The following is a 144,179-nucleotide window of genomic DNA, read 5'->3' on the forward strand; positions in this document are numbered from 1 at the left end:
CATAGCCACTCTACATCGTATTCCTCAAACAGGGGCCCTAATGCGTGTATGAATTCGGTGCTCTCATGGACAAAGCAGTGCACACAGTGTTTTTCCATAGATTGCGACCTTCGTCAAAGAAGGCTTGCTGGGTGATGCCTCATAATAGGGAAGAGTAGTCTGCGCTAATTGTGTGAGAGAGATGTAAATGCATGCAAAAGGCTCCACATGGCGATTGACTGACTCACTGGAGTCTACTGAGTGATCATCCTGCAGTATAATGAGATATGTGGACCCATTTGGAAGGATAGAGCCATTTTACATTTAAAATACCCTCATTTTCAATGTGTCCACAACGTGTTATGCCTCCAATCAGCGTATCATAATGTAGGATGGGTGGGTGTTTACAAATGTGGAGTAATTGCAAAACATCCTAGCATGCCCCCTCCCTGTAGCGTTTTGAACCAGATGTTGTTTGTAAGGGCATTGAGAGGATCATTGCCGAAATAAGAAGCACATTTGACCCGTTTCTTACACCTAAACAGTTCTGCAGTAATACTTCAACCCAGTAGTAATAATTGCCTGTTCTTTCTAGAGTTATTAGGGCATTTAAAGACGCAACATTCTCAGGCAGTAAGATTACACCAGCTATTTGAATATTACTCCACCTAAAAGTTCCTTTTAACACTCAATCCAAAAGTGTTTTAGGTTTCATCACTTTCATCCTCAATTGCTTATTATATTTAATAGCAAATCTATTTATATCTGTATATATAAGAGATTAATATTAAAAATGTCCCACCTTCTCTCCTTCTTTTTTAATTTGAATTGTGTTGCATTGCAACAAAGGGCATTTCCCCATGAGGAAATCGGCCAAAAGATTTCCATGATGGAAAATGTGACACAAAGGATAATTGCATTATTTATTTCTGCAGACATCTAAAATATATGCTCACTCACTCCAGCCTCGTGTCGTTTAAGTTCCAGGGTAAACTCTAATGATAGCAGCAGTCCGTCTCAAAGTCTGGGCGAACTCTGTGGAATCCCCCTCCCCCCATGTGCTCTTGTGCACATAGCAAGCATCCCTCCTCCTGCTGAGTTCCCCGCACATTAGCGGCTGCTCGTTAAAATTCTGATCGCCGTCCGGACGGTCTGTCGCCACAGGGCTCACCACCAACAACCGAATGATGCCCTCGTTGAGTTTGGAGGCTCACTATGCCAAAGAACACATATAGAGACCACAAGTAGCACGGCAGGCGATAAAATACAAAAAATGAAGGCAAAATGATGATATCGAACTGCAAACCGCCAAAAAGAGAGATGAAGGTAGTTGAGATGGACGATTTGCTGGAACACCGTGGAGGGAGAGAAAAACAGAGTGTGGTCGGATAAAACAATATGTATTTATATATATATATATATACGTATAAAATATATACATAAAAATACATGAGGCAGACTCAGAATGGACATGTGTCTCGTCCCAAGATGTTGCATGTGTTACGTCCAGCAAGGCAAGAGCTGGACGAGAACCGAGTAGAATAATTGAGACCGTCAAAAGTCTCATTAGCTGGCAGAAAAATGTTGGAGGCTCATTAAACACAGGATATAAAAATCCTCTGGTGTGCCTCATCCAAAAGTAGCCCCAATCACCGTTAAGAGAGATATGGACCTTGAGCACAGAGTGGTGTGGAATGCATTCGGATTAGCTCCTGCATCATTTATCGTGTGTGTGTGGGGGTGGTAGGGCTGATACCCAGCGTTTGATACCCTGTGCCCTCACCCTACCTCTACATGCATTCTTAAACGGCAGCCCTAACCCACATTTAATCATCGAGACGTCTTAGTATCTGACGACACTGTCGGAGTCCCTATGGTGAACGTGTCTGCTGTGGTCAAGCCAGAGGTTCCAGGTCGTGCTTTTCCTGATCCGTTCTACTGAAGAATTAATGTTTACTGTGTGTTTAAGACAAGTTGACGCTCTCTGTCATTTTTTTTATCATCTATTTGTTTGGCAGAGATACCGTCTGGCTCGTATACCTGGTGGGATCGCACTGCTAACAAAGGAGCACATTGATGTGCTTTCCTGCCTCTGCTTCTGTCAGAGTTACCTACAAAGAAGACCCTTCAAATCCCAAATAAATAACGAACAAGCCTTTCAATGACTCCATCCCTGGATGTTGTTAGCTGGCTCTGAGTGGTTGGAGAGGATCACCGTTTTTGACTTGGGTTTTTATCTGTGAACACATGGCAGCTGTGCATGGGAAGACTTTTAGAACCCAATAAAAGGCTTCTATGAAAGGTGCTGTTGGCCAGTGCTTTGAATTAGATGACTGAACTGCTCTCATGCTGGGCAGAACTCCCCCACTTTGTGTAGGTCAGACAGCCTTCAATGAACGTTTTCATATCAATGTCCTGTTTTTCTTGTGCCACTATTTTCCCCTTCTTCATGGCTCAAAATGAACAAAAGCTCAGGATGCATTGGTCTGCTCAGTGCTTGGAGCGGACGGAGGTAACTGTTGTTTGTTATTAAGGAAATTAAAATCATTATTCAGCCCGGCATCCTATGGATTTACCTTTACTTTCCCTTATTTGATTGTTTATTTCTCAAATGAAGGCGGCCTGAACCAAATAACGTAAAATCGATTCTTAATGTGAAGCGGTTCTTAGGCAGCCATGCAGAGAGAGGAGTTATAAATGGTGGTTGTAATGATGCCGTGGTCTTTGGGCAAAGACCTTCATCTCGCCAGGCTCTTGGACTGCTGTTAACCTTTCGAAAATGCCCCAATTACATCAAACTCAAGGTTCATATACTTTATAACTCGCTAGAGGTGATAAAATCCCCCCCCTCCCCCCTCCCACCTTCTCCTCACACTACCCCCGGTCAGAAAAAGAGCACAACTCAGAGGCACTATCGCTGAAGTTTCAGCCCCCTCTGAAACGGGATTGAAACACACTTCACCCAAACACATTTCATCCAAACACATTCCACAGAAACACATTTCATTGAAACAAAGCGGGCAACGAGAGGCGGGATTGATGGCGCCCCGAGAGTGAGAAACAGAGGTAGACACCGAGGCTCTGGGTTCTCACCCCCTTCCCTGCCACACGCCGCACTGCGCTCCGAGGCCTCCCGCCCCGCCCCCCCCCCCCCCCCGTTATTTCACGGGTCATTGATCCTGCAATGTGATGCGGATTGCTATGCTTCAAGTCGGGGACGTGTGTCTTAGCGGTGAACCCCCCCTCACCTCTCCTGGCGTGACTCAGGGGCAGGCGTTATCAACACTGTTGTTCTTGGCCGCGCCCCTGTCCCCAAAAGCAAAAGAGGAGATGGTTTAAACAAAGCCGACCTAGCCGGCTAGGTCTCTCCCTTGTGGTTTTACCGCCTTTTTTGTATGACTGACCCGAAACCTTGTCTGTCTGTCTGTCTGTGTATTTGTATCTCCCCCAAAGAGCCGGTACGAATCTCACGTTAAGCGAGGGTTAAGCCGCACTCGGCATTCATTGCATACATCTTAGACAAATAATATACTCGCGGTCTCTAGGGCCTCCGTGAGCCTCTAGTCGCTCGCCGACCCGAGCACTTCCTTCTCCGGCCTTGTCTGCTCCCGAGTGTCTTTTATAGTGTCTCCCTGGCTGTCCAGCCAGGTGTCTCCCATCTCGCTGATTGGGGTTCAACGGGTGCTCTCCGTCGCCGGCTGGTGGATGACGGTAGTGTTTGCAGTCCAGGATGAAACCTCGGGTCCGTCCGGAACCAAGGTTTAAGGGACGGGACGCCAAAGTATGTGTGTGTGTGTGTGTGTGTGTGTGTGTGTGTGTGTGTGTGTGGTGTGTGTGTGTGTGGTGTGGTGTGTGTGTGTGTGTGTGTGTGTGTGTGTGTGTGTGTGTGTGTGTGTGTGTGTGTGTGTGTGTGTGTGTGTGTGTGTGTGCGCATGAGTTTGTATGTCCATGTGTGTGTGTATGTGGGCATATATGTGCGTGTGTTTCCCTTCAACTCCCCACGCGGGATTCCCTTGGGCTGTGATTCCTCTTTACCAATTAGCCCTAATTTGTCAAAGTCACAATGTGCTGTCTGTCTCTGTGATGTTGACGTCAGGTGCCTCTCCCGTGCATTCTCCCCGTACACCTTGGGAATGAGCTCAGTGCCTCGGGGCTGTTCTGAAAGGGGGTTTGAAACGTTCCGCCGTGGTTAGATGCTCACTGCTCAGCGATGCAAACTGCCCGGAATCTTTGTCGCCAAGTGATTTAAGTTAAGATCACTGAAAAGTTAAACGGATTACAGGCACACAGACACACACACACACACACACACACACACACACACACACACACACACACACACACACACACACACACACACACACACACACACACACACTGATATGTGCACACACACACGCCCATACACACAGACATCCACACACACACAAGCACACACAATCAAAAGACATACACACACGCACAGGCACGCACACACCTGCACACACACACAATCTGTCCATTGACGTTTGACCCAGCGGTATGAAATGCATGACAATGTGTGATCGATTCCTTTGATATGCAGATATGCCATGCGCTGAGTGACGGAAGCGATGGCTCATTTAGAAGAAGCTCTGAGGATGTCTTGATGCACAGTCGCAGAGGGCATGCTCTGTCCCTTCCACCGCTCTGGCGCTGTCCTCTTGTTGATTGCAGAGAACACCACGCTGGCAGGGGCATTGATAAAATCCCATTACAAAATGAAATAAATAGGGTGCTTTCGGAGCAGTGCCAATCTGTCTGTTCACTTATCACATTTGAAATGTTGTCATCGCTGTGTCAACAGATAAAAAAGCGAAGCCAGGCCGTCTGCAGAACAGAAATGTGTGGTTGGAAGTGAAGGTCTGATGGAGTCGATTCAAGAGCCACACACTGACATTCTTTATTTTCCTATATTTATATCTCTATGTATATATTTTTTAGGAAAACTCTAGTAATACAGTCAGACAGCCATAGAGAAAAGTGACAAAGTGACGAGCAATTTCCTCCATTGGCGATGTGTACTTTCCGAAGTTGTGGCGGCGGCGTTTACTTGTAAACACATCAAATCCCATGTTCCATCTGTGTTTTTCCTCCGCAAATAAACGCGATTCCAAAACACGCAGCGAGGCAACGGGCATCGAAAAAAAGTGTCCATGAGCTGGTGAGAGCGCAGAGATGTGCAATTAAATTCCGATCAATCCACCGCCGCTCACACTCCGAAAGGAACGTGATCAGGACCCATGAAAAGGCAGAGGGCTCATCATCACAGCACGCGCGCAGCGCCGCGGCTCAACAATCCGTTAGTCGCTTCATCATATTACTTTTTAAATCTATGGCTGCCAGACTCCGATAAATGAAACCCACCGTTGAGACTTTCTAAACAATCACACCTTTTTTTTTCCTCTCCGAAAAAGCAACCTGATTCCAATACCGCGGGGAGTTAGTCCGACCGCAATTTTCTGTTCTCTTTGTTCGGGTTTCAAGCCATGAGGACACGAATAATAATCACGGCTTTGCTGAAACGGGTGGCAGAATTGACTCCGCCATAGGATCAAAATGGCGGGATGTGGGCGTGGCAGCAGCAGGAGGGGGGGGGGGTGGGGGGGGGGGGGGGGGGGGGGGGGGGGGGGGGGGGGGATAAACAGCAGGATAAACGAGCATAAAATGCCTACACATCGCAGACTCACTGGGGGCTACAGATTGCGTCAGAGTGGCCGCCGGCCGGCTCGGTTGTTGGGAGGCCTGGCGCGGGTTTTTATTGTGGGAAGGCGGTGGAGCACGCTACTGGTGGAGAGCCAGTGAGTGGCCGCAATCAAGAGCTGAAGCGACTCCCTGCTTCGAGGCCTCGATTTAGCTCCTCTTATTAAGATCAGGATGCAGTCAGGGGATCCGAAGTCCGGGTGGGGGTTGAGACCTGGTCTGATTCAAAGCGAAGGGGGGCGTAGCTGGGGGGGCAGGGGGCTGATGGTATGGTAGGATAATGGTAGGACGATTGCCACAGATGATAATGGTTAACTCAGCAGGGGGTGGGAAGTGGCAGGTGGGTAAATGCATTGCCCAGCTGAGGAAAGCAGGATGATGTCAAGGTTTTTGAGTGAGATTGAGAATAGTACGGGGGTGGGGGAATGAAAGGTGATGAACATAGAGAAATTGGGTCGAAAACCAAGTCGCCCGGATATATGATATATATATATATATATATATGATATATGAATAACTCCTCGTGTTGGGTTTCACTTTTAAGGATGTCAGGGATAATTGTGTCTATAGAGTAGACAAAACGGTATACCGTCATCTTTATCTTTGAAACCTCGAGGCAGCCGGTTGACGACAATTAAAAACAAAACAACAACGCAATCTCTTTGATGTACTCATATGCCACACTTTTCACAGCGGGACATGAATTCATTACTGTTTTGGTGGATGTGGACCGGAATCTATTCATTACCGTCCTACTCTCATCTAGGTCTACAGGCAATGTGTGGGAGCTTTATTTAAACATACCTCATACATTCTTCTTTATGCTTCGTTAGAGTCCTACTTGGGCTGCGGTCGTACTGCTTCACCGTGACTACCAGTACGTTCTTCAGATGTAGAAAACATCCTTTCAGTAAATTGCTGCAAAAACAGCATGTTTTAGTCACATACAGAATGAATAAACAACTGAGGAAGATCTCTTAAAGCCCCCAAAGTCAACCTTGAATAACACACGTATTTCAATCACACAACACAACAGCTGTTGAGCACTTTCTACTTCAACTTTGCTTCAGACGTCATCATTTGTCACAGTTCAGGTGACCTTCAAAGTTGGGTGATTGTGCATTTTGTCGAGTGGCCCATAGCCTCAACGTTTAAAATATCCCCATTTTTTTTAGAAAAAACACTAGACGGGGCTATACTGAAATTGGAATGAGATTCCCCACTTCAAATGGCGATAAGGGGAGAGAGTGAGGCATAAGGGGGCTGCCAGAGGAGGACGTGTATATATTCATATTTCCCATTAGATGTGTGGGGACAGTAGGCGAGTTAAAGGACAGCCCTCAGGTGCTTGGCTGAGAGGGGGTTCTGCGACCGTGCAGCAGCCACGATAGAAGCCTTTTATCAGGGGGGGGGGGGGGGGGAGGACTGAGGCAGGGACAGGGCGCCGGGCTACAGAGAGCCAGAGAGCACAGGCTCTGAAGTATCTGCTGCCCAGGAGTGATAGTGAGGCATCAGATCAGAAGTGTTCAACTCGGCAGAGGGGGAGAGGAATAGAGGAAGAGGAAAAAGAGAGAAAAGAGACGGAGAGAGGGGGCGAATTGAGAGATACAGAGAATGGTGCCCAAGGATACGCCTGAGCACAAAGGTTAATGAGGAATGGAGACTAATCCAATGCAAATTACTTGGTGAGAGAGCTGTGGAGAGGCCTGGTCTGAACCCACACACACACACACACACACGCACACGCACACGCACACGCACACACACACACACACACACAACACACACACACACACGCACACACACACACACACACAGACACACACACACACACACACACACACACACACAAACACAAACACAAAAACACAAAAACAGCACTTGGCTGTATATTTCAGGACAGAGAGGACTACAGTGAATACACATGTATTTTCATCGTTCTGGGGGAAAAAAAGTTTTACATCCAAGTTGTGTAGCGCCTGGCTATGATGAGCCACACAGTCTGTCATGAACACACACACATTTCTCCTCGGAAAAGGTGAATTCTTTAAAGCCTGAATTCTTTCAATTGAGAGACAACGTGCCCAAGCCGGCAGGGGAATGCCCATTAAAACCACCAAGGAACAAAATAACTTCCCTGCTCTCCTTCTAATTGCAATGCAATACACCACGTAGGTTCCATTACAACCGCCATCCGTTTATCCTGAAAATACACCGCAGCCCGCCATGGCTGGGCCCGCCCTTTTTCCACAGAAAGGTTCCCAAAACAGAACGGGTTACTAGACAGAGAGAGAGAGAGAGAGAGAGAGAGAGAGGAGAGAGAGAGAGGAGGAGAGAGAGAGGAGAGAGAGAGAGAGAGAGAGAGGAGAGATGAGAGGAGAAGAGAGAGAGACGGAGAGAGAGAGAGAGAGAGAGAGAGAGAGAGAGAGAGAGAGAGAGAGAGAGAGCATGAAGCACTTACGGCTTTGCCCAAGGCTAACTTCAACCTTTGCAACATCGGCGGGGAGGAGGAGATGTCTGGCGGTTCCTCATTGTTTATAGTCTCATTCCGGCAGGAGATTAAGAGAGAGTCTTTGCTCGCTGAAACAAGGGAGAACCAAGGAAGCGAGACAATCATTTACCCCGCTGACAAAATGAGCTTCTCCCTTCCCTGGTGTCGACATGTGATGCGATTTAAAAGTTGACTTTTAAGAAGCTCGGTTGACAGAGGAGCTAGGAATTTTGGTGTGTGTGTGTGTGTTGTGTGGTGTGTGTGTGTGTTGTGTGTGTGTGTGTTTGTGTGTGTGTGTGTGTGTGTGTGTGTGTGTGCGTGTGCGCGTGCGTGCGCGTGCGCGTATGTGCGCGTTTGTTTTTGCATCTGCCTGTCTTGTCTATCTTTTACAGCCCAATGACTTTGTGTTCTGGTGGAGTATATTTCTTCCAAATAAAACATGGCTGCTTGAATATTATGTTGATTTAGTGAATAATATAAAAAAAAGTTTGGGATATTTCTTTCGAAAATCCACACTGATCCAAATGTCCCGAAATAATACTCTTTGGTGGAGAAATTACAGTTAATGGCATTGTTTATAGTTAATGGATTATATATTTTTTGTTTTTTACACTTAATCGAAATGTTAGTCGGTTTTTTGGTGCAGGCAGCAGATGGTGTTCCTTTCTAATGCGTCTCTACGGTGCCATCATTAATGTAATTACCTGTGGGGGACTTTGTGAGTTTGTGGTTGTCAAACAATAAACAACAAACAGATCCGCAGGCTGATTGTGGAACAATAGGGGTGAGTACATTGCAAATTGCGATATAGCCTACAATTTAGCTGTCCTTTAACTTGGGCACTACAGCCGTTATTACGGGAGCCAACTGTGCGATTAGCTAAATGACTGAGTCTGAGCAAGTCTCACACCGCTATCACCGTGCGACAGGCGAGCACGCACGCCAGCAGTCTGAGTGACAAACCACAATTATCCCTCAGCAAAGTCGACGTGTTCATCATCACACAGGAGCTAATGAGCTCCCTGCTGAACTGGACTGGCGCCGGGGGGGGGGGGGGGGGGGGGGGGGTGTGAGAGAAACACAAATAAATGCAGCTACGGCGACGAAAGGGGGCGTAAGGAAGCGCGCAAAACAGACGCTTCTGAGACATAAGGTCATTGGATCCATTACGGGTAAATGGGTTGCCTACACGTTATGGGGCGAATTTTAAGTACACATGAAATCAAATCAGCCTCAATGGGATTTTAAAGACGCAGAGACACCAAAAAAATTAACAACGGGATCGGTCGACAGGGTGTCGTCGGCGGTGTTGGGTGTGAGATAGCGGCGCGTGCGTGGCTCATTACGGGGAGCCATTTCCCTCTTGATGCCGTTGAGGTCGGACGTTTCCCACTGTCACTCCGCGTCCCTGGGCTGCCTGTCGACGCCGTCTCCCCGACAGGCAGGTGTCTGACAGCTGATGAGGTCTCTACGTGTAAAAGCTCAAAAAAAAAAAAAAAAACACGACAGAAAGAAAATGAAAGGGAAAATGATTTAAGGAAAAAATGCTTAGTTCATCTCTCCTCCGGTAATGAACAATACGAGATGGATTTGTTTGTTTATCCTACGTTTGACTTTGCAAATAAATACGAGTGTTTTTTAAAGAGACAGTTTAACATGAGCTTGTTTGTTTTGGGCTTGAACATTGCAATGTACATTTCAATGAACGCCGCCCTTGGAATGTTCGTTTTTTTGTTTGTAATAGCCTAATGTTTTTTTGGACATTGTTTTGTAATTAATTGTGAATTTATTTGTCATTATCAGGAGTCATTGATGCGTTTAGACTGCCACAAGCGTTTCATCCGTCTATGTTTATTTACATTGATTAGGTATATTTTCATTGATTAGGGGATTTTAAATTACCACAACTCTCTTGAGTCCTCGGAATTTGTTGGTGTATTGGGAATAAATAAATGCCACGATGACTGAGATTATAAAGCCCTATATGATGGATTCAATGCAAAGAGAAAGGCTGTGAAGGTCATTACATTGGGAGCTTATTCTGAACACTGACATGGTCAGTGTTCTTCTGAATTGGTTCTACTGAAAGGTTTCTAAATTCATTCAATATTATTATTGTCGTGGCTTGGTACTGTTTTTATGACACGTGCCCATAAAAGTTGTTAAGATTGTATGTGTTTGTAAAACACAAACGCATAACATAAACAAGCATTTGCCCCCCTCCCCAGGTTCAAAATAAGCCATACCCGATGAATCACACTTTCAATATTTATTTGTTGCAAATATAACTTCCACCTCCGCCTATCCCGCCTCCACAATGGTTGCCACCAAATAATAATAATAATCCACCAAATAAAACAATCCATTCTTACACTTCACACACTATGGTCCCAGAAAACGCTGATAAATATATAGGCTATAAACACCCTTGAAGCATTTGTAAAGCGCATATGGTATTTCTTAATTGCGAAGGAATAACCCTTTAACGCATCCATTTGATTGCTGGCTGGAAGTGTGTTCCATCTTCAAGGTGCTAAGATAAGAACCCAATCATGCTCTGTTTCTGTGCTTCAGCATTATAGTATTGCAGATTGCAGTTGCTACGTGGGCGTTTCACTATTGAACTAACACGAGCAAATCAGATTGCCTTAAAAAGCTATCTTGCTTGCTCTGGTTATATGGAAGTGGGACTAATTTGTGTTTATCAGGTAGTTCTTGTGGTAGGAGGGGAATATTCATCACCCACCGTGATAAATGGAGATTTTGCAAGGAATTATACAATGATCATCCTTATTACGATGCTTATTTCCAAAATTCAAAGCAAACATTATTGTATGTGCTGCCATTGGATTGATCTTTTGTATTTATGTATCAGCATTTTACAGCCCCTGAAACCTCTGTGCTGAACAATGGGGGATGTCATATCTATAAGTAACAGGTGGAACAGAGGAACAAAGGATGATTATTATACATACTTAATTATGACCGTTTGGCATGGCTACAACCACAAATTGTGAGAGAGAGAGAGAGAGAGAGAGAGAGAGAGAGAGAGAGAGAGAGAGAGAGAGAGAGAGAGAGAGAGAGAGAGAGAGAGAGAGAGAGAGAGAGAGAGAGAGAGAGAGAGATGCCTTTTTCGGAAGACACACATGACCTTATGTCATTGTTGGCACTGAGCTATTGTGCAAACTGGCGTACGGTGATGTTTGAGTTGGACCATCCATTTAGTACCATGGGGGCATACAGCGACCTCTTCGTCCTCCATCCTCTACGCTCCTCCATCTTCTCCGAAGGCTGTCTGGAGTGCTTACAGCAGCAAAGACCACTGCCAAAGCGCCACATAACCTTTACAATCTGGCTTCGACTTGGTGGAGGAGGGTCTTGATGGGGAGGTTGTTTTTATCCTTGTTTGATATAGTGTACTATTAACCATAATAATAGTGATGAAAACACTATAAATTGCAACAGGGTGCCACACACTGTGCTTGGCCCCCGTAATACTAATAATACATCTGACTTAAAAGGCCTTTCTCTGACGCAAGGACACTCTTCACATGGACATGACAGAGTAAAGAAAAAAGAAACACACTCCAACATTGAGTGCAGTAGGGAGATAAAGTTGAACCAATTCAGTAGGCAAGGACTACTGGCGGAACAGGCTATGATTTCACGTGGTGATTCTTTTTTTAATCGGAAACACGGTTGAAAAGTTGTTATCCAATAAGGTGTATTCTCCAATAAAACTATATTTCCTAATCAGGTCCTGAAGCCTGAGGTGGGTCTTTTGAATGTTTTCGCCCCCTTGCAAGGATAGATGATTTGCCATTAGTGAGCACATGAGTGATTGATTTTAAAGTGAAAGTGTGGCACTGGAAAAGGAATGTATCCCTGAAGCAAAAAAACGCAGCATTAATAAACCATTAGAGAGAATGAATGTCTGGCTCTGACAGGACAGCATGTGTAATGGTCTTTTTGTTTTGTCATACATGTTTGGATAAATCTGTGCCTTGTAATTCTCTTCAGCTGTCCTGGATTATATATATATGTATTTTTCCTTGTTATTCTTATGCTATTGGCTGACGTCCATTTGACATGTATTAAGTGCTGTATTCTGTGCCTCCATTTACAATGCAAATCCATAGCCGTTGTCCCGGCTGCTGACTGCTGGTGCTTGGCAAAACAAGTAGCAAGCTAGTGTGACATACTGTATCTAGCAAAAGGAAGTAAGATCTTCTTGTTTTATGGTTAGTCTCCATGTTCTAATAAGCACAAAAATCCTCCTTGCTACTGTCAATTAATCTCTTGTTTAAGTATATATATACATCCATGTTATAATTGACATTGTATTCATGACATTCATGTGCACTTATATTAAATGCATCGAATAACCGTCATTAGTTACCACAACCTAAGGGAAGACGGTCTAAATGGAAGAGGAGGGGATCGGAGTCTGTAGTTTTATATATTTAAGAGTAGGAGGCCAGTGGTGTAACATTGTGGAGTGATTGGTTGTCTATGAATTAAGGAGAGTGCACTCTTGCCTTTTGCTGAGTGGGTTAACAAGGCAATCTTCGTGAATGGCCACGGTGCCCCGAGGAGAACAAAGCCTCATTCAAAATGTGATTGGCCACCATCTTGGAAGTTTTGAAGGGGGAAAAAAAAGAGAAAAAATGCTCAATCAGTCGTTTTTTATTCTCACAGGAAATTGAAAATGATTGACTCATGTGATTCACCGTGAAGTTATTGATATAGATCTTTTAACTTCCTGAAATTTTTATGGAATCTTGATTGCATTTTGTTAATTGAAGACCATACATTAAAGACGTTAACGATAGAACATGCTTTTTAGTTTCGTCCCAAAGTAAGCTCCTTGTGATTCATCAGTGCTATAAAAAAATGCCTATTTTGTCCACCTGAGAGGAAAACATATATTACATTTCGTTCAGAAGTCTAGAATGGAAATGGTGAAATGTGTTCCTTCCAACAGCGTCTCCTTTCTGGTGCTACACAATGAAGACTCATTGGTTAGACTCACTCACTGTCCCTCAAGATCACCCCCCAAGTGATTCCGAGAAGGCCTTTATCGGCATCAGCCCTCAAGCTGCAGACATGTTGCACATCTTGTTTGAGCTGGACACTTTTTTTCTGCTCACAGGATGAGGATCTTCACAGTGTTTCACTGAAGTAGGAGGAATAAACACTCAACATAAACACATTACACATAACACATAAAGACTAAATTATATAAATGGAATGGAATAAACTTCCAAGGTCGTGTTCATATCCTAAAACAAGTCCAATGTACGCATGGTATCTATTATATTGAATTTGTTTGACTGAAAGATAACAATACACACCAAAAAAAAAAGACATGTATTTATATATACAAATACATATTACACTCTTTTTGTCCAGCTAGTGATATCAGTACCATGGATGAACTGAAATGTCAAACAATAAATCAAATCTGGTACAGAACGAAAATACATTTATCATATTTTTGACAAATATCGCAGCAGTCTGTCACATTTGTTAATGTATTGGGGTTTCAAAAGCAAAAAATGGCTATCCTTTACAAAGTTGGATTGGTCTGCTGAAATGATACAGCGATTGTGAATAATGTAAATGGTTACAAAATGTTCTTTAATGTATTGGCCTCACTTCAATTTTGTGTCCTTTTCAACAGAGGCTAGACATCAACTAGCCGGGAGTTAAACTGGCATGATCTGCAGAAGTAAGGCAGAATGTAGTTGGAAGTAAAGATGTAAAACTGTGCGCCTATTATGCAGAAATATGCATATTGAAGGTAAGCAGTCGCACTTCACCCCCTGCTGCCCTGAGTTGAATTTATGATGTAAATGAGGTCTGTATGTTATATTCGTTTTACATTACTGATTTGATCTCTAGAAATATATAGGAATCAGTCTGAATACAACCGCTTCGACTTATTCGATGTTACCTGGCACATATAAACCGTGTAACAGTCCTATTGAAGGTTTGTATTAAATCATGCATGTGCGTATGTCTGGGCTCAACCTTTTAGCAACTCACCAAGCTTGATCTTTTGCTATTCCATCACTGACAACAAGGCGGTCAACTACTCTGCCTGGAAGGGCTATACGTTGTTAACCCCCAGATTCTGTTTTGCCGTGGGCCTACACCCTTTGCCATCACAACCAGATAAGGACAATTTGGGGAAAATGATATACTTTGAATGTGAGCCACATTATGCGTATCAATTAACTTGTTAGAACTATATAAAATAAATGACCACCTAATTATCAACTGCTTATCGGGAAATACAATATAACTATACAATTATTTGCTTGTTATTTCCAACACGTTTCCAGGAAGTTTGTGCTCATTATTATCTACTTACCAGGAAACTGCAGACCTTGGAATATAGCATTTATATGGCTATCAATTTACTTTGTATTACTTTCCTTGAAATGTATTAAAGAAATTGAATAGAATAGAGACGTTAATGTCATTGCACATGTCACAAGTACAGAGCAACGAAATTACCAGTCACATCCTGTCCAAGAAACATAAAAGACAGTGTGGGGAGACAGGACGGAGAGACTGTCGGGGCGCATGCGCCCCCTTATTATTAGATAAGAAAAGGAAAACAAGAGGGTAAACGAGGGGAAGAAAGGGTAATTCCCAAACTAGGCTCCTCTAAGGGGGGCACAGTTTAGGGATTAGCCAAAAACATCACAAACACATGTGGGAGGGGGGAAGGGTGTCAGGGAGGGGAGGGGTCACAGCTCAGACACCGGGGGGGAGGACGCAGCCAGCGGGCGCGTCGCATCACTCGCGGCATACCGTCCTGTAACGAGGGACGGAGAGGGGGAGGGAGTGCGGACGGCGTTGAGTCCAGGGGTGTGTGTTATGCGTCATGTGTGTGTATGCGTGTGAGCCCAAGAACTCCATCTCCACCCAGACTCAACAGTGGCTCTCCCGTCTGATGCTGGTGACGGGGACACGACCGGACATTTATTACCTACGTATAGCTAAATAGCGGTTTATAATTATTATATGTTGGGGTCATTTCCAACCTATTATGTGGTAAATGTTATGTTTACAGGTCCACATTTGTGGAAACCTTAAAATTAAATAGTAGTCCTACCCCCAAAAAAATATTTTTCCCCCCCATCCACTGTTCCAGCCAGACCCAGAGTGAAATTGGATGGATGAGTTATGCTGTGTATGTGTCAGTTCTTGTGTGCGTGTCCCAGCCATTGGGACCACACAACTGCTTAGGTCTCATTCTTGAACTCGATTCTGGCGAGACAAAAGGACCCGCATTCCCAATTCAAACCTGGTTAACCAATCAATTGACCGATCGATCGGTCACGTCTTGCTGTTGTTCTAAAGATGCATGGACTCTCTCCATCCCATCTGGGATGGATGAGACTTGAAATAAAGCAGAAATTAAAACAGGGATTCTATGCTCCTCAATTGTATCGATTGGATGACCATATTTATTAGGATAGTTATGATATCTGTCCGTGATCAGACAATGACATGTAACCAGTGTAGGTCACAGCTTGCTTTCGTGGGTTCTTTACGATGGCAGCAGCTAGGGATCAAGATGAACAAAGTGAACCGGCTTCTTTCTTTATCGAGTTGCGGCTATGCATCATTTCTCAATAACTCTCCATATTTGGTGACGTCTTAGTCAGCGCGAAGGCATGCAGGGCTTTCACTCAATCCTGGCATCATTGATTCCCAGCAAACAACGAGGGCCACAGAGAGGGATGAGAAAGCGGGACCGAATTGGACTGCAGATTCATCTCGATCTCAAAGCCCCATCGCTCTCTTAACTCTGCTTTGTAACCGATCTTCTGTTGCTTCTTAATTGCTGGTTCTCGATGTGGTGGTTCGTAACTACGGTGTGAACCCAACGTCCTTCTGTTCCCGCCATGGCAACATGCGGAACAAGCATTCCTCCAGGGCAAACCCATGTCAGCCCAGCAGAGCGTGGGCCTTCGTCTGCTAGTGCTGAAAGCGATTCAGTTCGGCGGTGGCTATAAAGTACATTCTTACTGGTGGTTGACAGACAGCATAGACAGTGGTCATTTCTTTTTATTTTTTCATGAATTGAATCAACCGCTGAGGCTTGAAAGATGTAAAATAACTTTCCCTTACCTCGGTGTGACACGGAGAGCAGAGGGCCAGGAGAAGGGAACTGTGCTTTCACTTTCGTTTAGCGTCAAAGTGTAAACAGCAAAGAGCTGCATCACAAAAAAAAAAGAACCCACCAAAACACAGAATAGGATGACAGCCCACTGCTGGGAACAAGTGGAACTCTCTGGTAGTCTGGTCCATGCGATTCATTCCAGTCAGAACATTACGCGAGACAAAAGAAGTGTAAAGAGTTCGACTTGACATACGATTTTATGATTGAACCACATTCTTCGGACGTGTTTTCCCCCGTGGCATGCAAGTGTTTGTTTAGCCTCGGGATGGGTCGTCCTGTCATATGGTCACATGCTTCGCTCTCCGTTATATATTTATTCATAGTACGCCAGCGTCGTGGCTCCGTATACATCGGAAGACATCTGCGATCGGAGTAGCGGTGGGCAGGCGTGTCTCTGGGGGGCGACTGGGGGCCGGCGTGGGTACTGGCTGGTGGTAAAGGGCACCAGTTTTGTCGGGCTCCTAACAGCGGACCACTCCCGCGGAGCAAACCCTGGCGCGGCACAAGATGGCGACGACAAAGAGGAACGAGTCCCCGACAGATGTGTAGGCGTTTATCTGGATAACGTTCAGCTGTTTAAACAATGTATTACATTTGTATGCAGGAGAGATAGTCAGGTAGGGGAGTCAGGCATTACACGAAACAGGAGGAGAATTCATACTGGCGAGATGCAATGAATGTAATTATTTATAGGAACAAGGAAGTGAAGTGAAGCGCCATTGACAAATCTGGGCCTGGTGGGTGTATGCAACAAAATGGAAAACAGGAATCTGTCTACTCAGAGCAAAACACGATTCAAACTTGTAGGAATAATCGGAAATGTGAAAAATAGCTAAAAAAAACGGGGTTGGAATTCATTACAACTGAGGGGAACTAAAAAAAAGGTAATGGTAGCGATAAAATGGTCCTCAGTCACTGCAACAATGGCGGATTAAGTTGCTAGACCGGTCTGTATCTCCCACCTGGGGTGTAGCATGCCCTAATTGGCAGAGCTGGATGTTTACTAGGGATTGAGTGCGAGTTATTCTCCACTCCTACTGCATTTGAAGAAATGTGAGTAACAAATAAACCCTTTCAGTACAATTGTGCGGTTACAGACCCATAAGAGCCCTTACCTAGGAGGTTGTTCTTTGCTTTGATAACCGGTACAACTGTGCTTTCCACAGCTGGGCCTACTGCTTTCAATGTCCTATTATAAAAGAAGCTCACTGTCATTCTTGGGAATCGTTCTTTCAAAGAATGATACAAAATAAAAGCAGACTTGGCTGATAAGGTGAACTATGGTCTAATGGGTTTTCAAGACAGAATTTACTTGTGCTTTGAGAGCAGCAACGCAATCACGTATTTGTTGTGTAGAATGAAATCGCCTTGTCATTTAAAAAGCTATTAATCACACTCACAGTTTTTAGCTCTCACTTAGATTTCAGTGATGTTGATGAATTTGAAAAAAAACAATAACATGATTTTATTTTCCTCCCATTTTGTCCCGTCTTTCTGTCATTGCCCCCATATATTTATATGGAACAACAACCACAACAACACCATTGCAACAACAACCCAAACAACAACAACCACAACAACAGCATCACAGCAACCACCACACCCCAACCACAACAACACAACAACAGCATACCAACAACCACAACAAAACAACAACATAACAACAACAACAACACAACAACGGCATTTAACAACAACATAACAACCACAACAACTGCATAACAACTGTAACTACGCACCAACAGCATGACAACCATTACTACAAAACAGCATAACAACCATTACTACAAAACGACGGCAAAAGGATAAACCCCAGCACAACACAACATGATAACAGCATGACAACTATCACAACATCTACAACAGAGTATCAACCAAAGGATCAAAACAACATTATAACCACAACAACAGCATTACAATCACAAAGCAACAACAACAACCACACAGCAACAGCCACACAACAGCAGCATGATAACGATATGACTGCTGCCTGGTTTCTTGCTCCCAAAAGTCGAAAATCGAATCTCGTGTCTAAGGAAATTAGAGATTCATGGGCGGTCTCGCTGGTGTCTCAGAGGCTGACAGACAGAATGAATGTGCTGCTCATTGTAATGATCACTCTAAGCCTTTTGCTATTACCCATGCATGCTAAATTTCAGGAAAAAGTGCACATGGCAACCTTTGATCAGGGCTCTTAATGAGGCCTTATGGTCCTAATTCTCTGCTCGATGGAAAATCCTATATTTTATTTCCGCATTTAAAGGAACAAAGTAGTTAATGGTCTGATGAGTTGGTGACTTGCTAGTCTCCTCATGCACCAGTCGTCTGAGATGGCTCTGCGCTCCTGCAGTTTACCGTTTACTAAATGGTGAATCAAAGACGGGGCAAACAAGAGCATTCTTGACTCAGAAAGGTGATCAGAGGATGTCAAGGGAATGGTCGAATAAATATGAATGAAGGAAGAAGAGAAAGTGTGGCAAAATAAAAAGAAGAATTTAAATAAAATAAAAAAATCAATCACAATTTCAGGACAATAGGATTCTGGTCGACTTGTCTAGGTCCATTCAACGACAAGTGTCCTAGTGATAATGGGACCAATGATGCATGTTCTCAATCAAACAACTGCCCCAGATTTACCCTTTAATATCAAAAATACTGAATATTGAACATTATACTTATGTTCGCACTGTTCCCACCTTCTTGGGTTCTGTTTATATTAATGTTTTATGTTTACACTTACATCTAGGGCATTTAGCAGGCACTTTTATCCAAAGCGACTTATAAGAAGTACATTTGTCTGAAGAAAGAGAAACAACAATATATCGCTGTCGGTACGGTAAAGATATTCTAAGAAACAAATGCCAAGCACTTACAATTGCTAGGTTACGTTCATGTGATTGTTTGTGTGTTTGCGTTTCTGTGTATGCTTGTGTGCTTGCGTGTGTGTGTTCTTCCCTGTGATTGAATGGCCTCCAATTCAAGGTATTTTCTGATATTTCAAACAAACTACCAAACTAAGTGTGAGTTAGATTTAGAAAACGTATACATGTTTGATGTTTCGATCTTTGATCTTCGGTCTTTGAGGAGAAACTACCGGTAGTAAATCTCGTCTGTAAGCCAGCAACAGAAACTGCTGCCCTTTTGGGAGTGAATACGTTTTTCAGACCTTGTTTGAAAGCTGTCCGTAAAGTCAGGGGTTGCTTGCTCAGACAAGCAAACAGACAAAACTGCTATAAAGACAGGTGCAGTTGTTGTTGTGCAAAAAACCTTATATATATATTTTTTGAAAAACCTTTGGTAATAACATAATATACTTTATGTTACACCAACAATGTATGTGTTATCAGCATCACTCAAAAAATAGTAAGCCAAAGAAAGTGTTGGCTCTCTTCTCCCTATTAGGATGCCCAAGTGAACAGCTAAGTGAAAAACTGAAGGCCAAAATTAGAGCATGAACCAATTTAATCAGACTTTTATCTGATGCTCTCCGAGGTGCTGACCTTTTCTCCCTCTAATTGGTTTACAGGAAGGCAGGCTGGACGAAGGATGCACCAAAATGCCATAGATGTATATTCTCCTGCGTGGTTAGGTACCCATTCAAGGGTAATATTCATGACAAAAATAGGACATAAAGATCATTAGGAGTTGATGTAATGCGCATCTATGGTGGTCACATGTGGTTGAGTGTGTGTGTGTCTCGCTGAGGGAGACCATTGGGGTTGCCTTGTGGCACGTGGGTTCTTTACTAGATAGGCTATAACAGAGCGATGAGTTGATACTCCGACACACTCGTCTGTGGTTAATTATACATTAAAAAGAAAAGTGATTAAGATTAGGGATATCAAGCTCGTTATGATTAAGCGCTAATCTCCTTACAGCCAAGGACTAACAGTCAACCCTCCGGATGCCTCCCCTTCTCCACCCCCCTCCCCCCCAGCCCCCTAACTCAACCCCACTGTGTACGCTGACCCACAAGTCACCTCTGCGCCCCCTATCCCCCCCCCCCAAGGCAGTCTCTCTTGCGTAACCCGGTTCTCACTAATGATGTGAAGGGTCCAACCAGAGCCATGTCCCAAAGCGAAATCCTCTCCGTCTTCCAGCAGCTGCAGTTCATTCCGGCACACTCTCTCTCTTTGTTTCTCCCTCCCCCGTCTCCATCAGCGGATTCGTCTCTGGACCCATAGCTGTAAATCTCTAGCCTTAGCCGGGGAATCTGTTCAAATTCTCGGACCGTGACTCAACTGACAATGACGCCCGGAAGTTACGCGTTGTCAGAATGAATCACGCCAAACCGCGCCACACGCAGGCACGCCGAGTGGCGTCGTTTGCTCGGCAACCGCACGGAGCGCGATGGCGGCAACCTCTGACCCGCCAACGGTCCCTCTCTGTCGTCCACCTCCGAGAGCTAAATCAGGGAATGCTTCCTGAACCTTTTGACGAGTTCACAGTCGTCGATCTGTCGTCGGCTCACTGGAATGACAATGACGGCACGCACACTGACGGGCTTCAACGTGGAGCTCGATGAGTAGCCAGGCTGCATAGGGATTGAAAGAAGCTTCTGCATCACTGCAAAGGTTTCTTTTCACTTCGATGATCCCCTTGGAAGAAGAATGAAAAAAAGGCAGGGGAGATGAATGTAATTCCTTTCTGGGAAACAGAGCCATTAGGTATGGAGCGTTTATGATTTGAGAATAAGATCTATATCTGCAGTGAGTTTTTTACATGCTCCGGCTCGCTAACTTTTCTATTACTGTATAAATAATGTAATCCGTCTAACCGTTAAAGATAAGCACATTACATTATCCGATTATTTTATATCCGAAAAAACCGAGATAACGGCTTCATTGGGTGGGCTGAAATTGAAAGATAACTTGGGTTTTTCTATATTTATATTAGCGTCGGGTTTTTGACTATATTTTAAGCTTTTAGTAACTAATGCAGTTTCCGTTCAATATGTGCCTCTTGGAAAGGGCCTCGTGCTTGGCCTCCAGTTTTGGTCATTCAAAAAACCTTGGGTCCTGAGTACAATTCAATCAGCAACACACCCACCAAGACACTAGTGGAGCTGTTGACAAAAGGGAAGGACAGACAGACCTACTTACAGAAACTCCCATGTAAGATTCCAATTTTCTGTCCCTGCCATAGAAAAAGTCACTGCAAGATCACACGAATTGGCTGACGTTCATCTGCACTATACTACCTAGCAATGTACCTGTAAATATGAGGGGCCAAGTCTATGAATAAAACAACTAAAGAAAAGAGACGATTGAGCCTCCTCTTGACCAATCAGCCTTTAAGGTAGTGAGGGGGAGAATACAGGTAATGGCTGACCGCTACGATAATGGCTGACTTTGTACTAGCATCATATGCCGATGTCTGTTAGCTACATGCTAGCTCTCTCGATACTAACAGATATTAATGTTTACTGTGTGTTTCCTCTGAGGCATCATCTGTGTATGCGTTTGTGCGCACACACGTGCGCCTCAAGTGTGTGGTGTTAAGACGAACCAATGGATCACATAGCTGATGCGTGACACTGGTTACCCCTCATCATGGTGTCAACTGCTGAGCTCAACAATGCGCCTCTGAGCCGCAGGAAATGCAACAAACTGCCATTTTAATTGAGCCTGACTCACACTGAGCCACACACACACACACACACACAGACACACAGACACACACACACACACTCTGCGTGTCTGGTGACGCCAAGGCGTGCTGAACGAAAACATTGACTCACACATGGACCGCGGTGGCTTTCCGCCATGCATTTGTACAAAATATAAACCCAAATGTATTCCCCGGCGCTACTCCATGCAATCAGCCCCAACACCAGAAGAAAGGAGGCACCATCGGGGAGGGGGGAGAGGGGGGAGAAAAAAGAAGGGGGATGAAAGTGTTTAAAAATCGTAGCCCGGTGTTAATCATCTGTCCCCCGCGCAGTGACACCGCGGAGAGAGGGAGACTCAGGGTGACACGCAGCGCTGCCTTCAAGCCAATGCTCCGCTCACTTCTGCTCTCGTTGACACGTGATTAAGGGTAGGACTGGCAGAGCTGAGAGGCAGGGAGAGAGTGGGAGAGGGGGAGAGGGACTCGGGAGAGAGAGGGCCTGAGAAGGAGAGAGAGAGACTCAGGTAGAGAGAAACTGAGAGAGAGAGAGAGAGAGAGAGAGAGAGAGAGAGAGAGAGAGAGAGAGAGAGAGAGAGAGAGAGAGAGAGAGACCAAGGAAGAGGGAGAGAGTGAGAGAGAGACACCAAGACAGAGGGAGAGAGTGAGAGAAATAGAGACCAAGGAAGAGGGAGAGGGAAGTACAAATAAAATGACAGACTCTATTGCGTGTCTCTTGTTGTTATTTGTGATTTGTCTATGCTTAAATGGAAACAGGTCATGATGCAACCCTAGAGGACTTTGAATAGATTGATACTAACTCGCAGAGAGAGCTGTCAATGCACTTAATGCTTCTTGTAGATCACATTTACAATATCTTAGATTTTGTCGGCAAGGAGCCAACATACGTTTGATAATTTAGTGAGCAGCTATAGCTACTTTGGAATTCCCAAATTAAATGGGTGTGTGCAGGGTGCATGCCCTAACTGGCCAAGATGAACCACTTTTTGACCCTACATATACATACGATTTAAGGTAAACCATGATGCAAAGGGTTGATTCCCCTTTGTGTCATGGTTGTAATTTAAATTAAATAAATAATACAGATTCATATGTTTGTCTTTTATTTCAGCAGTAGAATACATTGTATGGAGAATTCAATGTGCGAGTGAGCCCCTCCCTATTGGTAGTTATCAAAAACATAAACTTCTGTCCACTATTACTGGCTGTGCAACTGTGGGATGCTAACTAGCGTATCTCAGCTGGCTGGGTGGTGTGAGTGGGTGTGGTTTTGGGAATGTATTTAGTGAGATTCTTGTAAACAAAGAGAGAGGTATGGGCTGGCTAGCATTTTTTTGTTTGTAGAATATATCTATTGAAGTGATTAATGTGATTTTATCTAAAATATATATTTTTATCACTATCGATGATTTATTATTGACTACAGATATGCCCAGGTTATTTTAAACTACATGCTTGTTGGATTGTAAGACATTGCGTCTTTCATCCATTGTGGACTTTCAGACACGTGAATCTTTTCCTTACCGTATTGCCTTTTGCCCAGAAAAAGTAAGAGATTCAAAGCTAAAAAAAAGATGCTTTAGGATCTGCGGTTGAGATGCACGCTTTCACTGACATAAGTTCAGAGTTACATGGCACTACTTTTCCAACTGTTGAGATTTAAACTGCAGCGTGGCCTTGTCAGCTGTCTCTGTGAGTTGTTTACCTGGCGAGTGAGTGTCAAAGACCTCAGGTCAGAGTTCAGGCAAATGTGTCTTCCTTTGTGCTATATTTTCCATTTTAATCTTCCATCTCTCTGTAGTCATGGTTTAGAAATTGAATTAAAATTTTCTTGCCAAGAATTGTGTGACAGGATGCTAGGAACCAAACCCCGGTCCATAACCCCTATCAGCTAGTCTGACCGTGTGTGATGTACCTCACAGATATAGGGTGCACTTATAGGGTGCATTATGTTCCATTTATAAATATAACGGACATTGCAAAAGCATGTTTCGTAAGTGAGTTAATGGAATCCAATTGAGACACAGACAAAATAATGATTTGAAAAAAAAACACAATACAATGCAAGATTATGCAATAAAGAAAACCCTTAACTAATTTTGCACATGGATATTGAAAACCATTGGTATTATGTTTAATGAACATTCAGACTTCTGCCAGAATGGCGTTAGATCATTAGTGGTCTTTTCTTAATCATATTACATATTTTTCAATAGCGTTCTCAAGCAGCTTTATAATAAACTTTGGGGAGATTAACTTTTGTTACATAAATCAATATAACACAACCTGAAGAAATGTTTAAAGTCTTTCTTAAAATGTTGTCTAGTCTAGTCAATTTGTAAAGCCCTTAATCACAGTTCCAGTCTCAAAGGTCTTAACAGGCCATTTATTTATGACGCTAGTATAAAATAAAACCAAAACCATGTGATTAGGAGCTGTAATCGGGTAAACTGATCACATCACAAAATCAGTGGCTATGATGACGCTAGTTTTGACGAATCAAACTTTTTAATTGAAAAGTGTGATTGATATGAGCTCTTTCCTGCCTTCTTCTCTATTTTGTACTCAAAATGACAAACCATGATTGACGAAGCATTGACTATTGAAAATGATATAAATATGAGATTAAATGAAGGTTGAATCTAGTCTTATCTATAGCATGAAAGCCTGCATGCCAAGCAATTCTAATCGCTTGGCACTTGTTTCTATGAATATCTGTACTGTACCGACAACAATATATTGTTTCTCTTTCTTCTGACAAATGTACTTCTTTCGATAAAAGCGTCTGCTAAAGATCCTAAATGTAAAAGTAATGAAGAGCTTAAATGTGTGGAAACTTGGTCTCTTTAGCTTTTTCTTGGGCCGGACAAGAAAATACCCTGACAAGCAAATTTGCAAGAGTGTCATGGGAGGAACAATGCCAGTAAAAAAAAGAACAGCAGCCAAATGTGTCTAACAGATTAGAATGATAATATTTCCTTGATTGGAATTCCCCACAACACACAGAACAAAAGAAGGGTTTACAACTTGCAGCCGATGCAGCACTTGCTTCCAGCTCACACTCTGAACAGCCCCCCCATCCAAATCCACTGCTCCATTTAAATGACTGGTTTATGAGATAATGGTGACTCTTCCTCAACCCTTAAAATAATGTAGAAGAGACCCTCCCTCCTCCAGGTTTGCTTAATATTCTGTGCATTTCCGTAGACCTCAATAAGCAGGCCTGCAGTCAGTATTTGTGTCTACATCGCTACATCATTCTGGGTGAGGATGAGAGACGGCACAGATGAAGGGAGGGCAGCAGAAGGGGGAGTTATCAGAAATATCTGAAAAAGAAATGGAAATCAGGAATAAATTGTTATAGACTGATAAATGTTGTAGATGGACGATTTTTCCAAAAATATAGGGATATTGTAGCTAGACAGACCAGACTGAAAGAGGCCTTGATGGATAGAAAGGTAGATAGAGACATGGCGTCATGGATAGATAGTTATGCGGGTGTGTGTATGCATACCGTCCTACTGGCGTGTGTTTCCCTTTAGGATTGTCATTATACTATTTGTTAGTTGAGTCACCATACGAGGGAGACTGGAGGCTATGTTGAGTGTCTACATAATTCACACAGTACTCAATCCCCACAGGTCACAACTAACACACATAGACTCCTAATTATGGCATGCAGAGGGAGAACGGGAAAAGGGGGAAGGACAACGTTAATTACAGTCACATGATTGCAAGCACCGGCACGTACACACAAATACACAGAAGAAAACACACACAAGCACATACCCCAGCCCCCCCCCCCCCCCCACACACACACACGTATATGGAAATACTTACAACCATTATAAGTGGATCACAACATTTTGTTGTTTGATCTTGGAAGAAAGTTTTAATGAACGACAATTCATGCCTATTATAATAGGCCTGTGTTGCTATTCACATCTGTTAGTAGGGAAGAAACATAGTAATTGGTGTCTTAAACTTGTTTCCTGAATAAAAACTTGGTAAAAAAAGAGAGGATTTGTACAAGATATGCCAATTTATCAGACAACTGATGAATATAACCTACTCATTCATCCAACCCTAGATTTAGGGTAAGGGAAAAATACAAAACTAAAAAATGTGGTAACAGCATTGCACATTTTTTCAGTCCGGTGTTATTTAGCGATGGGTTTTAGTCTTCCTTCATGCATAATAGCGTGTGTGTGTTGGGAAAGGGGAGCCAATGGAAGCATCTGAAGGTAATGGAATAAGACCACACCCACATTTTCGTTTTTTTGATGGCACACCTTCCAAGATGGCTGACTGGTTACGAAACTGTGAGTTTACTTTTTTACTCACAGGCAAGGGCAAACATATATCGTAAGCAACGACCATGAAAGAACATTTTCTGAAGGCACTTTTTTGCGCAAGTATTGTCCCCCACAGTATAGCAATAGCTTTGTCTTTAGATTTATTTTAAAGGACTTTTTATGTAATTCTATGTTATTGCTTCAATCGTTAAAATGCCAAAGGTGTTAGTAAGCAGGTGAGGTAAAGGGGACATATAAAGAGAAAGACGAAATTTCTTCACCATGGCTGCAAGGTGATCATAAAATCCACACTACTAAATTCCACACATCATCCGGCTAGACTCTTAGCTAGCAAGCTAATGTTAGCCCCTCAGAGTAATGGGCCATGATCCCCTGCTGTTCCAACCAGCTGGTAATGAGGGTCATCAAAATCCCTGTGTATAAAATCGGTATGGTTGTATGTGAGCGGCCAGCCTCCGTCATGTGTCCCATAGATATGTCCCTTCAAGCGTGTAACAGCTGTACAGTTGACACATCAACTACAACGTACAGAACCTCAATCAAACTCTAGGAAAACAACCACAGCAGGCATTTTCAGTGTTTTTTTTCCCACTCTGTAATTGCCCAAAAGGCGCGTGTGTGTGTGTGTGTGTGTGTGTACAAACACCGACACACCACGGTGTTGGTAATGTGTGATGTGAAAATAACTATCAGTACGATTTTAATGGACTCCAGCGATCAAAGGCGTAAACAACCTAACTCAGAGACAAAGGTTACATGGCAACATCTTTGAAGTTATTTTTAATTACAAAGTGCCCACAATTTACTTGGAGAGTGTAAGCCTTATGGTCGTTCAATTAAAGGGACCGTCCAAAGATTTTTCGACATTTTAATGGTCTCAAGTAGTCTAATAGTAGTCCAAAAACTACTAGTTTTGAAAAAACTAGAACACCTTCCCAGTGCCATTCCCTCCCGGTAAAATCACTAATCAGCTATCTGTTTGGTTCTGTGAGTTTCAGTTGCCTTGTTGTTAGCCTCAGGAGCAACGCCAGATTTTACAATGGCTGCCAGCAATGAATACCAATCTAAAGATCAAATGAGGAACAGAACTTCAGCCAAGTCTACTGAGTGGAAGGAATGGTGGATATTTATGTGAACCAGAAATCAACCAAGAGGAGATCTTGCAGTGTAGGCTTCAGCAGCCATGTTTAGCCGTTTAGCACCTCTCATTCAAGTAATAAAGTATCGCTGCACGTTTCACTAATAGCTTAAAGGATATGTTTATAAATGTAGTAATGCCATTACTTAACCATAACTTTTAGCGTATACTCCTTCACTTTCATCTTCTAATTCGATGAATAATGTAGCGATGCTGGTAAACATGCAGCGCAGAAGTTTGTATATAGGTTTATGGCGATTTTTAATGGTTTGGGGTATCTGCCTCTTGCAACGCTTTTACAGAAAGTTCCCGTAACGTCCAGCTCGACTCACGCCTGCCCCACAATGCACCATGTTCATTGTAGTAATTTGACAATATTAGACAACGCACATCTGTAGATTATTCTCAAGCATTTTTGTTTGGTTTGGTTGCATTTCCACAGCTTGGGACACTGTGATCACGCTGTGACGACACTATGGGTGTGAATCTTTTGGTGTTTAACAATTCACCTTTAATTGTCGATGTCACGATTCGATTAAAAATCTATTCTCTTTTCAAAACGATTGCCAAAATCGGATCTCTATTCATATGAAGGGGTGCTTATCTCAGGATCTACTCCAGTCTACTGTGTACTGGGAAAGGGGTCTTAGCAAATGATGTGTTGAAAGCAGAGTGTCTATATAAGTGTATATAAGATCACGTAGTTTTTATCAAATGATTGCAATAATGTAAACTCACAAAGGCACACCTCAAACTTATATGGAGAATGCAATGTGTGAGTGAGCCCCTCCCTCACACAAAATTAGGAAAAAATGTATAGCTATGAATCAGCTCAGAATCGTTGAAGATAAAAACAGTGTTTCTTACATGAATCATTTTTTTTTATACGCTAGACTTTTAGTTAATGGAACTCGCATATCTTTCTTTCTTTATTTTCCCTCACTCTCCTTTCCAAGCTATTCATAAGCATTTTTATTGAGGATCACATCCATAATGATTTCCGTGGAGAACAGATGCATGCCTAAATTCAACTCTAGAATGGAAATGATAATGGCATGTCACATTTAATTTGATGTGGCTCTGATCCACTCAACCATCATATTGTAATAAACAAATGGAATTTTGAAACCTATGAAGGGATGTAAATGTACAGTCCATCTACTGATAAAGGCAATGTTTCCACAGTATTGGACAATATTTCACTTAACTGCTCAACCAGCAGATAATTGCATTGCATGGTTTAACTGTCGTGTGCGTGTATGTGTGTCTGTCCGTCTATGTGTCTTTGTCTCTGTGTGTGCGCCTGTGTTTGTTTGTGTGTCTCTGTGTGTGTTTGTGTGTTGGTCAGTAATTGTAAAGCACTTTGAATGGCTATACTGGCATATAATGCATGCTACATAAATGCAGGGTGTTTACCAAAGGAATACGTTGACAAATAGAATGTTAGCCGATAAAGCCATTTAGCAAGTGGAACGTGTGACAAATCCATAATCAAAATGCAGCATGGCATTTTTGGATTGGTCTTTGTGGACACGGTTGGATTTTAGTTATGATAACAATATGTTTTGTCCACACTATGTTAATCGCTGAGGCATAATGAATGCAGGGCGGCTGACATTTTAATTCAGTAATTAAAGGTCAACTGCGGCTATAGCGCCGGAAGGTGTACTTGAAACCCATCTTGTCTGCAAGAAACTTACGTTGGTATTTTCTTTATTGAAATCAGGAACATGGACAGAGTGTGTGAACAGCAGGGAGTTAGAAGGTGAACAAACACCGAAGACTTGAGGATATGTCTATCATACCTGGTGTTTTTCTATGCACTTTGTCTTAATCCTCATCATCACTATTCTACATTCTACATTTTGAGGAGTTTTCTTTCTGAGGGATGAAGAGGAACAAAAGCATTTTGGAGTGTCATAAGGGAAGGCCTCGGTGTATCTGGGCGTCCCTTGAAAGGCAAGGATTACTGACTGTAAAGATTCCATGGGGATTCATCACATATACATGCATTTACGGACCTAGTTCCGCACACACACAGGTATGCAGACGCACACATTCATAAACACACATGCACACACAAAAACAAACTCTCACAAACACACAGCCCCATTCTGTATTGCACACAAAAATACTGCTATATCTTCCTCTCTCAGTAAACTATAACAGCACCGAGTACTTCGTATTGTGTGATATTTCCCTCTGAGGCTCTGGCCCAATCTGACCCGTCCCGAACCATACGTTTGTGGTCGGAGTAGGAGGAGGAAGAGCCCTTGAGCTGGGTCGCTGTGCCAGAGCTCTCTGGGTTCCGGGCGAACGGGCGAGCTCGTCCACAACCCGACTCTGACTCACACTCCGCGGGCCAGACGAATTCCAAACCAGGGTTTCAAGGGTGCTTTGTGACTTTGGGAGACAGGAGGGCAGGAAGACCAACCATCCTCTTTCCTTTCTTCCTCAGTCGCTCCCTCATGTTTGAGTGTTCGCATCTATGGGGTGACTGGGCCTGGCTGTCGTGAGATGCAGAGCCAGACTTTTTTGAACCTCGCTCGCAGCCCTGTGACTCAAGTTGTGCTTGTCAGGTTGCCTTAAAGAATCCTGCACTTCCTCCGTTTGTGTGTTGATGCGTGTGGGTGGGTGTATCGGTGAGAGGGGTGCGGGGGTTGTGTGTTTGTATGCATGTGCGTGTCTGTGATAAATGAGAGTTGAGGCTTTTAAGGATACCAAATAAGTGGAATAGTGATTTATTTCAGAACAAGAAACAGTGAATGGTGCATGAAAGTAGAGCATAGTGTGATACAACCCCCCCCCCCCCCCCCCCCCACCTGCCGCTGCTCCGCTTTGTCCAGAATAATAATTGATAGTCAATGTTATGTTTTCGTTGCTTTAACATTTTTCCCCGCGGCCTCTGATGTATTTTCTTAACCGCAGCGGGTAAATGCCAGATGTTGTGGATGTGGCTGTTACCGGCATGGCGGCATACAATAAAAACACGCCCTCTGTGCGGACTATTTACAACCCGTCCTCCCTTTCAACGGCTGTGTCGCCCATCTGTCTGCCTACTGCTTCCGTGTGTGACTGCTGCAACAGGCCGACATCAAATGTGTTCAAAACTGTAGTCCTTTTCTTTCATCTCGAATATCCGGACCCTGTTTTCGTGGAAAAACGATTCAAAAGGCGGTGAGCCGCGTGATGGCTCGATTTTTCTGTACTTCTCTATTTTAGAGGAGCCACTAGCTGTGGACTGCACCATACACTCTTGAGCTGCCGGTTCTGTTGTTGAGCCCCGAGTTCAGCGCCAAAGTGAAAGTGCCTCGTCTGTCTCTGAATGCGACACAGAGGCAAAGCTCAGCAAACCCATCTTCTCAGCATCCCTTGGACCGAACGTTGGTCCATCCTTGGGTTTTTTTGGATCAAGAGTTGATATTAAGTGCATGTTGGAATACGAGAGGTCCATGCTGATGACGATGGATAAGCCGTACCTCCCAGAAAATGTATCTTTCACAGCTTCTCAAAATATGATCTAGTCGGTCAGCGGTTCTTGTTTTATAACAACACTACAGCTCAATGTGAATAGGTATTATGCAAGTTAGCCAATTAATTGATTAGTCGAACAACAAAAAATGGAAATCTGATTTTGATAACCAATTCGTTGATATAAATAATGCAAGCTCATTAAGATGTCGAATTTGACTCTGGTAACATGATATTTCAAAGTCTAAATGATTCATTAATTTATCGAAAGAAATATCATTTGATTAATCAACTCCTGCGAATAATCATCAGCTGCAGCCTGATCTTGCAAGTTCAGTTTGCCTCTAAGTTTCTAAAGATTCCATTTATCTCCTTTTTGGTTTGAGTCGTTCTAACATACGTTGAATTCCTGCAAAGGCCACTGTGACGGTTAAAAGAGTGTTGGAGTATGCAAAAGTAAACACACATATACCCTGGACTTGCAGTTTGACAGAATGCTATTTTATTTCTTTAATGCAGTATTGTGGTTAACGTTGACACCTCTTGTGCTTTCAGGTGATTCTGATCCTGACCAAGCTGTATGACTTCCACATTGGCAGTGTCACGGAGAGCACTCTGTGGAGGTGAGTATTAAGGGCTGAGCTGACACTGTCCTGGTGTGGTCCTGGAAGGGATGAAACTTTTCAATGCCTATATCTGGCAAGGATATTTCTGAACAGGGATCAAGCTCTTTACATCAGTTTCATTATTGATGAGATTTGAAGTACAAGCATGAAAAACAAATATTTATAATGGTACACATTATTGTTTTTGAGAAGGATTTTTGAATGATTTATTTATTTAGGAGTAATTGCATTTATATTTTACAATGGATATTCCACATCTCTATACATTTTTGACACACAATCATTGAGTGTGTTCACACAAGGTCACACACGCTGGCCCCATATGAGTCTCACACAACAGAGTCTGAGGGTTTTTCCGCAGGTAATCGGTGTATCAACATCATTAAAGTTTAATACAAGGTAATAGAGCTGTAGTGCTAGAAGACAAATGGCCACATCAGACACTGTCTGATGCCTTTTAAAGTGGTTCCCAGTTGGCGCTTCAAAAGCTGAAAGAAGCTGACAGCGATGAAAAAAGTTGAGGAAAGAGGTGCTAAGAAAAGCTAAGGTTTGTGAGTTGTCAACGCTTTGGGAACCGAAACAATGGACTCAACGCTAAGAATGAGCAGACCGGGAGAGTGACGACGATAAACAAAGAGGCAATTATGAAAGGTCTTCTTTCGTGATTGAATTGTTTTGAAGTAATCCTACTGGATCGCCTTTTCATTAGTTTCTATATATTAGGTTTGAAGGATCTTGATATACAAACACTTTGTAATGCTGATGGAAATGTCTTTCAATGTCAATATATATATATTTACCTTTTTCGGTGAATTTCACATGATGAAATATAAAAATGTGAAAAAGGGTATTTTGTTGGGTTTCCTCGCACCTTTAAAAAATAACAGTCACTTGACATCATTGATTGCATGCAGGTGTGAGGGCTTTTTGGTTTTATTTTTTCACAATGGATTAGCAATCTGTTCCGGAATCCAACCCCCGCCCAGCGGGCCTGACCAGGATTAAGAAGATAATGAAAATGAATAGACACAGTTTGGCCATTTACTGGAAACCAGTGTGAATTGAACACAATTCCGGCATTAGGCACACTGTAGGATAATTGGACACACACACACACATATGCTCTCATACACACACACATGCGCATGCTCTCACACAAACAAACGCACACACATGCACGCACAAACGCACGCACACACCTCTGAATGCTTTACTCACTACAATGTCACTATGTGCATATTGGGTCCATCTGTATAATGATCTCCAAACCACTGATTGCTGATTATGATGACCTGAGAAAATAGTCTTAAGACAGTCTCAGATAAGTGGTTGCTTGTGGAATAATAACTTTTGCTAGGAGTTCAAGTATGTTCCCCCTGTCGTTTAAGATTGGCTCTCTACTCCCTGCCCAATCACATATCTGTAGGGTCGCTGAGAGGAGCTGAAGCAATTCATGAATACAATAACCCTTTGATAACCATAACAGGGAGCAGAAAGGATCACAGGGGTCTTACTTAAAACAGGATCCCCAGAGATGCCGGGAGATGGTTGAAGTTAAGTCACAGACACATGAGAAAGAGAGAGCAAATTAGCTTAGCTGAGCGGTGGCGAAACTCAGCAAAATACACGTGTCGTCGTGTGCTAACGATGGTCTGGCCGTGATTCATCGGTCTGCTGGCTGCTAATTGAGTCCACGGATTGGTGGTGAGAAGGGGTCTCAGAGAATGTTAAACATTGGATAGGAAAATCTGATCCAGGGTTATTATTTTCTTTCTTTTCAGCAAAGTTCAAAAGAGTGGTGAAAACCTGAAAGTCTGCCAGTCTGTCAGACGTAATGAACATCCTGACCTTATACCATGTCGGCCAATCCGTCAGTCACTCTCCCTAATATTCAAAGGTGCGTTCTGAGCTTGGTGGCATGGAGGGGAGTCTGCGAAGGTCGGATTCTCGCCGCGGACAATAAATCAAACCTCCAAAAGCTTCCTCTGAGCTTTTTCTTACCTGCCACCCTCAAAATAGTCTTGTTTGTCAGTGTAAGAGCATTTGTGAAAGTCCTAACTGTCCAGTGAAGTACACAAATCACCGGCAAGTGCGAGCACTGCTCAGGTTTGTAGACGCGTCTCTCACAAACGAGACGGGCCATTGAACTTTGTCCACTTTCAGAACTCCAGAATACGTTAGTGAGTCTTGATTGAAATCGAGACAGATCTTGGTCACATCATTCTCCTCTGTTTATCCAGGAGCTAATTTAGACAGATTCTATTGACTGTGATCCTTTCCTTCAGGCCACATTCATTCTAGGTTTGCGTCCATTCTGAAATCCTTACATTGAAACCATACGATCCGGCACTGTGGTTGATCGTGTGTGCATTCATTTAGTAGAAGGTTGCCAACTTTGGGTATCTGGCTGGAGTGTGTTTTGCATGTTCTCGCACTTAATCACATGCATATATTTGGACTAATTTAAGCATTAGGGTTTAAAAAAGTAGACAGCTTTCACATGTGGCAGGAGCGGGAGCCTAATTAGGTCTAAGATTTAAGGATCTAGCCTGACTACGCCCACGGCCTGAATAGTTCCACCCAGGGAATACTCACAATTTCACAGTATTAGACATACACTAACCCAATAAAGGACACACGGGCGCGTTAAAGTCAAAGATGTGAGGTTTCCAATATCATAATCTTGCTTCAATGCCTTCTTGGCTCCTGGCTGTAATCTTCACCAGCTGTCCAATCAACTGTGTGATATGCATCGCAGACCAATCAGGGAGCCATTTCAGATACCGATACTTCTAGAGTCAAAGTCGTTCGCTTGGTTTGACCATAACGATTTGACCATGAGACCTGTTCATCTCTGTTGCTTGTCGCAGTGTTTTGGCGGTAGAATTGGTTGGGCAGCGAGGTGAGGCTGAAGGTGAAAGCGTGTGTCACACGCCGAAAGTGTGGGGAGCTGGCCACTCTCATTTGAAATTAGTATCCACAGCCCTCCCTGGATCATGTATGACCCCTAACCTTAGCTGTCCAAAGCCTAACCATCATCTGCATTGATGTATCTTGTAGCCACTTGAGTTAAGGTCATAATCCGACCAGAATTTGAAAGTGATCTATGTCTATCTCTGTTAGGACCCTGATATTCAACACTTTCCTTTGACGAAAAAAACAACTACAACCTTGTTTCAGGCTTTTTTCAGCTCTAGCTAAGCCAATTACAACTACATGGTCATTTGTTGGTCTCAGCCTAAAGGTCAGACTGCAGATAATAAGATCATAATAATGGTGGCTAGACACTATACTCCCAGAACATAGTTATTATTACTACGATATGTGAATGGGAGTCATTCAAATGTTATTAACATCAATATTATTACGATATGTGTATTGTCATAATTTAAATGCTATTAGCATGAATGCAGCTTAGGTATCCTGGGATGTCTCTTAATGTCATTACTTAACTTGGATTAATGATATGATGACTTAATCATTGATAAGTCCAATTTATATTTTTTAAGAATGATCAAAGCAAGAATCCCAACCCCCGCTCCGATGTTAGTTGATGATTCAATCATCTCGTTAACTATCCAGCAAATATTAATTCCGGTTTATTTTCTAGGGGACATTACCCGCTTTAGTCACTTTGTCCCGGTTCATTAACACCCATTTTCACATCTAATTTCTGGAGATTTTAGTGTAATTATTTTTGATTTAATTGGTATGATTCTAGCTTTGAGTGGAACAAAAAATAAAAAACGTTTCCTTTTGTAGACTAGTGCTACTAGTCTACAAAGTTTGCCTGCTTGGATCGAAAACTACAAATCAGATTGTGCTCATGAGTATGTTTGTTTTGGAGGATTTGTCCATTTACGTATAATTTAGTGGCATTGAGGACGTTTAAGCGGTATTATTATTAAGCAGTGTAAACCCAGGTGAGTGCTTCAGCGGTGAAGAATTGAATAATACAACAGAATATATGGATGTAAATTATTGACATTTAGAATTTCCACATGTTCTGAATCCCGCACATCCTTGGTTCAGGTCACATTGAGTGGCTAATGGTAACATTGTCTAACTACCCACAAGAAACCCCTTCCAGGAGAACAAGGTTTTGTTTGTTAAAGAATCGCTTTGCACCTTTTGGTCATCTGACCTTTTTACATTTTCTTGACTTCAAAGCAGCCGATAGATTTGTATCAAATAACCTTTCTTTGGTGGTGTGCATCAATAGCTGAAAATGTTATGATTTTTCAGATGCGAAGCGACGAATAAAGTGGCAAATGTCAGCTGTAGCAGAAGATAAAGATCTAGTTCCAAGGAGGGAAGAAAGTTAAAGTGTATCTCGCTGTGGTAAGATTTGAGACTGGTAAAGGTTGAAGGATGTGGATAGGTTAAAAGTAGATTCGATTTATTTATTTTGTGTGGGGGAGGTTAAGGTTAGGTGTTTGGGTGCATAGGCTTACTGTTAGTGAGGTTTTGGGTTTGGGACTGCAAGGTTTATGTTAAGGCTCATTTTAAAAAGTAATCTTAAAAGAGTGGAAAGATAACTCCCTATGTCGCATTGTGTCCATGTCGTGGCATGTTTATGTGTGAAATAAATAACTCTAAATATCTTGCAACAAAATGTCTGGATTTGTTGCAATGTATTACATAATACTGGGGCATTAAGTTGCTGTCTCTATATAAATAATGTGTTTGCGTGCGTGCGTGCGTGTCTGTGTGTGTGCTCGACAGGAATAACAAAAGTGAAAGAACAATGGAGCGTGAAAGAAAAGTGAAATCCTTCAGTGGGATTGCCCACTTATTGCCGGTTTCATTTAGAAAACACTCAAGTCAATTCTCCCATCTTCGTCTGGTAATTTAGCCCGCCCCGGAGTACCAGGGAGATGGATAGACGGAAACAAAGAGAGAGAGAGAGAGTTTCCAACTTGTCAGCCCCTACTATCCTCCCGCTCGTTCGCCCGTGTGCCAGGATGAGGTCACCCAGGGGTGAGGAGTGACATCCTCTCAAATTGCATCATTTTGCTGAGCATGCTCTTAGGCTGTTTGATATTTCACAGGTCAGTACCTATAATAAGAACCCGGTGCGTGGAGAAGAGGGCCCAGCTGATGTCTCTGACCTTTCGCAATTGGACTTGAAATGCACCTTGAAGGCCAGGGTAGGATGAGCAGGCGGCAACTTTCTTAGACTACACTTTTTCTGACAGCCTTTCTGGGAAAAGAATTGGGTTGTTATATTCACCACGGAAGTAAATTTGTAGGCATTTGAAGGAGAGGGGGGGGGGGGTCGTAGAGGACATGCGTGTAGCAAGGAGAAATGGAGGTAATTGATGAGCAGGAATCTCAGACCGATCTTGGAGCCGTCGGGTTTGTTTTACACTTCCACTTTGTTGTAACACTCTTTTCACGTTCTGTGGTGATAACCGTCTGTCCTGCCAGGCACGCACAACATGTTTGTCAAACTAAAAATTATTTTCTCTGTATTATTATTCATAAGCAGCTGTTGGCTGGGATTCACAGGCAATACATGCCCAAGCATCGCTGCTTATACCCCCTCATTTGCCTAACCACGAAGCATATTAAATGGATTAACAAGACGACGAAGTAGCCAAGCGTTATTGTCCAAACTATCCACATTTGTCGAACCAACAACATGAAAAAAAGTATAAACCCGTCCTCGTGTGCATTGCGTTTCATCGCGATTAACATGCAAGGTGGCACACGTTGGAAAAACATCGCTTTATCGAAGCTCAGATAGGAACTCCTTGTCCCTCACCTCCCTGTCTAGCGCTAATAAACAATAAACAGCTCCATTTTCTGTTTCCTTGTTTTGTTTTTTTTCCCATGCTGCATTGTTATTCGAAAAGGTCATTTTAATGCTGCTTCCCAGCATTATTTTAATTCCTACCTTTTTAATTACACACTCTGGAGCGTTTCCCTATTTCCTGAAGCCGTTTCTCATTTGCTGCTTGTCATAATAGCAAATGGTGAATTCCATCACCAGAAGGCAATGGGGGGATTTCACACAATCCCATTCTGTGTGTTTGTGACACCGCCTGAGTCAGTGTTTGGCTTTCACTCACGGTAAACACGTTGTTCACTCATCGGCCCTTTTAGATGGGGTATAATAAAACATGCAACATTCTTATTGTTAATTCCTCTGCAGTATATCAAATAACAAAGGCCCAGCTGCCTCCGGTGATTTCATTCAGACTCTAGTGAGGATTGCTGGAGAAGAGGGGAGATGCATGCCTGCAAATCTATCTCGCTATTAGTCATGTTTCTCCCGGGTAAAGGCACAAACTAATCTGCCTGTCCAGCCTCATGAAGATGGTGCTCGTTGAGAGAGTGGCTTCATGCCGCTGTGGAACTGGGGAGGGTGAGGGATTGCTTTTCATTTGATACGCCAAGATCTATGCTGTTCAAATGACTTATTGTATGATATATTGTGTTTTGAATTTATCCTATTCTTATTGTTACGATGCATGCTACTAAAAATAAAATAGGAAACCCTAATAGAACACATGTCTGTGTTATGACTTTGGGGTTCCCTGTCTATGTTAGACAATGCTTCACTTCACAATTTACTCTTGTTTTGTTGTATTCTTTATTTACATTTCTATTTTCCGCCAGGGAATCGATTTTCAAGTGCAACAGCCAAACGTATGATTAAATGTCCTGTGTTGGTGAATGGCGGTGGGTAGGCCCTGGATCTCTGACAACACCACAGCTTATCTGAAATGACACAAATATCCCAGAGAGACCTTTGGGCCGACGTGGGTCGCCCTGCAGCTTTATGCCGAAGCCGGCCTTTGATTGGTCGGTTGGCGCTCAAGCCCCGGTTCCTATTTTTGCTTCGTCCAAATCAACTGGCTTACAGTTACGTGACGCCCGGCCTCAGAGCGAACATGGCCGCCCACAAGCTTTTAGCAGTTGAGATGACGGCTGGCCGGGCACCAACTCAGTGACAAGTAGGCCGGCCGACTTTGGGACACAGAGGTGTCTACGGCTCGTGTAAAAAAATCCTTTCCCTTTACTGTTGTGTATTCAAAACAGCAGCAACGATTTGTTGAGCATGTCAGGGGCAATACATAACCTTCTCATCTATCCTTCAAGTTGTTCCATACCTTGGTGCTTTTTGTGTTATTCCGGGCTTCACTCGGGCTGTTCTATCCGCTCCATTGTGTCCAATAGCAGTTGGAGACGAAATGGAGACAAAGAGGTCGTTTAAAAGTGTTGTTGAGTGTTCTGGTATAGCTCTCACTCTCCTCCCGGCAGAAGCTTGTTTACCCTGTCAGGGTAACGAAATAAAAAACTAAATGTTGCAGCGTGATGCATGAGGGGAGATGAGCAAGCCATCCCACTAAAATACTTTTAAGTTTAGACTATTTCGAAAAGACTTTGAGGAAGATTTCCGTCTGGCTTTTATAGGCTTGTTTTTATGTTGTATTTGAATTTTTTAGACATATTTGAACCTGGTTCAGTCAAAGTCATGGGAAACAGCTGGCGTGTGGCTGAACAATTGCAGTTGTGTGCAATTCATCGCCGCTGAGTGATGTCTCGGCACTGACAGCGAAGGAGGGAGTGATTTAGATTTGGAAATTCTTCATATAGAGTGCATGATTGGCATAAATCAAACCAGGTAGCAGCACTATAAATCAATAGTTTATGTGCTACTCTCCTTCATTATAAATGGCTGCCTAACGTAGGGAATATGGAGGGGATTTTTTGGGGGGTTTGCCTCATTTTGTCTCATCTGACTTTGGCTATTGTCCAAGAGTGCGAGCTTTGTTGATGCGTGCTCACAGGAGTTTTCCGGGGATATAGTTTGACAGCTCATTAGGCTGTCACTGATTTCTGCAATAGGGATGGGTTTGACCACACCAGACCATGACACATTTAGCAATCTTTCAGTAGTAGACACACATTTCTGGAAAATGGGACACAGAATTGGTTTACAAGAACACCTCATACCTAAGATTGACAATGGGCTAATTTCCTCTCACCTTAGCAAATGTTTCTGAACACAATTGTCCCGAATACTTTAACTGTGAGAATGCCCCCTAGCCCTTGTATTTGATTGCATTTTAGGCTGAACTGCCCGTATCCATTTCAGAAGAGTTATCTATAAAAGCTGTACTCATCACTTACAAATGTAAATCTACACTAAAGCCTTCCTATTATTTTTGGATAGCACCATTAGAACAAGATTAACTTTCATAACCTAAGTACTAGCAACCAATCTAAAATGACTTTTTGGCTGAAACAATGCAATACAACTGCGATTTTGGACCGGATGTGAGTGGATCCTGCCAGCAGATCAAGATAATACACCCACTTTTAAGAGCCCACAAAAGCAACAAAGGTTGCTTTATGTTTTAAGACAATTATATCTCAAAGCCTGCTTGCATGTGAACAGGCTACTTGTCTAGCAGTGCCAATTTCAAAGTGCTTTGAATTGATCGCAAAAAAAGACCACGGATACGGTTTGGCTATCCGCACCGCTCAGAGCATCCTCCACCACAGAGCTCCTTCCCCCCCCCCCCCCTTAGCACATGAACCCCTTCCTCCACCTGACCCCAACATGTCGGTTTTTATCACTAACAACACTCCGGAGGAACCTTCAGCACTGCTGCTCCCTCCGAAACCTCAACCCACCCAGACCACTGGGCTCTGGCTCTGGGCCACTGGGCTCTGGCCTCTCCCTGCCCTCCCCCCATGCCCCCCCCCCCCCCATACCTCCCCATGCCTCCCCCACGCCCCCCAGCCAGCAGGGGAGGTTGATCCATTCTGCCACTGTGAATAAAGAACACCAGTCATTTCCCTTCTTCTCCTCCTACTCTTCCTCTTCCTGGGCTTTCGGGAAGTCAGAAGCAACCCACGTCAAGGATTTCATCACCCTCCCCACCCACCCACCACCCCCGCACTGTCTCGTCTTTCCCGGGGGAGCCGTCAACCACCCGCCCCCCCCCCCCCCCCCCCCCCCGGCAGCGGGTTCAGCGGTGATGTGTTGAGGGGGTTGAGAGAAGGTCTGGCGCTGGTGTCGTCCGGGGCCGTGAGTCATGAGCCCCGCGACGTGTTTCAGGTCAGCGGCCACCGCACCGCAGAAGCACGGAGCGGACAGGAGGAGGTTGTCACCGTGGGGACCGTCTTGCGTGGCCTGCAACAGAAAAACAAGAAAAAAAGGACGAAGACGAAAAAATCTCTCAGACCTCATGCAAAAATAATCACCACCTCGAGGGGCCCTGAAAAGATGTCAAAGTTTCCTACTTCTCTTTAAAGTTTCATCCTTGGAAGCCAGGCGTTCTGGGACGAGTTCAAGTCGAGACACTTGTTCACTCGCTGGCATGGCTGGATGGAGAAGAGCTCGGGGAGAGGGGGAGATGCCGAGGACACGTGTAGTCACTTAAAGCAATCAGTGGATGATGTCAGCAACCTCCTCACCCCATCATCGAAACATATTGCTTAAAGGTGTTTAGGCAACAGCGTCAATGATGCAATTAGGCGTTAGATCTGTTAATTGGTGCAAGGGATGCAAAATATGACGCACAGTACACAATGTCCGGCAAAATATGATGCACAGTACCCAATGTCCGGAGACTGTGCTTTGTACCGCTGGACTGGAGCTGAAGTTCTCAGCCATTTCTCAGGGCTGGTAGTTTTCAGCCTGAGGAGAGGCAAGACGATTGCAGAGTAAGGGCCGTTTAAGGTAACATTTTCCTGGTTCCATTTCTGTAAGCATTCAATATAAGCAAAGAACTCATTTTTGACACTTATTATCTAAAATAATTGTTGTAATGAATTGCAATCTCACGGTGTATTACAACATAGTGGATTGTTGAAAGAAACATAGCACAGAACCGCTTTCGTTCCTGTTGTTGCATTTCAGTGACAAGTCTGCTGGCCACTACAGTGCTGTACCACCTAACATCTGATAGCTACTACAGTGCTACCTGCTAACATCTGCTAGCCACTACAGTGCTGCACTACCTGCTAACGTTTACTGTCCACTACAGTGCTGTACTACCTGCTAACATCTGCTAGCCATTACAGTGCTGTACTACCTGCTAACATCTGTAAGCCATTACAGTGCTGTACTACCTGCTAACAGCTGCTAGCCACTAGAGTGCTGTACTACCTGCTAAGGTCTGCTAGCCACTACAGTGCTGTACTACCTGCTAACATTTGCTAGCCATTACAGTGCTGTACTACCTGCTAACATCTGTTAGCCATTACAGTGCTGTACTACCTGCTAACAGGTGCTAGCCACTAGAGTGCTGTACTACCTGCTAACGTCTGATAGCCACTACTGTGCTGTTCTACCTGCTAACGTCTGCTAGCCACTACAGTGCTGTGCTACCTGCAAACATCTGCTAGCCACTACAGTGCTGTGCTACCTGCTAACATCTGCTAGCCACTACAGTGCTGTGCTACCTGCTAGGGTCTGCTAGCCACTACAGTGCTGTGCTACCTGCTAGGGTCTGCTAGCCACTACAGTGCTGTGCTACCTGCTAACATCTGCTAGCCACTACAGTGCTGTGCTACCTGCTGAGGTCTGCTAGCGACTACAGTCCTGTGCTACCTGCTAAGGTCTGCTAGCCACAACAAATCCATAGTACCTGCTAATGTCTCTCAATCTCAGGGAATGGCACTTCTCCAAAGCCCGTTACATTACGCTTGACTGAATTCTTACATTTGCCAAGAGATTGTAGCAGCTAATATGTCTTAGGTGAGTGCCTGTGTGTGTGTGTGTGTGTGTGTGTGTGTGTGTGTGTGTGTGTGTGTGTGTGTGTGTGTGTGTCAGATAGATTGTGTGTATTGTTTGGATTAGTGTATGTATGTGTATTGTACATGTACGTGTTTGTGCGCATATGTAACGTAGAAACATGCCTCTGTGGGCGTGAACCAGTTGGTGTACTTGACGGCATACGTTAGTATGCACTGGAGTGCTGCTGGGGGTAAGTGAATATTGTGGAGATGAACTCCCTGACAGCTTGTACATTGTGAGGGATGCACTGCTGATGTGAGCAGAGGCTATTAAACCTCACATCCGCTGCCTCGGCGCTCGCTGACGTATCTCAGAGAATTTTGGAAAATCTTCCCTCACATCGACCTCTGCCATTTTAAATCGATTCGGTTTTCGGAATGTTGATCCCTGTCGCCGTGGCAATCGCCGGGATCAGCAGAATTTGTTATTGCTCATAAGATGAAGGCAACCTTTTGCGGTTATTTATTTATATTTTGAGGCAAACGCTGACTTATTCAGGGCATATGCATCGAGCATCCACAGTTCGTGGCTCGAGTGATATCATGGTCCGCAGGGCTTATCCCTGGTCATTTATCATTTAGCCCAGTGTCTGCAAGAGAAGACATTCAAACGTCGTCATGAATCCCGATTCTGGATACCCTCCATGTTCTGCCCTTGCTGTGGTCTTTTCTTCCAACGGCCAGCTCTACTTTTGTCTGAAAAAAGGGCCACGCAGTCTGAGCTTGTCTTGATCCGAATCAACAAAATACTTCAGATGTATTTTTTAAGAAGGTGTTCCACCGGAGTTCGGTGCTTTGTTTGATGCTCCTGGGAGACGGACAGGATTGAGCGGGAGTGCATGCTCTCTCTCTCTCTCTCTCTCTCTCTCGCTCTCTCTCTCTCTCTCTCTCCTTCTTCCTTTGACCACTCTCTCTCTCCCCCCTCTCTCTATCCACCTGTGTTGTTCTTCACCCCTTTCTCCCCCCTCCCCAGAGTGTGCAGTGTGCTTTCTACGTCAAACTGTTACACTTTATTGGCTGCCATCTGGACATGCCTCACACACTCCCTAATGAGAACTCTGACCACTCTTTGCTTCTGTGCTTCTAATGTCCTTATTTGTAAAAGCACCATCAGATACTGTTTGATATACATGTTTATTTTTTTGCAGAAACAATCGTCACACTTAGATGTTGACTATGATCGACATCTTAAATCACATTTTCATATAATGATTCACTGATTCAATATTTTTCAGTATGTATTCCTATTTTTTTCAGGAACTCTTTGTCTCACAAATCTATCTATTTATTCATTTGGCAGACTCTTTTTTTGACGCCCACAGGTGTTGAACCTGGGGGATCAAACTGCACCTTTGAGCAGGGATCACCAGTGTAAACCCTTACCCCCCCCCCCAACAACCCAAACAGAACGAGGATACGACCCAAAGGGAGATCTGTTTGATGCCGTGTCCCTTTATTGGATGTATAGGGACAATCAAGCAAAGCCAACATTGGCAACCTCCATGGAACATCTTTTCAAAGAAAAAAATATGTAGAGCACATGCAGGAGGGGCGTTGCCCATGTATTGTTAAATCGTATCTGCAAGGGTTCAGCAGATACAACAGCAGGTAAACAAAGCGTCTCCCAGGACCTGGCTGATGGGAATGAATAGGATGGCAAGACACTGACAGGGCTCACACAGAGAAGGAGAGCGGGAGAGACAGAGATACAGCGTGGGGCGGCTGGAGGAAACGCTGTAATCACATGCTAATTGCCATCACTGCCACGTTCCCCGCAGACAATCATGAATATTGAGACGTTGTTTTATTTGTGTGTTTTTTTCCTTTTCACTTGTTCAATTGGACAAAGTGATATGGCTTTGAGGGCTTGTTTTGACAGGTGCGGCGGATAGTTTCCCCGTCGTCGCGACCGGGGACGGTCGCGTCAACACTCCCAGGCTGTTGACTTTACCTGGATGTGTCAGTCAAGCCGTGGGTGTAAAATAAAGATTGAATGGAGAAGGAGACATGCAGAGTGTAATCATCAATGCTCTTTTGCGTGGCGGGGAAATATAAACACATCATATTGTGGAGTGAACAATGAATGTAGGTTAGGACTTGAGTGAGGTGCTCTTTGCAACTGGGCATGGTGTTGAATGCAAATGACTAAGAACGTTTTGCATGTAAATTGTAACTAAGGATTTACACAGCTCAGTTCTATCAACAGCCCTGGCCATTTACCATAAATGATTTTATGATGAAAGGACTTTAGTTCACATTTGTGGAGAAATCAGAGAAATCCGCGAGTAAGGTCGATTTTAAAGGTATCCAACAGAAAAAAAACAATTTGGGCCTCCCTCCAAAGCCACTTCCCTAAGGGCGCACTCACACTAGGCAAGTTTGCCTGTTCCGTGCTGCAGGAAGATTCAGCATGATTCCCCCCCTCCCCGCGCTGGCCCGTGGTCACACTGCTCCCAAAGGCCGTGGCCTGGGCACGATTGCTCCTTCATACATACGTCATCACGTCGTAATACGATAAATACGTCATCACCAAGCGTCCTCGCTGCCATAACAACAGTGGAGAACAACAACGTGAATGCTGGTGTCGGCCCAAATTTCAAGTTAACACTCGACTTCACTATCGCACCAACGTAAACCCACTCTTGAACCGCTTGCCGCCATTGTTTAAAATGATTGTTGTGGGGAAGAAGGGCATGGACCTATAAAGAAAGAAGGGTCGCGCAAGGACTACGTCATCCAGCTCACGTTGCATATCCGCGCGTGTCATCACATTAGCATCTGTACTTTCGCCACGGCACACTTCTCCCAAGTGTGCCGTGGCCAAGGGGCTGTTCCATGCTGGAATACGGATGGCGTGGTCACACTAGCCAAACGTTCTAGACTTAAGTATACAAATGAGCTCGGGCACGGGCCGCGGCCCTAGTGTGAGTGGCCCCTAAAACATGTGGCTAGCAATAGATTGGCCTGGTCTTGAGGAAGACTGTCATCCGTAATCAGTGCAGGGGCTACAGTGTGAGTGTCCCCTCAGGGGCCTCTCACACTTGGGCCGCGGCCCTGTGCCCGAGCTCATTTGCATACTAAAGTCTAGAAGGTTTGGCTAGTGTGACCACGTCATCTGTATTCCAGCATGGAACAGCCCCTTGGCCACGGCTTACCCTACCTTTAAGTAAAAGAGCTGCTACGTCAAACCACATAATCCTGATTTCCGACATCAATTCCCAGAATGCCCTGCTACAGGAATACACAGAATTCCCTGCTACATCTCTGGGACTCTGGTCGAAATAAACCAAAAATTCTTTCCTAAAAACATACCTTTCCTTGACCAGAAGGACTTTCATAAGGACTGAGGAAAAGACAACAGTGTTGCTAGGAGAATCACATTGCACTTATGCTAGGCCACGTCATTATCTCATGGCATATCTTCTGCCGTGTAGACTCAACAATGTTCCCAAGATTGACTACTAAAAGTACATCGTAGATATTTTGCCCCGTGCGTTCTTGCCTTGTTTTTTCACGAAGGCTGTAACAACTTCTATAAGAAAAAAATGACTTTATTACCAAGGTTTCAATTCAAATGAACAAAGGAATATAGGCTAGAAGACGCAAAAGTGAAATCAATGGTTGTCACATTGAGAATGCTTGCTCCATGGTTGCTCTCTGCTGTCCACTTATATTTATCGATCTGAATCCCTATAAGTATGATGACATGAAAACTATTTTCTTTCATGTTCTTATTTAGATACTTAAGGGTAATTTCACACAGTTAGAACCTTCCAAAGCAAAAAAGTATATTAGACTAGAGGCCATAATCTCCTGCTACACCAGTCCCTTAGGATGCTTAAGCCTTACAATCACTCCTCCTGGCTATACCAAACATTCCCTAGTGGCCGACTCTGGTGTTAACGTTCGGTCACTAGCTTCAACCACATCGTACTTGACCTTATCTATTATGCATACTCCCACCAGGAAACGCTATATTCATGAGCCCTGCGCATCCTCTCGTTCAGGGACCTACTGAAGAACCCACTCCCCATTGGTGACGATTTAGAAAGGCGCTGGCCGGCGCTGTATACATCGTTTATGTTATTAACATAACCATGGTTCCCAGAGTAGGGACCGTGTCTATTACTTTGCTGCGATACACTGCACACCGATAAGCTCAGGGGTAGATTTGAGGAAGTGTAGCTACCGCTCTAGATTGGACCAGACGATCTGTCCGATGACGATAAGTAATAGATTGCAGTGCCTCTGATAGGGAGGTAATTGTTAAATCCACGATGATGCCCTGCTACCTCAACTCCGTAGAATCACCTGATAGCTCAAGCACCAGAATCCACTGTTTGAGTTTTAGGAAGATACTCCTCCCCACTCACATAAAATGACCTGTCCAATGTTAGTTTCTCACTTCACTTATTAAGAATAGACAGGCTTTGCAGAGCTCACTTGGCTTTATGGATTTATGAGTCCCACTCCCAACTGGGTTTATCATAAATCACCTCTTGTGAGGGAGATTTATGAAAGGAAGAGAAAAAAACAACAACCTTATTTGCATACCTCCTGCCACAGGCGACTCCATATTGGTTTTTCTGAGAGACACCAGAGGACTCTAACAATGTAATTAAGTCCTAAACAAGCAGTTCAGCGCCCTGGCGTCACGCTCGGATTCGTTTAGGGCTGGTTTGCTCTGATCTCAGAGCGAATATCTGTTTGAAAGCGAACTGCTTTACTTCTACTACTTTGACTTTTGGAGCCGGGCACAAATTAATTTGAATGGATGAGATGATACTGTCATTTTAATAAGAGTTTGAACTGCTGAAGTAGCAACAGCAGTCGTGCAATAAACCCTTTTGTTTCAAGACAATTTGATGCTGCAAAAGCAGAAATGGTGGATGAATGGGGAAAATTTGCTGCTGTTGAAAAAGAAGATCTGTCATATCAAAGATGTTTTGGTAGCAGCGTCTGGTCATGTTCCATGGGACAAGGATAACTAATAGGGTCATTACCACTTTTTAATTATTAGAACTTTTGTCTATGGGGACAACCACATGTATCTTTTTCACTTCATACATTATATGCTCTTTTAAATCATTGGTAAAGATGAATTATTAACAGCACTGGGTCCATTCTGCAGGGGATCGAGTTGGCTTCCCTTATTCTACTAGAAAGACACAAAGCACATTACAGTGGCCGATTTGAGATTACATTTGAGTAGTGTAGTCTGTTAAATATTCTGTTTTCTTTAAAACTGGGTTTGTTGTAACTATTTGCCACATTTAACTCGTGACATCATGTGTGTCCTGTGCATGATCTTTTGAATACAAAAACAAATCTATGTGGCTCTATATACTGGCTTACTAGTTCACACTGTTTTTCCTTCTGTATTTTCAGGTCTACTGACTACGGATCCACCTATGAGAGAATGAATGACAAAGTAGGATCCAAGACAGTGCTGAGCTACCTCTACATCTGTCCGACTAACAAGAGAAAGGTACGTTTTTTAAAATGGACTTGAGTACATTAAATGCCCCCTGAATGAGGAGGAGCATCCTGGCAACTGCCCACACACTAAGGTCAAGGACGGCCCATGATAAGACAAGATTGACAACAGAGGTCTTCCATTGGCAAAGAAAGAAATGTATTACGCACCAATAAAATATTTAAGGTATAAAAAGTGTTCTTGGCCATGGAGTAGCGTGATGAACCATCCATGTCCAAAGGCCAACATCTCATTGCAGTATGCAATACTTTTCCAAAAAGCTGTTGAAAATTGGAGTTGTAAAATACAAGCTATTGCGCTTTAATTCTGCTGGTGTTTCTCTAAAGGAGGCAGCTTGACATTTTGAAAGCCACCTTCTTTAGAAACTCCAGGCTGTTAGCTACAGCCTTCAATCCCCTCTCCTCCATGTACCCAGAGGTTCATGTTTTAGCTTTGTAGGGCCTGGAGACATTTGTTCTGTGCACCAGAGCAAGACAAGGCAGAAAGACAACAGGTAGAGATAGTTACAGTTGCCAAGCGTTCAGTACGAAGGGTAGACTAACTGAAACCCATTTCCTATTAAAAGGGTAGAATGTGCTGTGGCAAACAAATTAAAATGTGGGCAGACAGCCCACGTAGTTTTTCTGTTTTTGTGTTCGCTGTTTGTTGTATGTTTCTTGCTCGGCTACAGATAGGCTAATTGTTTTTCTTTGACTCTTTTCAAACCGAAATACTTTCAATATAAAATGCTTCTTGTGAATGTATGTGCTGTGTAAGGAAGAAAGGCTGAAATACTAGAAAGAGACACTTTTATCCAAAGGGACTTGCAAGTTAGGCTCAGGATAATCAAACAATGCAGTTAAAACTGGAGTAGCTATACAAAAAAGTTCTGTGACCTAGTTTTAGATAACTGGACAAGGAAGAGCGGTAGCTTTTAAAATACTTGAATATTATAAATTGTGATCTCGATTATAAGACATTATAGTCAAGATCATATTAAACATTGCTTTCTTTCTCTTATTCCACAACAACAGTACAGCTCAACAGGGAAGAGGAAGAGGTGTTTCTTCAGACATAGTGTATTATTTAAACAATTAACCAGCAAAGGGAGCAAAGCTTTATTTTAAGGTTCATCTTGTGTTTAACGTAAAAAATACCTAAGTCAGGTAGGAAGATACTGATTATGGAACTTAAAAAAACACACTGATTGGCTTAGGAGATAGCCAATGTGGCACAGTGAATCAGCAGTTTTAGCATAGATGTAGGTTGCATATTCATTTTTTTTTCAAAATATGACTCATAGCAATAAGACTATGAGGCTAACGATATTTGAAAAAGAAATGTTCTCTGTTATGTCAAAAGATAATTCTGTGCATAGCTGCAACATCAGTGCCTCCGAGCAGACTTAAGACTTTAGAAAGTTTAGAGGGTACAGGATACAGTGGTCTATTGCATTTAACTGATCACTGAAAGCACAGGAAACATTTCTCTGCTTTAGGACTGAGCTGGTCTGTATGTCATGGAGCAGGAGGTAGTTCATCATCCGAACCACAGCTTACCTGTGGGAGGCGGGGGCCTTTGGCCTGTGCTTTCTATGCTCCAGTGGCCCTTCTCCACTATATATGAGAGAGAGAGAGAGAGAGAGAGAGAGAGAGAGAGAGAGAGAGAGAGAGAATTGGTTGCCAGGGGTTGTACATTTTCACCAGTTTACTACTCTATCTTCATTTAATATTTAATTATTCTTATTCTTGTTTGCAACACCAATATGTTTAACAATGTAAGTTTAACAAATAACAACAGATTTGATCAATGTCATGGTCAGAACTACTACGACAAACGTGTACAACATACATACATAGGTCTTATGACTTAGACATATTTTTCGGTGATTCAGAAACATATGGTGATAGCGGCAGAGATCCCAGTTCCCTTACCGTGACCAGACCTGCTTCAGTGAGGTCCTCAGAACGATCCGTATGTACACCTCTCCGGGCCGGGCTGTGGGCCCCAGGTGGGCCCTCAGCATATCATCTGAAGGATGGGACACGCAGGTCCCAATATCAGCGGCGCTGACCCTAAACGCCTCGCTCTGGAGAGCAGGTCAAATGAATCCGTCTTGGTTGAGCTACAGCGGGTTCGGGAAAGGCATTACCTCATGCCGTTTCCGGAATGGTATTACGACCGGTATTGCTATCTTCTATAGTTAGATTAAAAAATACAATCAGATGGCCATCCTTGTCTAGAGGGGAATGAGAACCTAGCCCTCTCATTATCTTATAAATGTATTGTTTTGGTATTTGCCGTATTTAAAGAAAATATAAATATCGATAAATATCTAAATGTTTACCAAGAAAAGGCTTTTCATAATTATAATGTTTGCATCCATACATCAATTTGTGGATACATAATTGACGGCAGTGTTAATTGCAGTAATACATGTGAGAGAAACACACACACGTTTCTTCTATCTCCCTGTTTATTTACAGTGTTAAAGATGACTTATCGCTCTCTTCTCACATAACACCTACAGTTCTTAAGGAACAGGTTGGGGTCAGACTTAAGCTCTCTTCTCTTTGTATTTTAAACATCATATAGATGGATGGGTGGAAGGATGTGTTATTCGAATCAACAGTGTGTTGTATCTTCATCCACACATTTAAATCAGACATGCTTGTTAACAACAGAGTTCCCTCGCAATAAGCCTCCATAATAAACAGTGTGCAGCCTACATGAATGATTAAAAATAATTTTAACACGCCCATAAAGCAAATCCATAACCATTATTTATTTATCTTTTTGCAAGCTATTCTACTCGCCTGATTTATTGGGGGTTGTCTGAGAGTAACAATGTAAAAATGCCGATAAGAAAAAATAAGCAAATACATAGCGAGTCGTGGCATGGCTACATCCACCAGAGCAGTCGCACTGTGTGGGGATGCAGCATCAAAGATGCCACGTGGATTGATTTGGTTGGACGTGATTTATTTGCTGTGGTCTTGTTACCCTCCAAGAGCCTCGGATGGGGTTCACAGATAGCTTTCACCCCACCGCACCGCATAATATGTGGTCGGTTGGGTTGGATGTGAGCTCAATATCACACTAATGAGAAAGAGCAGAAAATACGAAAAAAAAACTTTATTGGATGCATTTGTTATGCATTGGTTATGTTATTGTTTGCCACCTCGTGTCTCCTCTTCTCTTCCCCACTTCTGGCTCCCCATTGGCTGAGGACTGCAAAAATAATTGAACACCTAAAGTCAACAGAGAGTGGAATATTATTATCAGTTTTCTCCAAGGGACTGTGGGGTTTGACTGGGTTATATCCTGCGTGCCACATCCCATTCCAGATTTATGGTCATGGGAAGTGTAGTTTGATCACTATTGTTCAATGTGAATAGTTCTTATTATTAATAAATATTCTTTGTTCAGTGCTGCCTGCAGAGAAACTTAATTAACACTTATAATATAATATAATAAACCAGGAAATATATTGCAGTCAAGTTCTTACATGAGTTGTCTGCCTTTATGCCCTAATTAATGAATACCTTTAGACGGCCAAAGAAATGGACGCATATTCATTGTTATGATTTCACCTGTAATGTAGTTTGGATATTTTAAAATACAATTGGAGCTATTATTTATGTTTAAGAGTTGGAATATGTTTGACAAAATAATAAAATAGGAATTAATCAAGTTAAGCAGTGTGTGTGTGAATAACACTCCAGTGAGGTTCTATGTAATGAATGGCAGGGACTGGAAGGTGTAAGAAATCCTGTTTGCCTGTTTAGTGGCCCTTAATGGAAAACAATTCATCTAAATCACGGCTTGGGAGGTGAGGGGAAAATTGTAGAAAGAGGGGAGGTATTTCTGTCAGTGACAAATGTGCCACTGTTTTCTCAATTCAGATCAGGCTGAAAGGAGAAAACAACTATTTGGGAGCTGTGTGGGCATAGTGATAACACCTACTCCCACACACAGTCGTTTTTTAAGAAAGTTAGTTCTCCCACGTGATCGTAATCCCATCAATCCCGCTTCCTTGATTCTTCTCGATGTTTCCCATCAGATCATGATCCTCTTCTGAAGTAGGCCATTTGTGCCAAACATCCACTGTGATGAACGAGCTCCATAACCTTACCCATAACCCTTCAGGGTAAACAAGCTTATGACCATGTGATGGCGTTCCATCAGCAGAACCTCCCCTCGTAGCGATCCGCGTTGAAGGAGCCCTTGTCTAATTGAGTCATTTACGCTAAGAAAACCCCCACATCGTAAAGAAGCTCTCGGAGTTAAAGCGTTGTTGTTGTTTTTTGCAAACATTGTTCTGTAAGCTGTACGTCTTTGTGATGGGAAACCATTCGTACACCCCTTTTAGAACGGTGACAGTAATGTGACGGCATAGCCACACTCCCTGTTAAGTGAATTCAGAAGGACACAATGATGCAATTTCCACACTGATTACATTTTGCCGACTTCTCAATCTCCGCAGCTTGCTATAATGCGACAGAATACTGGGAGTGGCTATGGGAATAAATGTAAATTGGTTTAATCTTTTAAAGCTGTTTAATCATATCAAATGATGGGGTCTTTCAGCGCGGGTGTGCCCAGGTCTTTCATGGAGAGAAATAACCATCGGGAAAAACCCCACATCAGTCATTTAGCACGCGTCTAGATATGATCTGACGTCTTGGCGTCGCACTATATCAGAACGGCCATCACTATAAATAGACCGGAACCAAAAACGACCCCATTATCAGGACGGCCTTCTGGAGAGTCTTGATGAACTCTCCTAAGTGCTTGTGCTTGGAGCACACACAGGGAAACATCCACCCAAAATGCCACTACATGGCAACAGAAGCAAGCGGCAGGCTGAATGGGAGTGGGAGACGGGGGGGGGGAAGTAAGGGTCTTGGCACCACGGCGAGCTCCCCTCGTTCCAGGAGAACCGTCTTTTCTGCTGACGCGGCGGAGCGGTCTCGCTAACCGTCTTGTCTCTGCTCTCATCTGGCGTGGCTTGGTTCACTCTTTCACTTCTTCATCCCTTCAACTTCTTTATTCATCCTCTCTTTCTCTTTTCCGACTCATTTAAATAATGCTTATTCTTCATTTGTCCTACCTGTGTATGCCCTGGTGTATACTTTGATTGATACGTATGGGTGCGTTTTTATAACCGAAGAACGTGCATGCAAATGCACGCGCACATTTATTTTCATGCACGGACACAATATGGTGCTCATATCTACAGCTCTCGCTCTTTTGTTTCATATACTCACTGTTTTCGAAATTGAAAGCACTTCATTGCCATTCAATAGGAAAAAAACACAAAATCAACAATATTGACCGTTTTTGTCTTTTTGTGTCTTAGTATTGTGCAACCATGCAGGTTGCAGAATATTGCACAGATCTCTCACTCTCTGTCTGTCTCTCTCTCTCTCTCTCTCTGTCTCTGTCTCTGTCTCTGTCTCTCTCTCTGTCTCTATGTGGCTCTCTCCCTCTCAGATCATGGTGCTGACCGACCCAGAGTTTGAGAGCAGTGTTCTGGTGAGCTCTGATGAGGGGGCCAGTTTCCAGAAGTACCGCCTCAGCTTCTATATCCTCAGCCTCCTCTTCCATCCCACCCAGGAGGACTGGGCCTTAGCCTACAGCCACGACCAGAAGGTAACATCTTCTTCTGATAACTCTCCAACTGCTTTCCATCGCCTCGGTTTGTGTGTTGCTGGGTTTTCTTCCTCCATAAAAGGGTATTCTGTTTGATTGCATTGCTGCAACAGGATGGATGTGGACTGAAACTCTGAAATGACTTCCTCCCCTGGAAGTGATTGGTTTAGGATTTGCTGGGTAGTTTGAGAGACAATAATGGTGATTGCTATATGCGTTTTTCCTCTTCTCCCTAATATTTACCCCTCAGTAGCTCACAGTAAAACAGGGAAACACTGCAGGCTGTCACTGACCTTCAATTCCAACCGCACAAGGAGGGGTGCAACATGTAAAATACATAATTCATGAGCATAATGAACAGTGTTCCCAGTTGTATCACACTGATTCAGGGACATGCCTCAAAAATAGTCAGCCCAATATTCACCAGGGATGGTTTTTGGGATGTTTGGTCCCCCTATTATAATTGGGGATCCAAACCCCCCCGAAAAAAATCCAAATACATTCTCTTGACCTTTGTACATATTTCCCTATAGGGCCCAAAGCACAATTTCACCTTACCAAGTGCACTTGTGTCTTATTCGAAGCAAGTTGAAAATACTAGCACCAGCTGCATACTGTTACTTATCTTCTTTGAACCATTTTTAACCTTTTTATTGTTGTTGTGTCACATTACAAATATGGAGCAGAATTTGCACTCTGTGTTTTCTGGCTTTAGATATTGATATAATAATCACTTTATGCATTACAAAATTTAGTGTCGCCCATTACACATGCATTGCTATTGGAAGCTGACAGTGCCAGGACATTCAGGCTAACATGGGATTGGCCTTAGAAATAGTATTAGTAGTAATACCTAATATGATCACAAATGTATGAAATGCTTTAATTATGTCAATTCATAAGTGATTAGTAACTCATGAGGGCTATCTGGAGGCCTGTATTGTCAATCATTAAGGCAGGTTCTCATTGCTTCAGACCACTGCCACGTACAATTAATAATCTCCAAAGACTGAATTAGTAAGGTTCATTCTTTGCTAATGTTGTTTCACAGTTTACAAAGCTGAGATTACAGTTATTAAGGGAGCATGACTAACAAAGTGATTAGCCACAGTGGAAGTGTTCAGCAGAGTGATTATTTAGCGCCCAACAAGAAGAATGGGGTATCAACACTGTTGAGATCATCTGCATCAGGAGGATTTCCTGGAATGAATGCGGTCCTTCCAGCCCTCCTGAGACTCGTTCCCAGGGGATCCTTATAGTAAATAGTAGAAGTAATGGTAAACAATGATCGCACAAAGCTAACACACACCCTGCCTGTTTTGTTAATGTATTAGTTTCAAGAAGCTCCAATGAGAGTTGCTAAAACAACTATTACTTCTATTTGATCACTTCTGTGCCGTGGGTAGAGTCCTGCATTGCCCCATTGTTTTTAATTATTGTTTATTTTCTATTACATGCTTTTATTATTATCCAGGGACATTTAATTAGGTGAAGTGAGAGTCGTGGGATGTTTAGTGCAAGTAAAGAGAATTACTTTATTTAACTACGATGAAGAGAATTTAACCACACTAAAGTGTTGATTTGTGAGAAACAGGACGATGGCCAAGTCTGTTAACTTCAAGGAAGAAGGAGCTACACGGCTCACTTAAGAAGGCTATCCCTCCTTTTTTTATCCGTAAACTTCCTGCCCTCTCTGTTGACTGGGTTATTAAAGTTTTTAGTTTAAAATCTTTTTTGTCAAAAAGCCCAGAACAATTTGGCCTGCAGTTGTTTTTGCTTCCTTTCATTTATTTATGAGAGACCCGTGTTCCTTTTTGGGGGGTTTCAAGTAAAGAGGAAACTTTTTTAGTACTCGCCGCAAAAAGAATATTTAGTGTATTTATATTCATGATTCATGAGGGTAAATCTGTGAATTTGAAATGTTCCATAAGTTAAGTGAGCAAAAACCCCTGTTGACCTGTTAGAAATAGAAAGCACGGTTGTTGCCTTTATTTGTATAACATTACAGAGAAAATAAACGGTGAAACCCTGTTTCTTAGTCCATGCAAGTGCCATAGCAATCCTTTCTTTCAGTCTCCCATTGATGACCAGTTGTTGTTTTGTCAATCAACTTTATGATCATGCTAGTCATCGTCGTGCTTTAATATTATTACATTTCTCCCATAATAATTATAACAATAGTTATTATTTACGAATATCACGTCATTGTGAGTAATAGTAGTAGCACTTTAATTCCTCACCATCTGCTCTCCTTCATGAGGTGTGTCATCCGATTTCAGTTTAAATGCACCTGATTCTTTGTAGAAGTTGATACTCTCCATAATGTTAGACATATTTTAGGATCCTGTGCGTTCTGCTGAGCCAGGGATGAACCCTGGGTTACTTGCATAAGCCACACATCTTAGCACAGAGCTCGCGATACAGAAGTTGAACACAGGCGCAGCAAAACTTTCTCACACGCTTCCTTTGTACTCTAAATACCGATGCTATAGTGAGCAATGCGCAGACAAGACACCAGGAATAGTTTGAAAAGAGGAACAGCATGGGTGACTATACACTGCAAGGTGTTCATTCTGGGAGATATGCGCGAGGTTTGTGCGCACATCATAATCTCCTTGACAAAGGGATTTGCGTTAAAGACCGGTCTATATTCTCACCGCACGGCAGTTGCCTCAGTCCTAAAAGGCTTAAATTGCAAGACAAACATTTGCCACGTTGAGTTGCAGTCGGAAGACGAGGGGATGCGGTGGAAGTTTGAAACTGCTTGAACCGGGAGAGGGTTTCAGCGGACTGAAATAAAGCCTATATGACCCGTGCAAATAAATGTGTGCGTCCCATGGGCCTGGATTGAGGCTCTTAATTGCTTTAGAGCCACAGCATGCGAGGGAGAGTGGGTGGTTCCACTTTTCGATTCGTTAGCGCCGTAGTCTTGGTAGTTCAAGAGAAAACCACCTCCGGTTGACGTCAGGATGGGAGAGGGGGGGGGGGGGGGAAGGTTAACAAGGGACGACTGCATTAGCGTTAATAGCACCGAGAGTTATGGACACGCATGTTTACATAACACTTGGATGGAAAGAGGCGGTGTTACACAACACCCTGGAGTGCGCCGGGTAACGGTGAAACACAGAACATAGAAGGGGAGGGGTTTCAAAGAGACAACCTCCGGATCCAGTCAGGGGGTGAAGCGGGGGAAGAGAGGCGCGGTAGCAAGGAGAACAGATGGGCCCTCCCGTTTGAACGGAATAGCCGATATGTATTGTCACTACGTTGTCAAAACAGCAGATGGAGACGCGCTGCCGAGATGAAGGGGGGCTGTGTCTCGGCGGCCGCATAATGAACCACAAGAGTTTCCCTCAAGTTTCCCTCACTGGTGGTGGTGAGTGAGGTCCCCCCCTTCAATGTAAAGCGTCTTTGAGTGTCTAGGAAAAAGCGCTATATAAATTCAATGCATCATCATCATCATCATCATCATCAAGTGTAGGGCACTTTGCTGTGAGTTGCGTTACAGCTAAAAATAACATGTTTGCATCGGTTCGGGTTACCTGGTGTGCCACACATTAATTGTGTGTGTGTGTGTGTGTGTGTGTGTGTGTGTGTGTGTGTGTGTGTGTGTGTGTGTGTGTGTGTGTGTGTGTGTGTGTGTGTGTGTGTGTGTGTGTGTGTGTGTGTGTGTGTGTGTGTGTGTGTGTGCCTAGGTGGTGGGCTCCCTTGGTAATTTACCTAATACCTGGAGGATCCTTACAAATGGCTGCCGTCGGCATCCTCGACACAGTTTCCCCCTGCCGTGCAAACAACATGACCCCAATAGACAGAGCTCGGGACAGGGGTACATTAGCATGGGGAGCGCCTTTTTCTCATTACATGTAAAACACAAGGTGCGCATTTTGCTGGCCTAAGGGACGTTGAGGCCGGAGGGGTTTGTGGGTGGGTGGACGGTCGGTGGGCCTTGGAAGACTTGGCCTCCGTGTCCTTGGCGAACAGCCAGCGTCCTCTGAAGGCGTATCGCAGCAGATACCCCTTAGCTTCATGCTAACGTCTAATGTGCATGGCACGGGCATGTGTGTGGCCTGTCACTTTTCTTTAGTTCCTTCAAAGCACAACAACCCCATAACTGTCAGGTGTGGTGGAAGAGGGAGGAGAACGGAGGATGGGTAGGGCGGGACGGGCTTCCTCCAGAGGCCCGTGTTTGTGTTGACCTGCCTCGGCTCTCAGAAGAGCGGCGGTAAAGTGAGACGAAGAGGCAGAGACAGGGATTAAGTGGCGCAGGCAAAGAAACTGAACCGAAGAAAACGAGGGCAAATTTAGACGGATGGATCGGGCCTTCCTATTAAGTTGCACGTCGCTCTCTCGTTTGAGAAGCCCCCCCCTCCTTCCCTCTTTAAACACCACAGCTGTGTCGAGGTGCGAGCCTTTATGTCGGTGGGTCCGTTTGTCTGTCTTTCGCTATGTTGTTGTTATAAACAGAGCTGCCCGGCCAAGCTTCCTCATTGTTTATTAATTTTACATTACAGATGAAACAACGTCTTGGATGAAACGTTTAGCTTTACTCTCTCTCGGCTGACATGCTTTCATCATAGTGTCAATGCTAGGAAAAAAGCGGCACATTCTGAGAGTCCATCACTGTCGATGGGTTTTTCTCGGTGTTTTCCTCTCACAAGTTTCTTTCTTTTTTTTAATTCAAGGTTTTTTCCGCCAGGCAGAGTACAATTACGACGTTTACTGAAGCCAGCAGGAAAAGTCAGAATGTTGTTCCTTGATGGAGTCCCTGGGTGGAAAGAAATGAGATGGAGATAATAAGTGGAATCCGTGGAAAAGCTTCTGGGTTCTTGCTGGGTTTACATGATTATAAGTTTGATATGTTATAATTTACCCTCATTTAGTTCACTTAGGCTTGCTCTAAAATGATAAGGTTCTGTAGACAAGTAATGCAGAAAAAAATGAATACAATAACATAGAAGATATCCAACAGAGTCCATTTAAATGGTTTTGTGCACTTATCGACGTTAGCTTTAACACTCGAAGCATAAAGCAACCATAATGTTTTCAAACCCACTTGGACACACCATGGGTCATTATTCAGCTCAACGTAATTATTTCAAGTGTTTTTCTTTCAACAGGAAAATAAAGCGCAATGTGAACAACAACAAGTGCAATTAATCGTATTATGATATTTGTCGGACTATGCATTTCAGAATGTGAGCACACTTGAGTATGAGTCAACGGGTACAATTACACAACCCCAACCCCAACCCCAACTGGATTTTAGATTGATTATGCAACATCAACTACGCAACAGGTTCAGCAAACCCCTGTGTGAGTGATTAACACTGGTGTTTTAACGACTGGGAGGGCCTGGTGCAGATCAGGGAGAATGAGCATACAATTACAACTATGGACGTATAGCAACCTAGCCTGGCTATCGCCAGACCAAGCTAAATCGTAGATTGTACATTGGTCTGGGGAAGCTGCTGTCATTTTCTTCAGCACAAGAGGCGTGATCAATGGGCCTAGGTCAAATGACTCTGTACGCAATTGGCTGCTTGCCATCGCTTCCCTGTCGTCATTGTGTTAAACCGGACAATAGCGTGCCAGGGGGAAAAAGCCAGCTTGATGATTGGCTCCCGTTAAAACGTATCGAAACTAGAAAGAAATTGAATGCTCTTCTCCAGACCCTTCTGCAGGTCGAACTCAAATCGCCGGAAGAAAGTTAATAACAACCCTCACCGTGGTACAGATTGTCCACTTTACAATCACGTAAAGATGTTCAGTTTCTAACCTACAATGTGAAACAATGGTTCATTAACAAGCATCACACGTTCCACATATAGTATGTGAAACGCCCACTATCGACTGTTTCCATGAGTTCCAAATTAATCAAATGTTTTCACCCTTATATTTTAGCATTGTGGTCTTCTTCAACGATTCCTCCCAATGTGGGGAACCTGTTTTGGTTGATAGCGCCCCGAAAGATGCACGTTTTGGCAATTAACTAATTGGACTGTGAAATTACAGAGGAGTCCTTCATTAAAAAATGCCATTGCATGAATAAGGCGAAGGGAGGATCAAAGATTTATGGTTCGAAAGTGCTGCGTTACCAGAATGAGAGCTAGGAATAAAAAAAGGAGAAAAATCAGTGCCGTTTCTTTTTTTGTCGTGGCCACCAGTCCTCCCTCCCTCCCTCCCTCCCTCCCTCCCTCCCTCCCTCCCTCCCTCCCTCCCTCCATCGCTCCCTCCACCCCACCCTCACTGACTCGTTCCCTCCCTCCCTCCCTCCCTCCCTCCCTCCCTCCTTCGCTCCCTCCTTCGCTCCCTCCACCCTTCCCTCACTGACTCGTCGCCTTTCTCCCTCCCTCCCTCCCTCACTACCCCCTTTCACCGTTCCCCTAATGATCCTAACAGGCCACGCAGCCCATAAATCTGAACAGTAGGGGAAACTAAGTGTCTCATAATCATGCAGTCTCCACCTAGTCACTCATTGTGCACCTGCCCGGCCTCCACCCCCCCCCCCCTTTGCAAGTCCACCAGGACAGCGGTGGCACTTGTTTAAATCCAATCTCCTCTCAGTACGTTCTTCATCACCAACCATGGCCTGCAATCTCTCTCTCTCTCTCTCTCTCTCTCTCTCTCTCTCTCTCTCTCTCTCTCGCTATAATTCACTCAGACAGACAGACAGACGGACAGACACAGTCACATACACACATATGCACACACGCACAGCTCTCTACCACTGCCCCATAATGATGTAGCCCTCACCACATCGTTGTGTTACACATAACGAGGGTGAGCCCAGTTACCCGTCTGCGCCACTAACGTTGACGCCGGAGCGGAGATGAGGGCAGACATGTCCGGCGGGGCTGCAGTCTTCTCTTAAGTTTCCTTTATTTAATGCCTTGAAGTGGTGATGCAGTGTCTATGCGGAGTGGTCCACTGGTACTGCCGGCCGTCTGGGGAAAACAAATGGCGGGTGTATGGGGGCCGGGCTGGGGTCGGGGTGGATTGTTATGAATAAAAGACGTACATACATCAGTGACAAACCAGAAGTTAACAGCCGTGCGCTGTGGGTTCAGAGAAGATGTTTATCCCGCGCATATACACAGAGTTCTCCGCGCATGAGTGGAGGACGCACTTTTGACCAAGGTGATTTGTTGGCCCATGCGTTCTGTGAGGTCTCTGTAAACATTTGCATTCACCGCAAATAATCGGTCAGACGCGCGCCCACCGCAGCCCGACTGTTTCCTTTCAGAAGCACCCAAGGTGACTTAGTGCCAGAACGACTACATGACCACATGCTGCCGCGAGGGCAACTCCACTGGGAGCCCTGCTCGTAGTAGTAGTAGTAGTAGTAGTAGAGCCCTTTCCTTTGGCTCAAGGGCAGTCTGAAACATGTTTTGTCTCTGTAGAATTTTTTTGTGTTTCCTGACATCTACCGTCATGTATTTCCTCCGGAGTTCGGAACACACACGTGTCCCAAGTTCATCCTCGGACTGAAAGTAGACCAAGCGAAACTAGATCAAGTGGTAGCGTTCCAAGGGCAAGGCGAGCGTCTGGAGGATAATTTTCCACCTTATGGTTTTGGAGAGATCACAGCTGAACAGGTGCGGACACATCTGGATAAGCTAGCTGAGTCTGTCAGGGTCTGATCATGGGTGGTGGGTGTTGGAGGGGGGGGGGGGGGGGGGGGGGGGAGCTGGAGGGGGTGTTGTTGGCAATCTGGCTGGAGAGTCTTGAAGATGCAAAACGGATCTGCTGTTGGGGAGAATGGTCAAATTACTGCGGGCTCGGCTGCACACGTTGTGATTGGAGGAGACACAGAGGGTAGCATAACATTGTTAATCACGTTAAAGGGGGGGCTGGGGGGAAATCATTAATCCGTCATACATCATCAACCTATCAACCTGTCAGATGAGCAACTCCCTCTTGGACGTAAACACACTCTCACACACGCACGCTCGGCTAAGCGGCATCCCAAGCATCATGAGTGCATATGCCAGGGGACACACACACAAACAAACACACAAACAAACACAACTCAAACCCATGCTTGCGCGAGAACACACAAGCAATCACGCACACACACATACTGTATACGTACACACATGCACAGACTCGAACACGCACACATGCACAGAGAAATGCTCAGACCCATGCATGCATCAGAACACACGCATGCAATCACGCAAACACGCACGCACACATACTGTATACACACATGCACAGACTCGAACACGCACATGCACAGAGAAATGCTCAGACCCATGCATACATGAGAACACACGCATGCAATCACGCAAACATGCACGCACACATATACATTACACCAGTCGTTCATGACATTCTTTCAAGTTGTTCTAAACTGATTAGTGTGCATGGTTTTTCTGAGTCATTGATACATTTCCTTCATCCTTTCTCCCCAATGGGAACATTAACGCAACTGCAGAGAACAAACTAGGCAGAGACAGGAAATGGCTTCAACTGCCTGATTAAGTGAAACATTATTTCACTTAATCCACCATAATGATGCAAATGTATGCTGTTAATTAATTGCGGCTGATTCATGTCCATGCTAAATGGGTTCAGAAATGCAACGGGGACACCAGACTCAATAAAGTGTTTACGCGGAGAGAAATGGCAATACGCTTTATTTGGAATTAATCTTTTTCTCCGTCTTTCTCCCCTTTCTGTCATTTGCATTAAGCCCGCACGCGGAAAATTAGCATTTTCCATTTGTAAATTTCTCGAGATTGTTTTTGTGCTGGTGTAGGTTCAAGCGTTGAGGAGTCCTCTTTTGCTTAGCTCTTTTCATTCAAACCTTGTCTTAATGGCTGTTGGTGAATAGTTATCGTCAAGTACTTTGCTTTCAAAATCACTCCTTGTCATTGTAATCCACAGGGGACACTTTCTTTTTTTAAGTCCGCTAAATATGGTTTTGTCCTCTTACATGCTTTTATAATCCTCTTTTTTTTCTTTTACTGACTTTATATTTGCAGTCGGCTGTGATATATCCAGTATAAGGAGAAGCATTAGGTTACAATTGAGCAGTTTTATTTCAACCCGCTGATTTACGACATAATTCACACCCTGTTTTATTAGTTACCTCATATTTAATCACAGCACCACATTCATTTAGTAATGACATTCCATTTATGTTTTGTTCAATCAAATATGAAGTTGTTCATGCAGTCATCAAATGATTAATTGAGTGATATGTTTAGTCACAATAAAAAATAATAAAGGTTGTTGGTGCGACCGACTAAACGGTCCTGTTTAACCTAACCACAGTACTGCCCCCTTGCTTCCAAACCTCTGCCTGCTTCTCAAAGGGTTTGCATGGGAGCCAAAATGGCCACAGTACTGCAGCGGACCTCTGACTGAATCCAGATGGCAGGTGTCTTTAGCACAGCCCCCTTGTCCCCGCGGTAGCTGAGCTGCAAGCGGTGCAGTTCATCAGGCAACAGTTGGTCCTCCCAGGTCACATTACTAAATTAACTTGTATGATACACGTGACCTGGACCATTGGTGCTTAGGATACTCGTGTGGCTCACAATTAGTTCTGGTTAACACTGTGTTGTTAAAAGTTTGGTTTGACATGTTTTGGTTCCATGGAAGCCTAACATATTGTTGGAAATATCCTTACAGAAAAATGTGCACAAACAACAACATACTGGCACGGTTCAAAGAAGCCATAATTAAACAGGTACTGAATGTGCACAGTGTGCGTCCACAGCTCCAAGGTTCTTAGTACCGCGTCTTGAAGACAAATGTGTTTGTCATTGTTTGAAGTACAATATGCTCTCTGTTGAACTGTGTTCCCACTGAAATGTTGGGCTGAAATGTTGACTAAATGCGACATAATTAGACTCATTAGTGTCTCCTTTTGTAAGCTCCTGCTTCCTTTGTCTAACTCATCTAAAGAGTAAAGGAAATATACGATGTATACATTTAATTGGGGCACAATTTTGCAACAAATTGTGGAAATATGCTGCGCATAATTAATCCTCAATGTTTTATATGGCTTTTTATCCACTCTGCTGGTGGATGCAGGGAGTAGAGCCGCGAGAGGGTTGCGTTGTGGTCCACTAGTATTTGCTGATAGTGCCTTGTTCCAAACAAGTCCAGGTGGTTGATTAGCATAGCCCATTCATACCTCCCTCTCCATAGGGTCATTCCAGCTATTTCCCAGGCTCTATAGATTCTGGAAAGGGGCAGTGGTGGGAGATGGTAAAAAAATCGACCATCAACTTACCCTCTTATTCGATGGGCAAAGGGGTTCCAGGTTTGTGTGTGTGTGTGTGTGTGTGTGTGTGTGTGTGTGTGTGTGTGTGTGTGTGTGTGTGTGTGTGTGTGTGTGTGTGTGTTGTGTGTGTGATTTAGGGAACTATAAATAGGTGCGTCTGGGATTTATAGGTGACTTAATGAGGTGTTGTAAAAGTGACTTATAGGAACGCCCGAGCAATGCAGAGTCCTATAATGCCGCAGTTATCTTTTCCATTACAGTGGATTCAAGTTCTGGAAGTTTGTCTAAGAGAGAAGAAAGAGAGAGAGAAACATTATCTTCAAAGAAAACAAAAACCAAGCCAGGCCATTGGCCAGGTTTGTGTTGCCAGCGGCCTGGCCGCCGCTATTAATTAATCAAAAGAACAGCAACATTAGCGCTCCATTATCAAGCACATGTCTGCGATTGGGCATTTGTCTGACAATCCGGGAATAACATGAAAAATCACAGGGATATTTAACGACTCAGAAGACTTTGAGGAAGCGGTGCAAACGCCAAGCTTTTAAATGGATGGGCAGATCTAGTGGATAGCTCCCTTAGGGAGGGCTGCCAGCTCCGACAGAAGGCAGCATTCAGATATAATGCTGAGTCACGGACACGTAGGTTACAACCCGACTGTTTAAATGGAGATGTATTCATCAAAACGGGGTCCGGCGAGTGCCCCTGACATGACAACCGGCTGAGACGAACCTCGTTGCCAACACACAGACCCCTTTGATTGACTCCCCAGACCAGCATTCCCACATTTATACTCAACACAGCAAACAGCAAACACGCCTGGTTAAGGTTCTTCCCCAAAGCACAACAAAAAACACTTGTTTGTTTTATTTCCGCTAGTTGCGTACCATACCGTAGGAGGTTTCACGGCTGATACCTTGTTCACACTACATGCGTCCGTCGACGGATGGGGGCTATTTGACGTATGTGTTTTTCCAGGTTTGTACTACAGCGATTACAGCGATTTCATTGGACAGTGTCCTTGCGTATGTTTGCATAACGCAGTCTGATTGGCCCGTCGGTGCCTGAAAAGTTGGAAGATTTCTAAACTTTTTGACTCGGTCCGACAGAGCAGTCGGACCCACAATGCACTTCGCGAGCGCCCCATGCAAAGTCAATGAGAGCCGTCGATGGACGGAGGTAGTGTGTGAACAAGGCGTGACTGCGTGGAGGCCACCGTCGAACTTATGGCATTGATGGGTGCTTATGGGAGACAAAGCCTTGTGAGACCCCCCGTTTCGCCTTTGATTCGCCGCCCTGCAGGGCGCACCGCGGACCGTGTTGGCTTTGATGGGCCATTTGGATTCGCACCAGACCGGCTCGCTGCATCTCACGGATCTCTTCTTAGGATCAATTATTTCTCCGATGAGGGGGGGAGGACGGAAAGTTCAAGCTGCGATGAGAGGGGGGGGGGGGGGGGAAGGTTCAAGCTGCGATGAGAGGGGGGGGGGGGGGGGGGGGGGCGGTATTGTTGCTCCCGTTGGAAGTGTTTGTGTACAAAGCCTTCTGCCGGCCCGTTCTCCAGTGGGCCCTCGGGGGGGCCCTGTTTATCCTGTCAAAACAAACAGGGCTCCCGGGGCCCTCGGCTCCTGAACCACCTCAGGGTCATGCTGTGAGTGGAAGCTGGGGTTTATCCATGCGTGAACGTTCACAAATCGCACGTAATTAAAAACTGTATGCGAAGTACGATTGTGAAATGCGCTATCCCATAGCGGTGTTCCGGTATTTAACACTGGAAAGCGCCTATCTTTTTTTTTTTTTGCTACATCGTTGTCGAATTTGGACGTTCAAAGAGCATTCCAGTGGCTACCTGCCCAACAGGCCCCTGCACAATCAACCTCAGCACTGTAAGCCAACTGCAATGGTTTCAAAACCCATCATTGACACATGGCTTTGTGAAACTGCAAGCTAAAATCGATGACAAAAAAAGACTTCAATTCCGTTTTTTTACCTCACTAAAACGTCCCCAAACAGCCATAGTGAATGGCTGTAGGCCTGGATTGCTGTGTGACTGGCTGGCTGTTTAACTGGGCGGCTGTTTAACTGGATGGTTGTTTAACTGGATAGCTGTTTAACCGGAAGGCGGTTTAACTGGATGGCTATTTCACTGAATGGCTGTTTAACCGGATGGCTGTTTAACCGGATGGCTGTTTAACTCAATGGCTGTTTACCTGGATGGCTGTTTAACCGGATGGCTGTTTAACCGGACACCGGGCGGGGCCGACCGGCAGCCTGCACCCTGGCCTCACTCGATGATGAATGGAGGGAAGGTGAAAGCTTGAAGCCTGGTGCCGACACCGCCCAGGCCTCAAGCTTCACCACGTCAGCGCCTTGATTAATGGGCAGAGAGGAGGGCTGGAGAGGGAGGCTGAGCGTGCCTGATGGCCTCCCCATGTCCAAAAAAGACTCAAGAAGGCTGGAGAAGTAAGCCCCCCTTCTCCACACCCTCCCGAAAGCACCATGGGCGTGGACCTTTTAAAGTGAGTGGCAAAGCCAAAGATCAGTGGAAGCAAATTACTCTTCTATTGGCTAAAGATTTTCTTACAGCTTTTTATCACTGCTGAGGCCACTTTGGATATTGCACGTGTGGTATGAGTTGTGAACGGTATTACGGAAGTGGAGTCGCGTTCTGGGGAATAATGCTGCATACATTGACCGGTGCATTTCGTCCAAGTATGCGTATAATATCATTTGGATGGTTGACACGTTTAGGTGTATTTCTGTATGTGAGTTCTAGGCATCATTAGATGAGGGATCAACCCAGTCCAATGGCTTTGTGGGTTGGAAGCAATTAACAACAGGTGGGAACAATATGAGATGGGGAACTGCATGGTCTCTGCAACATCAATCACTGTAATGGAAGGAAGCAGTGATCAATTTTTCGCTGGAGCATAAGGCAATGTTATTAAGCCTGCAAATTTAGGTCACTGGCACTATGGCAATTGTACATGCAAAAGTAGGTAATATATTGCTCTGTTTTTGTAGAAAGAACAAAGACACTGTTCCGTCGGCTATTAAATATGCAGCTTTCTTTTTCATCAATTTAGAGCCCTTTTCTCTTGTGTTAATGCCAGAAATAATAGATTCCAGTTTTTGGGTTGGTCAAGAAGAAAAAAATCTCAGCTTCAGTGTCTATTAACTATAAAACATGTTATTAGTGTTACCACATTAACTATAAAACATGTTATTAGTGTTCCCACATTAACTATGAAACGTGCTATTATTGTTCTGACATAAAATGTAAAACATGTTTTTATTGTTTAGACAGAATCTTACCATGGATAACTGTCGCATAACCAGCAGTTTTTTTTCAAGAGATCATGACGACATGTTTGGCTTCATCCTTGATGCCATTTTGGGAGCTATAAATCAAACAAACTACGAATAGAGAGAGCATTGACATCCCTGACTGGTAATATGGGGAGATAAAGATATCTGGAAATGTCTGGGAAGTGTCCCATTCTACAGTAGTTAGTATTATGTGGAGGGGAACATTGCTATTGAGACCCTGATGTATGAAATATACCCCAGAATATGATATTTCTTGGTATTTCTGCATAGAAGTCGTATCAGTTCCCTGTTGTCTTCGCAACCAGAATCTTTATAGAAATACATGTAGAAGGCATGAGGAGAACAACATATTCAGGTAGTTTAGCATTGCCTTAACAATAAGCTGTTAGTAATGGATGGCTACAACCTGATCTCCCCTGCAATAATCCATCCTTATGTCATTTGCTTGGGTGGGACATCATTATGACGTCTTTTGTGCAAGCAGCTTGCTTCCTGGGACCTCACTACTGCTATTGTCAAGCTTTGAGTCCTTTTTTTCCACGTTCCTTGTAAACAAGACAAGAAGAAATCAAACTGAATGAATTACAATTAAAGAGCTTTTCCTCTTGTTTCTCTTGTTGTCTTTCAGCTGTACAGCTCCATGGACTTTGGGAGGAAATGGCAGCTTGTTCACGAACACGTAACACCTAGCAGGTTCTACTGGTGAGTCATCTGCCTCTCTGTTCCCGCTCTGCTTCAACGTATATCCCATGCCTTCTGCATCTCCCCGCCTCGGTTCTGCCAATCGATGTGAACGTAATCTCTGCCTAAACCGAATTTTGAATTGTTATTTTATACATTTCACTGCATTTCATTGGCTTTGTACCTGAACTCTGCATAACGACAGTACGATTGAATCTAATCTAATCTAATCAAATGCAATGTTCCTCGGATCTCTGGGAAACACTGCATGTTATGTAGTAAAGTCCCATGTAACAGCCACTCACAGAATACATAATGTGGAACGACTCATGCCGGCTCCAAACCCTCGTTCCGGACTCCCTGATCTCCTTCAGGACATGTAAAATAATCAAGGCATGAGCTGCACAGCCTCCAGTTTGACTGCATTCAAACATCTGCTTCATTGGCCAACCAGGGACGGTGAAATGCTGCCGCAGTCCGAGCTGTGGCTTTCTGATGTAATCTGTGACCAGTGGAACTGCAACACCATGGGCATCCATTTTATTTGGCATCCTGATGGCAACTCACTGACCCCGTGCTGACCCTGCACCTACCAAAGCACGTTCCATTTGTGTTTATACAAATGTATATACAAATGTATTTTATCATTAAATGTAACATTTATTACATTTAATGATAAAAGAATAACAAATATATATATAATTTTGCACAGTTACCTCCACTTTCCCGTTCTGTCCCTCCACTTTTGTACAGTTACCTCAGAACTGTACTTTGGGTTTATTCTTCGTGTCTGATGTGTCAGAGCGATTATTTTGATGAAGACAAACCGTGTCTTCATTCCTGTACTTTTTTTTAGCTCCGCTAGGCTAACACAAGTCCTGGGAAGAGCTAGAGCGGTACACTTCGACGGAGAATCTCAAGCCTTCATCTTCTCCCACGTCCCTCTCCTCTGAGCTCCTCGCACCATCCACCTTTCCTGACACTTTGTTTCCTGCCTTTAACTTATTTTCTCTCCCCTCGGTCGCAGCAAAAAGAAAAAAGTCTGGATTTCTTTCTGCACTGCTTTCTCATTTCAGTGTTCCTGCCTCTGATCTATTGCTTTTCCTTGAATTCATAATGCAGGTCTGTGTCAGGTCTTGATAAGGAGCTGGATCTTGTCCACATGGAAGCTCACACGCCTGATGGAAGTAAGCCCTCATTAAACACGCACGCACACGCACATACTCATACATGTATGAACAAAAACGCACACACACACGCACACAAAAACACATGATCCCACACAGACTCAATCACACGCACACAAACCTGTATGATCACACACGCACATGCACAGTACACATGCGTAGATACACAATCCCTTGCATGTCATTTCCCCCCTCCCTCCCTTATCCTCACATCACATGTACAAACGTGAGGCAGAGTGTGAAAAGTGTGTGAGAGAGAAAAGAGCAAAAAACTAGAGAAAAAAGGGCATAGGAAATGAAATCAAGATAAAAGCAAGGAAGTCCACGAGACACGGCAGAGATTCCAATTCCGATGAGCTCACACCATGTCCCCGTGGAGTTGGAGCAGGATTATCCCCGCGATAAGTGCAGTGCATACTTGATTAATAAGGTCTTTCTGTTCATCCTCTCACGCACACGCCGGATATGTCGGCTCCGTAACTCCGGAGCACATTAACAGCGTGGCTTACATCCAGCGCACACCTCGGGTGCTGGAGGGGGTCAGACCAGCCTGGACTCTGGTCCTGGTGGACTTTACACACTCAATGTGTTGACTCTGTACATAAACAGAGCAGGCAGCAGCAGTATTTATGATGGTTTATTACCATTATCCCAGAATTATGTCAGGGCACCTTCTTGGTATTATTGAATGAGGTAATTGCTTAAATATAATCTCGCTCTCGCTCTCTCTCTCGCTCTCTCTCTCTCGCTTGCTCTTACCCTCTCTCTCTCTCTTTCTCTGTCTCTGTCCTTGTCTCTGTCTCGCTCTCATAATCACTCTCTCTCTTTCTCCATGTCCATGTTTCTCACTATGTCTAAACCGCTCTCGCTTGCTCCCTCTCTCTTTGTCTCTCTCTCACTCTCTCTATATCTCTCTCTCCCTCTCAATGTCTATGTCGCTCGCAATGGTTATGCCTCGCGCTCTCTCCCTCTCTCTCACTCTCTCTCTGTTTTTTTCCCCCTCTGTCTTTGTCTCTGTCTCGCTCTCATTATCGTTCTCTCTCTCTCTTTCTCTCCATGTCCATGTCTAAGCCTCTCTCGCTCACGCTCTCTCTATGTCTCTCTCTCTCTCTATGTCTCTCTCTCTATGTCTCTCTCTCTCTCTCTCTCTCTCTCTCTCTCTCTCTCTCTCTCTCTCTCTCTCCATGTCTATCTCCCTCGCTATGCCTCTCCTGGTCTCTCTCTTGCCTCACAGAAGGGGAAAGACACCCCCACAGTGTATAAATATTCATTCATTCGTGTTTGAAGCGTCCTGCTGCTTCAGTGCTATACAATTAAACAGCCGTGCTTGTCTCCTCACTGTCTGGCAGATGTTCAGTATGTCACATGCAGGGCTCAGATGTGCACAGAGAGCAACAGGAACTACCCCTTCCCGGGATACGTTGACATCAGCTCCCTGGTGGTCCAGGACGACTACATGTTCATCCAGGTAAAGGACCTGCCAGGACACATCCCCGAAAAGAAACAACAACTGTGTGTGCCGAGTGTGTAACCTACAGCCGGCAATATGGTGGAAAGGCAACTCTGTGCTGTTATTTTCAGTTTGAGTACATTGTTATCCACTTAATGCTGTAATGACTGGATAATAATTACAACTGGAAGCTTTTATCCAAGGCGTCTTACAATACCGTGAGCGCATATGACATGGCACGCCTCTACATTATCGTATTCATAAAAATAATACATTCAGGTACACTTGGATATAAAGTGAAAGCAATAATATTCAATATTCAACCAAATTATGTCTAATAGTCATGTTCTGAAACTCCAAGGATTGTCAAAGTATAGCTATCTTAATTGTTTATATTATAGTAAAAAAGGGGAAGTATTTGTCGTCAGCTCCTCAGAAAAAAAGTTGATGCCTGACATTGCCAGATGTTGTTTCCTAACTAACGTTCTTTCCAAATCAACACAGACTTTCAACACAACTTAGAAACAGGAGGCATTTTTACAAACTTCAAACGTCTTTTTGTCATCGAAAAAACAAGGCAGTTAGTTTTATGCTCTTCCATCTTCATAAACAAACCACACTGTATTGTGAAGTGTATAAAACTCAGCACTACATGACAGATCCTTTAAACTAAACCATGTTTTTGTCTTTTCTGCTTTCTCCGGTTCCCCTGCCTCCCTTAACTGTCATTTATCAGGTCTCAGGGGAAAAAGTGTTCACAAAGGTACACCCAGAGTATTTAGGGAGGCCTCGGAAAGAGCCAATATTAGAAGTGACAGAGGAACTAACAGAGCATGTGGAACTCACAAACAACATCACTAATATATAATACGAAGAAAAGTATATCTTGGTATGAACTATGTGTAGTTCTACCTACATTTATTTCTGTAAATATCATGAGTGGTACTTCAGATGAAGCGTATTTGTTTTATTCCTGACATTCGTAGTAACAGTAGTAGCCATAAAAACCATCTGGGAACAGTAGCGATAGAATAATTGCGCTTGCCTCTTTATTCTTATTGTTGTTGGGGACCAAGCACGGATGGTTTGAATGTGAGTTCAGCCATCACTCAGCCCGTGGACCACAGAGGGGCTATTAGAAAGCTACTTACCTGGACTACCGTAGGGCACCGGCGCCCCCGCACAACGCTACTTTGGACGGTTTAGACCGAGAATATAGACTGGTTCTCTCAGGGCACCTTTGTCATATATAATGGAGGTTTTCCAAGTAAACCTTAACCGCTCAACCTTAGCCTCCCCCTTTACAATCCCAGTGTCGCCCCTGCCTTTTCCCAAAGCGTCATGGATGAAGGAGCCAGGATTTTACGGCGGGGGTCACAGAATCCATCATCCAAATATCCTTATAGTGCACACCTTCCACCGCTCGTCCCCCCCCCCATCGATCTTCTGCTTCTCCACGCCACTGGGCGTCGGGGCGTTCCGCTACCCGCTGCCAGTGGGCTGGGTTCCTCCCTCCCACTGTTCCCACTCTCTTCAGCTAGGGGAAGAGCTGGGAGGGCTGTGGTTTTCATTTGAACTCGGTCTGTGCACTAAAGTAAAAAGGGGTTGATTGGCTTTTTGAAAAAAAGCTATATTTAGGAAAAAATATATTGAAATAATATTTAAAAGGGATAAAAAAAAAAAGAGATCAATTACGTAATACAATTTTCGCCGTCTTCTGTTTCATGTGTTGGTTTGCGAGGGTGTTTGTGAGCGCGTAGGTGGAGAGGCTCCGACCACAACTTTTTGTTTGGCTAGCATAGCCAAACAAAACCCCGTTCAGCCCTGGGTTTTAGTGCTGAATGAGCTAACAGCTATCTGCCTCGGGAGTGTTTACACAGGGCCTAAACCATTAAGGATGGCTTTCCTCGAGACAGGACTCAAGCATTGGTTAGGTGACTTAAAGATTTATCTTGACAAAGAATAATGAGGTTATTGATTGTCCAAGAAGATATTTACCATCTTCTAACTGGGGAGACCGTTGCGAGTGCATTGACACCCAGGGAACGAGGACAGCCTCCTCTGAATACCCAGCCCCCCAGACGTTTGGTAAAGCCCAGGTTTAGTGGCAGAGACAGGCTTCACCCAGCCCACATTGAGTGTATTGAGTGCCAGATAACACAATGAAGATGAAGGATATCTAGTTGATTTAATGGAACTCAACTTTGTATTTGTATTTCTTTCATGCGTTGCAATGCAGGTTCCTACATCTGGCCGGGCCAAATACTACGTGTCCTATAAGAGAGATCCGTTCCTACAGATCAAACTTCCCAAATACTCCCTGCCTAAGGTAAGATGCACAAAACCAGGGTTAAAACTTTCGGATTACCAGTATTGGTAAATAATGTCTTTAAAAATTAAGTTTGATTCAGCTGCGCGTGATCTGACGATTGAATTTTACTTCAAGCTATTTCACTGAGCCTTTTTTCATTCAAAGTCATTAAAAACTTTCTCTCTCTCTTTCTCTTTCTCTTTCTCTTTCTCTCTCTCTCTCTCTCTCTGTCTCTGTCTCTGTCTCTGTCTCTGTCTCTGTCTCTCTGTCTCTCTCGTTCACCTCTGCCCCCCCCCTGACAGGATTTGCACATTGTCAGCACTGATGAGAAGCAGGTGTTTGCTGCGGTGCAGGAGTGGAACCAGAATGACACCTATAACCTTTACCTGTCTGACACCAGAGGGATCTACTTCACCCTGGCCATGGAGAATGTCAAGACCACCCGTGGAATCGGTGGAAACCAGATGCTGGACCTGTATGAGGTGAGGGGACGGTGGACTCGTGTGTTTTATCATCCCCTGGGCGGACGTGGGACTGACGTGACGACACGTTGGACACACACATTGAACATAGACCTTAGTACACTTTAAAGATGCACACACACACACACACACACACACACACACACACACACACACACACACACACACACACACACACACACACACACACACACACACACACACACACACACACAGTATTATTAGTGTTGACTTATTTAATTTATTGTTTGACATGCACTATACTGCTGTAAGTATTGGTAGGTCCTTCTTTGTGTGTGTGTGTGTGTGTGTGTGTGTGTGTGTGTGTGTGTGTGTGTGTGTGTGTGTGTGTGTGTGTGTGTGTGTGTGTGTGTGTGTGTGTGTGTGTGTGTGTGTGTGTGTGTTTGTGTGTGCGTCAACATCTTCAATCCACTTACTGAACAAGTTCCCTCTGAATAACTCTGACCTTTGTGTGTCGACGCCTGACTCTTCTAATGCCGGTGATCCCCAATCCCCTCCTCACATAAAACAGACTGCTTTGCTGTTCTTCCTGGGGGGGGGGGGGGGGGGGGGGGCGTGGCCCAGTTAACTGTCCTTTGCCCCTGTCTCTGAATCACAGACACAGCGTCTATCATCTCGCTGTCAGCCGACGATGCATAAAACATGTGCTTAATTAGGTTGGCGACCGGGCACCCCCGGACTTGTAACGACCTTGTTAGATTAACGGCGCGCCGTGTGGTCACATTAGCATTCATATCAGGAAAGAGCAACACACTGTCCCCTGCTTGGATCAGTTGATCACTCACAGACTGGCAGCTGCCATTGATTGGACAGTGACAGTTGCGCAGTAAATAAGAAGGACATTACTTCAGGGTACTGCACTTTGTCTACATGATGGAGGGGTGGGTGTGTATGTGTGGGTTTGTGTGTGTGTGTGTGTGTGTGTGTGTGTGTGTGTGTGTGTGTGTGTGTGTGTGTGTGTGTGTGTGTGTGTGTGTGTGTGTGTGTGTGTGTGTGTGTGTGTGTGTGTGTGTGTGTGTGTGAGAGAGAGTGATTGTGTGTGGGGGGCGGGGGGGTTGTGTGTGTGTGTGGGTGAGAGTGATTGTGTGTGTGTGGGGGGGGTTGTGTGTGTGTGTGTGTGTGTGTGTGTGTGTGTGTGTGTGTGTGTGTGTGTGTGTGTCCTTGTTTGCATTTGTTTGGCTATGTGTTCTTCTGTATGCAGGATGTTAATGTCTGTGTGTTTGTGTATGTGTGTCCTTGTTTACATAAGTTTGCCTATGCGTTCTCCTGTATGCAGGTTTTTTTTTCTGTGTGCGTGTGTGTGTGTGTTCTTGTTTGCATAAGTTTGTCTATGTGTTCTTGTGTATGCAGGCTGGTTTGTGTGTGTGCCTGGCACAGGAATACACGGTGAATCACACTTAAAACTAGAAAGGAGGTTCTGTCCTTTCTTTCCCTGGGTCCACTGCAAGGCGAGGACTATTTCCTCCCCCTCGTATTGCTGTTGGATCCTGAAATACTGCACTACAGAGACCCATTGTGTTCTGCGGGCCAAACTGCCAGAAACAATAAAGATGCAGGAACAGTTTCCTTTAGGTCCTGTTCTCCAATTCCTCTGTGTTCCCCCAAGGCAATCGGTGCCTCTTTATCTTCTCTTTGTATCTTCTCCTCTTTATCCGGTCCAATCAATTGTGCCGGCTCCCCGATCGAAATCGCACAAAGCCACTATCCAGATGTGAGAAAAATGAGCCGCCGTCAATATCAATCGCGTGTGATTAGCAAGCATTGTACTTAAACCATTTTCAATATGAACCCCCATTTGGCAGGTGGTTTTGACTTTCCACAATTATATACGCTCAGCTTGTTGCTGCAACATCACAGCAGAAATCGATGCCCTCCCTCTTTTTGTCAGTAGCTGTAATTATTAAATATTATTAAACGATTAAAGGATTGTGGCGCATCATGTTGGTGGTGATGTGTACGGCAAACATCTTCCTGTCCCTGTGAAGCCCCCAGATGATTGACGGCCCTACTCTGGAGAACGGTGCCACCCTGAGGGGTTCCATCAGACCCCATGGACCCGTCACTTATCATGACAACATTATGTACGGTATGCTCATGTCTGATATGGGAAGGGAAGGGTGTATTATACCACTGGTTCTCCATTGGTCTGGCCCTGGGAGCCACCTTCTCCCATGGTCATTAAGTCCCGACCCACTTTTATACAATTCAAATCAAGCACATTTTTTTCTCAGAAACGGGCCAGTAAACTCAACACAATGTCAGCAATTTCAGCCTAACTGTTTTTATCCCTAGATTCAAAACACATTACTATAGCAATAAAAAATAGAAGAAATAGAAGAAAAAAAGAAAAAGAAAAGTTGTGATACATAAATATTTTTGTATTTTGAATTTTTTGACCACATACTACATTTAGAACAAGTGGGTGGCGACCCAGCAGTTGAGAAACACTGTATTAATCCATCATCTGACTGGTTTGCAAACAGACCCGATCCACCAACTCTCAGTCAAACAACACCTACAGTGTCTGAAGAAGATGAGCATGGCTCTGAAAAACATTATCGTATGTTGATTTCTTCTGTACAATGTGTGAGCAAGATATTGAAATACACCAGCCAACACAAATCGCCATTGTTCCTGTCTTTCTTCTATGCAAACTTGAAGTTAGTTCACTTGATGACATTTACATTTACATTTAGGGCATTAGCAGCCACCTTTATCCAAAGCGACGTACAACAACAACATTCATGCACACATTCACAGACGGCGGCGTCAACGACAAAAGGGCGACAGGCAGCTCGTCAGGAGCAGTTAGGGTGAGCTGTCATGCTCAGGGACACCTCAACACTCAGCTAGGAGGAGCCAGGGATCTAAATGCCAACTTTCCTGCTACAAGTCAAGCCACTTACCTCCTGAGCTAAGCCTATTTGATGAGTTTCAATTTTATTTTATTTTTTTACATTTACAGTGGCTTTTCATTTCCGAAAATAAATTGGAGCCCCATTCGGGCCTCCTTTCAGGCTGTCGTTGTTGGTCTGACAAACAGTTTATGTTCAATTAGTTTGACTTATTTTAGTCTGTTGAAAAGCAAAATTCAACTAATTATGATTACGAATGATGAGTTCATCCCTTGTGTTAAAGCAACCATTACATCCAGAAGAGCTGAACTCATTGTTTGCAGCTATTTATTCATAAAGCATGTGAATCCTCAATTCTGTAAGGCTCTTTCCACACAAGCATTATATGTATTAAATAACGTAGAAATAATTTATATGATGTGAAATGTCTCAAAGTAACTGGCAGGAGTGTTATAATTATACATAATTTATTCCCTATTCACTGTTATACAATATATTTTGACACAATGGAACAATTTGAATCGCTCAAAACATTTGTAAGAACTGACAACAGCAAAGTCTTATTTGAACCAAATCCTTCAGTTTGACAGTGATACAGATAATTGTAGCTGTCTTCCCATTATGGAAGAAAAACTAAAAGCCATGACCACTGTTCAACAATGCAGTCGTGTGGGATCTCTTTCACACCACGGCATAACGTTTTTGCAGACACATATGTGATCCAAATAATGTTATAAGTTAATTGCTCCTTCCGCTTGACATGTGAAGTTGCATGTGTAGTTTTTCATTGACTTCAATTTGCCTGCCCTCATCAAAGAAACTCGGCGATGACAGTAACCGTCAGTTTGTTGTAGTGCGGGCAAGGCGACAGCAGAAGTCTCTGGAAGAGGGGCAAACCAAGCACCTCTTGTCAATGTGGCCGCCTCATCCACCTATGTGGCCCTTGCAGGCTTCCATATTTATAGATGTCAACTTTATTATGCCTTAACGTCTTACTTTTTATATCCCTTGGGGTATGCGGGCGTTGCAGAGGGTGTCTTCTTCTATTCCCGGTTACACCTGGTTACAATGATTGCCATGAAGTGCAGACACACCTTGACAGCGCTCTGTCAACAGTAGAATCCCCCTGTTAATACTGCGTGTGGCAGTGGCGGGACTCATCTCTGCCACACCGTGACTTCAGACGGGGGGCTTGGAGGGATCAATACGGACATCCTCCGTTTCATCCTGCTGTAGATGGGCAAAAATATTCCGGTGTTTGCAAACGAAAGTGGCATATTGGGGCTGAAGCCTGGTTTTTCCACACACCCACGTGTGTGTGTGTGTGTTTGTGCATGTGTGTCTGTGTGTGTGTGTGTGTGAGTGTGCGTGTGTGTACGTTTGTGTGTTTTAGTTTGTTTGTGTGTGGTTGTGTGTGTGTGTGTGTTTGTGTGTGTTTCTATGTGTGTGCGTGTGTGTTATGAGGCAGGTCTCTAGGATAAATAATTACCACGGTGATTGACGGATCAGGTCGATGAATAGGGGGGGATCCCTCATTAGCCCTGTCCGTCCCCAAACAGCGATTTTTTTCTTATTTTGATGACAATGTCAAAAGCGTCGCCTATTAGTGCCACTTACACTGACAGACACCTTTGGGGAAGGGAAGGCATGCCACTGTAGCCTTTCACCATGACAACCGCTTGATGTGGAGCCACGGCCGTCAGCATGGACATCCCACTCCGGCGCGCTGCTCCCTGGGCCGGACTGGAAATAAGTAGTTCCTGAGAGACAGTAGGCCCGGGATTACAGTCTGCCACCGGAGCCAACGCAGGGCATGAGACCGGAGAAGGACTCTGCAATGCTTGTCAACGACTTTTGAATGCACTCCGCGTAAGAAATGGGATTTGTCGTGTGCCGAAACGAAGCCCGCATTTTCTCTCGGCAGAGCCTTTATGTTTTGTGAAGATTATGCATATTGTCTCTGTGTAGACTGGGTGGGCTGTGAAAGTGTGCGAGGGGGATAGATTACCCCCTTTAAAAAACGAAATGGTGCAACCCGTTTTGTGTATAACAACACATTTAACATTTCAATTAGCAAGACGTGGGTCTGTGAGGCTTATGTTGACTTTGACTTTCCCACATCCTCCCTGATGTTAGCCAGTGATCAAGCCACCGATATGAAGCCTGTCGTCACTCTGTCTGTGTGCTAGGTGGCTGGTGTGACCGGCATGCTGATCGCGAACAGGAGGCACGACAGCCAGGTGAGGACCTACATCACCTACAACAAAGGACGGGAGTGGAGGCTTCTGCAGGCGCCTTCCACGGACATCGCCGGAAATGACATCCACTGCATACTGGTACGTATTAACACCATAACCGCCCTGATGCGTGGAAGTTCTTCATCTTGATGGCTTGTCATCTCTGTTAGATATGCAATGTTTAATGCAAGGCACCGAGCCAATTGTTAAACGCTTTCATAGTTTGAGTCATGTGTAAGACTGACCTCCTCCACGTGTGTAGGCGGGAGAGCTCTCAGGATTCAAATAACTAAATAACAGGTTTTGGTTCGCTTTCAATGGCTGTGCAACTGCGAGACGCAAACTGACTTTGTGTCGCAATGCGTGTGGGAGGTGTGAGGTTTTTTTTTGGGGGGGAGGGGGGGGTGGTTCTCGGAACACTGACTGGGATATGAGACATGACACTGCCACAGAACCTTCTGGTAAACAAAGAGCGCTACGAGGATGGCCAGCGTGTTTTATTTGTAGAATATTTTAGAGGCAGGCTTGAAGGCCTTATTGAAATCACTATCGGTCAGCCTTGACCAATGCTTTGAGACTACCAGCTAGTTGCAAAGTTACCCACTGCAACTTTAAGACAATGTGTCTGTCTGTAAACTTCATTCGGAAGCGCTTTTATTTTTGTATAGCAGCTATCACTGCACATAACGATCAGAACATTTAAAAGCCCTAAATGCCCACTAAATGCCCCTAAATGTAAATGAAGAGGGAGATAATGTAGACACAAATGGTGCACGAATTATAGCGTGAAGGGAAAATAAATGAAAACCAAAGAAAGACGTCGTAAGGAAGCATATGAACAAGCAAAAGCTTGCTTATGAAACAACTTATGGACAACAAGGTAGTAACTCTCTAGACAATGTATTTTCAATGCAGGGTCTGATTCATACTACTGCAGAAGACAAATAAACGTCTCATACCCAATATATACGTCTGTGGATTTAATGCCATATCTTGAGTCAGACAACATTGTGTCCAGATAGACACTATTGTATGCAGAAGTGAGCACCGTTAAAGGTGGTTGATATAGATTGCATGAAAATAGGGGCTGCCAGTTTAAAGCATGAGGGCCACTTAATCAACACACTTAATATTAAATGCAGAATGCAAACGGGGCCGCTCTTAGAATTTATGAGAACGGACCTCTAGATATAAACATTTATCATGAGCGCTGGCCGGTGCTACATTAAATCAGCCGTCGCTGCTAGACATCAACCACGGGGTAGCGAGCTTTATACTGATGGCAGGCGATGGTCAAGATTACAGCTGTAAACAAATGTTAAAATAATATTATACCCGGTTTGCTTTTTGAGTCACCCTTCTCGGTTGGTGACTATTGAAACCCTAACAAACAAATAAAACAGTGTACCACATCGTCAGGCTTGAATCCTCCTTGTATATAACGCCACCAGTGTTCACTGTTTCTTAGTCCATTATTTTCATCTTCGTCTTACTTGGCTTCATTGTTGGCTGCCGTTCATGTCCGAAGGCGTCTTCTGCCCGTTGTTCTCTGATGCAACAGACTGCTCGGCCCCAGCGGTTGGGGAGGTGGGCTAAACAAGAAGGAAAGCCACTAAACTGCGATGATGAATGATGCCCTCTTGCACCAACAGCGAGAGATAGATAATTTGCTGTATTCTGGAACGACTGCAGTGGCTGCTTCTTAAGACAGCCTTGCATAACACACGGAAGAATGACGACAACAGAGCCAACAACATCGGCGATAGCTAATAAGGACCTCATAATGTTTAGGAGTTGACTGGCAGAATGTGGCGTTCCGGCCCACAGGTTTACCCTGATGCTGCGTTTTTCTGACATTTTAATTACTGTTGCCGGGTTTTTAAATATCCTGATCAGTCACCATGTCCTCTCTGCCCAGCTCTACTGTCACGCAATCAGCCGCTATGATGAGCATCACTGCCCTCTCTCACTGTCTCTCTCTCTCGCTCTCGCTCTCTCTCGCTCTTTCTCTCGCTCTTTCTCTCACTCTCTATTTACCCCCTCTCTCTTTCTATTTCCCTATCTCTCTCTCTCTCTCTCTCTCTCTCTCTCTCTCTCTCTCTCTCTCTCTCTCTCTCTCTCTCTCTTAGGTACATGCATTTATGCAAATTCCATTGCTGATTGTTTTTAATGACAGATAAAATGCAATTAACACAAGTCACAGGTGACATTTGGATGCTTGAGACTAATGCAATTAGCTTGGTTGTATTTTGTGCGGTATGTATACATTTTTCATCCTTAACTCATATTTAATAAATGGTTAAATGGGATAAACTGAAGTGAATGCTTTTTTATCGACCGAAGTGCCAGGGAACAGCCCGGGTAATTTCCCATCATGATGTGTTTTCTTGTAGCGTCTCTACAGTGTTTGTCTGTATTTTTCAAAGCTTTCCTCCCAAAGTGCTGTGTATTGAGGACAGCTTTTCTTCCTTTAGCCTTTCTGCTCACTTCATCTGCAACTGCAAACGTCAGAGAACCCCTACTTGTCAGGAACAATCTCCACCAAAGGCTCGGCGCCGGGAATTATAGTTGCCACAGGTGAGATGGAGAAATCCATTATCTCTGGTAAATTCTCAATAGCACCACTCAACACAGGCCAAATGGCTTTTCACAACAGATATGCTGGCTGCTACTGAAAATGCGTCATTTTACCCTTTGGTCATTGAATGTACCTTGCCTTGACTAAAACATGTCGATCATGATTTTGGACAAACATCAATGTTTGAGAGAGATATGGCTATTGCGCTTACTTTTGCAAGGCCAAATACAACCAAAAAACAGGGTTACAGATACAAACACACATATACCATATTTAGTGAGTGCGGTTAATTTATTCTTTGCATCGTGTCCCAAGTGGGAATTGAGCACCTAACCCTGGCAGTATTTGTGTTTATTTTGTTCCCCTTAGTGCATAAGGATGTGTTCTACTTAGTTGCATCATTGCAGTATTTACCTATATTTAGTCCTGTCCTCCCCTCGTCACCCAAACTGCTCCTCAGCTTGCGTTTTGCTTCGTCTCACTTCACTTCACCTCCATTATTTCACAGCAACATGGGAAGGCACCAATCATTGCCGCAGGAGCCATTCTCCAAAGTCGTATATTAGATTGAACTCGTAAAAATATATTGAGATAACGTCGAGGGAAATTGACAGAGATTAAAAATAGTGTGGGTGCGTCGATGTTCCTAATGCAGGTGTGTGGGTCTTTGATTAATGGTGCGAGGCGACGAAATTGAAGAGCCTGTTGGTGTCTGTGGAGCACTGACACGCGATGAGGAATAGACGACTCTGAGCGCTGTGTGTTTTTGATAAATGAATGTGTCCGTGCGCACGGTAATATGTGTGAATTGATAGGCATCTCCGTTAAGAGCTTTGCATGGGTGAGTTTTTAAATCCATTGCCACCCAAAGTCTTTGTAGCGGGGCATGTGCCTTTTCTCGTTCCCTGCTCCGCCTTTGGGGTGTAGCATGGTGAAGATGTCCTCTCGCTAACATGACAAACACTATTGCACGCCTGTTTACTAGGCTGTCGCCGCCGAGACATAAGAATCAACGGGGGTAGGCGACATGGCTGTATGATATCAGGAGGGCTGTTTTGATTGCTCCGGGGGAGAGATTGCCTGAGAGATTCTCATATTGTGTAAAATCTCACATTCGTCACAATATTTGAGTTGTCTCTGATTAAAATTACACCTATTCTGCAAACAAAACAATGCACTTATGCAAATTTAATTGCAGGAAATATCGGGGCAGAGTTGTCCTACAACAACGTCGGTATGTTTATTTCATCCGATGCGGGCAACAGCTGGAGACAGGTAAGCTTGAGTAATCCACTATAATCAAATTGTCTGTTGCATGTGCGTTCAAACACGTGAGTTTCGACATATGTACAGTATATAAATAGATCTTGGAACAGGAAAACAATGTGTTGTTTCTGTATGTGCATGTTTAGGAATCGCATGTCTTTGTGCAGTTCGTCAAACAAGGATCACCATGTGTGGTTTCTGTATGTGTATGATAAGAAATCACATGTCTTTGTGCAGATCTTCGAAGAGGAGCATAACGTGTGGTTCCTAGACAAAGGAGGAGCCCTCGTGGCGGTGAAACAGCCATCAGTACCAACGAGACACTTATGGTGAGTCCCCATTCTATGTTGAAGCCAACTCGTATTAACACCCACGACGTTTGGCAAAGCACATGCATGCTTGTGTATATATGTGTGCGTTTCCCTTAACGACTACAGTACATGTTTATGATAACATGTTACTTTCACTTTGCCAAATTGGTTGCTTGCCTTTCTACTGAGTGCAGACTAATCCAAGTGGGACCAGATCTGTTTGCCAGAAACTTCTGTAACAGTTTGGAAATGAGTTTTAGAACTAGCGAGGTGTAGCCTTCTGGGTTTTAGTCCCCAAACCAATTTAAGTGCTACGAAACAGAGATAGATAAGAGGGAGGAAAAAAAAGGGCTCTTGGTTGCCTTTTAGGCCGTCAGTCGTCTTTGTTTCAAAGATGTCTGGCTAAAACATTCCCCTGGCCTGAATCTTCATCATGGATGCATGTCAAAGCTTTTCTTTGTCAACGCTTTTAGCCCGATGAAAGTTGTAGTGCTGGTGGTTTTCTGAGGGCAACAAGGGAGAAGAAAAAGGACACTTTCTCATCGTTCCAGACAAAGAAGTGTGCACCGTTTCAAACAATGTCATACCCTGGCGCGGAAGAGTTGTTCAGTCTGTTGTAACATGTGGATAAGCTGTCAGAATCAATACTAGGATTCCCATAGATGAAAGCTATCCACTGGTTGTTTTTTTCGGTTGGTCTCTCTGCAGTGAAACATGAAACAATTCTGTTCTTGTCTGTTGTTATGTAACCCAGTCCCAATCCTCTTTTTCCCTGCTGAAAGCCTGACGCGTCCTCCGTTCATGTTATATGGAGACCATTTTCTGTATTATTGCTCTGCTACTGACATGGCTCTCTTCTTTTTATTCCACGCCTCTAAAACTCGGGGCTAATTGCTTGGGCCTCTGCTTTCACTTTGCCACTAAAACTCTCCCTGCGACCTCAGTGAAATAAAAACAGAGTGTGTGCGAGCGTCTGTGCGCGTGCGCGCCCAATGTGTGTGTGTCATGCGTGTGTGCGTGCGACTGCCTGTGCATGCGTGTGCCGACCGTCGGTAAACCGGTGGATAACTTTGAGAGAAGGTTAACAGAGAACGGAAAACGCATTAGCAGGGTTGGCTTTTTCGGAGGCTGAAGGTGACGCCTCTTTCTCTCTCTTCCACAGGATCAGCTTCGACGAGGGCAGACAGTGGACCCGTCACAGCTTCTCCATGGTGCCGCTGTTTGTGGACGGCGTGCTGGTGGAGGCCGGGGCGGAGAACCAGATCATGACGTAGGGACCTCTCTGTCTGGTTGCTCTGTGTTGTGTGTGTGTGTGTGTGTGTGTGTGTGTGTGTGTGTGTGTGTGTGTGTGTGTGTGTGTGTGTGTGTGTGTGTCGTATGAAGCTGTTTGAAATAAACGCCCTGGGGGTGAAATCTGTTAAGTGCATGTGCACAAGATTAAATACCGTTTTGGGAGGTGATTTAGGTGTAAAATAGGGGTAAAATTAACATAATAGACAATCTGTCAAACACGGTGTGTAAAACCTCAGTTCGCCACTAAAAGACTATTGATTGAGGATCATGTCTAAAATCTCATTGTGTATTGTGATCGTACAGTGGTAGTTTGATTGCTGAGGTGTATGGGGAATAATCACTTTGTGTCTTTACATCGTACAGATTCTTTGGCCACTTCAGCCACCGGTCTGAGTGGCAGCTCATTAAAATCGACTACAAGTCGGTCTTCAGCAGGAGATGTACTGAGGAAGATTACCAAACTTGGCACCTGAATAATCAGGTAATGTGAACCATGGATCCCCATAACCTGCCTGTGGTTCCGTGGCCTCAGTGCCCATCAGATGGACGTTAACTACTTTGGTTTTGAGCGATGCAATTTGTCTTGGTCAAAGGGAGAGCCGTGCGTGATGGGGCAAAAACAGATCTACATGAAACGCAGGCCTGGGAACTACTGTATGCTGGGAAGGGATTACTCCAGAGTTCTCTCTACGGAGTCTTGTATCTGCAAAGCACACGACTTTGAATGGTGAGTGATTCATTTGATGTCGGTTTGGTTTTCATTGGAAGAGGAGATGTCCTGTAATTTTGTGAACTGTAAAAGGCATTTATCCAGATTAACATACAATACTTGGATTTAATCCATTCGGTAGAGTAGGAGTGTGAGGTTTCGAACTGATCTCGTATTTTGAATTCATTTTTTTTCTATTGAAGTGAATGTAACGCTTTGAAAACTATGTTCATAATTGTGTTGAGAAGATGCGAGGGAGCTAAATTTCCATTTGTATGCTAATCCTGAGCTTGTTGTGCTATTGTTTTATCTAACAAAGACAGGGAACAATGAAAAAACTCGTCAAATATATAGCAGTTATTTAGGTGACATAATAGAAGGAGGACCCATCAGTATTAATTGGTTTTAACATGAACGGTTAAACTTCAACCAATAAAATGGGCTGTATATCTATTTCTAGTCACTGTGCCAAAATGTTTAGACATTTACCGACATAGTCAAATTTTATGAAACATTCATGACGTACATTAATGATAAGTATAATAGAGTAAGAATTAGCAGACAAATATTGGAAGCAAAGTTGTGAACACAGACTTCTTTAAATTGAACTCTGGACTTTTCGCTGTGTCAGGTTATTTTCTCCCCGAACAATTTCCTCCCCAATCAATCATTCTGAAATAAGTTTTCGGTTTTCAGGTTCCAGTATTTTGTTGTTATTACTCCAATTTGTCTCTTGCACAACAAACACCTCATTCCTCGTTAGATATATTAACCTATGCAGATAGGGTGCTGTAGGGGACCTGTAATTAAAAAGCCGTTCATTTCTTCACCTCTGCCATAAACAGGTTTGGCTTTTTGTTATAGCCCGGCAAACGCTGAATCAATGTCATAGTTAGAGAGATAAAGCAGGAAGGCTGTGGTAGCCTATAGAAAGAAACTCCTCTCCACATACTGTTAGGGAACAGTTGTCAACAGTGTGTCCCTAATCAATACCTTATAATGATGTTCCTCCATGCAAGACAGCCCCGTCGGACCCAGTTATGAGGAGATGGAGGAGATAGAATAAATAGAAGAAAACAACCAAACGAAGGCACTGTGTTACAGTGTGTCTCCTTTCCCCCAGAGCCAGCGCTGATTATTCACTGTGGTCTGGCTTGGCTTTGTTTGTCTGCTAGTGATTATGGATACGAGCGGAGGGGCGACGGGAACTGCAGGCCTGCCTTCTGGTTCAACCCTTACACCCTCTCCAAGAGTTGTAGCCAGGGGCAGAACTACTTCAACAGCACTGGGTGAGTGGGTTCAGCCCGGCGGTGGGTCTTGTGTTCAGAATGAGATGCCAGGAACACGATAAGAGCACGTTATATTTTTGGTAATTGATGGATTAAATATGCATGACATATAGCGGCAGTAATGCAAAGCAGGAGACACGATTTAAAGCTGGAATCAATGTGTGATATTGCATGATATCAACTTCACATTTATAAAGCCCTCATCGCAATTATGTAAGTGGTTGACTGAATACTTAAAGGGGTACTAAGAGGAAATAGGAAATTAAGGTCCATGCATGTGTGTGTGTGTGTGTGTGTGTGTGTGTGTGTGTGTGTGTGTGTGTGTGTGTGTGTGTGTGTGTGTGTGTGTGTGTGTGTGTGTGTGTCAATTCGTTGATCTAGTACGATTTCCCATCCTCGTAAGGAGTGGGCAATTTAGTATTTTTGCCTTTTTATTTTCATTCGCCATAAGGGCGTAGCGATCATGGATTCACACACAGCCAGGGACCTCATCAGAGTGGTTCCCACTGACAGTACCCAGCCTTTTACATCCATACAATCAGAATAGAGAGGGAAAGATATGGACATGAGTAAGGAAGGAAGGCCGGGTGTTAACACATCGGCCCAGTATATAAACAGGGGTCACAAGACCAAGTTTAAAACAAAGGCGTATTTTTTACTCGCGCTGAAACGTGAAGGGTTCCCGGGGCAACGGTCATATAGAAACCACCGAGGTAGAGGATCCCAACCAACAGCCCTCCGGATGAATCCTCTCTCTGAATTGTGTTCCAGAAGTACATTTTGTTAAACATCGTAGTAGCTTTACCCCGGTCAGCTTCGTCAACAAGCGTCAACAACAAGCTTCGGCTGCGAACACTTTTGTTAAGTTTACAAGGCGTGGTTGCAAGCTAGGAGGAGTCAATATATATATATATATATATATATATATCCTCAACCTGATAGCATCATTGCCTATGTCATATTTTGGCCAAATTGTGATACCTTATCTAACTCTACCCTCCTAACGCTGCTGATTCACTTTGCCTCATTGGATATATCCTAAGCCATTCAGAGGGCCTTTTACATTGCGTAATCACTATCTGCTAAGATAGTGATTACGCAATGTAAAAATACCTCAGTCATTTGATGACTGAGGTATTTTTTACGCAAAATACAAGATGAACCTTAAATTATATATAAAATCATGGAATCAAAGCTGAGTGAATGTGTTTCTGTAACTCTTCAATATATTTTAAAAACACTAGAAAAACGAACTGGAACTCAATGTTCCTCAAATAATAGGGAAATCATTTTGTTCATTCTCTGTTTTGTCAGATTTTAAGATTGCATAGAGCCACTCTACTAGACATGAGATAAATGCTTGCGTCTTTCAGTGACCATTGCTAATCAACTCAAAGTCCCAGTTGAATACTAAACCCACTGTTCAACAAAGGAATAATGTGTTGGCTCATGCAGGGACATACTGTACTGGTGCAAACACACACTCAATAAACTATGCTACGTACTTACAAACATCAGGCTTTGTGATATACATTACTATGGCATAGGTAGATGTTTTTGCTGGTCAAAATGGATATGAACATCCAGTTAGTTCCTTGTGTATGAATCACCATTTATGGGGTGCAGCTCATTCAACCCATTTTCATAAATTTATTAGGGTTGTCGTAAACCTGGAAATGAAAGAATGCTGTTATTTAGAGCGGAGCAAATAGGAGAAAAACACAAACATGAACTTTTCCTCACTTGGGAATAGCAGATGAAATGAATCTAAACTGAACAAATAGGAGAATCGTTATGGAGAAAAGATGTGTGTTGGTCTTGTGTTTTATGAAGCATTTTTAGACTATGTTATGATTCATAGTAAGGCGCAATAACATTGACATTTACGAGGCAGAGATTAATACCTTCCTCTTTGATTATTAATTTGTACATAAAACATCTGAATCAGCATATAAAAAACAAGCTTCCAATTCATAGCTCATGTACAACGCTGTAATTGAGTGCAAGGAAGCATGAGTTTTTACTTTTGAAGGTGACATATGTGTGAGTGTGATTAGCCGTTACAAATCGTTTTGAAAATCTGCCTCTTCTGACATCACAAGTGGGCGTGTCAACCTAGATGTATGACGAATGGATGAGCAACGTTTGCTACAGTCCACTGGGTAGGCTGGTTGACTGATCCATCCAGCACACATCTAGGTGGACACGCCCACTCGTCATGTCAGAAGAGGCAGATTTTCAAAACGGCTTGTAACGGCTAATCACACTCACACCTGGTGGTATAATATGTCAACTTTAATCAGCAATGGATCTGGTCATAGTGGCTTTCTCTCAAAGTTCTCTCAGAGTGTATTTTCAATCATGTTGTGCAATGTGTCTCTTATTATACCCCCCATGATGATAATTGCCATGCAAACATGTTCAAAATAATGATACAGACTATTGGATTGCGGGCACATAACATAGAGGACATGATGTGAACTGACATGACATGAAATCTGATGATGATATGAAGGGATGTGAGGTGACATTGAAAGGACATGAAGGAAGATAGCATGATGTAACGTGTCATGCTATGATGTGACATGACAGGAAAGTATGTGACGTGATTGGACATGACATTGATGAGGTCATAGGACATGATGTGACGTGACGGGACACGAGACGATACGACGTCACGGGACATAATGGGACGTGATATGACACGACATCAAAGAGGTGGTATGACGGAACATGACGTCATAGGACCCGATGCGTTATTCGATCTCCCGTGACATGGCGGGAATCGATGACAGTCGGTGTCGCGTGGCTCCCCTCTCCTCTCCGTGCAGGTACCGTAAGGTGGTGTCCAACAACTGCACCAAGGGGGTGAAGGAGATGTACACGCCCAGGAGGCAGCAGTGTCCGAGCAGAGCCCCCCGGGGTCTGTCCCTGACCACCAAGGACGACAAGCTCACCGCACACCTGGGGACCAACGTCTCCTTCAAGGTGCACCTGGACGAGGTGGGGCTCACACGCACGTGCATGCACACACACATAAATGCGCACACACACACACACACACACACTCATGCATCGGCACACACACGCGCACGCACAAACACACACACAGACGCACGCACGCACGTGTACAAATACTAACACAGACACATACGCACGCACACAGACAGATACAAACCTGCATGCACACAAACACACACACACACGGACACAGACACACACACACAGACACACACACACGCACACACATTCACACGCATACAGACATACACATGCACACAAACACACACACACAAACACAAAGGGAGCTACGTTTCTATCCAAAGTGAATACTTGTTTCTCCGAGGGGGTAATGATTGCCATTGATCTCCACTTTAAGACCAATAAAATACCAATCAATGAGAAGCAGCAAGTGAAAGCGAAGGTGAGAGAGGGTTGAGGATAACGGCCGTGCGCATGACCGGGGCAGCGTCCTCTTCAAAAGATGCTCACTGCCCAGAGGGCCACAATGATTATAAAAGGGGAAAGACGCTAGAGGGCAAGGGAAGCACAGTTGATTTCAGCAAAGTATATCAATCATTTTTGATTTCAGCAACTGGCAGCACAGTTATCCAATTTAGAAAAAAATGCTCTCCAGTTTTATTGAAGTAACGAACGAGCGCTGACGGGGGGGGGAGGTTTGAGGCTAATAAATTGGGCAAGGAGTGAAAGACCTCAAAGAGGTACCGGTGGGGGGTAGGATTCAGTTCACAACCGCAGGCCTGGCGCTCTCCTCCTCTCCCCTGGGAATCTGATGAGCGTAATCACCTTGAAGTCGGGGCGAGTACGGTTCCTCCTAGCACCCCCTCCGCAAGGCTTTTCCCTCCGCAGTGGCGAAGACCGGAGGTACGAGAGGGGGTATCCCCGCTCGACTCGGACTAGCCCGGTCGTGTGGTCGCTCGACTTGGTGCTGGGAGTGAAGGATCCGTGGCCTGGGGCTTCTTTCAGAGGAGGGCGCTGGAGGGGGTGATAGGGTGATTTGCAATTGGAAAATATATGGAGCGTCGAGGTAGCAGAATATTCTGGGTGCTTCTGGCTAGCCGTGGTCAGCGCGAGAAATGCTTGAGATGGATTCAAACGTATTATGGACATTTATATTCATGAAGCCCGCTATGGCAATTTTTCTTGGGGTGCGCAATTTGGCCTAAATATTTAATGCTTGGAAGGTGTGTGTGTGTGTGTGTGTGTGTGTGTGTGTGTGTGTGTGTGTGTGTGTGTGTGTGGGGGTGGGGGTGTCGGTGTGTGTCTGTGAATATGCAGATCAAATGAAAAAATGTAATAACAGGGAAAGCATTACATGTAATAATTCCTGGAGATTGGTTATTAATATACCTCTATGTATGAATGAATGATATCCAAGAAACAACTTTAAATGCATTCCTATTCATGTCCCTCTTTGTGGCTTTGCTTGAAAGAGCGAAGAAGTGCCAAATGGCCTGAAAGGGCTCTGGAAAGAGATTGGATGACTCAGCGACACCTCAAGGGCTCAAAGGGAACTCTTCCAGACACGTTTGCCCATACTTTAAGTCACGTTGCAGTGTGTGAGTAAATATCAGCGCGTATGCACACATCTGGGTTTTGACACTTTAGGAACAATGTACACACTGATGCACTTTTACGTTTCTGAGGCCCTGTGTATTTACATCGACATGATATCCTGCATCCCCCATATAAATCGACGGCTACATAATATGCTGTAATGTTATATCGTTCCTTTTTGATTATTGTCAAGCTGCAGAACTGGATTTGTGGGTGGTAAATTCAATCTATGGTAACTTCAGACCTAAAAACCACTGCGCTCTTGACATTTCTTAAACATTTTATGATCAGGAAACGCAGCATAAAAGTTATATAATACGAGTTTGGGGATTGTATACCAAATACCCCAAATTATTTCACCATATAATGTCATCAAAATTGTAATTGGAGGACTGGCAGTCGCGATGTCCGGGATCCGATCGCATCTCGTTCTGTTAAAGGTCTCAGCTTTCTACCAGGCGTTTTTTCACTTCGTACCCAATCCCCCCCCCCCCCCCACCTTGGCCTTGCATCTGACAGAGACACACTTCCCGCCAGACGATTGTCTTTTTTAAGTGTCAAATCATTGCGAGACCCCTTTCCTCCATCCTGTGGCGCTGGGCTCCCGCGGGGGGGCCCTCCTTTGTGCCGGACCCTCTCTCCGCTGCGGCCCCCCCCTGCTGTTGTTGTCCTTGCCTTTGCCTCCGGGCTCGGCGGTATGCCGCCAGCCTCTCGGACACAAAAGAGTGACATTTAACTCGTTGGCCTTGAATCCGTCTAATGGAGATTAGGGAAATCCCATTGTGCCCTCCCCGAGCGGCACGGCGAAGGGACGACGAGAGCGGGCCCCGAGAGTGGGAAGAGTGAGCCGGCGACGCCAGCGGCCACCGGGCCTGACGTTTTGGAGCCGTGCCCACTCATCTCAGCCCCGCCACAACAATAGGAGCACAACACCGGTGATCCCGACCCCGGCTTGGCTTCGTTCTTTCTATTCTCTCCGCCGGACCACTCGTTTTTCGAGATATCGTTTCCAGCCGCCGCCGCCGCCGCAACTCGAGGTATTCCCAGACGCTGGGCTGAGACGACGACGCGCTCACACGCCTTAAATGCACACAAAGAGACAGAGAGCCAAGCGAGGCTGCGCCTTAAAGAGTATGAACAAAAGAGAGAGAGAGAGAGAGAGGGGGGACGGTAAACAATGCGGCTAATCACAGCCTTACATTGTGTTTCAGCCGAGCGTGGATGGGAAAGGCATTGTCGTCGGTGATGATCGCCTCGCTTGTGTTTTTAACGCTACGGCGTGCCAAAGAGGAGGGCTGGGAGTTTTCAGCATGCAAGGGGGGGGGGGGGGGGGGGGTCTGTTGGAAAGGAGTGGGGTGGCAGGGGGGGGGGGGCCATGGCTCAGTCGCCACGGCAGCTGGAGCCACCAAGGCACTGCGGCTGTGGGCAAACACTAGAATGGCTCCAGATGTGATTAGCACGGCCGGGGCGTCGCAGATGAGGACGTGGCGACCTGGTACCACTCGCACGTACGAGGCGCCACACGCCAGCGCCAGTGCTCCCTCACAATACGAGCCTGCTGGGGCCGCACGCCCTCAGATCCAAAGGCCTGATGGGCAGCGCCGACCACGGTCAGAGGGTTTATTGTTGGTTGACTTTTTGTGGTTTTAATGTCAGAGATTATGTTATTGTCATGATAATAAGTCCTGGAATCTGGAGCTGGTCCTGGTCTGCTGGTGACTTGACAATTGGTGTATAAATGTGTGTGTGTGTGTGTGTGTGTGTGTGTGTGTGTGTGTGTGTGTGTGTGTGTGTGTGTGTGTGTGTGTGTGTGTGTGTGTGTGTGTGTGTGTGTGTGTGTGTGTTAGTCTTGGTTGGATTGTGGTTAGTTTGCATTTGCTTCCAAACGTTGCAAATGAACTTGGGAAATGGACGACAACAGTGCAAGCTCGTTAACGGATGCATTAAAGCTAAGGATTCTGAATAAAAAAAACGATTAAAACGAATCAGAATAAACGTTTGTCAGCCCTTTTTTGTGTTTGCAGCATCAGGTGAGCCGTAGTCCTCTGCTCAGAGACCATCGATGGGTCTGTGGGGACGCTCACCTGTGTGTGTGTGTGTGTGTGTGTGTGTGTGTGTGTGTGTGTGTGTGTGTGTGTGTGTGTGTGTGTGTGTGTGTGTGTGTGTGTCCCGCCCTGTGCTAGGGGGACTCCATGAGGACCAACATCCAGCTGGACTTTGGCGACGGCACGGCGGTTTCGTACTCCAACCTGAGCTGGACCGAGGAGGGCATCCGGCACATGTACAAGGCGGCCGGCATATTCCGCGTCACGGCTCTGGCGGAGAACTCGCTGGGCTTCGACACCACGACCCTCTACCTGCACGTCACGAGTACGTTAATCTCAGAGCGCCGTGCAGCAGCCAGAGTTTCATCTTCCTTTTATCTGTTTAGAGTTTGATCTCCTTTATTGAATGGAAACCTCACTGGTCTTGAGTTAATTGCGACCCAAGGGTTTGTAAAATTGTGGTGAACACGACTTAGAAGTTTAAAAGGCAATGAAACTCGAGTCATTTTTTCACAATGTGCTTATCTTTGCCTTTCGGCATTATTATATTCGTTTGAAAGATGGGGAGTGATATTGTGACAAAAGTAGTTGTGAGAAATGATATTATCGGGCATGAAGTGAATTGGAAAACGATGTCTTTAACTGATTTAATTTATCCAATTATTGACCAGGAATACTTGCTCAGATATGACTTATCTATTAAAAGCCAACACAGTAAACAAAGTAAAAGCTAATCAACCAAACACAATTCTATCTGAATTTGCCGAGTTAATTATTTAGACGACGTCTAGAGAGCCAGAGCAATTAAACAAGGCCTTTTGACATAATAATCACAAGTGGTTTTAAGGGCTTTTATTTTATTTACATACATGGAACTGTTTAATCTTCCCAACTCCAATCCACAGTGAAGGTCTGGGGTAAACTGGTGTGGCTTATTTATGACTCTTGTTCTCTCTCTCTCTCCACCAATTTGAAAATGCATTGGATGAAATTTCTGAAAAGATTATCGAAATATCAAAATATGTAAACCGCTCGCTTGAGGGGGCTGGAAAAGTTATTGTATCGATAAAAGGTAAATGTGACTCGGTACGATGGAAACAGATTCAGCTAATCAATGTGAAAAAATGGTGAGTGACAAAATGTCACCCAAGCTACCGCCGAAGGCTCATATCCATTTCTTTCTTTCTTTTCCAAGCCCAACAAGCATTTGTTTTCTCCGTTTGTGGTTTGGCTGGCGCTTTATTACACCATGGAATAGTGCCCTCTTCTATTAGTGGTATAAGTGCCCCTGACTGGAGGAATAGAGCCATCTACTGCTTATCGCGATGAACAAGCTCCTTGTTTAAGCATAACAGCGGTGGTCCACTACAGTCCACTAGAAATTATGAAAATTCGGTAAAAATGTGCAATACATTTGGAATGAAACGCACTCTCTCTCCCTCTCTCTCTCTTTATCTCTTGCACTTGCTGTGTCTCTCTCTCTCGCTTTTGCTCTCGCTCCCTACCTTCTATCTCTCTCTATTCATCTTTTCTCCCTCTCTCTCGCTCTCTCTCTCTCTCTCTCTCTCTCTCTCTCTCTCTCTCTCTCTCTCTCTCTCTCTCTCTCTCTCTCTCTCTCTCTCGCTCTCCAATGATCTACAAAGGACGAGCTTTTTCGCTTGTATTTTTATTTTTTGTTGTATTTTTTCTGAACCGATCTTCTTTTGTAAATGTTATCCCTGAGATTAGTGCGTTAGTTCCCCTGGCTCTCTGTCAGCTGCTAGTAGGCTCATAGGCTTCACAGCACTTGTTCTATCTTTAAGGCTCGGCCCTACAATATCTTTCTGCCTGCCTCCACTCAAATGTTCTCAAGTGATGAAAGCTGCAGAATCTTCTGACACGGTCACATTGAACATGTCATGAGTCCACAGCACTGCAAAACACCACCAACCCCAGACTCCCTTGAGTTAGTTCCTTCTCTTCTAGATTCTCTTCTCTTCTAGGACCCTAAGAGCGTGTGTCACGACAGTGTTTAGAAGAGTTTGTGGAACGATGAACTCCTACCCAAGTCTTTACGCGTTCAGATCGAAGAGAAAAAAAAACACGAAGCAAGAAAAAACAGCAGAAAATGATGTTTGTTTTGTGTCCTGAACCTTTTGTTTTGGGGGGAGGCTGACCAAGAGGATTAGGCCCAATCCCATATCTACCCCTTACCCCTTCCCCTTCCCCCTCCCCATTGCTTTGAAGGGGTAACGGGAAGGGGGAAGGGGTAAGGGGTAGAAATGGGATTGGGCCTTAGAGGTAGCCTCATCCCTGTAGAGCTCAGTTCAGCACATCCGTCTGACACGTATCGACTCTGCGTCTCGCTGAGCCGTCACCCCGGCCGCAAGGACAGCCGCCCGCGAGGCTGAGCGGTCGGCCTCGGCCCCGGCTCGATGCGCCATCCAGCTGTGAGGGCGATAAGGGAGCACTGTTATTAACCCAGGACGGGATTATGTTGGGGCGTCGCGGCAGAATGCACGGGCCAGGGAAATGTACCGCGTTTAAATGTGGAACTACAGGAAAAAATACAACGGGTCTCTGTGCAACCACAATAAGAGCAGTTGACAAATAAATATCTGAATGTTGATGTTGACAGTTGAGGTAGACATTATTGATGGAGTGGCCAACATGCAAAAAAAAAAAGTTCTTCCCGCTTAAAGCGCCAATGGCTTCTGGATGTGTCAAAGTGTGAAGTGGCTATGTTCCACACTCGCAGCGCACCCTGTTGACACGGTTGTGTATGTGTGTGTGCGTGTGTGCGTGATGTCGGCCACCAGGTCCAGTGGAGCATGTGCAGCTGCTGGCGCCCTACGTGGCCATCCGCCACCAGGAGGTGAACATCACGGCCGTGGTCTGGCCCGGCCACTCCCGCACCGTCACCTACTTCTGGTGGCTGGACAACAACACCGAGGTACTGCCCGTGTGGTTGTTGTTGTCGTCGGAGAGGGGAGGGGGGGGGGGGGGGGGGGGGGTTGTTACCGTGGTTACGTGTTCAAGTGCACTCGAGATTGTGCAGGGTTTTTGCTGACGACATGATGAACGAGTTTAGAATAACGATTTATTTTTGTTACTTTATTTGTTTTTTGTCTTTACGATTCGGTTCACGATTTAGCAGACGCTTTTATCAAACACGTTTTTTTTCCGAGGTTTCGAAAGTGGCAGGGGGATGGCTGAGGCACCTTGCCCAAGGACGCTTATACCGGTAGACTGCAGACTGTGGGGGGGGGGGGGGGGGATCAAACCAATAACCTCCCAGCTAGCCCCCAAACACCCTCTAACCACCAGACGAACCATTTCTCTTTGTGCGCCCCCCTGTCCGCCCACAGCCGGTGATAACGCTGGAAGGCAGCATCTCGTACACCTTCCTCACCGAAGGCATGCACACCGTCACGGTCCAAGTGTCTTCCTCCAACGCCATTCTCCAGGACACCAGAACCGTGGCCGTCCAAGGTGACTTTTGCTCTTTCCCCTGAAAGTGCAGTACGCTAAAATAGGGCTGAACGGTAACTTATGGACCGAATCAGCGTTGTTGTGTTTTTTTTCACTTTGTTCCAAATTAACCAATTTAGAAGGAAGCTTATGGTCAGAGGTAATGATTTATTACTGTCAGATGTGTTGGTCTATGGCGCTGACATTTTCTAATTATCTGAAATTATGGCGAGTACGTTCGCCCATAGGCGAAGAGTAGGGCTGTGCAAAAAAATAAAAGCTCTCCCTTTATAAAATGTTAACTGCCTGAATCTCATCTTAAGAGAAATGACAGCCACGCTCTCCTTGGAAATGTAGCCCCTGGATCAGACCGAATTAACAGCTGATTTTCTCTTTCCCGGCCTCTCATCTACAGAATTCTTCAAATCGCTGCTTTTATCTTTCTCGCCCAACCTGGACGAGTTCAACCCTGACATCCCCGAGTGGAGGCTGGATGTGGGCCGCGTCATTAAGAAGTCTATACTCCAGGTACGTGTGGGTTTTACTCCTACCTTCTCTGTCTCACTCTCTCTCTCTCTGTGTGTGTCTCTGTCACTCTCTCTCTCTCTCCTTCTCTCTTCTGTCTCTTTCTCCCTTTCTCTGTCTCACCATCCCTCACCCTGTCTCTCTTTCTTTCCTGTCTCTCTCTCTCTCTCCCTCTCTCTGTCTCTCTCTCTCTGTCTTCGTCTTTCTCCTATCTCTATCTCGCTATCTCTCTCTCTCTTGCTCTGTCTCCTTCTTTCTCCTGTCTCTCTCTCTCTCTCACATTCTCTCTCTGTCTGTCTCTCTCTCTCTCTCTGTCTCTCTCTCTCTCTCTCTCTCTCTCTCTCTCTCTCTCTCTCTCTCTCTCTCTCTCTCTCTGTCTCTCTGTCTCTCTGTCTCTCTCTCGGTCTGATCTTATCATTTTTTTTTAGGTCTCATTATTTCTGATATCAACTTAAAAACACTCTTCAAACGCCTCCTTCCCACGTGGGTCTCTTCACTCTCTGCCCCGTAGCCGTGGATGACTGCACTCATTCATTAACGCATATATGGTGCAATGGGGGTGCTGAGATACCTCCCTAACTGAAATCACTTGATGAGCACTTTATTCCTAACAGGGGAGGCGCTCAGACTCTGAAAGCTTGCATGAGTGCGCCCTGACATCTTTGGCATGTTGATCTTCACCTGCCTGTTTTTCGCCCTCTTAAAATGTATGAATGGAGCAGATGTGTTCACTTTGTGTGGGGAAAGCTCCTAAATCAATTTTAAGTGCTGCTTGCCTCGCGGCTTCGGGGGTTTGTGAGTTGCGAAGCGCATTCAGCTGTGCCTTGACCGACTATACCCTGCGTGACATGTCAATGCGAGAGCGGAGCAGGAAGTCTTTGATTCAGGACGCTCTGTATGTGTCTTGGTAATCCATTACATGAACGCAGTGTTACCAATCAGAACTCCCCCTCCTTTAGCCGGCATTACTGACCTGACCTTATGGAACGCTATACCATTGAACAGACCCAACACCATCAAATGCAGATCGATTCCCAAATAACCTAACTCAGATAACCATTATAATAAGTAGGATAATAAATTAGATTAGATGAACTTCAGGCTGATGATTGGGTTGGCTTTTTCTGGGTAAGTCTCTTTGCTCCTAAAGATTTCCTGCTCCAAGGAAACAAATGTTCAGGGCCGGCATTAAACACTGACCAACCACAACCATGGAACCATTTCCTCTATTGATGTCCGTTGGTTACAACAGAAACACAATATTCCCAACACTTTACATCTACCTGAAAATAGGAGTGCAGATACAAAGATAGGGTTTTTAATACCGCACAACCCTGCCTCACCACCTGACTGCATCAGCAGATGTAATTGGTGTGCTGCAACAGTTAAGTGCCAATGTATTTTTTGGAAAAACCTCAGATTCAACTTCAGGTGTTATTTTGTTATTTTTGTATTTGCAGGTTGTAGTTCTGTTAGAGATTAGGAGCTTAGCCGTGTCAGCATCTGAGAAGTAGCGATTGTGCTGTTTGCCGGAAGATTGTGCGTGAGCGTGAGAGTGTTAGTGCAAGTTTGTGCGTGTGTGTGTGTGTGTGCGCCCGCATCGATGTATGAGGTTGGTGCAGAGACTTGGCTTTTATTAGCCACCACGAGCCACTCTCTTTACAGAAGGTGACAAAGTCAACAGCAGTCCGACAAAGGTGAGAGGTGTTGGACCAGGAGCTGGAGGGGGGGCTGGTAATAGCGGGAGACGTTTAGTTTCTTTGTACGGAAATCTCGCTAATCTTGTTGTCTATGTTAAAGAAGGTTTGCCTCGAGAGATACGGGGAGATACAAGAAGGCGATAAAGAGAGGGCCGATAGTTAGGTCAGGAGAGTCCCCAGATTAATTGACTCCACTTCCTCTCAGCTTGAGATTGCTCAACTGCTCTCAGAGTGTGGGTACAAGTCGAGGGGGGGTTGGAGGGGATTGAGCTCCGCTGGTGCGGGTCGGGTTTGGAGGAGAGAAGGCGTGAAGACGGCGGGGGTACACTGACGTGAATGTAGTGGCGATAAGGAGCGCGTTCGTTGTAGACTCTGCGGAGTGCTCTAGTGCACTCTGCTGTTAGTCTGCCATGCTTTGTCAATTCAATGTCCTACATATTCCCGTGTCGGATCACTGCGAGAGCCCCGTGGTACAGCATAACTAGAGGACTAGAAGCCTCGATTTAGAACCACATGGGGTAACGGGGGGGGGGGGAATGCTACTCAATGGAGTGGCCTTAGGTGAACTCAAGTGACCATTGATGGTCACTTGAGTTTAGTTGTAAGGCGTCTACCAAGAAGTTTGTTCTCTAGGACACAGACAGGACGTATCTAGATGCATACAGGTGTAGGTATGCATTCATTAGAGATGAGTGAAGTTAATTTATAAGAGTTATTAGCCCCAGTCTTAACGTGTCTGACGTTAGACTCTATGAACCAATAATCTGTACAATACAAATCCTGGTTAAAGCAGAATGGCATAAGTGCAATACAGACATGGAAAATCCGGTTGAGGAGCCGTACCGCAGCTCTGGAACCGCAGTTCTGCTCGGGGAGGCCCTTGTTAAAATGTCTCCCTCCAGTAGTAAACATAGCATGACTCATGTCAAGACGTCAAAGTGAATCATCCCCAACCACCCGGTCGGTTTCCTGCATCGAGTGGCTAGCATATCCTCCTGCTTGACATGGCAATCAGATTTCTTCATTTTGATCCTTTTTCTAATCCAGCAATGATTTTGCAGGGCATCAAAAGAGCCGTCCTCTTAGGAGCCCCAGCCAGAAGGCTTTTTAAACTAATGAGTGATTGCAACGAGAACAAACATGCTTGAGTGTATTGATTTCTCTTTTTCAGGGCCTATTGCCTCTGCTGCGCCTTAATCTCATTGGCCTCTATACGTTGCCTCTACCCACCCCGTGCTCTCATTGTGAGTCATGCTCTGTCCACCACTCCGCCCTCTGGAATAGCGATTCCCTCTGCTTGATAATTGATGTGCTCTGGTATGGCCACTCGATTGTCTGTCCCGGGCCGTGGTGGCGGAATATATTCAAAACAAATAAAAAAAATAGGAATATCACGGGCTCCTTAATGGTGAAGGATCACCGCGGCCGTTGCTTGCTGCAGCCCTCGTTTATCTGAAGTCGTTAAAAGCCTTGAACGAGAGAGGAGATGGAGATAATGCCTTTTCTTTTTTTTATTAATCATTTCATTGACTTTATTTTTCTTGCCTCAGGAAAAAGGATATCTCTGCCGGAACTGTAAGAACTGCTGCATAAGACGGAGATGTGAATTCCGCACAGCCTCTTTATGCATAATTGCGTTATTCACCAATTTGTCGTCTTTAACCAAATTAATTTCACATTCATGTCGGAAGTTGCTAATCCGCAGGCAAACTACAATATTTACAATACAAGCGTGAGAACTATTTAAAACAATCAGACGTCATTGAAATTAATTCGGAGCTTGATTACGAAGGAGAGATCTGAAGGGTGCTTTTCACGTTCGGTGATTCACGATGCAGGTGCTGGATTTCCCTGAAGAGCAGCTCCTGGTTGCCGTGGTCCCCGGTGTCCCCACAGCTGCCGAGCTCTTCCTGTTACCCAACAGGAACCAGTCGCACTCCAAGAAGAACCACGAGGAGGAGCTGGAGAGGGTGAGACCGGGTCAACACTGTGCGCACCATTGTTCTCGTCGGTTCACTTTTGACTCGTGTGAACAATGTCGAATCTGTTCCAAACCAGGTGTCGAAAATCATCGTCAGCGCGCTGAACCAGAACTTGGTGGAGTTTGAGCTGAAGCCGGGCATCCGCGTCATTGTTTACTTCACACAGTTAACGTTGGGTAAGATACCTTTTTGCTGGCTATGGCGTGGGAAGTACAATGCTTGCACGTGCAATGGAATCATATGCATGTCACGTGGCATGATTGTGCTATGCATTTTATTCATGAATGTGAAAACAACTCAGCAATTGCTAAGCGCATGCCATTGCTGAGTGAACGAGACATGGTAATCCATAAACTAAGTAGTAGTATTCAAAAGCCGCAAAGGCATTCATATATTGGCTAGAATGTTGGACCCCAGCAGAAAGGTACTGAGTAGTGGGTTTAATAAGTACTTTGCAGTCTGAACCCCAATATCGGCAATAGCCATCCCTGACCAAAACGCAAAAGAAAACAAAAAGAAGATAGAAAATCCCTGAACACTTCATCAGCTTAACAAACAAACAACCAAACTGTATATTGACTCATTTAGACAAGGTTCGCTTCAGATTCCCTTGTTGTGTTGTTGAATCACGGGCTATATCGGGAGTTAGCATTCATGGCCACACCGCCATGTTTCCTGGCAGGAGTTGTTTTGGGCTGGGGAGGGGCTGGGGAGGGGCCCGGTTTTAAGAAGGACTCGCCTTAAAAGCCCAGGGAATCTTTTATGACCATCATCAAGATGGGCAACATCTGTTCCTTGGCTTTTTTAGTGCCACCTGACCACAGGATGAGTATCACACTGTCTGTCATCATCTTCATTATATAGTCCTTGAGAATGAAGAGGCATGAGCTTTAAAGGGCCTCACAGCGATTACTATCGCCGGAAAAACGCTGACGCCTTGATGAATTGCGAATGACGTCTGAACGTTTGAACTGTTGGAATTTGAATATGTAAAAAGCTGTCCGTGTCCAGAGAAAGGGTTCAACGCATGCGAATCCCGCGGCAAAACGTTCCATCACTTTAAACCGCCAGAGGTCTAGTCCATCAGTCCGCTCTTCGTCCCGTTTTCAGCGCGTCCCACTTCCAATCACAGATGAATGAGCAACACTTCATGATTAGTACAGTTGTTCTACTTTTAGTAGTCTTAAAACAAGGTCATTTATCAGACTTTCTTATCCGAAGCGGCTGACAGTGAAATTCACATGTCATGAAGGAGCAGGGTGTAGGGGCCCCGGTCGTATTGCTCAAGGATACCTCGGAGATCCAAACCCGTAGCTTTAACTCCCCTGAATGCGAAATGAAAGAAAGATCCACAGCCCCATGTGTTTTGCGGGGGACTCCGACACCAACATCAACACGTGTTCAGCAGGAGGAAAGTTAAAACGGCCATGGAGGGCCCTCATCAGTGATTCCACTGATCATCCATATCAGAGGGCGAGAAGTTCCCATGAGACACCCAAACTTCACAATTCGCTGGAGGGAGGTCTCTGTGTAGCTCCGGGAGCTCAAGGTGTCTGAGGACCTTGTTGTTGCGTGCGGTAGCCACCTCCGTCGTCACGGGGGACGTTCCTCATAGTTCACCTCACCCCCCCCCCCCCCCACACACCCCCACCTGCGTAAAGGTCCACATGGCCTTGCAGCGTGTTGGGATAGGTCACGCACATCAGAGGCCTTCACTTCTGAGCTGCAGGCTTTATTTGGGGAGGTAACAATAGAATGCATTGTGATTACCCGACCGTACCATCGGTAGACGTTAAAATTGTGGTTTTTTGTTGTTAGTAAACCATGACTTTACCAGGCGGCCGCTCTGGCAATGGGAGCTGCCATTTAACCACAGCGCTACTGTGCAAATGATCGGCTCTAGTTTGCATGATCTATCTAGATCCCATCCGTTTATATTATAAAGGACTGAACGGTATCATTAAGTGTTGGAGTTATAGGACATGTTTACCCAGCCCGCCCTAGTCAACAACTATACAATTAGTACTCAGGATTTGACCCTAGTTCAAATCTCTAGTGCTAAATTGATCCCTTCTCAATAAGCTTTGTTTGAGTTCATCTTAGAACAATAATAGTCTTTGTGTGTCAAACTAACTCTGCAATCATTTTAATGAGATGCTAGTCTAATTAGACACAATTGTTTTAATCACTAAAATCCCCTATCTAGAATAACTTTATTGTGGGTGGATGTTGGCAGCCGATTTGATTTGATTGCCGATTGCCTGATCAATGTACCAGGGGGTCATTCTGCATCTACTATTAAACAGGCTGTTTTGGAGTCACTAATTTATATTAATGAGATTGTCTGGTTTCAATTTCAGTCGGTTGGCTGGTTTCAATATTAGACGGAATAGGATTCGTTAGACAGCAATTCGTCCCATTTTCACATAACAACTCGTGCTGATGCTGACCTGCTCGTTCCACCTTCCATTATAAAACCATCCATAACGAGCATGCCTTGTTCACTGTCTTCCTCCAAATAACATTCCAGACCAAATCTATGCATGCCTCAATTAAGCCTCAAAAAACACCTTGTTGCTAAAAAACAACCCTTCTCCCCTCCCACTCTAAACACTATGGCCACCTTTCTGCAGCACGACCAAAACGTGTGCTATCTAACAATCTCACAGCCCCCCTGGTGGACTCCAGCCCCAGACACAGCAGCTCGGCCATGTTGATGCTGCTGTCGGTGGTGCTGCTCGGACTGGCTGTGTTCCTCATCTACAAGTTCAAGAGGTGGGTCTCTTCGCGATCCAATCAGCATCGCCTAATGACGAGGCCGAGCGGCGAAGCTTTTGCAAGCGTCGTTGAGCGCAGCGTAGAGGATTGTAAACACGCGGCACTGGAAACACTGAGGAATTGACCGTTAAGTTCCTTAATATGCGGAGGCGTCGGCTACTGCCCCCCCTTAGCTATTATTTGCTAAATAATTTATTCATGCTCACAAAGTGTCCTCTTGAAAGTGTCTTTGCGAAATGGAACCGATATTTGTCATTATTTATGAATATGCTTGTATTTACATAAGCCTTAAGAGAAAACTAAGAGGACAAAAGCCGGTTGACAAAGTAAACCGATTAATTTCACTGTATACTAATTTCGTTTTAATTAAATTTGTGTAGGAGTAGGGCGCGTTTGGTCTGCAGGAATCAAGGTGTGGGTTATTGATGTATGGATTTAATGCATATGAATTAGTTAATTTGTATTTTTTAAGTGATGAGAAAAGAATTGACTGAAAATAACTCAGGAGAGCTGTTATGAGTGATAACCCTGACGAGCAATTCCAAAGCTTTCTCGCCTTCCTCTCACCTTTAGAAAAATCCCTTGGATAAACATCTATGCTGAGGTGAACCAGGAGAAAGAGCAAGAGATGATTGGCTCAGCAGGTCAGGGTGACAGCACACCCAAGATCACCCTGAGCGAGTTCACCACATCCAAAGAGCTTATGGAGAAGGAGCTGGACGCAAGGATCAAACGTAAGTGGAGCTTCCGCACCTATGTATTAAAAACACGTCTGGGGTCACAACTCGCAAAGTATGTGTTATTGCATTTGGATCAGGACACATATACGTGCAGGCCATCTTTCTTCAAAGCCAGATATAGTTGGACTTCTAGTTAGACTTCCATATTCTTAGATCCAGGCACATTTTCAGGCTGTAGGTGTGCAGGTTTGTTTCCGGTGAGGTTATTATTATTATATTTTCCTATCTTGGAATTAGCTATTTACTTAGTGTTTGTGTCATTCTGACGGTTTGTTACGGCTCTGATTGTAAATCAGTGGAGTATGTGTGCTCTTCTGTACTTTCATCATTGTATTTCAGCAAAGGCTTTTTATTCGCAATGCAGAAATAGACCATCACAATGGCAGAATAGCAATAAATCACTGCACATAAACTAGGCAAGTAAAAAAAATAACTATCACTATAAAAGTTTAATATCAAAGCGTACCCTTAAAAAACTGAAATAAGCTATTTTGAAAATTGGGTAGAAAATATCTTCTTCTGCACTAAGCTTCAATTTGGAGAGAAGACTTTCAACCAGTGAATTACACCCTATAAGCATGCTGGATAGGGAAGCAGGCTGCACAGTCAGCCATTAAAACAGCTGTAGCAATTCAGCCTGACGATTGCTCAGGAGCCGGTATTATCCCCTTTAATGTGCAGTGGAAACATAGGAAGGAAGCAGAAACTGTGGACAGAAACTGCCTCCACTTCATCTGGGATTCAAGAATTCTTTCATTGTTTGAAGTGCAGTCAGAGAGGTCAAAGTCATGTATTCCAACTTTATTATAAGATTACAACTATGAACACAATGACACCTGATCCCTTCTTCTCCGCCACTCCAGATACTTTTAAAGTGGCAATCTCAAAGATTAAAGGGTTGTTCTCGTTGGTGACGCTTTTTGGCGATAAGTGGTAATTCTAGGTGTGTTTGTGCACCACACTTCCCAGAGATCTAAACATGGTCGTCTGTGTGACGGCAGTCAGTTGGCAGTCGGTTTACTGGCGACCAGAACGTTATGCCGCTTCCCACAAAACTGAGTTGAAGTGCGAGTCTGTTGTGTTAGCTCCTCTTACCCTATTTGGTGGAGCGATCACCGCTGGCTGATGGAAAACTATCAATAACTGTCTGCCATGACGTAAATACATTTTTTTCTATGCCTTATTAGACTACACGATAGTCTAGCTAACATTAGAACCTCATTGGACCACATGTTTGTATTGCTAACACCGGTTCTGATTAGATTCTGTTTCTACACATAGAGTGGTCAACACAACAGCATATAAAGTTCCATGGGTCTGAGGTAAGTCAGACTCTGTAGGCGTGGCTTCCTTCCCATCCCGCCCATATCAATATAGATTGAGGATTTACCCGGGTAAATCAGACCCTGTAGGTGTGGCTTATTAACCTTACCCTGAATTTCTACTTGGATGCTTCTTGAACCACCTCCAGAGTGCATGTTTGTTTACCTTGTATCTCTGAATAAATCACATGCCCCGAAACAACGATACCTGAGGATAAGAAATCACACATTGTCGGCCGCTTGTGCTTGTTCCCGGGAATGACGCCACAGACGCCCAGTTTGTAACATTCATAATACTACAAATGCAAGGCTTTCATCAGTGGGCCATAGGCTCAGTCACCATTGTTTAGCCTCATTAGGCGCTAGATAATGACTAAATAATATTTAGTAATTATTTATGAATGTAACTTCTTCAAGATTATTAATTTATAGTTGGCGATGCTATCTTCAATGCGATTAAAAAACAAATGTTAAATGTATTTGAAGAAAGATGCAAGAATTTTCGAATAATATTGAAACTGACCAGTATTGAGAAAATAAGTGATTCAAATTCACTATTTAAATGTAATATTCAAATAAATAGGGTTACATTTGAATAAAGCTGCTGATTCTCTGAGTGCCTTAATAAGCCATTCCAATTTGAAAAATAGATGTTGGAAATGGGCTTATTCAACATGATTTGCGCTCTTGTTGCGGAAGTCCATTGGAAATTCACAAATGAACAATGTCAATGTCATTATTCTATTACCAGAGTGGTGAAAAGGATTACATTTGTCATGTTGGTGTGTCTTTCCTCTCTCTCGCTCTCACTCTCGCTCTCTATCTTGCTCTCGCTCTCTCTCTCGCTCTCGCTCTCTCTCTCGCTCTCGCTCTCTCTCTCTCTGCTTAGGGGGTGTTGGGAATTCCTGTGAGAACACAAGGGAGATTCCTAACTGTACCAGTGTGTAAAGATGGCTGGTATGTGTGTACAGGACAAATAAGAACGTGTTGGGGATTCATGTTTATCTGTTTTGTAATTCTCAAACACAATTGTCATTCATCGTTTTTTTTTTTTTTTTCTTGAGGAACCCCATTTATACAAATTTGCACGGGTGTCTTGTTAGGCAACAATCACGCTGCAACATGAAAAACCCATTCAAGGAGACCAACGTTCTCCTTGACAGAACCGATCACGTTTTGTGGATGTGTAAAAAGCTACGGAGATGCATTATTTGCATAAGTGAAAAATCTCTTTGTTGCTTGAGCTGTTGTCTCAACCTGTCGAGAGAGTTATGTGGAAGTCTGATCTTATATTTCAAAGATGGTTTCTGCCAATATATACACACCATGACGTCAGAGTCTTAACTAAAAACATGGAATATTATTAAAATGTACAATATTATCTTCTGTTCTCTTATATGTATATAGTATATGTATAATTCATTTTCAGCTAGATATTATTACGAGCAGACAGCAGGAGACTGTCCATGGTCCGATCACAAATGTGTAATTAAGCAGAGCTGGGTTTATTTGGACAAGAAGGATTTTAATATGTGCATGTTCTTATTGAGGACACTGCTCCTCTGCTGTACATACGCAAGTGTTGTAAATAGTTATTTTTAATCATTCATCAAAGGAGCCCTATTCGTTTTACCTGGTTTTTCTAAAGTATCTATCCTTTGCATTTGTATTTCGCTATCTGTCAGACTCATGCCTTCAACAAAGGGTAGGCTATATGTGTGATTACAGATATACCCGTTGGACAGAATACCTGTTGTTTTACATTTACTAGCAATCAGGCCTACGATATGAAAGTGATCGAGGAACAATTTAGATTGTATTATTTATTTATTTTGCATTTTTACGTGAAAGCATTTGAACATTGTACATGCAGTCGAGTTTTTATGCTCTGTGACCATTATTATTTCTATGACAGCTACAGGTACATTTGCCCTTTGAAATGATGGTATTTATTCCAAAGTCACAAAATAAATTATAGGTTTGTACTACCTAGAGAGATTTTAGTTACTAATGATCAACGTGTGAAGCATTTAATATGTAAATTTACTTTTGCAAGGTTTCCGAAAATCTCGCTCCTTGTCTGAACAACTACCCGCAAGGCATGATTAATAAGCTAACGTTAATTCCATTGTTTGTATATGGTTGTTTATCGTTTTTTTAGATTAAAGTTTATAGTATAGTCATAGATCCATTTCGCGATAAGCCAGTTACAGACAATGTGGGTTTGTTGATTATTGCTAGCTATAGCCTCAGGTCAAAGTTACTTTGTGTAAATGACTATAGCGTCGATAGCATCAGGCTTTAATCCTGCCCTATCGAATCAATCCTACAACCTTGCCACCGCCTCTGGAAGTTCCATGTTCTCCTTCCCTCTTGCGCCTCCTTCTCTGGTGCTCGAGGTGCGATGAGTTCATGAGTGAACATAGTGCACTAGTGTTTCCTCTGAAAATGAATGTATGAGAAGCCATCCTACTGGAAAAAGGACCGATATCCATCTCCCAGGGGGTTTAGCAGTAGTTAAAGTGTTTTTACCGCAGGTCAGAAGTAGACTGGGGTACTTCTTTAGTGAGCGGGAACTGAGCTAAACCACTACAAATGAATGTCGCAGTGCTCTGATATGCACCGTTTATAGTGTAAATACCTATGATCAAATGGCCGTTGATTTGAAACCTCTTGTCCTGTTTTTGAACCTATGTCATTAGAACCGTTTCACCTGCTGTTCACTGAATGCATTATTCATTATGAATAACATAATATTTAGGGTTTGATCATTGGTAATTGCAATCCCATGTGGTAAAGTATGTGACATCATGCATTTTCTGGTATAAATAAGAAATGTATATTCCTGTTTCAAAGGGCAAATCAAAGTTATCAAATTTATTGCACAAAATCTGCATGACTCATCGGTGATGTTCTGTTTATTCATTATTAGAATATTTCTACAAAAACCTCTGTCCTTTTGTTTCAAATTGTTTCCAATAAATGTATTTTTGTACATCAAGTCATTTTCTTCTCCGGGCATTGAAATTTCTATAAACTGTTGAACGTACAAACCGTTGTTGATATGATTGCTTTCATCACAATCCGTGCTGCCCACATGAACACTTTGTCTTTACATCAATGCGCCGTTCAGTCTTTGAGCAGACGCTCTTATCCAAAGCCACTTACAAGTGAGGCTAAGAACAATCAAAGGCAGTAACTACAAAGATGTCAAGTGTTGCAGACTCCTGTTTCTAAAAGTAAAACAAGTGGACAAAGCACAGAGAAGGGAAAGAAAAGTTAAGTCTTTACTTACTGATTAATATATTCCCCACATTATTTAGATCGTACATCCTGCAATTATGTGTAGTGTTTTATTTTTCATATTGGAACAGCAGGCAGAACGATAATGAAAACAGGGTTTGATCATAAGAACAAGATCAAGGTGTGTTCTCAGAACCTCCCAATCAGACATGACTCCCACATCAGCATGATTACATGCAACAACATCTCAGTTTAGGCAATCCAACAAGAGGGGAGCAGCTATTAAGTGTGTTACTGTTCAAAACACCGCCATAAATTACAATACATTCACGAACTCCAACATGAAGTATATTTTGAATTATAGTTGAGGGTTGAGAAGACATGAAGTAAACAAAAATTTTACAAGTCACACATTGTCTCAGATGACCATAAACCCTTTCACCTTTTGTCTTTAAATCCGCCATCATCCCTGTGACTAGTGAATGGTGAATGGACTGCATTTATATAGCGCTTTTCTTACCAGTGGCCACTCAAAGCGCTTTACATATTGCCAATCTTTCACCCATCCATCCATGCACACATTCACACACCGACGGCGGTGTCGACCATGCAAGGGACAGCCAGCTCGTCGGGAGCAGTTAGGGTTAAGGCCCGAAATAAGGGAAATGGGATTGGGCCCAAGTGTCCTGCTCAGAGACACCTCGACACTCCGTGGAGCCGGGGATCGAACCAGCAACCTTCTGGTTACCAGCCCACCCGCCTCTACCTCCAGAGCCACATGCTGCCACTAGTCCATACGACATGTCTCTGTCCTCCGTACTGTGTCACGTGGTGGATCAGATGAAAGGGGGTGTCTGCGGTCGCAGATGGCTGCATAAAGACCCTGACGGGGGGGGGGGGGTTGGGGGAAACCAGCGCCATGGATACGGGGTACCACAAGGTGTCCGCCTGCCGTAAGCTTTGATTATCGCCCCGGTTACCGGGATGACTTCACACTTGCATCCCATGTCGCCTCGGCAGCGTCGGGCTCTGCGTGTTCCTGACAGGGGACAATAATAAACACAGCCTCGCTGATGTGCGGCCGCGGTGTGGTCCGAACGCCTGACCTAGCGTGAGGCTACCATCAGGCGAGGGGCCGCATGGACGCTTCCACTATTTTCTTTTACCCCCCCCTGCCCTCATACCTGACAAAACAAAGCAGGTGAGCAAAAAAAATTATTTTGAAGAACTTTCCGAGTTTGATAAAAGACTGTTGTCAAGGGAGACGACAGCATTGTCGCCACCGATCTAATCATCCAGCGGGATGGAACCCGCGGGACCCCGCTCACCAGCCGGGGTAGAGTGACCGATGGCTTGAAGGGGGACCCTCTTCCATTACAGATGATTTCATTTTTCGATGTTCCTGTGCCTGTTGTTGTTGTTTTGTGTGGTTAAAGCAGATGGGACCCGCGGAGCATCAAATGCATTCTTTTTATTTCAGAGTTATCAACCGTGGACAAAGGCCAGCAACAAAAGCCAAAACGCCATTTGTCTTTATTCACCAGGGAAGGGGGGGGGGGGGGAGAGAGAGAGAGAGCGGGAGAGAGATATAGAGAAGGAGTGGCCTTGTTGTTATTCTCCAGTAGCTTGAATTCATTTTGTGTCTCAGTCTCGCCCTCGGTTATCATCTGGGGAGTCCGGCGACAATGCGTGACAGGACCCACTCAGAATCTCAAACACGCGTCCTTCTCGGCGTAGAACAGCCCACGTCGCCGGGAGACCCTCATTCTTAGAACGTCAAAAAGAGTGAAAAGGTTATGTTTTGGCATTTGAAATCGCTAGTTAAATAGAAGAGCGGTGAAAGAGAGACAATAAAGGAGCACAGCGTTCCTTGACGTCGGTTCATGCACGGTTGACGTGTTGGTTTAGGAGACAATTGCACTTTCTCCATTCAGGTTTTCATTCTTCTCTCTTTTCCCACTTGTGTCAAAAGGCCGTTCGTACGCCTTAATGTCTGTGACGATGTACTTTGTACAAACTCATTTATCAATATCGCTCATCCGTGTGTTTTTCCTCTGCTCGACTCGACTGCGCGATATTACAGACGTTAGCGTGAACCGAGAAGCGGGAAGCCATTAGCACAAGCTTATGCATATCAGTCTGCTGTAGTAATAATAATCCATTTATTAAATCTAGCAGCGAATCACATTAGGAGAGCAGTATTACAGTACATACACAGAAAGCACTTAGCCCAAAGCCGCCGCCTCCATTCAGGAACCCTTCAGTCCTTTGCTTTGAACAACAGCGAGTGCATAGAGTCCAACCTTTTGTCTATTGCTAGGTTTAAAGTGGAATCAGGGGAGTTTTGTTTTGCAAAAAGGCACTTGGTAGCATTAGCTAATTAGAAATATTTAATGGAAACTAACCACCATCAATATACAAAAACTATATGTACAAAAATACCAAAACTGCCCGATAGGTATAGTTTTATTTGACCAGGCCATTGAGCCAGCCTTGAAAATATGTACTCAACAATATTTACTTGCCAACATAAATCTTTTCACCCTTTCCCTGCCCTCCAAACAAATACTATTAAGGCACAGGCACTCTGACTCTTAAAAAGAAGGAATATTTAGCATTATTAATTTAGGATTTTACATGCCACAGATGGAAATTATGAATATGCATAATCCGCCTCACGTCAGAACGAGACTGTCAGAGGCGCGCATTTTTGATCAGTAGCCAACGCCAGCCTCGGGCCGTTTTTCATAACTCAAAGTTTGAATATTCATAATTAGACCATATTTAGCAAGCCCTGGCTTTAAAAAGAATGGCTTTTGACCCGCTTAAAAAAAAAAGATCAATAGATCAGAGCGACGAGCCATCGGGGACCAGCCCTCGATCCATGGCCCACCAGCACCGATCCATCCCGAACACAGTGCTCGTACCCTCGCTCATCCCAGCTCCTCATCCGCCATGGACTCTGGGCTGGGGCTCGGAGCGATGGCAAGCTGTTCAATCATGCTTTTGGATTTAACATGTCAATATTGAATGTTTCTCATGTGCCTTCCCACAGCCTCAGCCCTTTCTCTCGCGCCCCCCCCCGGCCAGAGATAGCGCTGACTCAGGCTGTAGCTGCCCGACCCCCAAGGAGCCCAAGGCCACATTTTACAGAGGAGGCGGCCGCTTTTTACTGGCGACAGTTAAAGTCGTACCCTAAGTACCTGGGATGTCACAGCCTTAGGATCGCTTCTGAAATCTCATGTTCAAATTGTGTGCGTACCAATCAGAGTCTTGGGCGTCGCTGTGGAGATAAACTTGATGTATTATAGATAGTGCGCTGTGTAACCATGGGATTAACTGGTGCTGATGTTCATTTAGATATTTGAGAGGAGGAGGAGCTGTTAAAAGGATAAGAGATTATTTTATTATAGCGCTTAGATCATTTTAACACCGTTTTAGTAATCTGGTGTGAGTACTGCATAAAAAATGACTTTCTATTGCAGATAAATGTGTCGATAAAATGCATATTTAATTCCAATATTTCAACTCTATCTGTCTCTGAATCTCTTAACCTTCAATTGGTCAAATGTAACAAGGCTCGTTCGACTTTTTAAATGCCACGTTTTAATTTGCATTTCCCTTTACTTTTACTACCTGACTATCGTACTATAAGTGTATCATCAACAATATCATTTCAATTTTGATCTTTCTGCACCTCATAATAAATCAACCATATAGCCAATAGTAATAAATATCTTATTGGCAATACATAGATAGCACCCTACTGACTCCATGTGGTGAATCAATTATGTTATCGCCAATATGAAAGATTAACTGGTTTCCAGCAAGTTGTTACGATCCAACACGATAAACATATCCAACCTTGAAGCATTTTTTAATGCTTTCATTCACAGGCCACCTTTGACGTCTGCGTTAAAAAAACATGTACAGGGTTGACGATTTATTTGTTGATATAATCATCGTCTAATAGAAAAGGGCAGATATGACATCAGGTCACGTAACCAGCCCTGACCTCTCCCCACACACACACAAACACACGCAAACACACGCACGCACGCACACACGCACACACACACACACACACACACACACACACACACACACATACTGACACACACACATACTGACACACACACTCACACGCCAACGGTGAGGGTGCAGAAGGACAACCCGGGCGTGCCTCGGATTAAGTGTTTACGTATCAAACGGCAGTCTTTTGCGGTGAAATGAGTGACACGCTAAGTGAAGCTGTCACGAGGGCTCCCCCACTCATCAACCGTCGTCATGGTCCTGCTAGCCACATCGTCAGGGCACTTCTAAGACTCTGTGCTGAAGGCTGCTCCCAAGATGTATTACGACGGCATCTGTGCTTTCATTTTCAATCGTATCAACACAAAGGCCCCCATACCAAGTGTGTCTAAAGCTATTGTGTCACCGGCTGCATTGGGAATCATCAAGACGCCCGCTTTCGCTTTCAACACCCACACCTGTTTGTTTGATAGCATCGGTCCCCACGGCTTCGTACGTGATGCAATCATCAAATCTGGCTGCACAGCGCGAGTACGTGTGAAAGTACTCGCGGTTTAGCTGTTTAATGACAAAGTTAAGTTCACACATTAAGGGTGTGTAGGTGTACAGCCTTTGGACATACCGCTGGCTGTCAAATTGTTTCCTATTATAATTTTCTAAAAGCAAGTGTAGATGAATACTTTGATTATTTGGCCTGGGGTGTAGTTGTTTAACATCCATCAAGCTGCTGACCTTGTGGTTGCAGTGGGAGTGCAGACAGACATGGAGGTGTTTTCTGGGGAAATGTATGCAAACCTCACACCTTAGGCTTGCAATTATGTTATATTGGTCATTAGTATGGAAAGACATATAAAACACAGTTATGGGCATGGCTATGGATATGTGCGAATTTAAGGGATGACTCTGTTTCTAGCAGTGAAATGTTATGGTCTTGCGTATATTAACCACAAATGAAACAAAAATATTCAACACACAATAAAAAAATACACTCACACACGGCTCTACCAAGACTTTAGTTTACAGATGACCGGCACTTTTGAATGTTTTGAACGTTTTCTGCTGCAGTTGTGCTCTTTAATATGGCTCACAGTCAAAATGACCTAAACACAGAGTAGAATATTCCAAATAAATCCAAAGAAAATATGCCATGAAACCCATGTGGGATTCCTGGTGTGTATTGCGCCATCTCGAATTGGAAATGCACGCCGCACCTACCCAGGTCGGTAAATGGAAAGAGACAGCTGTGGTTTCAATTGCTTTTATATTGTGTGGGGTCTCGACACCGTCACGTTCGGCCACTGTAATTTGTTCACCTTGTGATTTCAGAAATGGTTAAGGAGTCCAATCCTATTTCAAAGGATGTTTATCTCGCTTTTTTTCCATGGAAATGATTTGCATAAATAACAAACCGTGTGAGCAGAGTGCAGATGCTGTGTACCGAAGAATTACATGAAAGAATAATGATGAAAGACATCATGCCCTAATGAAGCATCTGGAACGGCGAATAAAAAGGCAACCTGGTGCATTCCCGGGCTCCCTGGGAAATCGCTGCTTGTTCTTGATGCTTTGAGCCTCACTGAAAACATGCATGGGGGTGCCGTGATTTGGATACCAAATCACCCCGGTGGTGGTGGCACCTTTCATGCTTTATTTACTTTATAAAGGCGTCCCCCCGGCACGCCACTCCATGTGGATGAAGTCTGCGGAGGAATGAGATCTCCCCTCCGTCTCCGTCTCCCTCACCGCCACAGTTGGAGTGTGTCGCGGGGGACGGTGTGGCTGGGAGTGTGTGGTGGAGGGAGGACGGTGTTTGTTTCCTCCAAACATTGACACACAGGCACAGGGGCCAAACAGCACTGCAGCACGGGTATTTCTTGGTTTTTCTTTTTGGGTTTATTGATTTATTTTCTTACAGATGGCGGTCTACTTCTGGACGAGTTAAAAACCTGACCAGAGTTGAGAGTGTGACAACGCAGAGATGTCTTAAATCCCAGGTCTGCATGGAGTTGCATGCAGGGTGGGCTACGGTGCACAGGGAGCCGTGCGGCCTGGCGAGGGATCAAATGCCGGTATAAAGGTCAATTAGCTTTGATTTCCACCCTGACTCAGCACACACCGGCTCTAGCTTGGAGCTTACTGGGTTTTCCAACTAATCAGAGCCCACCCACCTCGCAGCTGGAGCGGCTGCCTGGATTGATTGGCCATAACTAGTCCATTAAACCACACACACACACACACACACACAAGTACACATACACACAAGGAACTTTGTTTTCCTCCTGTTTATACTCCCCTATACATAGTGGTGGTTCTACTCTGCTCTGCACCAGATAAGGACCTTTGGGTTCGACGGCAAACAATCCTAATAATGTCAATTATTGTCACCATTTCTTGCTGATTGCCGCCAAACCAATATGCTAATGGTCTAATTGTGTCTACAGCGCTATTGTTTTCCCAAAGTGATTTGCATTGTATAGACGCTTGTTGTACCAGACTGCGACCTTCTCGTACAAGGGGCTCCTGATTCCCACGGTCAGACGTCGACAGCGGCAGAGCAGCGGACATGTTAGTGATTATCTTTTAATTGGATGATTGCAGGGGATGATCTGTCCAATGGCTGTCCATGGCCATAAGTGGGTTGTGTATGGGCATGTCTAGAAGGAGAGACAGACCCTGACAATGATAGTGTCACGGGCTCGACTGAATTTGAGTTAAAAATTGACCGATTGATCGAGGTCCAGTGGATACATTATTGAGTAAAATACAAATATGTCTGATCATCACCACATGTGTTCCGACAGTATTGAGTTTATCAACTTACACTGTCTCCTAAACTATTATTGATTCAGTACGAACAATGGTTTGCCTCAAAGTTGTGGAAATGGCCTGTACTTCGACATCTCCTTCATCCCATGTTATTGAGTCACTGGAGTTCTGATGATGACAGCTGGTGTTGTTCCTGGCTTAACCCCAAATTCCGGCCAACACTGCATTGATTCGGATCTGCAGGTGTTTGGACTCAGGTGTTGTTCTTTTCAGAGTTGGCGTGCTCAGGGCAGTAGGGGTGGGGGGTGCTTCAGTTGAAGGGGTTCAGTTTTATTGAGGGGTGAGGGGACGTCACAGTCACACAGGGCAGACACAAAGTAACACGCCTAAACAGAATCAGGCTTGCACTCATCTCATAGAGATTCTCGACCGCAGATTTTCTTTATGCAGGTTTATTTCGTTTCTGATTTTATTTTTTAGCTCTAAAGAAATAACAGAGGTCCGGACCTCGGTGACCTCATAGTTGGCTACGGGCATGGGCAGTCTCCTACTCGTCTGCATGTGGTGTCCTGCCCGGGTTATAGACCGAGTTATGTCCCCCTTGTCCTCTCAGCTCACTGCTGTTGGGATCGGCCTTCTACTCTGCTTGTTTGGCAAAAAGGTAGTGCACGTTTGTTTATGTTGTTGCGGTTTCTTGGACCAGCAAGTGAATTTATTATTACTATTTGTGTTGTTTTTGTTATTAAGAGGACAGGTGCGGTTAAATGAAATGCATTAATGAGACAGTTTTTTGTATTATATTTCACATTTTTTATTTTGATCACTGCCTCCCTCCACTGCCTTATTTCTCTGGAAATAATAAATATGAGTCTTTTTTTTTCCAATTCATTTTAAGATGCGTATGAGTCACCCATGCTGTGTATGTTGACGCTCTTCTTCAATACTGTTAGATTCCACCCTGTTCCATATTTTCTTTAAGATCAAGCAAAACAAGTACCACCATGCACAGGAATTAGCCCTGCGAGTTATCACTTGAAGGAGTACACTGATAGGACAAATAAGGGGGTCATTTATCTCTGCATTTGAGCGCTGCTGCGCGGTCAGCAGTCCTGGACTCCGTTCCATCAATAGGGTGTCTCCCATATTTCACAAGGTGATTTGTTAAGTCATTAAGTGGTGGACAGGCTGCGGATTTCAAGAGTTAAACATTTACTACCAAGATGACATATACCATGTTGAGATCAACATTACACTTCTTTGTATTGTAAGTATTTGGCCTCTTTGAAGAACTTGTTAGTAGCATAATATCGTTGGAGATATTATACTCGATCAATACTATCTCCCCATATGGTTGAATCGTACATAAATACATAAAAGAATTGTCAAAACATTTCCAAAAATATTAGCAATTGTCATAATTCAGCCTTGTTTTTAGTTTCTATTGCATTGACTGTGAGGGATAGTTATTACTATTCGAAGCAGTAACAATTCCCAATCAGTCATATCATCCAACTGTAATATGAGGCAATTACTTTTGACCCACAAGTAAATCCCTATGACAATACAGTATATAGTTGTGACTGTGGGGGATGAACCAATAGGATTGGATTCCAGTATCAGTCAGAGTTGCCCCCCCCCCCCCCGCATCCAATTTAACTTCACGCCGCTAAATGACTTATAGATTCCCGGTCACTTCATCAACCTCCATTAACATACCTGGGGAATTCCTAATGTGTCTCGAATTACTCCCCCAATAACTTCATTGCAGAGAAAGGCCACTCTATTCTTAGGGCGCCACAATTAAAAATTCAATATCTCGTCCTCTCCTCCAATTATTCTCCCCCGCTGCAGTTAGATCATCGAACAACCTTCCCCATTCGGGAGTAAAAAAAAATCAAGAGCGGAAGAGGGAAAGCAGAAGGAGAAGTAGAAAAATAAATAGCGAGAATAGAGGGTAGGAGAGAAGTGGGAGAGTGAAATATTCATTATGTGACCAATAATTACCAAGCAGAGAACATGTCTGGTTCTAATCAACATTTCAATCCTCATGAATATCTTAGATAAACAAATGAGTGTTTTCCTAACCGGAATGCAAAATGAGTGTGTGTCCTTTCTACCGCCTCACGAAAACGAAGCTCAGAATAATGTGTGTTTGACGTGCCATGAGTTGTCCACCGATGTATGAATTAGTAACTGTTGGGGTCTATGGAATGTATTGCATTTAATAGAAGAGTGCAAGCCAAACCACTTAATATCCGTCACAACTACTGCAGGTTTGAGTCAAATCCTGAAATGGAATATTGAGGAGTTGTGCTCTCACAAGATACCAACTCATAAATAGGACCAGTGGCCACAGTTCATCACAACATAATCATTAGGCAATATAGTCATCTTATTCTGCCATCCACATTTGTGTGGGTGAACGAAAAGTTAATTGAATACGAGAGAGGAAATATAAGCCAAGTATAAACATTCAGTGACCCCAAAAACGAGGTCTGATTCCTTTGTTTGCGTATTGACTGATTCTTTGAATTCAACCTTGAATGAGGTTCGCTGTAGAAATGCACCTCATTTGACCCCTTCATCTTGATCCATTAAAATAATTTAAAATGCAAGCAATTATGGTCTGGTCCGCTTTCTGACTGGCTGACTTTTACTGCAGCACAGAGCTATCTCCATGATGAGTATGCATGTTTTAATGACAAAATAAATAAATAAAAATATGATTTGACCCAAGCACTGATGATAAGTTTACCTTTTTTTTTTTACGAGCTCCCTTGAAAGTAGCTGTGGTTGGATGGAATGGCAGATGCGCTCTCTGTATTCATGCAAGGCACCGGCAGAAATAAACTTGATGTGACACCCAAGGGGTCGCCTATACTTTCACAGAGTACAGTCACATAAAAAAGTGGAAGAAAACAACAACAAATGTCTATTTCCCGGGTCTTGGAAATATGGAGATGTACTTTGCAACCTTTCGCCTGTTATTTTTTACGTAGACAAAACTCATTATACCTTGGTTGGGCTGTAAAAAGTAGCTTAAACTCAAAATAACTGTAGGTTCAGCATAATCACTTTCAACATATATGATTGCATACAACTAATAACAAACCTATGGAAATGTACTTTGAAACCTTTCGCCATTTACTTTCATTGTATTAAAAACAATCTGTCTCTGGTAAAAAAAGAAAGAAATCAAACTCCAATTAATTGTAGGTTCAGCATAATCACTTTCAAACACAGATCTATAAAAACAACCAAAAAGAAGCAGATGATCCCATGACCATGACCCAAATCAACTGTGCTAAAGCGAATCATTCTGGAGCTAGCACTTGGCAGCCTGGGCGCTGCATGGAGCAGCTGGCTAAGGAGTAAGGACCCAGCAGTTCCCTCACTCCGCTGCAGCCGTTAGGTGTGTGTGCAGGTGGGGAAGGAGACTCCACTTGGGGATACCGGATTTACTCCATAAGTCAAGTTAGAGTTAGTTAACTACTAAAGGAAACTTTGAAGCCAGAGCGTTTCCGACGTCAGCATATTTACAAGAAACCTACTTTTGGCTTTAGTGTCGACCTCCCCCACCCCCCCCCATGCGAAAAAGTTCACGCACAAATACATTTTAACGAACTTTCCCGCTGCAACGTTTAAATGACACGATTCAACAAGAGGTTGCAAAATTCGGTCTGATAAATATGCTGCTGGAAACTGTTTTGCTAAAATGAAGAATTCAATAAAATAAACGTTTCTTGTCATAAAGAAACCGTACCAAACAGTCATCGAAATTCTCTGCTGGCTCCGGGAAGGTTTGATGGCGTTTTCTATGGAAGCCATCCCCTGCGAATGCCTTTAGGGAGCCTTCAGGATCGATAAAATGCTTTCCCTTTTATTTGCCCCCCCCCCTCCTAGTTACACAACCAGGGGTGCGGCATCTATTTGCCATTGACACGATTTGTGGGATGATAGCTGGTTGGAATGGTGTGACACACAGGTTTTTACTGCCAAAGCGATGTCGCTGTGATTCCTCAGATGCATGCTGGGATTGCGTGACATCCACTCGCGAAGCTGTGTGCAGGGCGCTCATGCAGCAAATAGACGTTGTGTAAGAGTGTTGTTGAGACCCTGAGTTTCCATGTAGTTTTTTAGTTCAGCAATGATTATTTTCAGTCCTGAAGGGTTGTACAATGAGCCCAAGGCTTGCATTGTTTAAACCTTCTGAGTGTTTAAACCCTCCAGTTAACATTGAAAAGGCTGTGTGGTAATAGTTTAGTACAAACAGAAATGTCTGGGTGGTTGCAGTAGTCTGCTTTGAGTCATTAGCATTCATGAATACCCAGGTACTCAGTGTGCATTTATCATGTGTGCCTGCATTTCTTGCGGTGTCGATCCATCTCATGTTTAGCGAGAACAGCAAAAGAAAAATGCAATTTAAACCCCTTGTGATTAAAATGCGTAAAAATAGGTCAGTTTGTGTCCACTACGATTAATCAAGGTCATTAGTTTTCTTTCAAATGCAAACATGAGAATGTATTTTTTTAATCTATGATTTCCCAGGGGGAAAGGTTGTGAACATGGAAGCCGAATTAAAGGGAAGGGAAAGCACATAGACACAAGCAGAATACTCCCTAACCTTGCCTATAACATTAAGTGTTCATTAGGCCTTGCATGATTTTTTTTAATAAAGCTTTAACAATTAAAATGAGGGTAGCCTAATTGTAGAATTGAATAATTGCTGTATAATCATACCTTAATATGACCTTGGAATGTTTTCTCTTTGATTCTAAACAGTAAAGTATGGGTTGGAATGAATTTAGGTCCATTGTTTATCATTCTGATTCGATGTGGTAACAAGCCATCCGGGAAATTAATACTGATTTATAATCTCTTTCGATAGAAGATTACAGTCTTTCGTCCTACATGTAAGACCTGGATAGCATCACCTGGCTACCTGTGTTCTCCCGTTGTATCCTTAATGGATATATTCTCTGTAAACAAGCTATAGCTTAAACCGAAGCCCTTTCAAATATATCGAGTCATATTTCTATAAATAGGGACCCTGCTTGCGAATGTGCTTTCAGCTTAATGACTAATCGTGACTGAAGATGCAAATACTGTGAAGTAAAACTCTACCCCCCACGGGGAACCGCAGACTGTTTTTCAGACGAAACTATAATTAGCTGTCTATAGATGTCTCTCATTAGCCCCATAAGGCTAGACAATTATTTGGTGCCAAGGGTCTGGCTGTTTTGTAAAAATGTTATCTTTAATTCTGTGATAAACAAAAACAGCACCGGCCCTGTTTACACTGAGAAAAATCTGAAATCCAAATTCCAAAAGCATGTGGTTGAAAGTCGATTTAATCGAGGTTCCAGAACCATGTGGTTGAACGTTAATAACATATAAGTTCAAAAAAATCATCTGTTTACATGAATCGAAAAATCGTCATGTACTGGCGGAGACGTAGCCCTATCTGGCTCCAGTTTACAGAGCTTTGGATGATTCCACACATCTAGGAGTCATTTTAAGGAAAGAAAGAACAGCATGGTATCAGATAAAGAATTCAGATTCTGTATCTGAAACGATGTTACAGATAAAAAACAATATGATGTTCCCTTGTTTTATATTGGTTGATGACCGCTGTCGTATGAGCCGAGAACGTGACTGACTTTGTCACTGATAACAGTGGGGGCTATTTCTTCACTGCCGCATGTTAGAAATATAACTTTTATCATATTTGTGCCTGGGTATTATCCAGTGAAACCTCACTCTATGTCTACTCGTTGGTTGTTAAGCAGCCCAATATAAAAATTGGCCTATAGGTTTTAAAGGACACAGATATACTCTGTCCCAGGAAGGACAGGATAGACTTTTATTTTGCTCAAAATAAAGGATGAACACATGTATTGCCCCTCCCCCCCACACATACACACACACACACACACACACACACACACACACACACACACACACACACACACACACACACACACACACACACACACACACACACACACACACACACACACACACACACACGTAAAACTACAAACGCAAGAGAGTCAACCATGACAGGGCATCTGTGATTTCTTATGAATCAAATTAACTTAAACCTCTCATACCTTTCCTTTATCACATCAGGGGTTTTAACATACACGGGATATCTAGTTGCAAATACACAGATACTATGTTGTAAATACAGCAACACTACGTTATAAATACACCAGGTCATTTCAAAACGTCCATTTCTTCTTTGCTATATGAAATATTCAGGTATGGGCAGCTGCAGCTAAGAGGTATAAAATGGTCCGGAGAGAGATTCATCATTTAACTTGCTGTCATGAGGGAATATATTAAATTGAGGTATGTTGCCCATCTCCCAGAGGCCATATTTATAATGCTCGAGAAGAGATGATGGCAGCTGATAAGTTTCCCTTTTCTGATGTCTGCTCCCTATCGCTGACTTAAAGCCTGGCTTGCCTCCAGATAGAAGGTGAGAAAAGCAGGGAGGCTGAAGGGATATTGTAATGAGCTACGGGGGTGAACTGTATACATGCCGAGCGAGCAGGAGACAAGGAGATTTATTGTTAAGGATTAGGAGTTAGAATAAGCAAGGGGTGTTGCTTTCTGGTGACTCGACAATAATCGAAGGAGAGAGCGTGAGGGGAGAGAGAGAGCGAGAGCGAGAGAGAGGAGAGAGAGAGAGAGAGAGTAAGTAAGAGGTGCTTGCCATTATTAAGAGATCCGTCTTTTCATTTGACACTGGGCCTTTTTAACTAAATGTCATCCACCTTTGACCATTCACCAACACGCACCATGATGCTAATTGGACAACCAGACCAAGGTTTGATAGCCGTGCTCAATCTTATCCAGTGAAGTGGTGCGTGTCTCCTCTCTCTCTCTCTCTCTCTCTCTCTCTCTCTCTCTCTCTCTCTCTCTCTCTCTCTCTCTCTCTCCCCTCTCCCCTCCCCCACCCAAAGTATCTTGTTTTGCTTTTAATACGTTTATCTCGAGGGTGCCGGCTTGATAATGTCCCCACGTTCAGATGCTGCTCCTGTCAGATTGGTAAAGTGTACAACACTGAACACTTTCTTCTCCTGCACAAAGGCTTAGCCCTGCTGCCCATTGACTGATCCAGGGCTAATCACATTGGCTTTAGATATGTCCAGTTCCATCGACCACAGCAGGCGAAACCCTTGTCTTTTTTGCTGTGGCTGTTGTTGTAATTCTTGGCTAGCAAAAAAAAAACGAATAACGTTCTTAATAAAATTCTTAAAGTGGCTGAGGTCAGCATCAACCAGATCTCAAGTATTTCAGACCCAGGGCTAAAGCATGGCATTGCCTTCACAGCCATTTATTATTTACTCAGAAAGTCAGCACTCGTTAAAGTGTATGTGTGGGTAAAACATCTTTACATCAGCGGCAATGCATTTGGGACAGGGGCTCACGGGGCCGGCTAGTGGCTAATTAGGTGCGTGTTCCTGTGTGTTTCACATGATGAGTAATAATGGGGGCTGCTGTGCATTCAGCGCGTGCGTGATCCGAGACGCAGAGATCTATATTTAGATAGTCCTTCTCAAGGGCTGAAGGTTTTTCCTCTAGATATATATTTCTTGCTTACGTGAAGCCCGGCTTGTTGGCTTTCCTCCTACAACATTAATTAAGACTAGGGCTCATGATGGATGAACTCAGATTCGGCTAGCCCTGCTCCCATTAATCACAGCATGTAGGAGGACGTCACACAGAAATCTGTAACACCCAACTGTTATTCCCCTTCTTTTTCAAACCAGGCAGTGTTTTGGTCTGTCGGAAATGAACTCGAAACCCTCTTCCTCCATTTTGACCACGGGAAAATTGTGAATTGACTGTAATTATATGGCGCTTTTTTAACCAGTCGCCACTCAGAGCACTTATATTGCCTAACATTCACCCATTCATGCACACATTCACACAACGATGGCGACGGTGTCAACGATGCAAGGCAACCGCCAGCTCCTCTGGAGCAGTTACAGTGAGCTATCTCGCTCAGGGACACCTCGCCAATCGGCTAGGAGGAGCCGGGGATCGAACTAGCAACCTTTGAGTTGCCAGCCAACCGCCTCTCCCTTGTGAGCCACATGCTGCCGATAACTTTCTTCAATAAAAATCCTTTTGATCGGGGCGCCCTGGTGGCTCAACGGGTAGAGCGCGTATCATATCCCCAGTCCTGAACGCAGCGACCAGGGTTCGACCATCTATCTCCAATACCTTGCTCTCCATCTCACTCTATAATAAAGCATAAACAATAGAAAAAAAAAACACTTCATACAGGGAATCAAATCAGGAAGCAAATGCTGAAGATAAATACGTTGTATATGAATGTGGTTAAGTCCATTGATTATGATTCCAAAAAGATTTCTACAAATAACTATTGAACATTCTGATGACTTAGTTTGAGATTAATGCCTGCAGTTTTATTCTAAGGCCTCAAACAAGGAATACATCTGAGAAAGTTTCATCAGTTGTACTTTAGTGGAAACCAACTTCTAGCTCCCGAAATGTGTTCTGTTTTTTTGCACAACTTCCAAAGTGCTTTTGTTTGATTAAGAGTTAAGAGCGCGGGTGCTAATTACTGCAAAGTGTCGGGTTCCTGTATAAGTAATAGTCCTCCACCGTGGAAACCATGCTGGGGAAAAACCCAGCAGTCACGTCGATTCCTGATTGTTATGTTCACTCCCAGACGCCCAAACCATGCTGTTTCTGATGTACCCCCATGCACTCACTGATGATGAACAAATGGGTTTGTGTTAAACCTTCCGTTAAACCCTCCTGAACCCTCAGCTCCCATAACTCAACCCAGTCGTGTCGTTCCATGGATCCTGCTCATGATAGACGCCGCGGCTCTATACGGGCCTACATGTTCACATGTTGTAATAAGGGTACATCTAAATGGGACTCTTATTCTAAGTATTCCATGTTTTGTCCAGCAGATAAAAGCATGATTAACTTTGTTTCATGCATTGGTTTTCAGTAGGGACACTAGGGACAAGCATTGTCAGCAAAGCAGTGAATTGTCCCTGCCAAGAATAAGGCTGAACATATATTTATTAAGACATTGTGTTTATACAAATAAATCAATTCTGTTCTGTCAATGTGAAACAACAGGTCTGCCAAATCTGCACTGTCGTCCCTCATCTGATCTGATATAGCCAACTCACATGGCTACACTGCATATGAACAACTTACTCAGAAACTTTAATCTTGGCCCAGAATTTTTAACATGAGATAAAACTTATTTAAGTAAGTTAAACTATTATTCTTAACACCATCTCTATACAAACAAAAGAAACAAAAAGTTGTTTCTCAAACTTTGCATTTTTACCCCGTCGTTGTTTCAACAAAGAGAATGCTAAGATTGGAAAGAAAGAAAAAAAGATGGACGGAACAAGAGAATCGAGAAAAAATATGTAGAGAACGTCGAGAAAATAGAGAAAGGGAACAAAAATAAGAAAGTTATCGTCAAACTATTCAAGGGGCGGCCATATTGGATGTCGCCACCATGGGAACTCCTGGGCCCTCTGGCTAAATCATCTCAGCATGTGCTGGGCCCCATGCTGGCTTAATGTGGTGCTTTAGACTGATTTGCAAGAACTAGGCCTCATACCGACTGTCCCCCTAAAAGAAAAGCCCTAAAACCAAAACCAAACCACAAAACCAGGCCATTAAAGTAAACCCCCAACCCTGACAGGAAACCCTAAAACCTGATCCCACCCGAGACTGTGATGGTTGGTAAATCTTGGTGTTCAAGACCATATCATTGTCAAGCCTATACCCAGAACATATACTTTTTACGCTACAATTTTCTGCTTGCACATTCACATTGCCCCCTTCATGCAGTAAACAAAGATAAGCCCTTGCTATTACGGAAGCAATTTTTACTCCGAGCGCCAGTCTTCTATGTATTTTGTAACTACTATGCGGTAATGTTAACCTCTCATTTGGCTATGATAGCGAAATACCGGATAATATGTTTTTCTTTATTTCACTATGTCCTCTTTGACTACTATCAATACATGAACACACCCTCTATGGAGAAGGTCCCTTATATATGTTTGCATTATACATTTAACAGAATACATGAATACAGAAAACTGTCAGCTGTCATCATGAGTCGGTAATGAAGTGCGATAACGCTGTGAACTGAGTCCATGGGGAGGCAAAGATGGGACAGCGCTCTGCGGAACGGGCCCCTTTAGATCAGGGCAGGGTTGACAACTAACAGCAGCAGTAAATAGATGTTGTGTGTTTTAATATGCAGAACGGCAGTGCACTGCGGACAAGCATGAGAATGGTACTGTCATCCCCGGGTGCCCCTCCGAGACAAGCGGTTTCGCAGCTCCACAAAGATCTCAAGACGGGGGGGCAAGATACGTGTTTGCATTTTGTTTTTTATCCATATTTTTGTGGTGTTAGTGGTGGTGGTATGGGTAAGCTGATGGGTGCACTATCGTACTCCTGGTAATCGTAACAGTTGGAGCACAGCCAACTTTCTTGATTACCTCTCTTCTAAAGAGGAGAATGAGGACAGTGGGATGATGAATTGGTGAAGCTTCTCACTCTGACAGGTTCCGTCAAGTTTGTCTTTAACTTATCATCAGCCTCATTATCCAGTCGAGTCCCTCGAAGTCAACACAAGGACCCAAACTTTACTCCGCTTCAGCAGTCTTAAGCTTTTACAAACTTCAGACCATAACTGTGCATATACGCACCCAATGCATAAACGTGCACGTGCACACACACACTTACACAAACACACAAACACACACACACACACTTGTACACAACCTCACAGGCACAAATACTGACATCGACACAGAAATGTACACAAACACACACGCACACACCCTCAAACTCACACACAAACACACACACACACACACTTTGGTCGTCTGTTTCTTAATGTATAAGGACATCAGAATTTATTGTGTAATACAATCTCTGAGAGAATTTCGTTTTGTGCTGTGACATTTTGTGACTACTATAACTTGCTCTCATTATATATTTATGAACCGAGTTAAGGAGATCATGATTTCAAGTTTTTCTTGAACCACTGCCATAACAAGTGAAATACTAATGAAAGTGCTCTGCTAAATGATGAATCGTGGATGTGAAATATGCGGCAATCTAAGACACTGGGCGTTACAGGCAGCAATTGATAATCCAAAGCAATTTGGTCAGCTGTAGAAAACATTAGAATTCACGCTCTTTCTGATGTGTGGCTTTTCATTATCCATTTTTCATGGCTGCAATAGTTAATAATATAATAATATATATAAAAACAATAGGGATCCAATCCGTTGGCTTGGCCCCCTAATAATATATATATATATATATATATATATATATATATATATATATATATATATATACTTTATTAATTTACTTATTTACTAGGAGACTAAAGGGACACTTATTTTCCCTTTTGCCATTGTCATTTTAGCAGAGTATACACTATTGTGATGCCACTATTTTCTTCTAGATTCACATGAACCACAAATTCAGAAACGCAAAAAGTAAAAAGAAATAATAATAAAATAACTATAAAAAAGTGTGATGTTATGAGTACACATGGGTTATGGGCCAGGGAAAACCCAGCCAATGTGAAGCCTTCTGCTCTATAGAGCAGTGGCTTCATCAAACATCTTGTTACACACCAACCCTGACCCAGGGTTCAGGACAGACTCTCCAAACATGTTTTGCAATATTTTGTCAATGACCTGTTGAACTGCCTGCCGCCTTTGTTGGGGTCTGGGAGATTGGGGAGATCTTGGGAGACCGGAGAGCCCCCATTGGATGGAATAGACTCAGCCAATCTCAGGCAGCCCAGTCAAATTTGCGGTAACATGGCGACTCATTGCGTAAACGATGGGCAAAGCGGTTTCTGGAAGCACTCCATGATGCTGGATTGATTTCCCTGAGAGGATAGATAATTACTCTTGGTCACACAGTGGCGGTGGTGGTGGAGGTGGTAGGGGGCTAATAGAGAGCCTGTTAGACCTGAGTCGTCGGGGGAATGCCTTAGTTTGGTTGCTATGTTGTGTGGCCGGTCGTTCTGCTCTTTGTGTAAAATGGAGACCTTAAGTAGTCTATCTATATGACCATCTACTCCATCTCTTTAGCAGGCTAAACACACCGCATATGACCTCACGAAAGAGAAGAGGTGGAATGTGTATGGTTGCCAAGCGTGAGGGTGTCAATGTGTGTGTATGGGCATGTTTGTGTGTGTGAGTGTGTGCAAGAAAGCCTTAGGAAGTATGCTGCGATGTATTTTGCAATGTACGGTGGCCGAGAGGGGGAGAACGAAATGTAAGCCCATGCATAGCCAAAACGCTCTGCAAAATTTAGAAACACAAGGGTATTTACGGACACCACTGCAAACGTAACAATGCAACAACAAATTCCACAACACAAATGCTAAATTCCCAACGTAAATGCAAAAGACGCAATACAGCTCCAAATGCCACAACACAACTGCAAACTGTGAAATCGACAAGAAAAACAAAGTGAGTGTAAAAGGATGTTGACAATCTAACAAAGCAACTACAATTGCCTGCACAAGCAGACGAGGACATTTCTGTGCCCTTTTAGAAGTTGCATCATAGATTTAAATAAATGGCTTTCTGCAGTTAGTGGCAATACATCATATTATAACATATAACATTCAATAACATAATGAACATCCCTCGACGCTCACTTTGATTCGTGTTGTGGCTTTTGTGATGTGCTTTCAGCGACTGCAGTGTTGTTGAGGTTTTTGCTTTGGTTTGCTCTGTTAATGCCCTCGCGTATTTTTCAAAAATCGCCCAGCGTTTTAGTTTGGTTTTGTGTAGTTTGCTCCACACGTCTTGGCCACGTCATAATGTGACAGTGGGACTCCCACATGTCTGCCTGTGCATCGAGGGTCATTAGGCTAATAAGCTACACCTGGCACCTAGCATATGTCTTTACCACAGCAGCCCATTCCCTCTCGCTCCCTCCATCTGTGCACACATACGCATTTTCACTCTGTTACTCATTTATTTTGACTGTATTGATTTAACAAGTTAGTTGATTACTATTACAATCCATAATTTGTTTGAATATGCGTGGTGCTTTGTTATTGTTTGCACTCCCACATGGTTACAGAGACGGCCAGCCGCTCATGAAAGCACATGCTGTACACTTTTTAAACTTTGTTCTGCATTTTATTTATTCGTGCGTGTGTGTGTGTGTTTGTGGGGTGTGTACTTTTGGGAAGAATTGAATCTGGAAGGCCATGCTGAGATTCACTTATAGGACAACAATGATGAGGCGTGTGACAAAAACACGTATAGGGAGTTATGCTAACCCAGGCGCATGAACATTAGAGGTTTTATGGTTTCGATTGCTAGGGGTTTCTGTGCTTTCATAATCCAATAAAATTAATAATATTGTTCATATAAAGGCATGTAGAAAATTTGGCATGAAATACAAAAGCTGTTCTTTAGTGTGTAATGAGCCCCTTGGGTTATTAGGAAATCGAAAGCAGAATCAACATGTGCTCTTTTATTTATTTCCATTATGACCAGTGCTTTTTCTCAAAAGCTGAGATACTAGCATTGTTTCAAATGGAATCCAAATCTATTTGTACTAATGGGACAACAAACAGATTAATAATAGAAAGGCCAACATATCTTACATATGGGATGGAAATGATGACACAGCGCTCTTTCCGCTACACTGAACTTGAGGCTATTTTCTTCTCTATGCCCAACATTAGCGAAAACACAAAAAAACTTAATCCACATTGAAAGGATACAGAATACATGGTGTGATTCAACCCAGTCTCACGAAAATACGTGACACTGTCACGTCATTTAACCTATTAATTCGTGATCTGGTACACGTAATTTCAAAAAATTTCGTGCCCAAAGCACAAATTTCTAACAATATGACAGCTTTTGGCCACCCGTTACTACTTTCACCTTTGATTCTGGGAAATTGTGACATTTTACAGATATATTCAATGCAGTTGTGCTGCTCTGCAAACCGCAAAGGAAAAAAAGGTATCTGATTCATCTCTTCTATTTCGAATGAGTTTGAAATTTGTGCTTTTGGCACGAAAAAATTGAAATTACGTTTCCCAGATCACGAATGAATAGATTAAATGACGTGACTTGACAGTGTCACATATTTCTGTGAGACTGGGTTGTGTAATTATGGTCCCCATGAATACAAAGATGAGATCTGTATGTATCTCAGAGTGTCATCCATAGTGGTTCCGATGATTCTCTGCACATCTCTGAAGGGTGTAACTGTAAACAAATTGAAACATCCAACTTCTGTCACACACGGGATAAGTCGTGCCTGGGCAGACAGGTTAACGAAGCCTCCAATGACATTTTTTCTGCAGGGCAGCCAGTGCAATGGCCAGCTGCAATGAAGCAGAGATGCATTTGGCCATTGAAGTTCTGGAATAATCTTTGGATTAAAGTTTGAAATCAAAAATAAAACATTTATTTGTTGTTTATTTATTATTTCAACAGATTTTTTTTAACATTAAATCAGTTTCTCACAATTGGTTGAGGATAGTCTTTGGAGAGTAATCATTTTGCAATGCTAGAACAGCAATATAAAGATTGCTCAATACCTTATTTTACCTTGGCATTAGTAATGTGATTTAAAGGGTCCCTATGTTTCCACCAGGTGTGAGTTTGATTAACCCAGAGGTCGGCAACCCTAGGCACGCGTGCCACCACTGGCACACGGGGCAGCATAATCATTGGCACACTTAAAAAAAAGTATATATATATATATATTTTTTATTATTATTATTAAAGAAATTCAAAGCACACTACGGCAGCCTAATCATTACTACCGATTTTTTTTGCACTTTATTCTGTTTTGGTCATTTCCTCCCAGTTCAAATATGTTTAAGTTAGTTACAGAAAGCAGTGTTCGGAAATGGGATCAATCAATAGTTTTTAAACCTATGTGGTGAGTAAAGAAAATATTTAAAATATTGTTGCGTGCCTGTATGCTCACCTTCACATGGTATTGCAAAGCTGTACATTTCTTAAAGATATTGATGTGGATGGTTGCAACATTCTCATCTATTCTCGTCTTTTACATTTCTCACAGTGTAAATATGTTTTTGAATGAGTTTCTGAAAATTGTGTTTTAAAATGGGACATATAATTTGTAAGCCCATGTTGCAAATATAACAACCAAAAAAACATTAAAATGTTAATGCATGATTGTGGACTATATGGAAGTAGTGCAATTCCAGGTCTTCTGGAAATGTTTTTGGTCACTGTGTCATAATTCATCTTAATTTTGAATATATTTTTGCTTAAGGCACACTCATTAACGAGAAAATGCCAAACTGGCACTACATGTTGAAAAGGTTGCTGACCCCTGGATTTGCCATTACAAGCCATTTTAAAACCTGTCCTGCCCTGTTGCATGGAGTCACAGGGCAGGGCAGATTTGGAAATGGCTCTTAATGGCTAATCCTACCCACACCTGGTGGTTAAATATGGCCCCTTTTTCACCCAAAAAAGGGTATTATTAGTTACGATTAAACACGCTAAACCCAACTGTGTGATTTTGAGAAATCACTTTAACAGGTGCGCCGAGATTCTCTTCACGCCATCAATCCAACAGGTGCATTATCTGAATGATTTCCGCGCCAACAAACAAGCAAGAACTGGTTTTAGCTTCTTTGGTCTCGGACACTGTGCTGAATGTGCCAATGAACTCCAACTACTCAGCATCTCGGCCTGGCAAGGAGACCATACTTACTTCAATGTCAAAACTGACCTTTATCAAGTTCAGCCAAGTAATCACGTAGCTTTCTACTGAGGGATAGGCAAACTGTGTTATCTACTTTGCAGAACGCTACCAGAGAGAGGTCTACATACAAAATGCCGGTCAATCATTCATCATAGATTCAGGTTTTCTTGTGTTTCCTAAATTTCTAATTATTATGGAAGCCACAGTGCCATCTAGTGGAGAAGGGGGCCAAAGGGTTCGCTGATGAACATTCAAAAGCATATTCTCAGAATCAAATATTCCTTTAATATTTACTCTCCCACACCTGGAAGGCAGTGTCAAACTATCAGGTAAAGAAGATGGAAGAGAGAGGGAGATCACTGCATGGTTATTTAATGATGAAGTGGGTGTCGGCGAGACAGATTTGAAAGTCCAGGTTCAAGATACGGTTGAGACAGACAAATATATTCTGAGAGAGAGCGAGAACCAGAAAGAGCGAGAGAGAGAGAGAGAGAGAGAGAGAGAGAGAGAGAGAGAGAGAGAGAGAGAGAGAGAGAGAGAGAAAGATTGAGTGAAAAACAGCACTCCATTCAAATAAATACCCAATTTTCGCTCTTGCTCTCTCATATCTCAGGCGTTGCTCCCAGTGCACGGTGCATGGTTGTTGTCTAGTCGGTGACCTCTGGGCCATACCCTGTGGAGACCAATAATGTGGGCGCAGAACACCTCTGAACTATATCAGCTATCATCCCATTCTAATTGTACTGGACTGGTTTCAGAAGGTACTAGGTAGCAATGCACCTTTTTGCACTGCATTCAGTACACCGTGTCTGTAGCCTGTAGACTCCCTATACGCTGTGAGTTGACCTGTAAGGTTATCTTCAATGCGTGCTTTGTGATTCTATTACTCAGATGATATTAAAAGGACTAAACGTGTTCGGCCATTACTGCATCCGCTTCCATGGAAACTCCCCATCCGCTGACATGAGATCAGGGAGCTGCGCTTCCTACAATATCAGCATCACGGTGACAGCAGCTAAGTCTCTCTCTCTCTCTCTCTCTGTCTCTCTCTCTCTCTCTCTCTCTCTCTCTCTGACTCTCTTCCTCGGGGCGTCCACAGGGATGACGGTGGAAGTGGCTATGGGTGTGGCGCATGGACGATATGATACAATCCTCTGACAACAAGCAGGACGATGACAGAGCCACATCTCCCCCTGTCGAGAGGAAAGCATACTGCGCTCCTAAATCTTCTCTGCATGCCCCTGTCACACACACACACACACACACACACACACACACACACACACACACACACACACACACACACACACACACACACACACACACACACACACACACACACACACACACACACGCGCGCACAGCACCTGCTGTCCTCGTATGGAAACGACATCACCACTCAACTAAATGATAATGCTGCAGTGATCTATGGCTCCCCATCACCTCCCCGGTGGTGTCGGAGTATCCAGCGAGTTGAGTGCTGAATGCTAATTTGTGTACATGTTATGGTGATGTGGCCAACATAAAATAACCTAAACTAACCAAATCAAACTCACTGACAATTTTGACAAGTGTTTTTTTTTTAAACACCACACAGTGTAAATTGTCTGAAGTCTGAAGATTGCGACACTTTGACAGTGTTTAATGTGTAAGTGTCTCAGTCGGGTGGATTTCTAAAAGGCTGGGAACTGATTACACAAATCCATTTAATGAATACATTATTTGGTCATTATAACGTATTAGAAACAAATGGCTAAGCACAGGGTAAAAAATAGTCACCATTCTGCAGATAAATATCCTCGGGTGAGGACACTGGATCCCCCTTTAATGAGACATCTCGGATGGATGTGATTATGAATTCCTCCCTCATCACGTAAAGTGATTCTCCCCGAGACGTTTTTCAATGCATTGCATGAACAGCAATTTATCATCCGACAGATCTGTAACGTTGAGCATAAAAATAAGGAAAAAATAGCAGTGTTTAACCGAAGACATTCTGATGAAGTAATACCACTGCTTATAATAAAAATAGATCTGGTTTGACATTGAGCACGTAGTCACCGTTACTGTCATCTTGGATGAGGCTGTACAATGAACACACACAAGTATGAACACGTATGCATGCACACGTACACGGTCTTAAGGAGAAAAGCGGCTCTACGAACATGACCGAAACCTATGAAGACAAATGGACCGAGGAGCATAAAGAAGTACGACTCGAGCCTCTGGATGGGAAACTCAAGGAGCATGACCATAAGAAGAACACTGGGACCTTCAGGAGGGAGCGACAGCATCTACCGGAGCTCAGTGGCTTACTCAGGCTGTTGTGCTGCGCTTATTGTCATACTAAGTTCTCCCACGTTCTCTACGTTCATGGCTGCTCCCTGTGCGTCCGGTGAAACTACCCTGCGGGACAGGCGCAGGGCTTGGGAGGGGGGGCACAGATGAAGGAGGAACAGCTGACCTGGCCGGAGGCGGAGAGAGGAGGTGGTACATGGAGAGGAATGAGGAGAGCATCTAGGTGATACATGGGTGGCCAAATTGGGCCCCATCTCCTCCGACAGCACCCCCGGCTTGGCCGTATAGGAGAAGTTATGGGCGTCAAGATGCATTATTGATCCATTCTTAATGATGTTTTCCAGAATAACATCCGTTTTGGCCCTCCTCCACAACATACAATATGTGCTTCAAATTACGTATTTAGTTGAAACAGGGCGTATGGACGGATACCATAATGATTGCCTACTATCTTTTTACAAATGCTGTAAACATGTTTGTTATAAATTGCTGTCTGTAGTGTTTAATCTTTTAAAGTGAGCCAGATCAAAGATGGATCAATTGTATGTCCACGTTGTTGATGGACAACGTATTCGGAATATTCTCCCTTATTTATTTTAAGAAAAGAAGAAATGCATTGCCTGTCTGAGGAGAAAAGATAATCTTTGAAAGGTGCTAGGTTGGTAAAAGGCTATTGCTTTAGTCCAATTTGTTAGAAACACCATCGCCATCCGTCTGCTATTAGTAAGTGAAATGCTCTGTGAACTATCTGTTCTGGCAGACAATGTGCCCGCCTCTGTAATTTGGGCTAATTTCTGACCAATCAGGGCATCTCTTCCCAGATAAGTCTGGGTTATCCATCTTGCCTATATCCATCTTGTCAATAACAGGTTTGTGAATGCAACATCTTTGCTTTTTTTTAAATCTTCTCAATCTTCTCATTATCAGGTTTGAATTGACTATAGCATATAATATGTGAGGGAAAATTGTTTTACTGTGTGCGTGTTAGCGTGTGTGTGACAGTTGGTTAAACTGTACAGGCCTGTAAACCAAGATCTTAATTCCTTAAGTGTTTTTTTCACCCCTTTAGTTTCTTTTTGCTTAGTGTCCACATAATCATGCATCATGTTTGTGTAATTGCATATTAGAATCATTCTGTTCAGGCACTGTCTCAGCTGTCATAACAGGCAAGAGTCATACTGCTGCACACATGCACGCACACACACACACACACACACACACACACACACACACACACACACACACACACACACACACACACACACACACACACACACACACACACACACACACACACACAAACGCACACACGCTTGCAGGCACACACAGAAACATGCCACACACACACATTGATTTTAATCAGCTGGTATAGTGATACACACACATTGCTTTTGCAATTTCAGTGACTTCAAAGTCTGCTTTAAGCCATATTTCATTGTCACCTCCTATTAGTGGTGAGGTGGTGCAATGGACCACACAAGATAAAAAAAAAAAAAAAAGGATAACAAAATCAGCTCATGCTGTTGTGCACACAAAGTCATGCATAGTAATACCTAGCAGCCTGGTACATGCTATAAATACAAAGTAATCAGCAGAATGCAAATGCTGGGTTGTTAGTTGATTCAACGCGGCATTAGCATATCAAAGACGGCGATCAATTTTAAAATATCCACTTCATTGTTTGCATGGCTTCGCATGCACCGCGCTGGCATGCTCGCGCATGGTGGATTTAGTTTGGTTGCACCGTTGCGTACGTCAAATGCAAATGTATATCTATAAAAAAAAAAAAAAAAAACTTTGCATTTGTATCGCCACCTTCTATGCACTCAAAACACTTTACATGCAGAGTGCGGGATTTCGTTCGCAGCAAATTAGGGCAATAAGTGTGGACATAAGCTAGGCTAGCTTGGAGGTGTGTGGAGCCAACATGGCACTGAGTCAGTGAATGAGTGTGTGTAGCCCTGCACTCATCCACTCCATAGCGCCGAGTAAGCCCGGCTCCCCTCCATCATCACCAGCCACTTTACATAAGAAGGTCAAAAAAGCAGAACCACTACTCTGGCTGGGCCACAGGGGGGGGGGGGGGGGGGGGGGGGGGGGGGGGGGGGGGGGGGGGGGGGGGGGGGGGGGGTTCACCCCCCGGGGACTCCCCGTTAATCAAATCCGGCATTTCCAACGGCAATTAATAATGGGACATGCAAATAAGGCAGGACACCAGGGTACTGTTCCCTTGACTGCTGCCCCGGCTCCGGCTTTATCGCCTCGCCACACTTTGAATGTCTTGAGGGGCTAGAGAAGGAGCAAAAGAGATAGAGGGGAGAGGAAGAAGGAGAGACCGAGATAGTGAGGTAAAAGAAGGGAGAGAGGGATAAGAGAGTGTGAGAGAGCTAGAGAGAGAGGGAGAGAGATAGCTAGAGAGAGAGAGAGAGAGAGCGCTAGAGAGAGTGATAGAGAGCGAGAGAGAGAGCTCGAGACAGCAAAGAGAGAGAGAGAGCCCAGGAGTCTGAGTGCGGACGGTAATATAGTGGATGGCTTGCTTGTTAGCCGTGCCCTTCTGTACCTCAACCCTGCTCCGTCACAAGGTGGAAGTACCTCTGTCATCTCAGACCTCCTTGACCCCCACTAGCAGGGCCCAAGAGATGCTCTCTCTGAGAAATATATTGATTAAATTATCTAACAGGGAGTATATACTTAATATACATTCACAAAAAAGACTATTCAAAACTAGTCCAAATAAAAAACTGACAAGAAGTACTAAACTGTGGATGTTGGTACATTTTCAGAAACATATGCACACACACGCACACACACACACACAGATTCACCCACTACTACACACAAAACAATACATGTTCAAGTAATAATAAGTAAAAACATGAGAACATAAAAGCATAGTATAGACGTACTTGAGGTCAAAGTAGTAGTCAGTGGATCAACACGCACACAAACACACACAAACAAACACACAAACCTAGCATGTCCTTGAACAGTTTCTATGACAATGGCTGAAATGACATGAAGTCCTTGTTCCCTCTATAAAACTAAAGTCCTTCACAAGCTACCTACACTTACAACACTACTTACAGCACTCATATCAATGACCACATTAACAGGACCACTGAGGAAAAGCTATGAAAACGTAACCATCACATTCACGATGACAATCATCACTTCAATTTCTCTGCAACACCATTTCAATATCCATCTCCAAAACCCCAGAACCGGGACAAAATCAAACAAAGCCTTTCACTTTTCACAACACTCGACGCACACCGTTCTCAAGGTCAGCGCCATCACACGCAGAACACCACGGGACGAGGTCGCACGTCCTCCACTCCAGCGACCACCGCAGTCAAACGCTGATGTCATGTTAACATTACAACACACTGTGTGCGTCTCTCCCACTAATCCCCCAGCTATATTTCCCCAGCGTGCCCCGAGAGTTCCTCCGGTGGAACACGCTCTCCTTCACAAACAATGAGCCGTCATTCCAGGGCCGCCGTATCGGCTGTCTGTCCCAGGGGGAGGGGGAACGGGGTGGGGGGGGGGGGGGGGGGGGGGGGGGGGGGGGCGGCTCCGCAGTGCTCTGCCTTGAGATGTCAGCACATCCCAGCCACCATCCTCCCCCCCCCCCCCCCTTCCCTCCCTCCCTCCCTCCCTCCCTCCCTCCGTCCTCTCCCTTTTTGGCATTGATTCCTGGGTAATCCTCTGTCTCCCTCTGGGCATTGAGTCAGCCATTGTGTGTGTGCCCAAGAACGATTAAATAGAAGCCAGCCCCGCCACCTTCCGCCCCCTCCACCTCCACCCCTCAACATTTCTTCACTCATCAGCAGCACAAAATGAAGCACTTTCCCGCTGCATCATCAGTATTGACATGACTCCAGCGTTATTCCCTTTAGTAAAGGACAGCACAGGGCCTCTTCCGGTAAAGAGGGCTTCAGCAGCATATGGATGTAGGACTTAAGTTTGCAGCCTTAAACAAACGAGGCTGTCGTTAATCATGAGGGCTTTCCTTTGTGGAAGTTCCTGTATAATTAAGGTGTACGGTTTGGTGTATCCCAAAAGTCTCATCGACGTTCCATGCGAGGAGCTTCAAATCGAACCCTGAATGACCCTCTCTGAGACTCCTTAGAGCGGTCTGGTCTATGTATACGTCTGTCTGTCTTCCCTCGCCAAAAGCATCATTGACTTTCACTTTAGGGACCTTGAAACCAAGTCGTTAATTATGGTCTGTTAGACCCCCTGCAGCGCCTGGCATCGCCTCAAGATTCATTATTCAGTTCACGGACGGCGCTTGTTAAGATAATGGGGAGTAGTCTGTAGCACCACTTGATCCAATGCTAGTAAAGCATCTGGATTCTGAAGCAGAGTAAAACGATTGCAGACTGGTTGGTGGACACCTGGCAGAAAATTTGGATTTGACACCTGTTTTATTCAAATGATGGTCCTATTTTAGTAACTGTGGACAAAATGGAATACAGTGCTATGTTCAAGATAATATGATATAACCCAGATCAACACGTTTAAATACAAGACAAAAATAAGATGCATGGTTCAATGCACCTTTTGAAATAGACAAAAGCCGATCGCCATTCACCATGCTGTCATCGTTACATCATCTTACTTCCCGTTTAAGGACATCTAGTGATAGCAGAGAATCCCTTTCGGATTGGCTGACGGACAGACCAGACGTCAGACGATGATTGTTCAGGAAACAAAGGTGGAGAAGGAAGATGAAGATCTGACCTTTGCATCGGACTCCTGAGCGATGCATTATTATGCCAAACGGAGGAGTGTGATAAAGCCTGGGCCAGGTGAGATCCACCAAGTTGGATTTCTGTCTATATCATGAAAAGTCTGTTTATTTTACCTTTTTAAATGCTGCGAGATGAACAACGAAAACACAGATTACAGACTCTTCCCATTTTAATAAATATGATTGTAAATGCATAAAACAATTACACACAGCACAGTTGAGGTCAAACAAAACATTGTAACACCTTAACGTCTGCTCTTATACAAAAGCTGTACAGTAATAAAACTCATTTTTTTGTGTATTATTATAATTCATTATTAATATTTCTTTACAAAAATAGTCTTGCTAGCTCTACGGGGGGCGGGGAGGCGGTGTATTTGGGAGGGGGGGGGGAAAGGTTTTTTTTACGTCCGGAAAGCAATCCTACCTTTAATTTCAGCCTCAAAGCTATCGTGTGATGACTGTGGCTCCTAACCAGGACGTATGGCCCTCCAGGGGGCTATCACCCACATGCTGGAGCTCCGTCGGTCCTTCTCCCTGTGCCATTACCAATGCATTTCAAAAAGGTGTCTCTAAATCCTATTCCTTTTTTTTTTCTTCTTCTTCTTCTTCTCTCAAATAAATCTCAGGCTTAGTGACTCTCGCAGCTGCTACATCAATTCTTTGGGATTTGATTCTGGTAGGGAGGAGGGGTGGGGGGGGTGTCCCTTGCTCTGAATACTGACTGGAAATTAGAATTTCTACACCCCGGATAATGGCCTGGATCTGGATATAATGACACTGCAAATCTATACCTTTCCTTCTCCATTCGTGAAGGACATATTCCCGTAACTAGGTAGTCTGTGTACAGTAGTTTGCAGAGTTTCAGATATATTTGATGGATGGACTCGATAGGACATAACCACTTGTGACGTTTTGCCTTTCACCGTGTCCTTGGAGGGAGCAGAGTAAGGTAAGTCCTGCGATATTAGATTATACAAAACAAGGACAATATATAAAAAAAAAAAGAATGAAAGCAGAAATCTTCCCAAGATAACCTTGGCATGCAGCTCAGAGATGAACACATCTCCGATAAAAGGAGCACTGTGTCCGTTGTTTCCACACTTGTTCAATGAATGTTATGGGAACCTGTCGCCTGTCAAGTTGGTGGAAGAAGTATTCTCTTTGTTTGTCACGTGTCTCTGTCCTCAGGCGCAAGTTGATCCACATGCCTATGGCGTAGCAATAAATAACCACCCACAACGTACGCACAATGTGCCATTATTACCGGTTCCAGTCGCTCATGAAAGTAAATGGAAGTGATAAATCTATGCTTGTTAACTCATATTTTCCGCTGAGACTACAAGGTCGGCTCAGTGCTGTGGTAGACGGAGGGACTAGAAAGTAAACAGTGGAGGAAAAGTGTACACAGTGCTCCCTTTAAAACAGGAGACAGCGGACGGCACAGTCAGCCAGTTAGTCAGTCAGTAGCTTGGTTCATGAATCAAATGGAAACCCACAGGGCACGGCAGTAAAAAAAAAGCAACCCAAAACAAAACATCTATTGCTCGGAAATTAAAACAACTGTACAATTACGCTTTGGAAGCCTAATGTCTTCCCCCGCAAGCATGTTCATGTTTGTGTGTGTGTGCGTGTGTGAGTTTGCCCATGTATATTTTCAACATTGAACTCCGTCGACATGGGGTAATTGTCACAAAGCTTGAGGAAAAAAATATGAAAAATAAATAAAGGTCCTTCAAAAAAGTTTTGCTGCGTAATCAATCAACATATGTACGTCTCTCTCCACTGAACCCCCCCCCCCAAAAAAAACGACCACGGAGGTTGACCCTGTTACCCTCAATGTAGCCTGATAGCATCTGCACAGAGCATGCTAATGAGTTAGCAGTACAAAGAGCGACGCTACTTCTGAGCAGGAGCGGGACATTAGCCTAATTGTGTAACCAACCTTAGCCAGCCTTGGGCGGGGCCTGGCGGGTAATAAGTATTCATGAAGTCAACTTCTCCTGCTCTATCAAACAGAAACCCCCTAATTTGTCCAAGTCCCCGAAAAAACTGTGTTCCACGTCTTTACCCTCCTACCCCTCCTCTCCTTCCCCTCTGTGAGGCTGCTCTTTCAACCAGTGACGCAAAAGGGCTTGTATTACATTCTAACCGTCACCTACATTTTCGATTTGGGTACATTACGGCACACTGTTCGCAGTAGGACGGGGATGCTTGTAGAGTAGAGTTTGTTTTTGGTTTGAGGGGGTTAACTTTGCATCACCTACTGCTGGGATGGTCCTCTTTAGTTTTTTTTTACAATCCTCCAGTTCCATGTTATTTTCCAGAGCGGGTAAAGATTGATGAACTGTGCCTGTGTTTCCTGCACCTCAGGTGACAACACGGGTTTATTGTTTCCAAGAAGAAAAATAGATAACTGTTTGTTTGAGGCAATTCAATTGAATGGGAGGAAATGTGTGAACGCATTAATGGCAAAGGTGAAAAAATCGAACTCTGCAACTATATCGAGTTAATAAATAAAGCAAAGAAATTATAGTAAGTAGTATCAAATGTGTATTGTGCCATAATCTTTTTTTGAAGAGACAATGGATATCTAATTATATTTATATATTTCATAATTGTATTTCTTTTTACTTTGATAATTGTATTAAAATACACACATTTCTTACATAAACATTTGTGATTTTACAAAAAAATCAGCTTCATTTCAATGATATTCTTCCGTAAATGATATTCACATGAATACATAATACAATACTGCCATTGTTGTTATAGTACAGCAAACAAACTGTGAATTCATTCAGCGAAAAACAAATGCTCCTGGTTAATTTTTTTGTTATTTTTTCTCTTCCCTTAATGAGTTCATGCTGGCTTTGGGTCTAGATTACGCAGTGGACTCGTATGAATAAATATAATCGAAATGTTTCATTGAACAAACATACTTGAGGAGTTTAAAACAAAAAAAACTAAAACCAAAAGGAAAGCCCTCCACAGAGTATTTTTTTTTCTCCGAGTGTGGCATGTATCAGCGACCTCCGACATATGCACAGGTATAAAGCTCCAAACCATAGAGTCCCAAACAGCGGAAAAGAAACAAAAGCAGAAACCAGGACAGTCTTGGAGACTGGTGACCGAGGTCCAGTGTTTAGACATTGACATATGTAGGGAGGCCCGGTGAGGACTTTACATATATACAGGGTTCTGTACATCCTTGAAAGGAAAAAAACAAAACAAAAAAAGGGAGGAAGAAAGAACAGGGAATTAGGAGTTGTTACAGAGATACTTCGTCGTCATCATCCATCCATGACAGTGACACAACTCATTGTGTTGGTTTAGTTCATTGAAAAGAGCGAGTGAGATAGAAAGAGAGGGGACAAAGTCAGGGGCAGACCGAGAGACGAGAGAGGTCTTTTTTCGATCGAAAGCGGGAGATCTTGATAACTGCCGCAGGGAGGAGGAGAAGGTTTGATAGCAAACTGCAGCAGATCACTGCAGACAGAGTAGCCACGTGTCACCCCAGCAAGGTTTCATGTGTGAAAGGAGAGGTATAAATCCATTCAGGCAGGAACAGGGACGCCGTAACAGACCTCCTTCTCGGTTAATAGGTGAGACCAAAAAAGGCGCGGAAAAATAGGAGAAAAAGAGGGGAAAAAAAGGATATCCAAGCAACCAAGCAAAGTTGGGATCAATAATTAGTGAAAGGTAGCGAAAAGTAATAGGAACGCACCCAGGTGTTAGAGGAATTACTGAAAAAGCAAGTCGTTATCCAAATGTGCATACTTATTGATTTTTCATTGCTTTTTTTGCCTGTAACTCCGTGGGATTCAACTCCTGACCGAGGGGGGCTCCGCCAACCCTCGGGGCAGTAACGGGTGGCGGTGGAACCTAGCCGGGGCCACTTGTAAACAAAAGCGACGACAGGTGGAGCGACATGACGACAAATGACACACACCGCCTCACGGGCGCATTCCAAATGAAAGTCGTGTCGGGGAGAGAAAAACATGAAAAATCAAAGAGTGCATGGTGTTTTACCGTTGGGCCGTGAGTTGAACTCTGTGTCCAGAATCTCCGAGGATGCCACCAGGCCCCGCTGGGAGTCGGGCGTGCTATCTGTCGGACTTTCTGGACTTTGGATCATTTCTTGCTCTTTTTCGTTCTGCATTTGCGCATAGACGTTGAGGCCTGGGATCTTCCTTGAGAAAAGATTCACAATGAGGCCGTGCATATACAACAAAACACTGATGAATACATGCAACACCGACACCAATGGAGGTCCCTGAGGCTCCTAGGACAGACACAACTTTCTTAAGTAAAGGCTCTGGTTCCTGTTTATGCAATCTAAGCAATTTATTTTGTTTGTTATGCACATTAGCCAATATGTTTCTGTGAAACCCCCTAATTATCCACAGGTTTAAACTTTCCTTTGAGCTTGCCTGCGGATGCTCTGGGACTTTTTCGCTTTGAAGTTGCTCACAGGCCCTAAGAAATTATTCAACATTTTGCAAAAAGGTCAACTTCCCCCCCCCACACATACACCTAAATATTGATAATACCTTTGGAGCTACTGACATTTACAACGCATTGTGAGTGTGTGTGGAAGGACCTATCAATAGATGGATTTGAGGCCGGCGTCTTGCCAGGGTTTGAGAAAAATACTAAACTCAAAAATGTCCACTTCAGGAGTCGGTCCGAGTTCCCTGTAGACATTTGACGAGCACAACTCGGTTGTTCACACTGTTTACGGAGCTGTCAGAGTTCACGGCTGGATACCTTTCACCCCAAGGTGAGTTATGAATGCTTTACAGATACGTGACACCCCGGGAACACTTTACCTTTTGAATTTGTAGACTACAAATACAGCTAATCCCACAACCACTACAGATAGCAGCATTAGCATGGCCGAGCCGCTGTGGTTCTCACTGGTGTCCACTTGGGGCGCTGCAATGCAAGATAACATAAAGGAAAGGACAGAAGAGCAACAAAGCATAAAGGGGACCCCAATGATGTGTTTTGCTCGCAGCTAAATCATGCATCATGTCATAAAGCATTAAACAACAACAAATTGGCGCCTGCGTTGCACAGAATATGAATCACAATTTAGTACGGTATAGTATTGGCATCTCTTACTGGTGGTCTTATAAGCCCCCTAGGACAGAAGCAGCATCTCCAATAGGAAGAGGCACACATACTTGTAACGATGCTCACTCTCTGAATGTCTCTGTGTAGCTACATGTGGGGAGCCAATCACACACAGGGTTGGGGGTTGTTAGTTGAGGGGCGCAGTCAAATAATTAAAAGGTACAATATGCAAGATTGGCGATTTCAAGCGACAGTTCCGGTTGAAATTTTGAGTAGAAAGAAGTCTCCAAAACTTCCCCACCCTCAAAACGCGACACTCTAAAAACGAAAAGGATACAGAATTTCTCATTAGAGTTGGAGCAATACTAGATCTAGATACATATAGCTTTAAAACTAGCATCTACACCACAGACTGTGTTTCAGAGCATATTTCAAAACGAAGAAAACCTGCATATTGTACCTTTAATTAGATTTCATCGACAGCGCGTTTCTCGACATGCCTAATGTTACACTGAGGCTGGATAACATAGCAGCCCTCCCCCCCGCTAAAATGAAAAAAGATGGTGGTCGGGCGTGTACAGGTGTGTTACCTGCGGACAGGTGGGCTGAGTACACCGTGACCTGGACCCCCGGCCGCAGCGTGAACTGCACCAGGTTCTGGTTCAGGGCGGTAAGCAGCGCCTCAGAGAGCTGGGGGGGAGAGAAACACAGCGAGAGCGAGAGAGAGAGAGAGAGAGAGAGAGAGAGGTCTATTATTGTGAATATATTTGGCAAAGTACTGCCTGCTATGTTTAATGCATGCGAATTAAATGCAAATGCGACCACAGATGAGGATTTTTTTGACAGATGTGTCTAAAGGCTGCATCGGTTGTATTGAAATTTTTATGAAATGCCGACAACTATTCAGACTAAAAAACCTAGGTTTGTTCCCAGTGAGGCTAGACACATTTTGAACTTTTCTAACTATTGTTAGAACTTTTTCTTTGAGTATGGAAGGACCAGACTTGCATTATATAGAAGCAGCTATAGTGTTGCGTCTGGAGGCATTAGCAACTAAGAACTAGACAGATTTTCATACGCTTTGTAACAAGACGTGTCTCTATGAAACAGACTTTTGGAGTTTGTTTATCTTTTCGCAAATAGAGTGGCTGTATTCACAAAGAAACGTTAATTCAGAACTGACAAAATGTCCATAATTCTGCAAAATGTGTTTCTGTACCCTCATATGAACATGGAGTGAATGGGTTGAACATAATAGACATAAAGGAATAATCAGTCTTTTATGATTATTATTACGAATTTGTTCCCACAGGGTGCATGGTCCACTCTGCAGAAGAGAGATGTTTTATTCTCACATAATGATATAACCGTTGATCCTAATGTTCTGTTTGGATCACGGCCTTTGTAACGTT

At 43.9% G+C, this 144,179-nt stretch overlaps 2 protein-coding genes across 6 annotated transcripts in view; one reads left to right on the plus strand and one right to left on the minus strand.

Annotated features, from left to right (window-relative positions):
• Window positions 1-26,288: 26,288 nt before the first annotated feature.
• sorcs3a (sortilin related VPS10 domain containing receptor 3a) lies at window positions 26,289-107,824 on the plus strand. Of its 3 annotated transcripts, XM_056586781.1 has the most exons (28): window positions 26,289-26,341; window positions 31,500-31,567; window positions 47,717-47,816; window positions 53,301-53,459; window positions 67,649-67,722; window positions 68,824-68,888; window positions 70,238-70,356; window positions 72,578-72,667; window positions 72,952-73,131; window positions 78,197-78,343; window positions 80,719-80,821; window positions 82,021-82,097; window positions 82,326-82,417; window positions 83,562-83,669; window positions 84,056-84,173; window positions 84,286-84,419; window positions 85,577-85,690; window positions 88,522-88,693; window positions 92,452-92,638; window positions 95,112-95,245; window positions 95,661-95,784; window positions 96,179-96,291; window positions 99,827-99,958; window positions 100,047-100,146; window positions 102,604-102,745; window positions 103,322-103,482; window positions 105,700-105,767; window positions 105,875-107,824. In XM_056586781.1, exons 1-27 carry the CDS (start codon window positions 26,303-26,305, stop codon window positions 105,756-105,758), a joined length of 3,111 nt encoding a protein of 1,036 aa, XP_056442756.1. In that variant the 5' UTR covers window positions 26,289-26,302; the 3' UTR covers window positions 105,759-105,767; window positions 105,875-107,824. The 3 variants fall into 3 exon arrangements, with proteins under 3 accessions (XP_056442756.1, XP_056442755.1, XP_056442757.1); XM_056586780.1 differs by having other exon boundaries at window positions 105,700-107,824; XM_056586782.1 differs by having other exon boundaries at window positions 102,640-102,745; window positions 105,700-107,824.
• Window positions 107,825-138,104: 30,280 nt separating this feature from the next.
• LOC130379764 (VPS10 domain-containing receptor SorCS1) overlaps window positions 138,105-144,179 on the minus strand; it is a 113,052-nt gene continuing 106,977 nt past the window's right edge. For 2 of the 3 annotated variants that reach the window (XM_056586787.1, XM_056586785.1), the window contains exons 24-27: window positions 143,358-143,457; window positions 142,521-142,626; window positions 141,721-141,881; window positions 138,105-140,898 (exon numbers count right to left, since the gene is read on the minus strand). In XM_056586787.1, coding sequence (XP_056442762.1) covers window positions 140,834-140,898; window positions 141,721-141,881; window positions 142,521-142,626; window positions 143,358-143,457 — 432 coding nt within the window. In that variant the 3' untranslated portion in view covers window positions 138,105-140,833. Of the gene's footprint in view, window positions 140,899-141,468; window positions 141,587-141,720; window positions 141,882-142,520; window positions 142,627-143,357; window positions 143,458-144,179 lie in introns of all 3 variants that reach the window. The other variant, XM_056586784.1, reaches the window with a different exon arrangement.

Source organism: Gadus chalcogrammus, chromosome 3 (assembly GCF_026213295.1).
Source record: "Gadus chalcogrammus isolate NIFS_2021 chromosome 3, NIFS_Gcha_1.0, whole genome shotgun sequence".
Lineage (NCBI taxonomy): Eukaryota > Metazoa > Chordata > Actinopteri > Gadiformes > Gadidae > Gadus > Gadus chalcogrammus.

Excerpts from the sequence above, each read along its gene's own strand:
- sorcs3a (XM_056586780.1), top strand. The coding sequence starts at position 26,303 with ATGGCACACCTTCCAAGATGGCTGACTGGTTACGAAACT. Across the intron at positions 68,889-70,237 it reads AGCTCACACGCCTGATGGAA|ATGTTCAGTATGTCACATGC; the intron begins GTAAGCCCTCAT and ends ACTGTCTGGCAG. Across the intron at positions 78,344-80,718 it reads ATGACATCCACTGCATACTG|CCTTTCTGCTCACTTCATCT; the intron begins GTACGTATTAAC and ends TTCTTCCTTTAG.